Source organism: Carcharodon carcharias, chromosome 6 (assembly GCF_017639515.1).
Source record: "Carcharodon carcharias isolate sCarCar2 chromosome 6, sCarCar2.pri, whole genome shotgun sequence".
Lineage (NCBI taxonomy): Eukaryota > Metazoa > Chordata > Chondrichthyes > Lamniformes > Lamnidae > Carcharodon > Carcharodon carcharias.
In genome coordinates, this window is record NC_054472.1 from 165632437 (window position 1) to 165776615 (window position 144179).

Here is a 144179-nt window from a genome sequence, read left to right on the forward strand (position 1 = left end):
AACACTCTTGGTTTCCATTAGCCCATTGCAGCCAAGCTGATTACTTCCAAAACTTCAACTGCACTAGGATTTATTGGCAGGATTTCTGTAAATGATTTCCTCTAACTTACATTTGAACAAGTCTTCCAGTCATTCTCCCATTTTCCAACTTTGTCTCATACTGAGTACTAGCTTCCAATCGCAGGCTGCATCATGGATGATAGATCTTGACTATTACTGAAAAAAAAGACATGTCAAAGCTTTGCGTCTTGCACTCATCAGGATACTTCGCAAGAATACTAATATAAGGGGAAAACAATTTAAACCAGGCAGCTTGACCCTGACTGGTCCTTAGGTCCATTCATGAGCTTGCGTGATGTACAGCAGCCGAAGGCTGTCACTTTCGGCACTGAAAAGTATTCAGTCTACCTCAGATTACCCTGGAAGGACAAGGTATCTCAAAAATTGAGCAACAGGTAAAGCTAGCTGTTTCACGCTGCTACTATGCAGCAGCAACACAAGTGATATTCACCATGAACAGGATGCTGCCGTCAAGCCAAAAAGACACCCTGCCTATCACACAAATGAGTAATATGGTATGTGAATTTCAGTGCAGTGTGACGATAGGTATGTTGGTCAAACAGCATATCGTAGCTGCTGTTCACAAAGGGCAAGGTAAACATAGAAACTAGGAGCAGGAGTAGGACATTCAGCCCTTCGGGCCTGCTCCACCATTCAATATGATCATGGCTGATCTTCTATCTCAATACCTTTTTCCCACTTTCTCTCTATATCCCTCAATTCCCCTAATATGCAAAAATAGGTAAAAAGCAAAGACCATACCCAACTAGCCTGTGCTTGCAAAACTCAAAACAATGTCTAACATGAGATGTGGTTCCACAATTGGACAAAATTTGCTAAATGTTCCTCAGTGTGCTAAAAATTATGCTGACAACCAATTTAAGATTGTCAGTTAGGCACACAGTGTGGCAGCACATTTGCGCATACTGGAAGTTACATATAATAATACACATGGCCCTGTTCTTTGCAGACAGAAAGAACATGTACACACATTGTGCCTGTTTCAGCTAAACAAAATAAGTGACAGCCATTCTCTGACCTGTTCCTCAGTACAATGCCTTGACCAATCAGGGTCAAGCTGCCTGGTTTAAATTTCAAATTATTCTTGGCAGTTAACTGTCAGTCACCAGTTGCCATTCTCCATGGCAGTGCCTCTACCAATCAGAGTCCACTTGCCAACCAACCAGCACTCTCTTCTCAAACAGTATAAGTTGCTGTTTTCCCCTTATATTAGTATTCTTGTGAAGTGTCCCGAAGAGAGTAAGACAAAAAGCATCAACATGTCTCTTTTATTAGAAACACCCAAGTTCTGTGCTACCAAATGACTAGATGATAGATTTAGCATTTACTCTACTTCAAGTGTAGGTCTGGCCTTATCCCTCGACTTCTAAGGAGTTACAAGCTTGTCACCGTCTCTTAGCTGCTTTTCCAAACATCCATCAGTCTTGGCTGCTGACTGTGCCCTAACTGAATTCGCAGAGATAAACTCAAAACAAAGCATTTTACTAAGCCCCACCCATCTCCATGGCAATGTGAACACAACGCCAGTTCCCAGGGAAGAATGTAAATTAACTACTTTTTAATTCCAAGGATTTTCTTAATTCTGGGAAACCACGTGAATAACATCCTTTACTGGAATAACTGCAAATGTCATAACTCCTGTTCTTTAGCTAAATAAGCCCGCCTGCCATTTTATGACCTTACCTTGCTAGCTTTCATGGCTCCAACCTTTTAAGTGTAATGAACTCCAAGCATGCTTGAATTACCTTTACTTTAGGGTTGCTTTTACCAGTTTCTCAATCAGATGGCCCTATGTTCTACAGTTAGAACTTTAGTTCCAAAGACTCAAGAGTTATATGCTAAAACATTTGAATTATGAGCTAAGTATTCGCAAAAGGTTTAAAAATCAGGTCCCTTGGCATTAATGGTAAGAGAAGAGGCTTAAGTATTTAAAGCAGTATTTTAAAAAAAATGTTGAGCTGTTTGGTTTGAAAGTGAGGCATTTTGCTTTTCAATACATCCTTAATTACAACTAAGCTTTCTCCTGATGCTGTGTTCCGGTTGGGTTTTACATGTGTTAAGGTTGAATTCAGTTCAGTAGCTCTAAAGTCTCCCTATTGAAATTATAATTAAAATGCATTCCAGGGAGCTTTAGGCCAATGGGTCTAATCTCAACAATGGGAAAAATAATGGAAAGTATCACGAGCAATGCTATTAATAGATATTTAAAACTTGCAAAAGCTTTAAGAAGCAAAAGTCATGTACACGTAAAAATCACACATATAAGAGAGAGATTAGATATTCAGATGTACAGGCTACAATTTGAGGTCAGCGCTGAAGCTGACCTCAAAAGGAACTGCCCACAAAGATGCAGCAATCTTTGTGGTACAGAGTCCCCTTGCCCGACAGAAAGTTAAATGTATTGCCAAAGAGGATCTCCAGACATGCAGCAATAGTGACGTTAGCATGCAGGTAAGCAAACAATCATACTGAAGTATTTCCAGAGACAGCAAACTGGAAAGATAAAAGCACTTAATAGGCTTCATTATTAATTTTGATGTTCAGATAGCAAAATAAACTATTATGACTAGATGGAGATAGGAGCTAAGCTAAAGATAACAAACATATTTAACAATATTATTTAATATATACATATTTTAATCACTATGAAGAAATTTGACATTACGTTAAAATAAAAGCAGCTTTTCCGAGCTATGAGAGTGTTTAGCAGTAATTATGAAATTAGTACACTGTTAAAAATCACGTTGCACCTCATTTACCAATTAACTTTTCCAAGGGCTTTTACGGCAAGACTAACAGTATAAGAGTGGAAGTTCTCACCATTTGATGAATTTCACATTGATTGCAAGTTGAGTTCAACAATGCATCCTCTGGAGAAGCATAGGATTGCTGGCAGCAACTCTTGGATTTCCATCCTACCCTGCACATGGGCAGACTCCTGAATTTGCCATCTGCTTCAGTGGAGTAATGACTGTGACCACTGTAAGATCTGGACCAATATTTTCGCTATAGGGGTATTGGGGCATTGAACAGGAGTCCAGAAGCCAATAAGCTTCTGGAAAAAGGTGATAGCATTAATTGGAAATTAAGGGAAAAGAATTTTGAATAAGAATTAATGGTTTTGGGGAAACTCTTGCAACCTGCCTGATCATTCTTGAAATTTTGGAGAGATACTTATTTAAGTTTCTGAGGTTTTTTTTGCCTTTCCCAGGAGGTGAGGTGAGATGGTAATGGAGAATGAAGGATTGGTACGTGGGGATGTAAACAACAAGTGGGGGTGAAGGATTGATGGTCTTTTTCTGTCCTCGATACATTGGTTTGGAATTTCCTCAGAGCTACTTCTGCTCCACCACTGTAACTTCACTGGAAGTTTACATTAGCAAAGCATCTCTGAGCAAATGTCCAGCCATAAATATAAACACAAGGACCGCAAAACTCAAAATACAGTGTCCAACAATAGATATGATTCTGCAATTGGACAACATTTACAAAACAATCCTGTGTTAATACTTATGCTGACAACCAATTCAAGATTATTAGTTGGGCTCGCAGTATGGTGCTGTTACTCGTGCTAGAAGCCAAATATATTAATACACAGGGCCCTGTTCTTTGCAGACAGAAAGAACACGTACACACATTGTGCCTTCTTCAACTAACCAAAATAGGCAGCAACAATAGTCTGGTTCATTCCCCAGACCAATGCCTTGACCAATCAGAGTCAACCTGCCTGATCTGAAATTAAGCAAAGCATGGCAGTTAACTGTTGGTCTTCAGTTAACTGGTGCATTCTCCATGGCAACACCACTACCAATCAGAGTCCGATTGCCAACCAATCACCACTTTCTTCCCATGAACACTAAATTGATGCTCCCTTTACATTTGGTTTTCTTGCGAATTGTCCTGATTGTCCTGATGAGTGCAAGATGAAAAGCTTCAACAACATGTGTCTTTTTCAGCAAACGCAAGTTCTGTACTACCCAAACGTTAAGCATTAAGCAGGAAATAATTGGAGCTTGCAACAAAGGCAATGTGGGGGTCTTTACTCTTGATATAGATTGGACCACTAATCAAATTGACAAAGGTAATCTGGAAGATGAGTTTGTAGAATGTTTTCAAGACAGTTTCCTAGAAAAATATGTTGTGGAACCAGTGAGTGATAAGACTAGTCTAGATCTTGCATTGTGCAATGAGTCAGACCTGTTGTGCAGAGACGCTCTGTGAAAAAGTGACCATGATACAATAGAATTCCAAGTTTAAAGATACATAATCCGGTCCCCCAAAATTTTTAAACTTCTCCAATCTATTCACTAATTGGTGTTACAGGTTGTAGGATTAAAATAATCATACAGGGCCTTCTCTTTGAACTCCTGAGGTCCTTGATGTAAAGTGCTAAATTATGCAAGATTCTGAATTCCCCAGCCCACCCCCAGGGTAAAAGGTCATAGGGGGTTAGGCTGCCAAGGGGAAGGCCAACTGCCCAACAAACATCTAATACCCAATTAGCCATTAAGAGCCTGGAGGCAGGATTTCCACCCTTCATGGATAGGACGTCCCATCACAGAGAGCTGCTAGCCAATCGGAGGCCAGCAGCTCTCTGTCACTTGGGGACTGACACTTGTGGTGTTGGGTAGGGATTTTGGTAAGTCTATGGGAGTCTCGTTTGGTGCCAAGCTGGCAGGAACTAGTGAGTGGGGAAAAAGGGATGAAGGGCTGTTGTTTGAGATGCCATGGAGGGAAAGGAACCAGGGACGGCATTAAACCTTGGAGGGGGGGATGCCCTCTGATGGGCCCTTAGGTCTTTTAGGGTGGGATCGCCCCCTGCCTGCCACCAGCCCATGTAGAGAAGCTGCCAGGCTGCCTGCTTGGCATGGGCCTCTTCCACCACCCATTAAACGCCAGCAGTGACAAGGTAAGGTCCTTAAGGAGAATTAATTGCCCACTTAGGGCCCTCAATTTGCCCACTGGCAAGCGGGCTATCTGATGCCATCCCTGCCAATGATATAATTACAGTAGGTTGCATGGGTACATGGTGCATAGGCCTCTGCTGGATTTAACAAGCCCACCGACACCTCACTTCCCTCCAGCCCACCACCCTGGCATTTAAACTCGCTAGAGGAGGAGCCTCTAAAATCCAGCCTTCTGTTCCCAGAATGGTTTTGGGTAAGGAATTCCAGGATATTAACTTTGCAAATATGAAGGTATTTCTTTTCAAGTCAGGATGGTATGTGACTTGCAGGGAAACATGGAGATGATGATGTTTCCACGACATGGCTGCTCTTGTCTTTCTCAGTTGTTGACATTGCAGGGGAGGGATGACTTTGGTGAATTGTAGGACTGCATTCTGTAGATTGTTCATAACTGCCGCCATTATGCACTAATGAGAGAGGAAATTAATATTGGTTCTAGTAGCATGGGCACGAATGAGGTTACCTCTGGTCTTCAATGCAAATTTATGCCTTTAATCTTTATTGACTTCAGTTCTTCTACAGCTCCACCATACAATGCTTGCTGGAACTCTGCCTTGATGTTCAAGCCAGCCACTCTTACCTCTCCTCTAACATTCAGCTTTTGGGTCCACGGATCAAGGTTGTGATGAAGTCTGGTGCCAAGCAGGTCTTCTTGACTTCAAACTGAATCTTCATTAGCAAGTTATTGACAAGCATTGGTTTCATCTTGGAAATAAAACCTGAGCAGTCATCGCTTCTGCCTATGAAAAGATTGTGGAGATGCATGAGAGGATATGTTTCAGGCTAGACCTTCAACTTCACACATGGTTTTCTCCTCAGTTTCCTGCCAATTCCATGCATACATATTTTGGCAATTCTTTCTGCACCTCTTTTCAATGTCTTGCCCTAGTCTGACTGAATTGATTTTTTTATACATCACTCAGCATCCCTTATTTCTTCTTAGCTTATTAGAAAAATAACCTAGAGACAAAAACTACCAGATTGCCCATGTGGGACTCAGATCAGCTAGCCTGCCACTATAGACCTAGCTAAGCAACAATCAGTTATTAGTGCCTGTTCCTTTATTTATCCAGTTATTACATTCAGTTCAAACTTCAATAACCTTCTGTTGCTTAAAATATTTCAGAAATTACATTATGAAAAGCCACTGAAGGTTAAAACTATAAACTTCTAAAATCCAAGTATTTTGTGTGACATCTTACTGGGTGCTGAGAAGGCTAACAGATGCTAAAACTATCATTAATATAAAAACATCTGCTCATTAGCTGACAGTTAATTGCATGTGATGTTTTGGAATCCAATTCTGTTTCTCTAATGGCACTCATTACACTATTATAAGTGTATTGCATCATTATAAGATAGCAAGATGAAGTCTCATGCGACATGTAAAAAGTGAATGAAGTCTTTTCAGCACCTGATATAACCATGTCGATTATCTCATTATAGAATAATGCAGTTGATGGATTCTTCTCACACATAAAGGAAATGTACTTTACTTGGCTCCACTAATAATTGTTGCCAAAGCATTACAGCAGCAAAGACTGTAACGATTTCATATCGTCAGCAGCAATGGAAACAATGTATTAATGATTAATGCATATAGTAACCAATTAAAACCAGGTCCAGCAACCAGTCAGCTCAGTTCTAGATAAGAACAAATGGGACCTTGAAGCGATGTAAAACATATATTTCATGTCCAAATGTAAACCGATGTTTTTAAGCAGGCACATACCATTCCTAGGGATTTGAGAATAAACAGATACAGGTCAATCAACTGGGTTCATGTTGTTGGTGGTGGCCCCACCTTCTGTGGTCACAATGACAGAGGCGCTGCCCTCAATTTTCCATCCATCAAGCAAATGGAAAATTATGAACAGTATTTCCACCACTTCCCAAAGGGCACAGCCGGTGGGACAGGCTTTGAGCAGCAGTGCCAACTGACGATACTTACCTTATATCAATTCAAAACGAGAATACCGCAAGTGTTGGAAAGCAGAAAATGCTGGACAGACCGCCGTTTTGGAGAGAGAAACACAGTTAATGCTTCTGGTCAGTGCCCTTTCATCAGAAGGTGATTTCTTTTATCAATGGGCAGACAGGGCATCAATCTTCTGATTCGCACATGAGAGTGCTAATGACTGACACAAGCTGATATTTAACATGAGGCATTACATTGTGGTGCTTCAGGATTTAAGCATGTAATCCAGGCAGACACTGCAGCAAAAAGACGAAGAGAATGTTGCATTGTTGGTGACATTAAATTGGTATCCCACATGTCTAAATATAAAACATGTCACGCACTTTTTTTCTGAGGAGAGCATTGCATTTTCCCAGCGTCATACCAACATTTATCCCTAACCCAGCAACTCAAGAAACAGGTTAAAGGTTCAATTTGGGAGGATTTTGTTGAGGCATCAGGGGTCTTGCCTGTAGCCAGTGAACCGGCAGGAGACCAGCACTGCCTCTTTTCCGGAAGGCCCACTGAACCACAAGCAAATCAGGCAGCGTTGAGGCTACCTGCAGGCCTTCCTCCGGAGTGAGGTCCCGGGAAGCAAGTCTCACCTTGCGAAAGCTGATGACCAATCAGAGGCCACTGAGGAGGCCGTGGCTGTTGCCGGAAGAACATCCTGAGGAGCCCGAGGATCGCTGTGCGACCCAGGACAAAGATAAAGGTAAGTGATGTCGGTGGAGAGGGGGGGATGGTGGGTGGAAACGAAGTGGGCCTTTTGTGGGGTGGGGTTGTGGGCAGAGGGTTTTAGGGAATTTGGAAGCAAGGGCATGGCGGTGGCTCTCAGTAGGCTGCCCCTACCCAACATCGAGTCCTTCAGTCAGGCACTGAGTGCCCTTGATCGAGGGACCAACCCCCCCCCCCCAAACCGGAGGTGACAAGCAGCCCACAGGGTAGCTGCTGTCATGCGCACCGCAGGGCGATAAGCCCCTTGCAGCTAGGTTAATCTCAGTGACGGCAGGATGAAGCCTTTAACTGGTCCTTAATTGGTTACTTAAAGGCCTCAATTGGCAGCGGGGCTGGAAGGTCGAACCTGACCTTCCTGCCCAGAACTTAATTCGGGTGGAGGTGGGAAGGCAGCAGGACTTGGTTCCACTAATGCTCCTAATTACTTGCGCTTCCCATCTCCAAGTTCGCTACCAGTGAGAACAGAAGACAGTGCCCTCTGTCTTAGTGTTGGATTTTCCTGTGTGTCATTGGCTGACATGTTTGCCCCTGTGGTTACAGTAGGGAGATTATGCTTCAGTTACTCAGAGCATTGGCGAGACCGCACAATTATGTACAGTACTGGCCTCCTTATTTAAGGAAGCATGTAAATGCATTAGAAGCAGTTCAGAGAAGGTTTACTAGATTAATACCTGAAATGGGTGGGTTGTCTTATGAGGAAAGGTTGGACAGACAAGACTTGAATCTGCTGGAGTTTAGAAAAGTTAGAGGCGACTTGATTGAAACATTTAAGATCCTGAGGGGTCTTGACAGGGTGGATATGGAATGGATCATTCCCCTTGTGGGTAGATCTAGAACTCATGGTCACTGTTTTAAAATAAGGGGTGGCCCATTTAGGACAGAGATGAGGAAACATTTTTCCTCTCAGAGGGCTGAGAGACTTTGGAATTCTCTTCCTCAAAAGTTAGTTGAAGCAGAGTCCTTGGCCTGAACTTTTCCTTTGCCGGGTGCACGCAATTGGCAGGCCTGAGAGCAGTTGGGTAATATTCATTTTTTGTGAGTGTCTAAATTATGTACATTTTGCTTTTGTCTTAATGACCCGAGTACGCTTCACCTTTTTTGTTTGTGCAGGACACGCCAGTGTCTAATGCTGGACGTGAGTGGCTCTAAACTTTACTGCACAGGTACTGAGTGGATTTTAGGTTCAAATGAAAGGGTTGTTGCAGACATCCAGGATGGAGGAGACAGCCCCGGCATGAGCTGGAAGCAGATCTTTGGCAGCCTAGCTGAAGGAGCATCGGATTAAGGTGTCCCTGCCTCACTGAAGGATACAGAGGTCTTCCTCCATGTCCTCAGCATTCTCCTCACCATGCTCCTCTTCTGACTCACCACTGGATTCATCCTCTGTGACTTGTGCAGCTGCCTCATGATCCTCTTCCTCCAGTGGGTCCCCCCTTGCCAGGGCCAGATTGTGGAAAGCGGAGCATGAAACCACTATCAGTGACACCCGCCCTGGGGGTTACTGTAATGCCCAGGGGGTCCAGGCATCAGAAGTGCCTCTACAGAAGACTTATGGTCCTCTCTATCACCACCCTTGTGGAGGAATGACTTGTAACACTGCTCTGCCTCTATTCTTGGGGGGCAGAGAGGATGGCCCTTGTCACCCAGCAGACATCCATCCAGTTGGGTTGGAGCATTGAAGAGCCTCGACACCTGGGAATGTCTGAGGATATAAGCGCCATGGGAGCTGCCAGGGTACCTTGCACAGACTTGCAAAATCTGCATCTGTGATCACACACTCTTTGCACATTCATGGAATGGAAGCCCTTCCTGTTGTCAAAGGCACCTGGCTGACCCGCTAGTGCCTTGATGATCACATGACTGCAGTCAATTGCACCCTGGATGCGCATGAACCCAGTAATTGCTGCAAACCCTCTGGCTCGCTCAGCCTGGCTGGCTTTGTCTATACAGAAATGAATAAATATCATTACCCACCTGAACAGAACTTCTGTCACCAGCTTGACATAACTGTGGTCAGCTGATTGGGACACTCCACAAAGATACCCCACTGAGCCCTGGAAAGAGCCAGAGGCTTAGAAGTTGAGGGCCACTGTGACCTTCAGAGCCACTGGCATGGGGTGTCCATCCACACAGTTGGAGGTGACCTCAGGTCCAATCATCTGACAAATGGAGGTCACTGTCTTCCTGGGAGAGGCAGAGCCTCCTTTGGCATTGCACCTCAGACATATTGAGGTAGCTGCATCACTGCCTGTAAACCCTGGCATTGGATAGTGGTGTCTTCTGCAGCCCCTTACGCCTTGGACTACCTGCTGGCCCAGTGCCTCTTGTGCCTGTGCCTCTCCTCCCAAAGGCCCCATCCCCTGGAAGCTACATTGGGATGCATGGCCTCCTCTCTATTCTGCCCCTCTCTTCCTCTGAGGAGGAGGTGCCACCAGCAGAGACCACAATCCCCATTACCAGGGTAATAGAAGGCTGTCTAACACCTGGAAGGGTCCACACCATCAAAATTCTCCAAGTGTCTTGGAGACACCAATGAGGCCTGAAATGAAGCCTAGAAATGCTAAGAATGAAGCTCAGAACAAAGATGAAGCTGTCAAGTTCAAATAAGCAACTAGCAGCAAATTATCTCCTAAACTCCTCATTACTCACACTGGCAATGTTACTGACCCTCTTTATCCCGCACTTGGATGAGGCTTTGTAAAAAATGGGCTACCCACCTGTCCGTTTTGCCCATGCAATGAGCATGAAATTGCATGGGTAACATAAAATTGCGAAGTTGCCTTTTTAATGGCATTAACTGGCCTTTTAATTGATGGAGGGTGTCGCTCCAACAACCACGTGTGCCTGCCAACCTGAAGATGGCTTGCGTGTGGGATGATGTTGAAACGCTCGCCCGATTGGTTCAGGCGGGCACCTGCCCGCGAGGTGTAAAATTCTGCCCCTTGAATATCTTTAAGGCAGAGGTAGATAGATTATTGATAGGCAAGTGGATTAAAGGTTATCAGGGGTAGGCAACAATATGAGTTTAAAATCAGATCAATCTTATTGAGTGGCGGAGCAGACTTGTGAGGCCGAGTGGCCTACTCCTGCTCCTAATTTGTATGTTCGTATGTACATTTTAAAAGTAACTTGTTGGCATGATGCTCTGAGACATTCTGATGAAGTGAAATGAGCTCTATAAATGCAAGTTCCTTTTTCATCCAATACCTCCATTTCTACTTAATCTTTGATTCCTATTGTAGATGAGCAGCTATTTGTTTCTTTTATAAACTCTTAATTGGCATAGCATTTTGTAAGTGCACTGTCTGATAGTGGCACAAAGCTATGTAGGCCAAGAAGGTTCAAGGTTTAGTGGCGATTCTCTGTTAAGTTAACTAAGCTTAGCTTGGGGAGCAATAGGTGTGAAAATAACTCCTGTACACCTAGGATAGTGACTGGGAGAATAAGTCAGGGTTCATGGTTCAGAGAACTCCATTAAGACATCTATACAATGGATAATGAGTGAGGACGGATTTGGCTATAATCAACTCCATAGTGTGTAGCCTGGTGGCACTCACTGGTCAAGATCACACATGAATAATAGCCTCTTGAATGAGTGCTGGGTGAGTTTCAGTCCCTTGTGAAACTGTGCACTCGAGACTCAGTTCAGCAGCTACAGAAGAAAAGGAAAGAGAAATGAATAAAGGAAACCAATTGACCATGGGAAACCATTGTGGCTTGAATGACGAATGCAGTGGGAAAGGTTCAGAAAATGATAAAGGGAAAGGCAAATGAGAAATGTAATGTAAAAGGCATGATTTTGCTGCTGCAGTTTAGTTCATTATTAATTAGACTAGTGAAGGGAGTGATGAGAAATTCAGTGTGCTCCTTACCTTCTGTTATCTAAGGAGCTTCCTTTGAAGTTGGCCACAGTGAGGACTGTTAGTCACCGGCCAGTCTGTAATTGTCTGAATTAATTTTGCTCAATTTCATGATACAACCATACAATTAGACACTTACGTGCCCTAGGGACCTCCATAATAATTAGCACTGCTACAATGTGCTTTGAATAAGACATCCTTCAGAAATTAAGATTGTGATGGGGAACAATGTATAATGTAACAAATGACAAAAAAATAAAACAGTCTGTCAAGCTCTATTTTACAACCTGTTCAGCAGACCCAAAGGCATGAAGACATGACATCTATATTAACATATCCCTGAGATATCACATGCATTAAATCAACAGAAGAATTCCTAATCAAATATTGATGCAGTGTACATTAAGAAACACTTAACTCACAAGATGCCTACATACCAGTCTCTGCACTTCAAAAAGTAATTTATTGTGTGAAGTGCTTTGAGATACTACTACTGTTTAATTGCAAGTGTTTTTTTTAATGGACAACCTATTGTTAATTGCTTCAAAACAACTGCTGACATTTTGAGCATCGAGAGTCAGACTGGTAAATGCTTTTCCTGACTAGTTTACAGTAATGTCTCCCTTATCCAGTGGATCAAACTCAAGAGTTTTAGAGTGTTAACCACCCAACTGCTGGAAATTTATTAAGTAAGCAATAAAATGTTCAGTCGCTCCGCATTCAACAAAAGCCTCCATGATTTCACACAGTTCAGTTATGATTTTCCACTCCTGGTCACCCATTCTACCCGAGAGTGGGAAAGGGGGTGGGGGTTCCATCCTGCCAGAACTCCATTCACTTTGGATTGTGCCTCAGTTGCTGGGAAGTAGGGGGTCAGCCTGCTGGCAGAGCCCAACTCAAACAGCTTTAGCTTCACTTCCCAAATTTGATTGGGGGCAGGAAAATCCTGCTTTCATTTCTCAATGTTTTGAAACGTGTGATGTCATTTGCAAAGGATGCCCAGTGGAACAAGTGTTCAGCTGCCCTCAGAATAAATTGTGGCAGCAATTGGTTTATAACAGAAATTAAATCTGCAATATTTTAATTAATACTGGACTGTTTTTGATGATTTAAAGAAAAAACAGTTGGAACTTAGTCAATTGTTCTACATAGGACAAAGAACTTGACAAAACAGGGATTATTGCAGTCTGATAGACAATGCCAGACCTAGACTTTCTGCCTGAGTTCCCCATCCAGCCCCTGCCACCATCAAACTGCAGATCTGGCATTGGACAGGGGTGAAAAAAAGTGCCCTGCTCTATCCCTGCCATCTGTGCCTTCCTATTTCTTGTTGCCTGGGCCAGGTGGCACAGAATGTACCCACGTTCATGTGTATTCCCCATCTTTAGCATCATTTGAATTCTGGAGGCCAGTGCCTGTACAAGGGCAGACAGAGCATGGCCTTGCAGACACCAAAAAGGAGGGCAATTTTGTTTTATGACTGAGAGATTTTGGATGAAACAAGGCGTCATTATAAGTTTGCAGTGGCTTTTCAGTGGAGGCCAAGAGTTCACCTCCAAAATGCCTAAAGTTGGAAGGCCTACCAGAAGCATGGGGCTACCTCCATCCCCACCCGAAGCATTGTATCCCACAGTCAATGAGGTGCTGGGAAGATGAAGCCTTAGGGCGGAATTGTCCCAAGTTTCCACAAAGTGCGGTAGCTGTGGGGAAAAGGACATTTTACCCGCCAAACGCAAGGGCGGCTTTTCACATTATAACATTGCACTCCTGACACGTTCCACCTCATTACTAATCCATTCACGGGAAACACACCGATCGCTGGCAGGCGCACTCAGATTTGCCCCACCTCCTTGCCCTGCCCTGACCTCAGCGCTTCCCGCTCTGGGCATCATATTTAAAGCGCACCAGAGCTCAAGCTTACTTAATATCTACAGACCAGGACTGCTCCAGGCGACAGATGACCCAGAAAGTAGAGAAGACGGCAACCCGCAAATTTAGTGATGCCTCTCTGGGATGCAGTGGAAGGCTGCCACAATGTCATCTACCCCAGCTCTGGCTGCAGGAGGTCCACCAGCGCCACCAATCAAGCCTGGGAGGCAGTGGCAGTGGCGGTTAACGCCACCGGAGCACAGAGGATGCCAGCCATTCAGTGCAGGAAGAAGATGAATGCTCTCATCTGTTCCACCAGGGCAAGTCAACCACCCCATCACTCCCAACTCGCACACTTTATTATAATCATTCACGGGATTTGGGCTTTGCTGGCTGGGGCAGCATTTATTGCCCATCCCTGGTTTCCCTTAAAGAGGTGGTGGTGAGGTGCCTTCTTGAACCACTGCAGTCCATGTGGTGTAGGTACACCCACAGTGTTGTTAGGGAGGGAGTTCCAGGATTTTGACCCAGTGACAGTGAAGTAACAACGATATATTTCCAAGTGAGAATGGTGTGTGGCTTGGAGGGGATTTTCCAGGAGGTGGTGTTCCCATCTATCTTCTTCTAAATGGTAGCAGTCATGGGTTTGGAGGTGCTGCCTAAAGAGCCTTGGTGAGTTTCCGTAGTGCATCTTGTAGATGGTACACACTGCTGCAACTGTGCATCAGTGGTGGAGAGAGTGAATGTTTGTGGATGTGGTGCCAATCAGGTGGGCTGCTTTGTCCTGGACAGTGTCAAGCTTCTTGAGTGTTGTGGGAGCTGCACTCCTACAGGTAAATGGGGAGTATTCCATCACACTCCTGACTTGTGCCTTGTAGATGGTGGACGGGCTCTGGGGAGTCAAGAGGTGAGGTACCCATCGCAGGATCCCTAGCCTCTGACCTGCTCTTGTAGCCACAGTATTTGCATGGCTAGTTCAGTTCAATTTCTGGTCAATGATAACCCCCAGGCTGTTGATAGTGGGGGATTCAGTGATGGTATTGCCATTGAACATCAAGGGATGATTGTTAGACTCTCTCTTGTTGGGGATGGTCATTGCCTGACACTTGATGTGAATGTTACTTGCCACTTATCAGTTCAAGCCTGGATATTATCCAGGTCTTGCTGCATTTGGACATATCTGAGGGGTTGCAAATGATGCTGAACATTGTAATCATCAGTATCATCCCCACTTCTGATCTTATGATGGAGTGAAGGTCAATGATGGAGCAACTGAAGCTGGTTGGGCTGAGGGCACCATCCTGAGGAACTCCTGCAGTGATGTCCTGGAGCTGGAATGATTGACCTCTAAAAACCACAACCATCTTCCTTTGTGCTAGGTATGACTCCAACCAGTGGCGAGTTTCCCCCTGATTCCCACTGATTCCAGTTTTGCTAGGGCTCCTTGATGTGACACTCAGTCAAATGCTGCCTTGATGTCAAGGGCAGTCACTCTCATCTCACCTCAGGAGTTCAGCTATTTTTTTTTTTGAACGAAAGCTGGATTGGGGTCAGGAGCTGAGTGGCCCTGGCGGAACTCAAACTGGGCGTCAGTGAGTAGGTTATTGCTAAACAAGCACTGCTTGATAGAACTGTTCATGACGCCTTCCATTACTTTACCGATGATCGGGAGTAGACTGATGGGGCTGTAATTGCTCAAGTTGGATTTGCCATGCTTTTAGTGTACAGGACATACCTGGGCAGTTTTCCACATAGCTGGGTAGATGCCAGTGTTGTAGCTGCACTGGAACAGCTTGGCTAGGGGCGCAGCAAGTTCTGGAGCACAAGTCTTCTACACTATTGCCAGAACATTGTCAGAATCCTTAGCCTTTGCAGTATCCATTGACTTCATCCATTTCTTGATATCACGTGGAGTGAGTCGAATTGGCTGAGACTGGCATCTATGTTGCTTGAGTGGGCAGAGAAGCTAAAGATCCAACTCCACACATGTCAAACTGTCTCAGCTACAGAGGAATAGTTATCTTATACAAGGTTTCCCTGAAGCGTGACCGCTTCCCTCCCCCCACTCCGCACTTGCTTGTGCACTACCTTCAACTGCAGGGCAGCCTTTGTCCCCACTCTCAGTTGCCTCAACTGCTGGGCAGCCCTTGGCCCACCCCTCAAATGCGCCTCAACCTTGAAGTCCAATAGGTGACCTGGGCAAGTGCTGCATAACATTACTGTGCACTCACCTCCGAGTTCCCCTCAAAGTGCAGCCCATCAACTGCATGCCTTTTAAATGCTGTTGTGAAACATACCGGTGTGCAATCACACTGCTGTGAGCAGACAATCAAATGGGGCAGGGTGAAGGGTGGGGGGGCAGTGGGCGGCAGGTGGGGGGGTACTGATTCCAGTGTGCGAGCCTTATAATGATATGCAGATGTATTACAATGCGGCTCCCAACGTCCAATGGTTGGAAATGCGGCTCGCTATTGTCAGGTTGAGCGGCCAATCACAAACTTGTTTCATGATGTTGTGAAACCAATTTCTGGCCTTTTGGTCATATTGTCCAGTCACAATGCCAAACACATCTGATGCCAATGGGCACGGAAAATTCTGCCCATTGTAAGTTATTTTGTAAGTATATAAAAGGGAAGAGAGTAGCTAATGTTAACGTTGATCCGTTAGAGTCAGAGATTCCATCAGAATCAGAAATTATCATGGGGAATGAGAAAATGGCAGAGGCATTGAACAAATATTTTGTGTCTGTCTTCACAGTAGAAGACTCAAGTCTCAATCCAGAAATAAACGGTAAACTAAGGGCTAAAAAGAGAGTGAGGAAATTAGGGTAATTAATATCAACAGAGAAAAAGTATTGAAGAAACTTAAGGGACTTAAATGCATCACATGCCTGAGTTCTGATGGCCTACACTCTAGGGTTCTAAAACAGATAGCTGCAGAGATTGTGGATGTGCTGGCAGTGATTTTCTAGAATTCATTGCAAGTTGGAAATGTTACTCCACTTTTCAAGAAAGGAGGGAAAGAGAAAACAGGGAACCACAGGCTAGTTAGCCTTATGTCAGATACTGGGAAAATGCTGGAATCTATTATGAAGGAACTTTTAACAATGCACTTAGAAAAGCATAGTATGATTAGAACAAGTCAAAATAGTTTTACTTAAGGGAAATTTTCTTTAACAAATTTATTGGAGTTTTTTGAGGATGTAACTAGTAAGGTAGATAAAGGAGATGTTGTATATTTGGATTTCCAGAGGCCTTCCGATAAGGTGCCACACAAAAGGTTAGTATCAAGATAAGTACATGTGAAATTGGAAGTATATGCTTACATGGAGAGAGGATTGGGTAACAGATAGGAAACAAAGAGTAGGCATACATGGGACTTCTAGTTGGCAGGCAGTTGTGGAGTACTACAAGATCAGTGCTGGGACCTCAACTATTTACAATCTATATTAGTGACTTAGATAAAAAGACAGGGAGTAATGTATCTGAGTTTGCTGATGATATAAAGTTAGGTGGTAAGGTAAGATATGGGGAGGACACAGAGAGGCTGCAAAGATATATAGACAGGTTAAGTGAGTAGGCAACGAGATGGCTGATGGATTATAACTTAGGGAAGTGTGAAGTTATTGACTTTGTTCGAAAGAATAGAAGAGCTGAATATGTTTTAAACGGTGAGAAACTTGTCAGTATAGATATTCATTGAGACTTGAGTGTGCTCATACAAGGAACACAGATGGCTGCAGGTCCAGCTTTTTTTTTCTTTTATGGGATATGAGCATCACTGGCAAGGCTGACATTTGTTGCCCATCCTTAATTGCCCATTTGGAATAGATGCCATGATTTAATGACCACCTCTTTGGTGAGTCTAAGTTGTCTTGGACATTATTCCTGGCTGATATGGAGGTTGGAGACACAGTGAATCAAAAATGGCAGTTTGTGCACTAAATCCCAGTTAGATGCTGACCTATGTCATAATCTATCCACTCTGCATGCTTCCAGTGAATGGCCAACATGCCCGCACTTATTGCTCTTCCAGGTACGGTGGTCCAGGCTGGAGATGATGGTCGCCATAGCATCAAAATCAGCAGTGCTACTGTAATAACTTAATGTACTGGCAGGTTTCAACAAAAAACAGTTAACTTTATTATAGATAGCTTTTCAGATGCTACATGCTTGAACCAGGTCCTCAACAAGAAGCCTTGCACCACCCCCCCCCCAATTAGATTACCTGTGCTTAGGGCTCATTGGTCAAAGCCTCCAAGAACAGTCACATGACTCCTGATAGACCATAGGAGGGGCTATACCTTTACTCACTACATTTCCTCCCCCTTTAGGTTTTTTTTACAGTCTCTATTTTCAGAGAGCATTTGAATACCCAACAACATTAAACAAACATACAACTCAGATGAATAAAGATTAAGCCTCTGAGGTGGTTTCTTTATTCAGTTAGAGCATTGTAGCTTTACCACTTGAGGTTCTTCCACAGGATCGACATGATCAGGAACTGCACCACCAGATACATCATTAGAAAGTGGCAGTTCAGGGTTTGGCAACTCTACAGAGACATCGGGCATGTCTATCCTAAGTCAATCTGTCACCTCAGGGATTAATGGTTTGACGTTAATCACAGGTGGACTAGCTAGTTTTTGGGTTGTCTCTCTATTCCAAAGATGGTCCACATGTTTTCAAACAGTTTGGTTTTCCACTTCCACCTGGAAGGACAAGGGACCAGACTCTGAAACAATTGTATCAGGAAGCCAACAAGGTCCACTTCCAAAATTCCGCACGAAAATTGTCTCCTACAGTGAATCTGTGAGCTTTGCTATGAATATCGTGATTCAATTTTTGATTACTCTGTTCTTTTCTACATTCCCGTCTAAGTTTAGATCCACCAGACTTGTACCTAGGCAGCGTTTCATCAATAATTCACAAAGTGCTGAACCCGTAGTTGAATGAGGCATCGTAAGATAATTGAGAAGAAAGTGGTAAAGTCGAGTTTCTAGAGTATCTTCTGATAACCTATTCATTGCAGATTTGAAAGTTTGCACAGCTCTTTCAGCCAAACCATTTGATGAGGGATGACATGATGCTGTTTTAACATGTCTGATTCCATTTAAACTGATGAATATCTGAAACTCTGTACTATTAAAGACTGTACCATTATCAGAAACAATAACTTCCATTAGGCCATGTATACTATAACTATGACGTAGCTTTTCGATAATTGTGCTCGATGTCAGTGATCTGACTGCATACACATCCATCCTTTTAGAATGTTCATCTACAATCAATAAAAACATAGTGCCTAACAATGGTCCTACATAATCAATATGTAGTCTAACCCAGGGTCGACCAAGCCTTTCCCACGGATGCAGTGGAGCTGAAACAGGCAACTTCTGTTGTTGCTGACAATGGCGACAGTGCTTGACCATACTTTCAATGTCACTGTCTATGCCTGGCCACCAGACATAGGTACGTGCAAGCATCTTCATCTTCGATACGCCTGGATGTGCACTGTGAAGCTCTGTCAAGAATGGTTTTCCTCTTTGTGAAGGGATGACAACAAGGTTCCATCTTGACAACTTATACTCTGTTTTTCGGACATGGAATGGTCTCACCTCTTCAGGCACTGGTGAATTTGACCACCCTTGCAATACAAGGTCTTTGTCTTTTGACAAAATTGAATTTATGTTCATCCAATTTCTAATTTGCTTCACACACAGGCAAAAAATCCAAGGAATTCAGCACAAGCACAACTTCTTGTGGCACTGGACATGTATAATGCTATCTGGTAATGGGAGACGACTGATTGCGTCCACATTTGCAATATGCATGCCAGGACCATGCATATGCAGATCATATCAAAAGCCCAATGTTGTATTCTTGCTGATGTTATTGGCAGAATGGCCTTATCCTCACTGAATAAACCCATTAATGGCATATGGTATATTTGCAGCATCCAATGCTCTTCATTCTAGCTCCTTGAGCTCTAGTGTTGGGTTCGCCACTTCTCATCTGATTACCATCATTTCTTTTTTGTTTGCCATAGAGCTTTGCCTTGTCCTTCATTTTGATTTTACAGTCTACCAAATTCCTCTCTGGTGAAATCTTAACTTGGTTCAGTTCGGTCGTTGAGCTACCCATGGTTTCATTATCCACTCGCATCTTGGAAAGTTTCACAGCTTTTCCTTCTAATGCCTCTTTTTTTTTTCATTCAGCTGATTCTTCAGCTCTTCAGTCTCTTTCCTGGCTTCCTCCTGGAATATTGAACATTGTTGAGTCTTCTCTGCCAACTGTTTCTTCAGTTTGTTCAGGGAAGCACTAAATTCATTTTCTCTCCATGGGCAAAATTTTTAGCTCAGCGGGCGGGTGCGCACCCGACTCACTCGAATGTAAAATGGCTGGCTTTAATCCAATTAAGACACACTCACAGACAAAACCTCTATTTTAAAAGAAAAATATTATATACATTAATAGCTTGACACTGGTGAGTATTCTTTTCTTTTTTCTTAAGATTTGATGTACTCATGGTAGCCAGGCGAGGTGCAGCATCAGAGCTATTTTTATCCTCATCGCCATATGTAATGACTTGATGTACCGGACAGGTTTCAACAAGAAACAAGTTAACTTTATTACAGAGAGCTTTTCAGGCGCTAGATGCTTGAACCAAGTCCTCGCCAAGAAGCCCCGCCTCCGCCTCCCCAGATTCCCTGTGCTTAGGGCTCATTGGTCAGAGCCTCCAAGAACAATCACATACCCCCTGAAAGACAGTAGGAGAGGCTATACCTTCAGTTACTACAGCTACAGAGCCCAATCCTGTGACTTCAGTTACGTGCTGCCATCTCGAAAACATTATTGTTTCAATAGACAATGAACTATTATAGTCTGGATTTGATTTGAATCATGACCTTAGAAAAACATGGGTCAGTATCTTACCCATTGAACCCCATTGACTGTATACAGTATCCTAAATCAGCGCAATTAAACTCCTCAGGCAGAATTTTATGGCAGCGGGATTTTATGTTCCGTCTGAAGTCAATGGAGATTATAATGGCTCGCTGCCGAAATGGGGCCGTAAAATTCTGCCCCTCACTGCCAAATTATGTATGACAGCCTGATCCATATGGTAGAAACTTAATTATAAAACTATAAAGAAACAATCCCTCAATTGTCCCTCCCCTCCAAATGCTGCTACAGAAAAGATTAAATGGTCAACCACGCTGGGTGCCAAACAGATTGCTACACAACAGAAGAGTTTGGCAAGTTGCACACACAGAATGGCAGGAACAAATTAAAACATGTGGCATATCTGGCCAGTTCTATTTTATCTTTCGATATGATGAGGTATTCGAATCAGAATGCTGATATAGGGCTATAATATATAAGCTGCATTACTCACAGATGCCAATGTGCTCAGAACAATATAAGAAGGCACCATCTGTTGGCACCAAAGTAAATGCATGAGAGACATTTTTAATTTTATTATTAAAGTGCTGATAATGCTTTAGCTATCTTTAAGGTAAAATATTAATCGAGGAAATATAAATGAATTTTGGATTAAAATTGAACTGTGTTGTTATAGATTAGGGGAATATGGTATTTTCCAATCAAATGATTATGCTTTTTAGAAAAAATATCAAATAGCCCATTGCCTGTTATCACTTCTCAGAATGTTCTTGCTATTCCAGGCTTTTTTTCCTTCTTTCAGCTTCATACCCAATCACATGTCGCTAATTTTAGGAAGTCTGATTTCACACATGGTATTTTAAATTAGAGTTGACAATTCAAAGTAAAACACAGACATCTGTATAATGAAGTTGGTGGAAAATTGGCAGTCGCTTGGATTTTAATTTTGCACTGAAAAGCTTCGACAGGCCTGGTACTTGTAGATATGACTGTTTGTTAAATGGATTTATTCCAAAGCTCAATTCCTTTTCAGGGGGAAAAAAGTGATGATAGGAAACCTGGTTGGCACAATAAATAAAACCTTTGCGAGGGTAGGGGTGGAGATGGGATCGGGGATTGGGAAATCTGGTAGAAAGCTCTTGTGGAAATATTCCTCTTTGCAAGTGAATAAACAATCTTTTTTTAGCTAAGCTGTGAGCTCTCCCTGCATAGGTCTGGCACAGGCTGCTACAGGCACTTAGAAGTAAATTTGTAAAAAGTCCAAAAAATTAATGTATTAATCTTTCACTTGTATATAAACCAGGACTGAAGAAAGATCTCTCCTCTATGGCTGCTTTCAAATATAAGCACTGGTTTGCATTAGAATATGCAGGCTAACACCTTCTAACTCATGGATTAATTTAAATTTTATATGTAAGACAGGGTGATTTTGTAGAAGAATTAGTGAACAACTTGCAGCAAGTGGAGAAATATTAATAAGGCTTAAATGTGACAGAGGTGATTCTGTCTGGCAGTTTAAATCTGTAAGGTCATTGTAGGATAGCTTTCTGTCTTTTACTGACAACCAGGTAACTCGAAAGGGAGTCCAACAGGCCACAAGAAATTCATCTGTTAATTGATTTTTTTAATACCAAAGTAAAATGATTCTTCCGAAGTCTAGCCATTTAAAACAAAGCATTTTGAATGATCAGCATCTAGAATTTGTTAGCAAATAACTCAAAATAATCTGGAGAGAATGGACTAGCCTCTGTGAGCCCCTATCCAGATGTGCTGCATCTGCCCATTGTTCCCTTTACCCCAAGAGCACATTAAATGACTGTGCAAACATTCCATTTTAAGAATATATGCTGTTATTCTCAGTGTTATAAGGCATACTAGTATTATATTAGAGTAAGAACATACTCCAGAACTGTTAAAAGTTTGCCAATATACACTAGTGCTCTATCAATGTTAAATTGATCTCAACCAGAAGAACATAGTGGGTATTTTAACTCCAGAACAGGAAATTTGTTGGACATTTGAATGGCCTGCCCAGGGAGTTCTGGTTTAATTTTAATGGCTGGGTTTTGTTAATATTCCACCAGCCAACATAAGAACTAGGAGCAGGAGTAGGCAATTCAGCCCCTCGAGCTTGCCCCGCCATTCATTATGTTCATGGTTGATCTCATTTTGGCCTCAACTCCAATTTCCCGCCCTCTCCACATAACCTTTCAACCCGTTACTAATCAAAGATCTGTCCATCTCCTCCTTAAATTTATTCAGTGTCCCAGCATCCACTGCGCTCTGAGGTAGTGAATTCCACAGATTCACGACCCTTTGAGAAAAGTAATTCCTCCTCATCTCTGATTTAAGTCTACCACCCCTTAGCCTAAAACTACGGCCTCTCATTCTAGAATGCCCCAGAACAGCTCACCCAAAATAGGAATCTAGAGGGACATTGCTGGCTTTGGGCACACGAAGATTGGGAGACTCAAAGGCAATTAGACAAATTTGCCGGGGTTTGTTGGAGTTGGTAAGGCAGGGTGGCAGCCAGAGGGTAGTGGTGCTGTTCGGCAGGGGCTCATAGCTGTTTCCCTGCCCTCCACAAAGATGCATTTTACACTAAGCCTACAAGGCCTCTTCTGGGTGTCCACCAACATTGCGAGGTGTCCACAGCCAATGCCCTGCATTAAAGGCATTGTTATGAATTCAGTTCATTATGTCTGTGTGTGCTATGTAAGTTCGCAGTCTAGTAATTTTTAGAGGACAGGATGTTCCAACGGTGTTATATTGGTTCCTGCATAGTAACAAGGGTAGGGTTCTATTGGGGTGTGTTGATTGCCACCCAGAACAGTTCAAGGGTCAGTGAAGAGCAGTCTAAGGGTCAGTCAATTTCAGTCAGTCAGTTTGTCAGGAGCAGGTGAAAAAAAGGGTGGCTAGCTCCATACAGTTGAAGTGCTGTTAGCTCTGAGGAGCTGGGGGCTAAGTGAAGCCTCAGGAGCCAATGGGATTTCTGTGCAGTTGGGGTTCAGCGGAAGCCCGTTGGGAGCTGAGAAGGCAGTGGAAGATCGCTGAGGGATCTAGAGCTCAGACAAGATCAGGGAAGCCCATGAGCAGCATTTGCTAAGCTGCACCTGGAGGGACTGTTGCTCGGAGAAACCCAGGAGCAGTGTTCTGCTCAGAGTTGCTATAGAACTGGGATTGTGCCAGTGCTTAGATCCTGGAGTGAAGACTGGAACGCCTAAAAAGGGAGACAGTGTTTTAAAGTGAGTTCACAGTGAACAACTCTTCTTCAGCCAGTTTAAGGCAGTGGAGAGAATTCCAAGGCTGGATCTTCAAAGGTCCTTTGAAGAGATTGTGTAACTCACAGTGAATACTAACATCTGGGTGGTTTCTGGAGAAATCCATGGTGTCTGTCTTCACCGCACCTGCCATTTGATGTGCACACAACAGTTTGTCTGTTAATTCATATGTACCTCATGTTATTTCTGAATTTTAGAGAATAAGGCATATTTACATACTGTAGATTCTTTTACTTTTCTAAATTTATAGAGTAACTTTTATTCTGTTTGTTCAAATTCCATGAATCTTGTGGCTTTATTCCAAAAGCAAGTGTCTTAGATCTCATCCTTTAACTACTTTAAACAAAACATTACTGGTTCCTAACCAGACCTCCCCCCCATGTCCCGAGCCTGACCAAGGAACATAACAATATGTAAAAGAGAAGCCAGGCATTATCTATGTATTAAGAACTCAATTTGTGTGTATTTATGAGGCTCTCACCTGTTTCAAGTGAGCTTCTCAGTCATCCAGGAACACTATTGAAGCTAAAATGTATTTTAATGGATTTTAACAACTAGACAGAACAGAAATTTCACTTATAACCTTTCTGGATTCACTGTTATCTTTTATGATTTTAAAAATCTTTCTTAATTCTCTTACCATTCTGTGCTGGAACAGGAATAGTTCCAGTATCTTCAGTCATTCCTCGAAACTAAATCTTTCACATACACAGGAAGAGAAACACTTGGCAATGGAAATGTTCCAACATGAAGAGATTGATGGAGAGAAAGTCAGGTATTGAAAGAGAGAGAAGTTCAGCCACATGGTGAGACAGGGTGAAGAAGGAGCACAGCTGAACTCCCGAGGTCAGGTAAGAGTGACTGCCCTTGACATCAAGGCGGCATCTGACCGAGTGCGGCATCAAAAAACCCTAACAAAACTGGAGTCAATGAGAATCAGGGGAAAACTCTCCACTGGTTGAAGTCATACCTAGCACAAAGGAAGAGGATTGTGGTGGAGGTCAATCACCTCAGTCCAGGACATCACTGCAGGAGTTCCTCAGGGTGGTGTCCTAGGCTCAACCATCTTCAGCTGCTTCATCAATGACCTTCCTTCCATCATAAAGTCAGAAGTGGGAATTTTCGCTGATGATTGCACAATGTTCAGCACCATTCGTGACTATTCAGATACTGAAGCAGTCCATGTCCAAATGCAGCAAGACTTGGACAATGTCCAGGCTTGGGCTGACAAGTGGAAAGTAAAATTCATGCCACTCAAGTGCTAGGCAATGACCATTTCCAACAAGAGAGAAACCAACCATTGCCCCTTGACATGCCATGGCATTACCATTGTCGAATCGCCTACTATCAACTTCCTGGGAGTTCCCATTGACCAGAAACTGGACTGGACTAGCTATATAACTATTGTGGCTACAAGAGCAGATCAGAGGTTAGGAATCCTGTGGCGAATTACTCACTTCCTGACTCCCCAAAGCCTGTCCACCATCTACAAGGCACAAGTCAGGAGTGTGATGGAATACTCTCCACTTGCCTGGATGAGTGCAGCTCCAACAACATTCAAGAAGCTTGATGTCATTCAGGACAAAGCAGCCCACTTGATTGGCACCACATCCACAAACATTCACTAATTCCACCACCAATGCACAGTAGCAGCAGTGTGTACCATCTACAAGATGCACTGCAGGAATTCATCAAGGCTCCTTTCGGCAGCACCTTCCAAACCCACAACTGCTACCACCTAGAAGGACAAAGGCAGCAGAAACATGGAAACTCCACCACCTGAGAGATCCGAAGCCACTCGCCATCCTGATTTGGAAATATAACATCGTTCCTTTACTGTCGCTGGGTCAAAATCCTGGAACTCCCTCCCTAGCAGCACTGTGGGTGTACCTACACCACAGGGACTGCAATAGTCCAAGAAGACAGCTCAGCACCATCTTCTCAAAGGCAATTAGGGATGGGCAATAAATGCTGGCCTAGCCAATGATGCCCACATCCCGTAAATGAATATAAAAATAAAGTTCCTTCACATTCAATGAATTACATCTGAAGTGTAAACACTGATGTAGATATCTTAAGTAGGCAGTTCCTGCACAGCAAAGGCGCATGAAGACACAGAGGCCAGAATCTTAACAGAGAAGCTGTAGTCTCGTCACCAGGGGCCAAAGTGTGAGCCAACCTCAGTCTGGCAGTCAGCGGGGCCCACAGGCAGTATCTTGCTGGCAGCAGCCAATTAACAGGCTGCCTCTTGGGCCACCATACAATAGTGGTAAGGCTGCAGCTCCTGAACAAGGCACCTTGTTAGCTAGGCGCCCTTGAAGAATTGGGAGGTTTATCCAGGGAACTGAGGGAATTGGCTAGTAGCGGAGGATGGAGCTCATAGAGCACCAGCACTTAGTTAGCCACAGGGGCAACCATTTCTGCCAGGAAGCCCCTTCATGGACCATGGAACACCTGTCAAAAAGCCCAACGCCCACCCTGCAAAACCTGCTGGTAGGCCACCAGAATTTACTTGGCAGTCTCCCCACATAGCGGCAAACTCCCTCAGCCCACGAAAAGTTTCCACAGGGGTGGAAAATGACCCTTAACTGACCACTTAGGTGGCTTATTTGGCCACCCTGTGGGTGACCATACTGCTGAGGTTCCCGTCACCATGGCATATTGAAATGGCAATGTGAAGATGTCAGGCTCAGCTCCTGAGGCATAACCCCACCTTATTGCCAGCCCTCCTGCCTCCCAGCCCACCTCCAACGGCCTGCAAAGATTCAGCCCAGAAAGAACAAATTTGATAAATGATCAAGGCCGGTTAATCGAAATACCTAAACACTGTTATAGATGTCAGCTTTGATTTTATGTTCAACTTCCAGGAATTGTATTTGAGTTCATAACATTCTGACTTAGAAATGAATGTGCTCCCACTGAGACACGCTGACACTTGGAATCATCAATATAGCACAGGGATGAACTTGCCTCATGAATAAAACACTTAAAAGCATGTGGTTACACATGGGCCTTGCTGAATAGATATGATTCTTGTGTTTAGTGCCACAGCAGTGTGAAAAGCATAGCTTTTCTCGTTACAAAAGACTTTGAAAATGTTAAGTTTAACCATTGAATTTACCCCGATTTTCCCGTGTCAACTTGCAACCTACTTGACTTTAATTTTTTTAATCTATAGTTGTTTGGTAGTATAGAACTTAATTATTGCTGGAAAAAGAGCAATGATACTAAGGCTTTTCATCTTTCGCTCATCAAGACAGAATCACAAGATTGCCAAACCTAAAGGCAACAACAATTTATACTGTATTAGAAGAGTGTGTTGATTGTTTGGCAAGAGGACTCTGATGGTAGAGGCTTTGGCATAGAGAATGCACCAGAGAACAGTTAACTGTCAAGCCTTTGTTTAAGTTCAAACCAGGCAGGTCGACTCCGATTGGTCAAGGCATTGTTCATTCCCCATGGCAATGTCCTTGTTCCTCTCAGTCCCCCAAGCTTTTGTTTAGTTGAAAAAGGTGCAATATGTGGACATGCTCTTTCTGTTTGCAAAGGACAGGGCTCTGTATGTGAATATATGTAGTTTGTAGTGCATGTAAGTGAGCAATACTGTGAACCAGACTGATAATCCTAAATTGGTTGTCAGTGTAATTTTGAGCACAATATTTGTTTAACAAGTTCTGTGTGATTGCAGAATCACATCTAATGTTGGACATGAGCATGGCCGAGGGGATGTGCTGTTCCACCAGTCACTGGGACGTATGGCCTCCATACCTGGCATCACACCGGCACTGAAATCCACATTACTCATTTGTGTGGTCAGCAGGGTGTCTTTTTGGTTTGATGGCAGCATCCTGTTAGTGGAGAGTACCACTCATGTTGCTCCCCTAGGTAGCAGTGATCACCAAACAGCAAGGAAACCTCCTGTTGATTAACACATAATGCCCCCTCTCAGCTGATGAATCAGTACTCCTCCATGTTGAACACCACTTGGGAGAAGCACTGAGGAGGGTAAAGATACGGAATTTACTCTGGGTGGGGGACTTCAATGTCCATCACCAAGAGTGGCTCGGTCACACTACTACAGAGCAGGCTGGCTGAGACCAAAAGCACATAGCAACTAGACTAAGTCTGTGGCAGTAAGGAGAACCAACAAGAGGGAAAAACATACTTGCCCTCATCCTCACCAACCTGCCTGCCACAGATGCATCTGTCCATGACAGTATCAGTAGGAATAACCAACGCACACTCTTTGTGGGGATGAAGTCCTGTCTTCAAATTGAGGATACCCTCCATCGTGTTGTGTGGCACTACCACTGTACTGAATGGGATAGATTTTGAACGCATTTAGCAACTGAAGACTGGGCATCAATGAGGCGCTGTGGGCCATCACTAGCAGCAGAATTGCACTCAACCACAATCTGTAACCTCATGGCCCAGCATATCCCCCAATCTACCATTATCACCAAGCCAGGGGATTAACCATGATTCAATGGAGAGTGCCTGAGGACATGCCAGGAGCAGCACCAGGCACACCTAAAAATGAGGTGTCAAATGAAGCTATAACACAGGACTACTTGCATGCCAAGCAGCATGAGCGGCAAGTGATAGACAGAGCTAAGTGATTCCACAACCAATAGATCAGATCTAAGCTCTGCAGTCCTGTCAAATCCAGTCGAGAATGGTGATGGTCAATTAAGTAACTCAGTGGAGGAGGAAATATCCCCATTCTCAATGATGGGGGAGTCCAGCACATCAGTGCAAAAGATAAGGCTGAAACATTTGCTACTATCTTTAGCCAGAAGTGCCGAGTGGATGATTCATCTCAGCCTCCTTCAGAGATCCCCAGCATCACAAACGCCGGCCTTCAACCAATTAGATTCACTCCATGTGATATCAAGAAAAGGCTGAAGGCACTAGATACTGCAAAGGCTATGCAACCTGACAATATTCCGATAATTGTACTGCAGACTTGTGCTCCAGAACTTGACAGCCAAGCTGTTCCAGTGCAGCTACAACATTGGCATCTACCCAGCAATGTGGAAAATTGCCCATGTATATTCTGTTGGACAAATCCAACCCGGCCAATTAACGCCGCATCAGTCTACTCTCCATCATCAGTAAAGTGATGGAAAGGACCATCAACAGTGCTATCAAGCAGCACCTGGTTAGAAATAACCTGCTCACTGACGCTCAGTTTGGGTTCCGCCAGGGCCACTCAGCTTCTGACCCCATTACAGATTTGATTCAAACATGGACTAAAGACTGAACTCCAGAGGTGAGGTGAGAGTGACTTCCTTTGATATCAAGGCCACATTTGACAGTGGGGGATTCAGTGATGATAATGCCATTGAATGTCTAGGGGTGATGGTTGGATTCTCTCTTGTTGGAGATGGTCATTGCCTGAAATTTGTTACTTGTCACTTGTCAGCCCAAACCTGGATATTGTCCAGGTCCTGCTGCATTTGGACATGGACTGCTTCCGTATCTGAGGAGTCACAAATGGTGCTGAACATTGTGCAATCATCAGTGACCATCCCCACTTCTGCTGACCTTATGATGGAAGGAAGGTCATTGATAAAGCAGCTGAAGATGGTTGGTCCAAGGGCAATACCCTGAGGAACTCCTGCAGTGATGTCCTGGAGCTGAGATGACTGATGTTCCCCTGCATCTCTTTGACATTCCAGCACCTTCTCCACGGCCATTTCCAGAGGCTCATCATCTGATTCCGACTTAGCAGAGGCCTCTTCTCTAGCAGTCCTCCAAATCCTTGGTTGTCACAGTCTCCTCCTGCTATGGACCTGCGACACATGTCTGTGAGGTAACCACCAAAGTGTGAGCCTGAGCCTAAACTAGTAATATGACCCACCGAGATATGTGTTTCTGGGCTTGTGAAAAGTGCAGGTGAATACTGTGATAGCTGTACAGGTGTGAAGTAGCCATCGTCTTTCTCTGAGGTGTCCTGGGATCTAGGGCTTACATCAGGTGTGGGGACTGGCCTCCCCCACTCCTTGCTGGCACCTAGGATGGAGAAGGGAGAGACAGCCGAGGCTAGCTCAAACATGGGACTCATCAATCACCTTGATTTTTCGAGGTTGTCTGCATCACGCAAGCTTCCTCACTGGATGCTTGGGGGAGGCCAACCTCACCAAACACAGTCATGATCTTCCCCAGACTGCTCAGCAGCCTGCTGCTTGAATTAAGTGAGGGGCCTGAGCTCAGGAATCTCCCATCCCATCCTCTCTCTCTCCCTCCTGTTGTGGGCTGCCTTCTGCTGAATAAAGACAGATAGTTGGATTGTGAGCATGTATGATGAAAGAGCAGCTCACACGCTGCTAATTGTGGCTGATAACCTACCTGCTGACTTCCCAAAACTGGCACAAATCAGTAGTGTGATAGATTACTCGCCACTTGCTCGTATGAGTGCAGCTCCAGCAATAGGAAGGATGTGATTGCGCTGGACAGGGTGCAGAGGAGATTCACCAGGATGTTGCCTGGGTTGGAGCGTTTCAGCTATGAAAGGAGGTTAGATAGGCTAGGGTTGTTTTCCTTAGAGCAAAGAAGGCTGAGGGGGAAACTGATTGAGGTAGACAAAATTATGAGGGGCATAGATAGGAAGAAACTTTTCCCCTTAGCGGAGGTGCCTATAACCAGGGGGCATAGATTTAAAGTAAGCAGCAGGAGGTTTAGAGGAGATTTGAAGAAAAAAGGGTGAGGATGGTTGGAATCTGGAACTCACTGCCTGAGGGGGTGGTAGAGGCAGGAACCCTTACAACATTTAAGAAGTATTTAGATGAGCACTTGAAATGCCATAGCATACAGGACTATGGACCCAGTGCTGGAAAATGGGATTAGAATAGATAGGTGCTTGATGGTCAGACACGATGGGCCAAAGGGACAGTTTCTGTGCTGTATAACTCTTTGACTCTAGGACTGTAACATTCAGGAAGCCTGACACCTTCCAGGATAAAGCAGCTCACCTGATTGACGCCTCATCCAGCTCCTTCGATATTCACTCCCTCCACCACTGACACACAGAGGTTGCAGTGTGCACCATGTACAAGATGCACTGCAGCAAGCTACCAAGACTTCAATAGCACCTTCCAGCCCCGTGAGCTCTACCAGCTAGAAGGACAAGGGCAGTAGACGCATGGGACCAGCAACACCTGCAGGTTTCCCTGCACTCCACCCCATTGCTGTGCCTTCACTGTAGCTGGGTGAAAATCCTACAGTTGCCTCACTAACAGCACGGTACCTGGGCTGCAGGGATTCAATAAGGCAGCAGCCTACTATCTTGTCAAGGGCATTTAGGGATGATCAAGAGAAATGCTGGCATTGCCAGTGAGAGAAACACAAATGAGTGGTGATGTGGGTTGGGAGAGTAGAAGGTTCGCTTACTCTGACAGAGCTGATTAGCTCATTGACCCATCTCCTAAACTTCAGAGTGGTCCTCCTCTGCACCCCACGGGTGCTGACGTCCCTGGTGACCTCCTCCCAGGCCTGAATGGTTAATCGAGTGGGCCTCCTGCGGCCATTCCTGGGGAAGAGGATGTTCTGCCTTTCCTGTACTGTCTCCAGAAGATGTTCCAGGGATGGATTGCTAAAGTGGGGAGCTGTGGCTTGTTGCCTTCTCCTGTTCATCCTTCCCATTAATGAAGGCCTGTCTGGGTGCCTTTTAAAATATGGCACCTGGACATGATGCCATGGCATGACTTCCTGCCCACACCCTGCCACGAGACTCAGCAGCAACTGCACGCATGCGTAACTAATGAGCGGATGATTGCGCGTAAAAGCCCGCCCCACTACACGGCAGAAATCATTCCGACTTTTTGATCTGCCATGGAACTTAGGGCAGGAGGAGGAGATTCTATCCATTTTTTGGGTTGTTGAAACTCATAAAAGCCCATTGCTGTATTGGATTCGAGTCATAGAATAATTACAACACAGAAGGAGACCATTCAGGAGACCACATGTCCATGCTAGCTCTCCACAAGAACAATTGAGCTAGTCCCACTCGCCTGCCTTTTCCCTGTAGCCCTACAAATATTTTCTCTTCAGATAATCATTCAGTTATGTTTTGGAACTTACGATTGAATCTGTCTCAATCACATTCTCAGGCAGTGCATTCCAGATCCAAACGATTTGCTGCATAAAAGAGCTTTTCCTCATGTCACTGTTGCTCCTTTTCCCAATCACCCTTGAATGGGTGCCCTCTGATTCTCGACCTTTCTGCCAATCAGAACAGTTTCTCCTTGTCTTCTCTGTATAGACCCCTCATGATTTTGAACTCTTCAATTAAATCTCCTCCTAATCTCCTCTTCGATAAGGAGAACAGCTCCAACTTCACCAATCTATCCTCGCAACTGAAGTCCCTCATTCCTGGAACTATTCTTGTGAATCTTTTCAACACCCTCTCTAATGCCTACACTTCCTTCCTAAATTATAGTGCCCAGAACTGGACAGGATACTTCAGTTGAGGCAGAACCTGTGTTTTCTTGAGATTTTTCATAATTTGTTTTTGTATTATATGTGGTTGACTCTTAATTGCACTCTGGAACAAGGGCAATTAGGGATGGGCAATAAATGCTGGCCTAGCCAGAGATGCCCACATTCCATGAATGAATAATTTAAAAAAATATATGCTCCTATTTATAAAGCCCAGGATCACGTATACCACATTAGCCACTTTCTCAACCCATGCTGCCAGCCCAATCATTGGTGCTCATAGGTCCTTTGTTCCTGAATCCCCATTAGAATTGCATCCTTTACTTTATAAATACGATTCTCCCCGCTCTTCCTACCAAATGAATCAAATGGCCCAGATTTTTGCTGCCAGGTCGGGTGCAACCTTTAAAATTGGCCACCCACAGGCCTGATTTTCATTGTGTGAGGGAGCGGGCTGGATTAGAAGTTGGACCCGCTGCCCCCCAAAGTGAGTGCGGAGGCTGCCAGGTGGGGAGGTGGGCTGGGCAGAAGACCTGCTTCTGGGCTCCAGCACTTTGCCGAATTCAATAAAAATAAATAAATGAAAAACAGTGCTTGAGCACTCACTCCACACACCCCACACACTCCCCATGCCTCATCTATGCCAATCTATGCCACCTCATGTCCCCTACCCATCCCTGATATTCCCTCATCCCCCCATGCCAATTCATGTCCCTCTACCTATCTCACATGACCCCTTATACCCGCTATGCCCCCCACATCCCCATTGTCCTTTATAGCCCCTATACCAACTTAGTGCCAACTCATGCCAACCCATGTCCCCACCCACCACCCTTTGCCCTTAACCCTTCATGCTAACTCACCTAGTAACCTCTGACAGTTCTTTGACAGCTTTGACAGTTCTTTGATAGTTTGACATTTCTTTGACAGCTTTGACCACTTTGACAATTCTAATGAGCTTATGCAATCTTTTACACACAATCATGTTTACTTTTAATAATCCCAAAGGGTGCCCTACCTCTCCCAATGGTTGCCTTACCTTTCCCAAAGATGTTACAGAACCATAGTCAAAGGGTACCTTACCTCTCCAAAGGAGTAGCTTGGTTATCCAAACAAATCCACCATGTTCAGATTCCTCTTACCTGGCTTCATCTGCAGACAACAGGTTTCACACCCCTGACCTACCAATTTCCCACTTCAGTGGAGGCAGCTGATGATTTAAATGACCAGCTGCCTCCACAAACTGCACTTGCAAGAATCTTGGTCCGACTGCAGTCCCTCCCCCTGCGAATATAGGAAATGCCATGTTCAGGGGCGGGACTTGGAATTTCCGGCCATTTCCGTTATTTTTGCCATGATGGAGAGGGTCCCCATCATAACAAAAATCTGGGCCAATGCTTAACTATCCCATTAACTGATGTAAACATGGCAACGCCAGTGAGATTACAAATCAGCCTGTGAAACCTTCCATTACTACATGTTGTTCCCTCGAGGTAAGAGTGTGAAGATACAAAACAATAGCAACCTTCACTGATCTATTCCAAGTGTTCCTTAGTCAGGGAACGTGATGAACTTCTTCATGACATTTAATTAAAATTATTTCACTCAGCTGAATCAATACTTCTTATCCTACTGTTGTAATTTACCTTGCAGTAGTACTCTGGCTGTATCTTTTCTCTGCCATCTTAGCTTTCCTCAGAGTTATTTTTTTTCAAAATCTATGAACCCTAGTTTTTCTGGTCTATCCTCATAGGTTCAAAATCTAAATTATAGGGTCAAAATCCTGAAACTCCCTTCTTAACAGCACTGTGGGTGTACCTACACCACATGGACTGCAGCGGTTCAAGAAGGCAGCTCACCACCACCTTCGTGAGGATAATTAGAGATGGGCAATAAATGCTGGCCTAGCCGGCGATGCCTATATCCCATGGATGATTTTTTTTTTAAATCGCCCTCAGACACTGGAGTTCAGTCACAAATCCTTCTACTACACGCTGCAGAATATTTCCTACATGTTAATATGACTAAAACTGGAGAAAGTATTCAAGGTGTGATCCAACAAGAACACTTTACAGTTTTAGAGTGACACCGCCTGATAAAACAGATTCAAATGTCTTAAGTTGGTATTGTTGGAGCTGTGCTTAAGTCCAGCAAGAATGGGCCAGTGACTGGAACAATGAGGCAAGCCTTGCTGAAAATTATAAATTGTAATTATCTTCCAGCACCTGATGAAAGAAGAAAAAAAATGCATTTATATAGCAACTTCCACACTCTCAGAACATCCTAAAATGCTTCTCAGCAAATGAATTGTTTTTGAACTGTAGGCACCACTGTTTTGTAGGTAAATCCAGCAGCCAATTTGCACGCAGGAAACTCTCACAAGTAACAAATAAGATAAAAGATCAGCTAATCTACTCTGATGGTATTGGCGAACTCCCTATTCCTCTTCAAGTAGTGCCGTGAGATTTTTAAATGTTCTTTTGGATAAACGGGAGTTTGACATCTCAATTAAAAACAGTACCTTAGGGTGGAATTTCCCTTGAATTGCACTAAGTGCAGTGGCTGGATTGAAAAGACCTTTCTCCCGCCAGCCAAAATAGCGGGTTTATGCGCCATATCATCAGCTTCCCGGCGCATCCTGCCTCATTAATAATGCATGTATGGGAAACATGCAGGATCACTGGTGGGTGGGCTTGAATTTGCCCACCTCGCCCTGATGTCAGTGCTTCCTCTCTCTGGGCTCCATGTTTGAAGCGCATCAGAGCCCAGCCTACTTCATGTCTTCAAACAAGGTGATGGACAGCCCAAAAGCAAAGAAGGTGCCAGCCCCCAAATTTTGTGCCAACTCTGGGGCACCAGCTGGATGCAATGAAAGCCTACCACGAACCCCTCTACTCCTGCTTTGAACGAAGACCAGCCACCAAGCCCGCCAATCCATCATTGGAGGCGGTGACAGAGGTGGTGAGCACCAACGCCTCCAAAAGAGGACAGCCACTCAGTGCCTCAGGAGAATGAATAGACTCCTCAATTCTGCCAGGGTAAGCCATTCTTCTAATCACTCTCAACTCACATTCACAAACCCAGCACACATCCACAGGGTTCACACCCACTGCCAACTCAAGGGACATTGCCACTCACTCTCACGCAAATACCCTCACTCCACACATGCCAGGCATCCTTCTCATCTAGCCTGACAGGCACCTTGTTTACACTCTCCCCATCTGACTCCACGCAGAATAAGCTAGCACACAACAAAAGGAGATGTTCCAGGCTGGTGAAGGAATGCCCGACATCAAGGTCCACACGGCCTTTGAAAATAAAGCCAGCCAGCTGTCTGGCGAGGATGTGGGCCGTCCCTGCGCAGAGGTGAGGTCGGCGGTGCTCAGCCGAGTGAGAATCCTGCACTGTAACATCCATGAGAGAACTATACTGTGACTGATGTTTCCTGTTTCATAATCCCCAGCCATGCATTAATCATCTCTATTTTCTCTTGTAGGCACATCCGGTAAGCAGTTGGGGGCATTCACGAGCCAGATCATTGACTCCAGCCCTGAGGACACCTTTGAAGAGGAATCTGCAGACACCGACATTGAAGACCCGTCATGGTGCTCACACACCCACTCCACCAGTGCACACACCTCGGTGGGACCTAGTCCTAGAGTAGTCTCAGAGTCACAATCTGGTGTGTACACTGCACTGTCTGATCCACAGCAGGTGAAGACAAAGAAATCCAAGGTTGCCGGCACTCGGAGGATTGCTGGAGGCCAGGAGTCTGCTGAGTCTGAGTCAGATGAGGAACCTCTGGACTTGGTTCCACCTCAGTTGTTGGAGCTGCAAAGAGAAGCTCAGGAACATCAGGAAGGGATGTCCGCTGCACTCCTCAGATTGCAAGGCAGGAGGGAGGAGTTCATCTGCCTTCAGTCTGAAGCGATAGCGCCAGCATGTCAATGCACCGAGGTCAACATTGGTAGGATGACAGCTGCCACGGAGACCTTGGCCTAGGACATTGGTCCTGCACTGCTGCAGGAGCTGCACTCCATTGCTGAGGCACTTGCAGGCATCTATCAGTGTCAACGCGAGAGGGGGTTGGGGCATCTCAGACTCATTCCAGCTGCCCCTTCCTGTCAAGGAGTCAGCCAGGGGCCCTCGGGCATCTAAAGGTAGGAGGATCAGCTGGTGCACACCCCAGAGCCATCCACCCAGGTGACGGGAGTGTCTGGGCTTCCGATTCTGCTCTTCCTGTGACCCCAGCAGCTCTAGATCTGCAGGTCAACACACCCCAGGACCCCAACAATAGGCTGGGGCCCTCCAGCTCTTGGTCCTCCAGAAGATGCCCACCATGGTCATCATAGACAGGGTGTAGCAGTCAGCAGGCTGCCTTCACCTCTGCTGTGATGTCAGAGAGCACTAAGGTGTAGCGACAGTGTTAGGAAGGTTAAGAAGATGTAGCTGCACAGTCTTGGCACAGGTATTAATCACTGTTAGAGAATGTTCATGATTGTAAATAAACACCCAAAAATATTTCTTTGTCGATGGTTCCTTCTTATGTTGCACAGTGTTTGTGTCAATCAGTTGTGAAACCTTGGTTCCTGCACAAGATAAGGGCAAGTGTCTCAGTCCAGCGGCTCTTCCCTGTGCAGTGTGTAACCTTGAGGGCAAAGTGATTGTCAAAGCTTCACAGTCACTTGACACATCAGTGATGCCTGCACCTCATGGCACTTGTCTTTGCTGCCAGAATGTTGTGGACAGACATCAAAGAGTTCCGTGAGTTTCCCTGTGTGCTCGCAGCACCTTTGAGGTGCGGGTGCCCCCTCCAGCTTTTCAGCATCTGTCCTGAAGGGGACAGGTGATGAAGGTTGATGATGGTTCAGGAGGTGTTAAAGTTTCCTCGCTGCATCTCCACGATATGACCCTGTTCACAGAGCACATACAAGCTACCCTCAATGAAACAGGAGTCAGATATTCACAGATGCTATGTTAAGATCTAAGGAGTGTCCTCACTGCATATCGCCATCCTCCTCCTAGACTCTTGCAACTATAAGGGTCTCTGCTGCGTCTCCATGACATGAGGCTGATCACACAGGGTATGTGCGCTGCCATCAGCCAGACAAGTGTCAGATGTTCACTGAAGCAATGTGAGGATGTCAGGAATGCCCTCACTACATCTCGTCATCTTCATCCATGAATCTTGAGGCTATTAGGGTCTCATGAGCATGCCTGCCTCATCTGGCCACTGCCATGTCCTCATCGCCGGCATCCTCACATTCGAGGATCTCATCACCCTCATCCCCTTTGACACCCTCTTCATCGGAGAAGATGTGCAGCTCTTCCATCTCCTCCTCAGCCAGGTCCCTCACATTGCAGTGTAGCAGTGCAGGTTGCGTAGCAAGCAGCAAGCTACAATGATGTGAGATACCCTCTTGGGACTGTACTGCCCCACCTGATCTGCTGAGGCACAGGAACCTCATTTTTAAGATGCCAATTGTGTGCTCCACAAAAGTCTGGGTGGCGGCATGAGCCTCTTTGTACCATTTCTCTGCTACAGTCTGAGCCTGCCACACGGGCATCTTCAGCCACATCCTCTGTAAGTGGCTCTTGTTCCTGAGAAGGCAACCCTGTAGCACTCTGTGGACCCTGGAGGATGTCAGGGAGCTGGGGATGTAGGAGTTGTGGATGGTCTCTGGGAATCATGTGCAGAATTGCATGATGGATTTGTCGTGGTCACAGACCAGCTGAACATTCAGCGAGTGGAAGCCATTGCAGTTCACTTACTGGACTACTTTTTGCCACGGAGATCTAAGCACCATGTGAGTGCAGTCATTGGCACCCTGCACCTGTGGAAAACCAGGGATCGCTGCAAATACCAATGCTCTTTCTTCATGGCTTGGCTGATCTCAGTCGAAATGCACAAAGTTGTGTGCATCCACGAAGGTGGTATCCGTAACCTCCTGGTTGGAGGCTTCAGAGATCGCACACCAGGCACCTGGAAGGAGCCACTGGCCTAAAAGTTGAGGGCTGCAATCACTTTATGGGCACTGGCAGTGGATGCCTTCCAAGTCCCCTTGGCTCCAAATCCTGCAGAAGGCATATGTGAGTGACCAGTTTCCTAGACATGCTCAGTCTTCAGTGACACTGGTTCCCAGTCACCTGCAGGAATGAAAGATGGTGCCTATAGGGCCTGGGTCTAGTGAGGTGCCTACGAGCGACAGCTTGCTGTGGATCTTCAGCTGCATCCAGAGGAGACCCTTCCGCATCCTCATCTTGAGGGTAATGCCAAGTCAGGGCCCTCCAATGCAATCTTCTCCTTCTTCTCTGCCCCCTGTAAGCCATGAGGCTTGCAGCTAGATCACCAGGCTCCATGATCCTGATGTTCCCCACCACTTGAATGGCCAGTGTTTCGTGCACCTCATGGCTGTCCAAAACCCCACTCACCTCCACCCCACTGCACTTGACCGATTGGCAGCAACTTCGGCCACTGGACTGCATGCTGTGCTCTCAGCTCAGGCACAGGCATTCTCCTAACTGCACTGGAAGGCTGCACTGTTAGCTTGAACCATGAGGATTACTGGTCCAATCTTGAATTAAATCTGAGCACTTCCATCAATGACTGTTCCATGCCCACCTTTCACAAGGGAATTCGACAACTTGTCCAGCCGTCTAATTGTTCTGCAGCCCCCCTAAAACACACATTAATTTGTGCCCGAGGGATGAAACGATCTGGAGCATTTGGTGTTACATTCATGCTTTTGCTTTGCTAGAGTGGGCAGAAAAGTTTCAGAGGCCCAACTCCAAGCCTGTCAATGGAGCTGCTGCTGAACAGCCTCAGCTTCGGAAAAATGCTCAATTTTGATGAGTTTTCCAAGTGTGCCACCACTTCCCTCACCCTCCACCTCCAACATGAGCTTGTATACTTCCATCAGTTTGTGCTGCCTTGCCCCAACCCCCGGTCCCAACTGCACTGGAGACCTTGCCCGGCACCAAACTGAAAGCCAGCTGAGAAATGCGGGGATTCCCTGTGCCACCCCCCTGAACGCACGGCACTCTTCTTTGATGTCCTGCTGGTGATACCTCTCGAGCACTGCGCAAGGTTGTGTGCACTCACCTCCGAGTTCCCCTCGAAGTTCAGCTTGCCAGGTGCACACCTTTTAAAGGCAGTTGTAAGTCACACTGTTCTGAAGTCCCGCTGACTTTGGACTTAAATTTGACATGGTGGTATGTGGTGGGGGGGGGGGGGGTGGCGATTCCAGCGTGCGGGCACAATAACGAGATGCAAAAGCATTAAAATTATGTTCCCGATGTTGGGCGGTGGGCAACATGGGCTGCCAGTGACCGGGGGTGGGGGGAGAGGAAAACTGCAACCTAGATTTACATCGCCGTGAAACGCAATGAGGGCCATCTCACCATATTTTCCGCTCACACCATCAAACACGCCCGACCACAAACGGGAGTGGGAAATTCCGGCTTTTGGAAATGGAGCACTCTCTCAACACTTAGTTGCCGTATCAGCCTAAATAATATTTCTCAAGTCCTGGAATGTGTCTCAAACGCATGACTTTCTGATATACCACTGAGCAAAAGCAAGTCTGAAGAGAAGTACCATGTGAGGCGTATCACATACATGAGGTACAACAATCTGCAACTGAGGGCTACAGTCCCAGCTGCCTCTCCATCCCTTGCAGACACTTGTCTGTAAAACACAGTGGGGCAGTGTTGCTAGTACTCACAAAGAGGCGGAAGAGGAATGAAAGAGTCTAACATCAACTGACAATTGATCACATCAATTTTGAGCTTATTTCTGCCTTATCTTTGGAGAGGGTGCATTGCTGCTCAACATTTGCTGTGAGCTAGAACACTGCCAATGATTTTTTGATATGCATTCTTAGGGAATGAGTTTCTCCAATAATAGCACCAAACCGGAAAGCTTGTCACTATTCACTATTTATCTTCGTTTCACTTAGTCAAAAGAATCACTGTCCCATCTGAAAACAGCATCGACAATGGAATACTCCCTCAACATTTTACTGAAGTATCTGCTAAATCTCAGAGATTCAGAGGCAAGGGATCTATCACTCAGTTAAGATGGCACTTTAAAGCAAGCTGGAATGACAGCACCTTATTAAGCACATCTCATATGTGACATTTAGTAAGCTGCTGATCACAAGAGGAGCAGCACCGGTGTTATTTTCCATTTGTGTTTTGGAGGAAGAAAAGGAAGATCAATGGAGATCGGTCATACTGCGCCAGAGGTATGCTGCCGATAAATATACCTGTCTGAATCGTGCACATCTACAGACAGAGGCAGACACACACCTTGATTCACCAGATAAGAGGAGACTGCATAAAATAAAGAACGCCATGACTGACCTTTGCCACATGGCAACACAGTGAGTCGAATTGCTAATCTGCTTTGCCAGCAAGCTGCCTAGGTACGCAACTCACTGAATCCATTTAAGGAATGCCCAAACTCAAAATGTGAAAGGTTGCTAATAAAATTCAGTCAAGGCCCAGTAAAGTGGTGCAGAAAAGAAGGTCACTTGTTATTACTTGCATTTGACGGTGATAACTAAAGGAGGTTAATGAGAATATCCATTCAACAGACAATTGATTAACTTCATAATTTAATGTGCAGTCACCAGGCCATTGCCTTTGAGCTGAACTATCACAGTGATACAAAAATCATCCAGCAAAAAATCTGTCATCTTTTTCACATGTAACGGAGCTTCAGAAAATATTTTCCAAGATTATTAATTTATTAATAACCATCAATAATAATAAAATATGATCAAAGTGCTGCAGTGCATGGGGAGAATTTTTAGCTCGACGGGCGCACGCACGCCTGACTCGGCCGAGTGTAAAATAACACGCGACGACATTGGGCGAGTGTCCCAATGTAATCGGGTACTCGCGCAATATTTCGGTCGGCAGGCACGTACCGGAGTCAGCAGTGCGCCCGCTGACAACTAAAAGGCCATTATTAAGGCTATTAAAAAGGCAATTGAGAGAAAATTTTCACTGCCCATCCAACCTTACGGTTGGCGGGCAGGTGAAAAGGCCAAGCAGCCTTTGCATTTTTCAGGAAGCCCCATCCACGGGCGGGTTGAGGTTTCCAACAGCAAATAAAAAATAAAACCAAAATTTTAAAATGTAATTAACAACATGTCCCTGCCCATGTGACAGAGTCAAATGAGGGGACATGTTTTATAACATTTTTAAAGCCTTTATCTTTTGTTTTGAAAAATGATCATCTCCCTGAGGCAGCTCTGTGCCTCAGGGAGCTTTCCCAGCATGCACCTGTGTGCACGCGTGAAGGCCACGCCCACCCTCCTTCGCCTCCCCACCCCCCCAACACAGGCAATGCTGAGCGCTGCCACTCGCATTTCACGCTGGGCTGGCCTCAATTGGCCCCACAGCGTAAAATCACGGCCCGGCCCCGATCACGCCTCCCACCCACCCCCGCCGAACCCGCCTGGCAAGGGCAAAATTCTGCCCCGTGTGTCCAATGCAATTTTCCATTTCAGATTTCACTGCAAAAGCTTTATTAAGCACTATAGTTGGGATGTATGTTGGCAACTGATTGGCAGGTAGGAGATTGGGGGAGTTAAAATGGGATAATCCCCAAAACAGGTCTGGGACTGCGATGCACAATTAACCAAGGCAACATGTCAACTGTCCAACCAGCATTAACTGCCCTCTTGACTGGCTGCAGAAATCAGCAGGGGGACAATATCATGAGCAGCTCGCATGATTTTAAGCTCTTTGGCACTAATTAAGACGAGTCTGCTCCTTCAAAAGGGAAGGCTCATTGTGGCTGGAGAAGGCGCTGGCAGTCCTGCAGGAAATGAATCTAACCTGGGGAAACATTGGGAAGGATTTTCAGGTTGGTGAGAGGGAGGGGGCGGGGCCCGCTTCGCCAATGTGTAAAACGACACGCGGTGATGTCGGGCGGAACTCCCGACGTCACCGCACCCCATTTAAATTTTCAGGAAGGCGGGGGCTCAGCAAAATCAGCTGTGTGATGGCCGACCTGTCAAAGGCCAATTGAGTCCATTGACAGAGTCATTAAAGTAATGGACCTGCCCGTCCAACCTTAAAGTTGACGGGCAGACCAGGAACCCCGGCAGGAATTAGAAAAAGCATGAAACCTCATCCACGGGCAGGATGAGGTTTCATGTAGGTTTTAAAAAATTTAATTAAAGTTTTTTTTTAAATTATGGACATGTCCCAACTCATGTGACAGTGTCACATGAGGGGACATGTCAGGGAATTTTTTTTTCTTATTTTTAATATCTTTGACAGTAGAGTCAATCTCCCTGAGGCAGCACTTAGCGTCAGAGAGATGAGTGTGCGCCTCCATGCGCTGGCGCTTCCACTTCTCCCCCGACAGGGGGAAAATCCTGCCCATTGAATAATAGTACAACATGGGAGAGCCCAGGCTCGCAGTTTATCGGATGCTGCACCGGAACCATGGGTGAAGGAGGTGGAAGGGAAGAGAGATGTCTTGTGTCCTCAGGGGGCTATAACGCCTTCCACATAAAGATCAAAATGCAGTGCGGGCAGATAGCTGTGGACATCAATGCCAGGAGTCAGGCTCCGAAGTCCCGGATGTGTTGCAGCAGGAATTTCACTAACATCACATGAACAATCAAAGCCAGTGAATGCCTCTTTAAATGCCAAGTCCTACCAACTGCATCATTAGCCTCAGACACTAAATCCTCATCTCTGACCTACCAGCAACATGTATCAACCATGATTCATACCTGACATTCATATGCTCCACTGCACCCTTCATTGCAGCTCAAGCAGCAGCCCCCGAGTGCTGCAGTGGGAGCTCAGAATAAAGTCAAGCAAGCTCAGCTTGCTGCTGCATGAGCTCAGTCTGCAACCACTATGGATTGGAGCAGGCTTGTCCAACCTTTTTGCTTGGGATACTGGGGGGCATGCTCCCATTTTTTTCTCACTCAAAGAGCCAATGAGCAAGTTTGGCACAATATTAAACTGAATTTCAAAAAGTAGATTGAGGCATTATGAAAAGAAACAACTTGCTGAATAAAAATAAAGCCTAAAATAAAATGTAGAAGAAGATCAAACTGTGGGGCCAATACAGAATCAATAGCTGAACTAAATGATATTGGCTTTCTCTCCTTGCTGAACGTTATGAAGTTTCTTTTCATGAGATCACAGGATACTTGCATTGCTGGTGAGACATGTATTGCTTATTGCTAATTGCCCTTGGGAAGGTGGCAGTGAGCTGCCTTCTTTACAGCATACAGGACCATGTGGTGTCAGTAGGGAGGAAATTCAGCATGTTGGTCAGGGAGGGAATCTCAGCATTGGGAACAATGTCTTGCCATGTGATCTTGAGTAGTTTCTGCAGGCAGGTTCCGTGAAGATAGTATAGCCTTTGTGTGCCTGTAGCAAACTGTCTATGTCTCACAAACATACAAGACAGTGGGAAGGGCAACTGCTCTGTATACCATCACTTTTGTTGAGAGACTAATTCCTCCTCACTCTCAGGCAGGTTTTTATAGCTTGCCAAAGGCAACACTGGTCTTATCTATTCTGGTGTTGACCTCATCGTCAATGTAAACTACTCTAGAGAGGGCTCTGCCGAGGTAGATAAATTTGTTGACTGCTTCAAGCCTTTGATCATTGACTGTAATAATTGACTTCACACACTGATCTTTTGGGGGCAGGTTGTCACTTGACTTCAATCTTTTTGACAGTCTAACAGATCAACATAATGCATGATCAGTAGGTTCCCAGTGAATTTACATCAGCTTGACTATCATTTGACTTTCTGTTAGTTTAGTGGAAAACCTGTAAGACAGCAGTTGTACCAGAAAACTTTGCACCGATGTGAAAAACTATTGTTTTACACTGATGTGAAGACAGTACAAATCTAGTGTCTGGCCTGGACCTGATAGAGTGAAGCAGTGTTAGACAAGGTTCCATAGATTTACACAAAATGGACGATTCAGCCCAAGTGGTTCCTACCTGTTTCACGCTCCACATGAGCCTCCTCCCAACCTCCTTCATCTCACCCTATAAACATCCTAAATGCCAATTTGTTCCTTTTTTCAAAGCAGAAGTGTTTCCTGCTTGTTTTTGGATTCTCAGTGGTCCCTCAAAGGTGATTTCCCTTAACCAGTTTCACCCTAGGAGGTTTAGTCCCTTGTCTGCTACTACCAGTACCGATTGGCTCCCATAATGAACAGTTACGCTATTTATGCCTTTGACTTGGATGTTTACACCTGTTGTAATCTGATGTGTAATTTACCTTTAAGGAGAATGTTATAATGGAAGATCACATGATCTTAGCATCCAATAGCGTAGTAGCGCAGGCTATCTCTGTGGTTAGTAGTCTGTGGTCAGGAGTTAGTAGTTACAGTAGCGTAGAGAAAGACTCTGAAGTGTTTAGCTGTTGCTGAGTACCTTTGTAAATACCTGTGAAGTGTCTGCTACTCAACTTTATCATTAGTACCAAATCGGCCACCTCTTACAACAAGCATGCGAACAGGATCCAACAAACTGGTGATGAGCATTTAACAAGTTAAACAGAAGCAAGCAAGAGAAACAAAATTGGCACTGTACCTCACACAGCAATTGTAAGTAGAACTTCCTTTCAAATCATCGAAGTAACTGCCTCACAGCATGCTGCAATTCAGAAGTATTGATCCTTTTGTTCCAGCAACGGATGATTGGTCCCACTACATTTAGTGTCTCTCGTTCTTTTTCCAAGCAAATGAGATTACTGGGGAAGAGGAGAGGCAGGTGATCCTGTTAAGTACATGTTGGAATAAGACTTTGGCTTGATTTGAGTTTTGATGGCACCCGGTGCCCCAGACTGGAGAAATTTTGATGAATTAGTGGATCTGGTGAATGGCCATCACCAACCAAAGCCCTCAGTAATGATGCAAAGGTTCAAGTTTAATTCAAGAATTAGAGCTCCGGGGAAGACAGTTGCAAGCAATGTGGCAAGCTTGAAACAATTAACCAAGCATTGTGAGTTTGGTGAATCCTTAAACAATATGCCTGGAGATCATTTAGTGTGTGGTGTGAATGAGGACACAATTCAGAAGGGATTGTTATCCAAAATACATTTGGATTTTAAGAAGGCACTGGAGATTGCACTGGCAATGGAAAGTGCAGTTAGAGATTCAAAAGCCAGACAGGGTGCTCAAAATGGCGCCATCCTCCACGTCAGGTGGGAATGCCCAGCCAAAAAGGGCGTGAAAATGCAGGAGTCTACTGACAGGCAGGAAACAGTCCCCTTTAGCAGGAAAATGAGAAAAAAATTACTAATCAGCAAAAGCAAGGAATAATATGAGTAGAGGTGAAAACAAACATCCTTTTAACGATTGGCACTTTTAAAAAAAAGAATTTTTGTATTGTCATAAAAATGGTCACAAAATGAGATAGTGTAAGAGAAGAGTCAAACAGACTTTTATATAAAATGAAAAAACAGTGAGATCTACAATGTAGAAGAACCTGAAGCAACAGAATCAGATATTTATTTAAGGTGGGACGAACAGAACTAATCTATGTAACAGTGAAGGTGAATGGTAGACCTGTTCGAATGGAAGTGGATACAGGAGCTTCCACTACTGTAATTGGGAAACATACCTTCAAATATCTGAGTAATGGGGAACATCAATTAAATTTTGAAGAAACTATCACCCAATTAAAAACACACACAGGTGAAAACATCCAAGTCAAAGGCATAAGTAAAGTAACTGTACATTATGGGGGCCAATTCATAAAGCTACCAGTTGGTATTGAGAGGCAGAGGTCCAAGCCTCCTATGGAGAAACTGGCTAAGGGAAATCAACCTTGAGGGACCACTGAGATTCCAAAAGGAAGCAGGAAGCATTTATGCTTTGGGAAAGGAGTGTGTAAAGACGCAACAACCTGAAGAACTGGAGGCTGTCTCGAGCCAGAAAATGGATGAACAGCAGAAGGAACTCGAAGAGACCATGCTTAAGGGCAGAGTTCGAGATGAGGTGAGCAACCTCCGAAAGGAAAACAAAATTCTGAGAGGTCTTCACACACTACAAGATTCCCTCGGGTCAAAGTTTGTACCTCAGGAAGAGTAGAAAAAGAGTAACAGAAAAAATTCAGCACCTCTCTGATCAAACTTAAGAATGAGTTGGCATAGAAGACACAACAATGTGTAATTTTCCAGGAGGCAGCTAACACATACAATAAAGAGATGGAAGAACTGAAGAATCAATTACATGAAGCCAAAGAGGCTTTGGGGGCAAAAATCTCAGAATTTTCTCAGAAGCAAACAGAGGATGAAATTCTGGAAGACTCAACAATTGAGTTCACTCAAGCTGAGCTTACATCTGAGATTAGTCAGGCCAATATTGAAATCGAAAAGAGGGCTGAGACCGATGTCAGCGTTAGAAAGAAGAAAGCATGTAGAAAGAAGACACAGAAACATAAATAAGGCTTTGATCCTGGCAGCACACAAGTATACTTTCATACATAGGTCTTGTAGTCAAATTGCATACACAAATGCACTTAGTCGTTTACCTTGACAAGAAAAGGATGTGGAAGCTCCGGTTCCACAAGAGCTAATTTTGTTGTTCCATTTCTTAGACTCATACTGCTATGTGCTCGACAGATCAGAGGCTAGACAAGTAGGGGCCCAGTCTTATCACAAGTACGAGAACAAATACTTCATGGTTGGTCACAAGAGCCTGTATCTGACGAAGTGAAACCATACTTCAACAGAAGGCATGAAATAACCAGCCAGGATGGTATCTTATTGTGGGGAGCACGAGTGACAGTACCTCCAAAGGGAAGGCAGCCACTTTTAATTGAACTACACAGCACACATCCAGGAATATCCTGAATTAAAACCATAGTATACAGATACCTATGGTGGCCTGGGATGGATGGTAAAATAGAAAGTTTTATGAAGAATTGTGTGCAATGTCAACAATTGCAAAAGTTACCTTCAGCAGCTCCATTACAACCTTGGGAATGGCCAGGAAGATCATGGGTGCGGTTACACATTGACTATTGGGATCTTTCATGCGAACAATGTTTCTGTTCATTGTTGATGCCCACTCAAAATAGATGGACCAATATGAGGTTAAATGCACTAATGTCTTCTGTAACAATTGAGAAGTTAAGTCAAAGTTTTGCCATTAAAAGGACTAGCAGAGATAGTTATTTCTGATAATGGCACTGCATTTACACGTGCTGAGTTTCAGCGGCTTACCAGCCTCAATGGCATCACTCATGAAAACTTCACCATACCACCCTTCCTCAAATGGATTGGCTGAAAGGGTGGTTCAAATATTCAAGGCTAGCAATAAGAAATTAGCTGGAAATTCCTTAACACCCAAGCTAGCACTCTTTATTTTCCATTATAGGACCAGCCTTCACACAACAGCAGGTGGTCACACCTGCGGAGTTATGGATGAAATGCCGTCTCAGGACGAGATTGAGCTTAACAATGGCAAATTTAGGGGGGAAGGTGAAAAGGAGTCAGGGAAGTCAGAAAACTAGACATGATTGGCATAGTCGTGAGAGGAAATTTTATGTTGGAGAAACGGTATATGTGACAAATTTTGGAGAAGAACCAAAGTGGTTACCGGGTGAAATAAATTCAGTGCTGGATCTCTATCTTACCACATTGAGTCATACAGAGACATATGGATCATCTAAGGAAGAGGGAAACTATCCACCAAGAAATGATTCCATCAGTGTTCGCACCGGGTCAGCGTTTCCTGTTGAGAGAACTCAACCCAGTTCAGACACATCTGTTGTTCCTTCAAGAGTGGAGGATACAGATCTGCAGCTGCCCACTGAATCACCTGATGGCAAGGCTGGAAAAAGAGGTTCCTGATGATGCATCTGAAGTTGTAGAGTTAAGACACTCTATGCACATAAGGAAACCTCTAGAAAGGCTGAATTTGTAAATTACTTATCAGTGTTGAGAAAATTGTAGTTTTAAATATAGAATGTATTTCTGAGTAAAGGAAGGGGGATGTGGTAATCTGATGTGTAATATACCTTTAAGAAGAATTTTATAATGGAAGATCACATGATCTTACTATTCAAAAGCGGAGTAGCGTGGGCTACCTCAGTTGTTATTAGTCTATAGTCAATAGTAGATGAGAGAGTGTGGAGATATAGTTTGAAGTGTTAGCAGTGTTTAGTGTTTAGTTGCTGCTGAGTACCTTTGTAAATAAACACAGAGTTTCTACCTATGAAGCATCTGATACTCAACTCTAACATTAGTACCAAATCAGCAACCTCTTACAACAAGCGTGCAAACAGGATTCAATAGGATCCAACACCCGTGTATGTTTTTAATTAGGCAGTTGTTTCTTCCAAATTTAATTGATGTTTGCCATTACTCGGATATTTGAAGGTATGTTCCCTAATACACACATAGACACACACACATACACATAAGACACACAAAACATGGATTTTAAGGGTGAGATAAAACAGTTCAATTGCACCAATCTGGAGTACAGGATTAGATGGGTTGATTTTGATTAATGTCTTCCAAATTCTTTGCAGTTTGTTGCTGATGACATGAGGTGGTCTCCCAGCACTTTCAATGCCTCTACTGGTGATTTTTCCCCTTTTCCTCTTGACAGGGATTTTCAGAGAAAGCAGGTTACAAAGATGGATGTGAGAAATAGCCAGCTAGCTACTATGGCAGAATTACTGGAACCTTGCAAACACAGGAGAGAGAGCTTTTAATTCTTCCCTCTTTGTAGGCTAGGAACTGTTCTGCCTGCACTGTTATCACACAAAACCGTAGTCACCCGGTCAAGATCCTTTAAAATGCTGTTGTCGGGCAGTTCCTCTTAGTCCAGGACACCTTCCGGGCACCATTCTGTTCTCTTGTTGCACCCTCTGTTCCATGATAGCAACATTGTAGATATTTCTCATCCTATTCCAGTGAACATGTCTTTCAAACTGTAGCCATGGTAATTTTTAAAGCCACAGTCCAATTTTAAAGTCACAGTCCAAGAAAAATAAAATAGGTTCTTTACACAGGTCTACTATTCACTTTCAAATCCAAACTTGTTTTGGATAACAATCGTTTCTCATTCACACCACACATTAAATGATCTCTAAGCATATCGTTTGAGGATGTACCAAACTCACAATGTTCCGTTAATTGTTTCAAGCTTGCCACATAGCTTGCAACTGTCTGCCCCGGAGCTCTAATTCATGAGTTAAACTTGACCCTTTGCATCATTATTGAGGGCTTTGGTTGGTGATGGCCCTTCACCAGATCCACTAATTCATCAAAATTTCTCCAGTCTGGAGCACTGGGTGCCATCAAACTTTGAATCAAGCCAAAGCCTTACTCCCACATGTACTTAGGAGGATCACCCGTCTCTTCTCTTCCCCCCGTAATCTTATATGCTTGGAAAAAGAATGAGAGATGCTCAATGTAGCCGGACCAATTGTCCATTGCTGGATCAAAAGGATCAATTCTTCCAAATTGCGGCATGCTGTGAGGGAGTTACTTTGATGATTTGAACGGAACTTCTACTTTTACAATTGCTGTGAGAGGTACAGTGCTTCTCTCGTTTTCTTCTGTCTAACTCGTTGGATCCTAAACGCCACTTTGTTGGATCCTGTTCGCACACTTCTTGTAAGGGGTGGCCGATTTGGTACTAATGATAGAGTTGAGTAGCAGACACTTCATTGGTAGAAACTCTGTGTTTATTCACAAAGGTACTCAGCAGCAATTAACCATGTGCTTACACTTCAAACTCTATCTCCACACTCTCATCTACTAACTATTGACCACAGACTACTAACCACTAAGGTAGCCCACGCTACTCCGCTATTAGATACTAAGATCATGTGATCTTCCATTTAACATTCTCATTAAAGGTATATTACACGTCAGATAACCATAATAACCTTCTATCCTTTTCTCCCTGGCCTACTTAGCCAGCTTCCCATTAAATGTACCTATATTATTCGCCTCAACTATTCCTTGTGGTAGTGGTTCCACATTCCAACCAGCCTCTGGGTAAAGTTGCTCCTGAATTTCTCATTGGATTTATTGATGGATATCTTATAATTATGGCCTCTAGTTTTGGCTTCATAGCAGTGATGTGGTCTGATTTCTCATCAGTGCAATGGAGGATACATGTTACAATCTCTAGTAGCCTGCTGCTGTTTTTGGGTAAGCCTGGTGGACAAAACAAAAATCATAGGGAAGCAATTAAATTCCTGATGTGTGCTCCTGGTAATATAAAAACTGCACCATGAGTCTTAATTCGTAAAATTCCCCTTTTGATGAATACATTATAGATATCATAAATAGAAAATTAGAATAGTTCAGGTTCAAATCAGAATATAAATTTGTTTCTTTATTTCTGGTAGAAAAAGAAAGTGACTTTTAATTAAGGTAGTGATGCATATTATAGCATAGTGATGTATAACGTTAAGCAACTTTAAAAATAGTACTGTAATCCAAAAATCCATAAAACTAAATGTGGCCAATCAATTTAAAATGGCAAAGAATTAAAATTAGATACTTAGAAATCTGCTGGCACATTACAGAAATGGATCATAGGGAATATAATGTGAGCTGTGAACTTTTATTCATCAAATGGAGGGGGCTGGGTAAATTAGCATGGCACGTGGCATTGTTTAACAGGAATCACTAAACAGGGGACAGCTTGACAACCCACACTTGTCCTGAAATTTGAATTATATATTTATATGAACAGCATGATCTTCAGGGAAGTTGCAGTGCTATGCCTGTTGTTTTTCTGCCATTGCTGGGATTTTAACAATTTTTCCAATCCTGAGACCAATTGAGTCCTTTACGCACTCGAGGCCATTTAATGTCCTCTTAAGGTCTCTTCCCACCAGCGCTGATATTTTGGACTGGCACCTTGCCATGTGGGGAAACCACCAGTTATAAACCGGCAACCCTCCTGTGGACTCTGGGAGGGGGGGGTTCCTGATCGGACAACCTGTGATCCACAAAAGGGGCCGGATCCACCATCGGAAGAGCCTCTTGCTCTCCTTGTTGGGGTCTGCCTGATTGGTCCTGACAGTCCGGTTCCCCATTTACCTGCTCTCTGGGAGCCCTCGATGGCTGGTGCCCTGGGGCATGCTGCAGTTTTAGAAGTGACCACCAATCTTGGTGGCGCTAATGGGACTGATCAGTTGCTGGCCCTCTGATTAGCCTGCAGCTCATAGAGGCAGAACATCCGTTCTCCGAGGGAAGAAGCCTCGAATGGAGGTAATTGACTGATCAACCCAAGATTCAGTAGGTATTTCCATGAGTGGCAGAGGCAGGGTTGTCCCCAACTTTCTGGCGGTAGGCAAAGCCACCACCTTCACCTTGCTTGTTTATAGTGAAATTGTAGCTTCTGGCAAGTTTGTAAGGAAAAGAGTGGTATGTAAAAGCCTTGCAATGAAGGCTTACACTGCAATAGTTTACAGTGCACTAACGTAAATGCAGATGAAACAGTGGAACAAGTCAAAAAAAATTATGGCCAAGAATTTTAGGATGGCAGGGAGGTCCTGTGGTTACCTGACCTTAGGTGGGTGTGGGGGCAGGAGGCATCCACTGATAAAAGAGGGCTTCTGATGGTGGACGCTCCCTTTTCCGCCTAAGACCTGAACCTGATTAAATTAGGCTTCCCCCATGTCCCAGAACTCGTCCCGCCAACCAAAAAATTAAGGCTGGGTGGGAAACGGCCCTTAGGTGGTCATAACACAGGGTTTAGTGAGAGGGAGGAACTGAAAGAAATCAGTATTAGTAAGGAAATGGTGTTGGAGAAATTGATGGGATCGAAGGCCGATAAATCCCCAGGACCTGATAATCTACATCCCAGAGTACTTAAGGAAATGGCCCTAGAAATTGTGGATGCATTGGTGGTCATCTTCCGAGATTCTATAGACTCTGGAATGGTTCCTATAGTTTGGAGGGTAGCTAATGTAAGCCCATTATTTAAAAAGGGAGGTAGAGAGAAAACAGGGAATTATAGACCAGTCAACCTGACGCCGGTAGTGGGGAAAATTCTAGAGTCCATTATAAAAGATTTAATAGCTGAGCACTTGGAAAACAGTAGCAGAATCGGACAGAGTCGGCATGGATTTACGAAAGGGAAATCATGTTTGACAAATCTACTGGAATTTTTCGAGAATGTAACTAGTAGAGTTGATGAGGCGGAGCCAGTGGATGTGGTTTATTTGGACTTTCAGAAGGCTTTCGACAAAGTCCAACATAAGACATTAGCATGTTAACTTAAAGCACATGGGGTTGGGGGTAGTGTATTGAGATGGATGGAAAACTGGTTGGCAGAACAGAACCAAAGAGTAGGAATAAATAGGTCTCTTTCCAAATGGCAGGCAGTGACTAGTGGGCTACTGCAGGGATTGGTGCTGGGACCCCAGATATTCACAATGTATATTAATGATTTAGATGAGGGAGCTAAATTTAATATCTCCAAATTTGCAGATGCCACAAAGCTGGGTGGGAGGGTGAGCTGTGAGGTGGATGCAGAGATGTTTCAGTGTGATTTGGACAAGCTGAGTGAGTGGGCAAATGCATGGCAGATGTAATATAATGTGGATAAATGTGAGGCTATCCACTTTGCTAGCAAAAACAAGAAGGCAGATTATTATCTGAATGGCTATAACTTGAGAGAGATTAATGTGCTATGAGACTTGGGTGTTCTCGTACACCAGTCGTTGAAGGTAAGCATGCAGGTGCAGCAGGTGGTAAAGAAAGCAAATGGTATGTTGGCCTTCAAAGCGAGGGGATTCAAGTACAGGAACAGGGATGTCTTGCTGCAATTAAACAGGGCCTTGGTGAAACCACACTTGGAATACTGTGTGCAGCTTTGGTCTCCTTATCTGAGGAAGGATGTTCTTGCTATAGAGGGAGTGCAGCGAAAGTTTACCAGACTGATTCCTGGGATGGCGGGACTGACATATGAGGAGAGATTGAGTCGCTTAGGATTATATTCGCTGGAGTTCAGGAGAATGAGGGGGGATCTCATAGAAACCTATAAAATTCTAACAGGACTAGACAGGGTAGATGCAGGAAGGATGCTCCTGATGGTGGGGGAGTCCAGAACCAGGGGTCACAGTCTGAGGATACGGGGTAGACCATTCAGGACTGAGATGAGGAGAAATTTCTTCACCCAGAGAGTGGTGAGCCTGCGGAATTCGTTACCACAGAAAGTAGTTGAGGCCAAAACATTGTATATATTCAAGAAGGAGTTAGATATAGCTCTTGGGGTGAAAGGGATCCAAGGATATGGGGAGAAATTAGGAGCAAGCTATTGAGTTGGATGATCAGCAATGATCATAATGAATGACGGCGCAGGCTTGAAGGGCTGAATGGCCTACTCCTGCTCCTATTTTCTATGTTTCTCAGTTTCTATAATTGGCCTCAACTGGGGCAAGGGCGAAAGGGCCATCCAAAACCTCGCCCCAGCGTAAAAATGCAGAAAGGCCAGGGTGGGCGGGACCTCTGAGGGAAGCCCATCTGAGAAATTTTAGGCTCACACCTCCACCTACAATCCCATCGGCAGGTAAAATTCTGCCCTACATTATTCATTCAACAGTGAAAATTCCAACACACCTTTAATGACACGAGCAGCCAAACATCATGGCCTGAATTTCACGCTTGGCCATGTGCGCCAAGCCGGCGGGCCCGGAATCGAACATATAATCTGCTCCCGGCGGGATCGCATTTGCAAACCAGTGTGAAGTGTGCCTTCTCAATGGTCGGAAGGGTTGGGCGGGGGCAGGAGCTGTTGGGCACTGGGTAGAATGGTGACCCGGTGGGGGATTTAAAAGCAGCGGAGGCAGCTCCCTGAAGGCGGCCAAGGGACACCGTGCAGCTTTGGAATTGTTTGACGGAACATTTTTTTTTGGGCAACAAACAATGGCATCTGCACCGGTTGGGCATGTCAGGCGGGAGGGCAAGTCCTGTGGGCACCCAGCAACCCCCTCCACCCCACCCCTGTTCTCCGATGGATGCCTGGGAATCCTCGAGAAGGAGGTTAGTGCCAGGCAGGACATCCTCATCCCCAGGGCTGGCAAGAGGATGCCACTGCACCTGATCAAGAAAGCAAGCGTAGAGCTGGCAGCCCAGGTCAGCGGCCATGATGTTGTGCAGCATACATGGGTGCAGTGCTGTAAAAGCTTCAACAATCTGCTGTGCTCGGCAAGGGTGAGTACCAAGTTGACATGGATCTGTGTGGAGAATTGTTCAGGGTTGGCCGTCCCCCCATGGTGCTCAGGGTTGTAAGAGTCTGAGCGCCAACTGTCCATGATATCAGCGCTGGCCAAGGCAGTGAGCTCTGGCTGCTTCACCTGATTGCTTTGCGGGATGAGGGCCATGACTCGGATGTGCCCTGCAAGGTGTTCCTCAGGTGGGGTTAGCCAGTTTTCAATGGCGTTGCAGGTAGAGAGTGGACTAATCAATGCTCCTCTGTCCTTTCAGGAGATTAGGAGCCATTATAGCATAGAGAGGTCAAGGAAAAGTAGAGGTCCCTCCAAACCTGCTCATATTAACAAGGAATGAGATGGATAACTTAGAGATGGAGTGCCGGTGCCCAGCTCGTTCCATTGGTCTTGAGGAGGCAGGGGCCTCTGATGAAGGTAAGAGTGCAGTGCACAGATGTGAGGGTGTCAGAATGTGTAAACATTATTGTGTTGTCTCATCTGTAATGGAAACGTCATACCTGGAGTCCCCATTGTTCATTGAAAGGCAATGGCACTGTGATGCAGATCTCCATTGTCTCACTAGCATGCACAGTGACAGTGTGATGACTAGCACTACTGACATGTCATTTTTCTCCCCTAGAATTGCCATCCAGCAAACAACTGCAGGACGCCAAGGAGCCACCCTCAACACTGGAGGACCAGTGCCTGTCAGATGCACTTGCATGACACCCCCTCTCTACACCAGGCGCCAGTGCAGGTACCAGCACCATGGTGGGCATTAGATCAGCGGCTACAATGTCGGTGCTTAGCGGTGAGGGCATAGCATACTTGCGCAAGGAGCAGGCTGAGTGCCCAGGATGCTGGCAGTCAGAGGACTGCTGGAGACCAGGACCATGCTGAGTCCGAGAGATGCCAAGCCTCTGGAGTCGTGCATCAGGTGGCAGATGCTGGATGTCCAGCGGGATGCACGGGAGAATCTGGCAGAGATCCATGAGGGTATGTGTGCCATGGTCTCTGTCGTGGAGGAGTCCATGTGGAGCATGAGCACTGTGCTGACCCTCAGCACTGAGCACACTGCCTCCTCCATTGAGAGAATGGCGACTCTCATGGAGAGGCAGCTCCAGGAACAGAATCAGGTGTTCCTGGGGTTGCGCTCAAACCTGCAAGCCCTCACACAGGAAATGACCTCAGGGCGTCACTGCCAGTGTGGGAGATGGTTGAGGCACTTAGTATCCCAGCTAGGTGCCCGTCTGTCAATTGTGTGCAGGGAGGTCAAGAGCGACATCACATTGGTGCACAGGCTGCTTGTCGTCTCTGGGGGCTCCTCTCAGTGTGCTCTGGATGACGGCAGTCGCTCCTCCGCGCCTCTACCAGTGACTATGGCACCTGATGAGGTGGTGATGACTGAGGTGTGTGCAACAGTGGCGCTGGACTGACCCTCCCAGGCATGGCCTGCACAGGATCCACTGGCCAGAGGACGACTGCCAAGGTGATCAAGGCCAAGAGGACAGCAGATTCAGCAGGCTGCCTCCAATACCACTGCCAGTGAGGTGGGGTGGGAGGGGGGCACCAAGAGGCAGCACTCACAAGCGTAAGTATAAGGCACTGTGAGCACAAGAGGGACTGTTCACTGCTTCTGTTCTGCCATGTTTTGTTAATTTGTTTACTGGTGTGACCATTAACACCTTATATTGTTATGTTTATTTTCTGTGAGTTCTAATATGATATGAATTTTGCTTTTGTGTTAATGGTCTGAGCATGCTTCACTGGTATTGTAGGTGCAGGGCACACCAGTATCTCACACTGGACATGAGGGGCTCTAAACTTTATTGCACAGGTATTGAGTGGATTTTGGGTTCAAGGAATGCGTCATTTCAAACATCGGGTAGGGAGGTGGCACCCCTGGCATGAGGTGAAAGCAGTGCCTTGGCAGCCTAGCTGAAGTTGCGTTGGATCAAGGCCTCCCTGGTGTCCCTGCCTCCCTGAAGCTTCCAGAGGTCAGCCTCCACATCTTCACCATGTTCTTTCCCAGGTTCCACTGATCCACCACTGCAGTCATCATTTGAGGCCTGTAGAGCTGCCTCAAGATCTTCTTCCCCCAGTGGGTCCACCTTGCCAGAGCCAGATTGCAGAGAGCGCAGCATGCAACCACTATCAGAGACACACGCTCTGAGGGGTATTGCAGTGCTCCCCATGAATGGTCCAGGCATCTGAATTTCATGCTCAGCAGTTCTATGGTCCTTTCTACTCCTATTATACCTCTGCTCTGGTTCTGTTCTTGGGTGGCGGAGAGGCATCATGAGCCACATTTTCAATGGGTAGCCTTTGTCACCCAGCAGCCATCCATCCATTCGAGCTGGAGCCATGAACAGCCTTGGCACCAGTGAGTGTCAGGGGATGTATGCATCATGGGAGTTGCCAGGGTACCTTGCACAGACTTGCAGAAGCTGCGTCTTGTGGTCACTAGGGTGAAAGCCATTCCTTTTGACGAAGGCACCAGCTCACCCGCTGGCACCTTGATAGCCACATGTGTGCAGTCGATGGCACCCTGGATGTGGGGGAACCCAGCAATCACTGCAAACCCTCTGGCTCGCTCAGCCTGGCTGGCCTCACCCATCCGGTAATGAATAAATGCCATGACCCTCTTGAACAGAGCATCAGTCAAAAGCTTGACGCAGCTATGGACAGCTGATTGGGACACTCCATGCAGATCCCCCACTGACACCTGGGAAGAGCTGGAGGCATCAAAGTTGAGGACCACTATGACCTTCAGACCCACTGGCATGGAGTGGCTGGCCATACAGTTGGACATGATCTCTGGCCCAATTATCTGACAAATGGAGGTCACTGTCTCTCTGGAGAGGCAGAGCCTCCTTCAGCATTGCACCTCTGACATGTTGATGTAGCTGCATCACCGCCTGTAAACCCTGGCAGCAGGATAGTAGCGTCTTCTGCGACCCTTTCTGCCTTGGACTCCCTGCTGGCCCTGTGCCCCCTGTGCCTGCGCCTCTTCTCCCACAGGTCACTCCCTAGGATGCTGCCTACAGACAACTGGCCTCCTGTTCCTTCTGCCCCTCTCTTCCTCCTCAGAGGAGCTGCCACCAGTGGAGTAGACAATTCCCATTACCAGGGAAACAGAAAGCTGCCTGGTTACTCGCAGGGCCCACATGGTAAAAACCCTCCAAGGGCCTTGGAGACATCAATGAATCCTGAAATGAAGGCTAGCAAGGCAAAGAAACAAGGTCAAAACAGAGATAAAGCTGTCAAGTTTCAATAAGGACCCAACAGCAAACTATCTCCTAAATCCCTCTCTACTCAAAATGGCAATGCTCCAAACAATTTTTTATCCCACCCTTGGATGACAATTTGTTAAAAACTGGCTGCCCGTTTTGCCCGTGTGGCGAGTGTGAAATCACATGGGCAACGTAAAATCGTGTACCATAGGCTTTCTGATGGTCTTAATTGGCCCTTTAATTGTCGATGGGCATGACTCCAACTCCCGTGCATGCCTGCCGACCTCATTATTGCTCATGTGCACGATGACGTGGGGACGCACGCCCCATGTTATTTTGCGCAATTTCACGTGCGTTCAGGTCAGGCGCACGCCCGATCAACATTAAATTCTGGCCCATGTGTTTTTTTTTTATATGGGTGAGCTGCCTTTGACGGAGCTGTGAAATCTAACATGGCACTAATTTGTATAGGAATTAGAAAAGAAATGTGACCCACATGCATGAGCAATGAGCCCTTCAATAAGCTTAAAAATGTTGCCAGCTGTATGTGAAGCGTGAAGACAAGCTGATCTCCATGACCAATTCTATAACCACACTCCCAACCTCTGAAGATCCACACAAAGGGCTGAGCTGTCCAATATTTTCTCCGGCGTACCCTCAGTGAAATGCAATAAAGTGGGTGACAAAGGGGGGTTAGTGTCATCGACACTTAGCAGAAACTTGGGGGAGGTTAAAGTCGATGAGTGAATACACAAACAAGCAACTTTTGGGTGTTTTTACAGAGATGGAGAGAGTTGTGGCAGGTGCAGGGATTTGGGGGAAGATTTACAGAGGGCAGGGCCACGATAAAATACAAGGAGAGTAGGAGTATACAGAAGCTCAGACTCACATCAGCAGAGAATAAAAACTGGGGTTTAAGGCTGGAAGAAGATGCAGGGACAAATGTTACAAAATTTGTTGTCAGTGCATTGGAAGTCTGAAACTTTCGGAACATAGCAGCAGCAGTAGACTATTCAGCACCTCGAACCTGCTCTGCCATTCAACTAGATCAAGCTTGTCCAACCTTTTCGCTGGTGGGGGAGCGGGGGGAAGGCACATTTCCATTGTTTTAATTAAATAGGCCAATGATCAAATTTCAGAAAGTTAAATTTCGGCACACCATTAAACTGAATTTCAAAACAAAAACGGTGAGTTATTAAAAAAAGAAACAACTGCTGAGCAAAAATAAAGCAATGTCATAGCAATAAGTTAAGTTTAAAAAGAGTCATTAATAAAAATGGCCAGAGTGTGAGAGAGTCAGAATGTGTGTACCAGGCTCACTCCCAATCTCAGGGTGCTCACTCACTGTGTGAGTGGATATGTGCGTGGGCTGGTGTGTGCTGGTGAGAGTAAGTGGGAAAACTGAGACTGGGAGTAAGGCAGACACACAATCGTACTCACTCACTCACTCTCTCTCACTCACTTACTCACTCTCTCACTCCCACATGGAGAGAGTTGTGGCAGGTGCAGAGATTTGGGGGAAGATTTACAGAGGGCAGGGCCACGATACAACACGAGGAGAGTAGGAATATACAGAAGTTCAGACTCACGTCAGCACAAACGTACACACTCTCTCACTTGCACACATACACTCTCTCTCAATCCCACACACACACACACTCTCTCTCTCACTTCCACACACTCTCTCACTCCCACACAAACATGCACTCTCTCCCACTCCCTCCCCCCGCCAACACACACAAACGTTCTCTCTCTCTCTCTCTTACTCCCTCTTATGCACAAACTCAATCTCCCACACAGCAGTCAGCTTCTCTAACCCCGCTACCACCACCAGCCCCCATCCTTCCCCCCCAGCCTGTGGCTTCGCAGCCTCTCACTCCCAGACCTCAAAGCCAGCGTCTACACACCGTGGTCCCAGCACCCTCTGCAGCCAGGCCTACTCCCTAGCACTCTATTCACCTGGGCCGGTTCCCCAGCACTCTGTTCACCTAGGCTCGCTCCCCACAGCTGCTCCCTGCTGCCCAAGGCCCATTCCCCAGGCCAGCTCCGAGGCCCTCTCTTCTGACCTGGCTCACTTCCTAGCTCTCTGTTCCCCCAGGCCTGCTCCCCGGCTTTCTGTTCTCCCAGGCCTGCTCCCCGGCTTTCTGTTCTCCCAGGCCCGCTCCCCGGCTTTCTGTTCTCCCAGGCCTGCTCCCCGGCTTTCTGTTCCCCAGGCCCGCTCCCCGGCTTTCTGTTCCCCAGGCCCGCTCCCCGGCTTTCTGTTCTCCCAGACCTGCTCCCCGGCTTTCTGTTCTCCCAGACCTGCTCCCCGGCTTTCTGTTCTCCCAGGCCCACCCCCTGGCTCTCTGTTCTCCCAGGCCTGCTCCCCGGCTTTCTGTTCCCCATGTCTGCTCCCTGGCTTTCTGTTCCCCAGGTCTGCTCCCCGGCTTTCTGTTCTCCCAGGCCCGCTCCCCGGCTTTCTGTTCCCCCAGGCCTGCTCGCTAGCTTTCTGTTTCCCCAGGCCTGCTCCCCGGCTTTCTGTTCTCCCAGGCCTGCTCCCCGGCTTTCTGTTCTCCCAGGCCTGCTCCCCGGCTTTCTGTTCTCCCAGGCCCACCCCCTGGCTCTCTGTTCTCCCAGGCCTGCTCCCCGGCTTTCTGTTCCCCATGTCTGCTCCCCGGCTTTCTGTTCCCCAGGTCTGCTCCCCGGCTTTCTGTTCTCCCAGGCCTGCTCCCCGGCTTTCTGTTCTCCCAGGCCTGCTCCCCGGCTTTCTGTTCTCCCAGGCCTGCTCCCCGGCTTTCTGTTCTCCCAGGCCTGCTCCCCGGCTTTCTGTTCTCCCAGGCCCGCTCCCCGGCTCTCTGTTCCCCAGGCTTGCTCCCCGGCTCTCTGTTCCCCCAGTCCTGCTCCCCGACTCTTTGTCCCCCGAGGCCTGCTTCCCAGCTCTCCGTTCCTGCAGCCCCAAACTCACGCTGCTGATATTGGCTGCTCCTCCAAGCACAGATTGATTGTCTTCCACATTTGCTGCAAGTGCATGAGAGAAACAGCCTGTGATTGGAGAAGCTGCTCCTTGCAGAATCTTCCATTCCAACTTACCTGCTTGGCCGGCATTTTCAAACTGGCTCCGGGTGCCACATAGAGGAGCTTCGCAAGCTGCATCCGGCCTGTGTGCCGTATGTTCCACAAGCCTGAACTAGATCATGGCTGATCATCTACATCAACTCCATTTTCCTGCAGAATCCCAATATCCCCTGATGTCATTAGTATCTAGAAATCTATCCAACTCTGTCTTGAATATATTCAATGGTTGAGCTTCCACAGCCCTCTGGGGTAGAGAATTACAAAGATTCAGCACCCTCTAAGTGAAGAAATTCCTCCTCATCTCTGTCCGAATGACCTGCCCCTTATTCTGAGACTGTGTCCCCTGGTTCCAGACTCGCCAGCTAAGGGAACCATCCTATCGACTCACGCCCTGTAGGCATTTTGTAAGTTTCTATGAGATCATCTCTCATTCTTCAAAACTCTAGGGAATACAAGCCCAGTGCCCTCAAAACATGTAGACCAGAATGTTTCCAGTCACTCCTAGTATGGTCCCTTCAGCACGTCCGGATTTAAGTGTGCTCTCCCAGGGCTGCTATGTGTGTGCTGGAAGCTTTCAGAATGGACTGAACGTGAGGCCAAACACTTATGATCATGAGGTCTAACACTTCATTGGCATAAAAATTGCTATTTTGTACATGCATTCATCTACACAACTATTTTGAGGGATCATCATGAGACTTCGGGGTGAGATGTTTTAAACTTTATTTTATTGGTGCAGTGACGGTGGAATTGTTGTGTGGAGTGTTATTGGATAATGTTGGAAAACAAGATCTTATGACCTCAGTCTAAGATCCCAATACAGCAGTCAGACAATGGAGGCTTCTGCCTGTGTCACAAAGGAAGCTGAGACATCAGCTACCAGGCACTGCATCACTGCTGGCTGCACAAGTGCACTGGGATTTCATCCCAGTTGTTTCATTAAATTTTAGACCCACTAGTCCTCATCCCTCACACCCCATCACTCCCCATCTACACCCTATGCTACCTCCATGCCCATATGCCAATTTATGCCAACCTTTGGACCCCAGCCATCCCCATGGCCCATATAGCCCCATGCCAACTTAATGCCAACGCATGCTAACCCATGCCCCAGCCACCATCATGGCTCCTTGTAGCCCCATGCCCATTTAATGCTAACTCATGCTATTCCATGCCCCCACCTAACACGCTTTCTCCTTACACCATCCATGCCAACTCACTCAGTATCCCCCATGAGCAGATCTCAAGAGCCATGTTGCGATTAAACAAAGTCAAAATCTAACTGTTTGTTATAACCTTTACTAGAGTAAAAAAAATTCCATTCATGAAAGTCCAATCAAAACATTTAAATCCCCCCAAGCATTTAATCTATTATAAAAAAAACAGATTTGTATTCATAACCCCATTAACAAAGACAACTAATCCTTTAATAGACTCTTTGAGCTGTCAGTTAAACTGTGAATTTAGGATCCCCTATTGAGATTATGATAGGTTCTGGAAAGCAGCCAAGCATTAATAATGAAATAATGATAGCCCTTGGGTAATGTCAACAAACAGCTATTGTAACTACTCGAATAGATTGTTTTCAAATTTCACTGACACAAGCAGGCTTTTTTAATTTTTAAAGGGCTGGGGATTTAAATAACTTCACAGCTTGGCAGTTCTATAGACTTTATGGACCTGCTCTTCAAGATCATTTATGACTACTCTAAAAAAATCTTAACTCCCACAATGCTGGTTAAGGCCTTTGCTACAGGGAAAATCGGGTTTATTTTAACTTAGCACCAATTTCAAATGGCCCTGGTGAGTTTGGATTTCCCTCATGTGTAAGTTATACCCTGCCCCCTTTCCACTGCCAGCAAAAATGGGATTTGTTAGAAATGAGGATGCAACTTGTGAATCTGGGTCCTATCCACCATTTTTAATGTCTGCAGAGTTTCTACAAGTCCGTGAAAATCCAGGCCACAATTTCTAAATTAGTGGATGACACCAAATCGTGGGGATTGTTAATATGGGGAGGGACAGCAGCAAATGATGTCAACGGCAGCAGCTATCCCTCAATTTGAGGCTGAGACCTCCACAGAGTCATGAGTTTTTGCTATGGGTCCTCATGTGATTGAGCAGACCAATTTTCGACCCAGAGGTATTTGGGCACATGGGGCAGGATGTTCCATGAAGTACTCGGATCTAGAGTATGGCATTTGTTTTCATTTTTTTTTTCCTTTTCTGCTGCTACTGCCTCATCATTAAGGTATTGGGATCGGGGGTGCAACTTGATGAACAAGTTGTCACCATTCTGAATGACTGGTAACAAGTTCCTCCCAGCCATTAAGGTCCATGCCGCTGCACTTCAAGAAGAGCTTCAGATTGTCTTTGATGTTTTATTTTTTTGTCCTCCCCTAGAATGTTGGACATTTGGGAGCTGAGAGAACAGTACCTGGTGGGGGAGATGGTTTTTGGCTATTGTTGCTTGGAAGATGCAAGTCTCAATGGAGTTGAGAAAAAAGGAGTACAAATAAATCAATTGCTAAAGGTTACGTCCCAGGTTAGCAAGGCCATTAAGAAAAAGTAGGCCAAGCACTAGGCTTTATTTCTAGAGCAATAGAATTAAAATAGGAAATTCATGCTAAATGTGTATCAAACCTTGAACCACACTTAGAGTATTGCATGCAGTTCTGATGACCAAATGATAATAAGGATGTAGGCATTGGAGACAGTGCACAGAAGGTTTATATGGATGATAATAGAAGTGAGTAGGTATACATATCAGCAAAGGATTAATAGGCTGAGTCCTTTCTCTCTTGAAAAAAGAAGGCTGAGGAGTGATCTAATAGAGGTCTTTAAGATTATAAAACGTTTTGACAGAGTGAATGTGGAGAGAGTGTTCCCTCTTGTGGGGAAGAGAATGACCAGAGGCCACCAATATGTGATAGTCATCGAGAAATCTAATAGGGAATTCAGAAGAAACCGCTTTACCTAAGTGTTGAGAATGTGGAACTCGCTACCACAGGGAGTGGCTGAAGTGAATAGTATAGCTGCATTTATTGGGGAAGCTAGACAAAAGCATGAGAGTGAAGGGAATCAAAGGTTACGGTGATAGATGTAAATAAGGAAAGATGGGAGGGGGCTCGAGTGGAGCATAAACACTGGCATCGACTGGCTGGCCCAACTGGCCTTTTCTGTGCCATATATCCTATGTAATCCTAGACTGTGGTGAACAGATGTTGTTCTGACTGGAGAGGAGTCTGTAGTGAGGCCCCCCAGGAGTTGGTATTGTATTTCTCATTATAATAATTGACTAGACTTGAGTATAGGGCGTACAATTCTGGAGTTTGTTCCAGCACAATACCAAATTTGGCAACATAATAATTAGAAAGCATGAGAGTAGCAGACTTCAGGAGGACACAGATGGACTGGTAAAAGGCACAGGTTTACGGCAGATACAATTTAACGTGTTAAGTGAAGTAATGCACTTTGCAAGAAACAACATAGAGAGGCAGGAAAATCTACATGGTCCTGTTTTGAGGGGTCTGCTGGAACAGAGGGACCTGGGATATTCACAAATCTTTGAAGTCGGCAGGACAAGGTAAGGAAGTTACGCTGAAGCTTTACAAACATCTGGTTAGGCCTTAAAGAAAGGATTGTCTGCAATTTTGAGCAGCATACTTCAAGAAGAATGTCAAGGCTTTGCTGAAGTTACAGAGGAGGATTACCAGAGTGATACCACGAATGAAGGAGTTCCATTATGTGGCAAGATTGGAGAATTTGGGAATGTTCTTCGTAGATCAGAGGAAGTTAAGTGATAGCCTGTTCAAAACTATAAGATATTATCATGGAGTGAATCAGATAAACTATTTCCTTTGGTAAGTGGATTAGCAACCAAACATCATAGATTTCAAATAATTGGCAAAAGAACTCATGGGGAAATAGGGAGAAATTTCTTCACACAGAGGGTTGTTAAGAGCTGGAAAGCACCACCTGAAAGGTTGAAGGAACCAAGTTCCATAAAATCTTTAAAGAGGACTGAATTACAAGGTTACCTGGAAAATGCTGGAGTTATGGGATTAAATTGGACAGCTCTTTTTAAGTGCTGACACAAGTGTGACAGGTGCCTTTTTCTGTGCTGTAAAATCCTATGATTCTATGATTCTTCATCAGCATGAGCCTGCAGAATTGTAAATAGGTAGGGGTATATATTGGGTGGAGCTCAGGAGGTCTACTATGAAGATGTTGAAAAATTGATCCCGACGTTTCAACAACAGTAAGAGTAATAGACAGCTGGAATTTGCAACATTGAAGATGTTAAAATGGGGTCTCCTGGACATGGACTGTGTGAGGTCTGAAACTTGGATCAGGTCATGCAGAAAACCAAGGCTGTAAGCTATCAGGTTCAGTTTCAGCAAGCAGCCAGAAACCAATTTGAAAACAGAACTGCAGGTTTGGATCTTCCCCCAAGAATAAAAGAGGATAATTTGTGTTTTTCTAGTGGTTAACTGGAGGAAATCTGACTCATCCATGACTGTGTGAATGACAACACAAGTCAAGCTCAGGTGAAAGAATGTGAACAGACATAACACATTTAATTATTTATTTTTACACAGCAGTTAAGGAATATAAAACAGACAAGAACAAGGGAGACCTTTGAGGCAGAATCTTGGCAAAATCAAAGGAAAATTGGATAGATATTTCAGAGAGATAACAATTGTGGGCATCACAGAACCATACCAATTAATGTTTGTATTGTAAATTGGCTTATTCTGGATTCCAGAAACTGCTCATGGTGAAAGTGAATAACATAATGGGAGTGAGCAGATTGAAAAATAATTGAATGGAAGAGAAAAGAAACAGATGTAAGCTACCAGAGTGAGAACATTTCATGGTTTGCTATCTGGTTTTATATGTTGCAGCTCTGCATAATTCCTGGGATAATAATCCAAAAACGCCGAGCTGATGTATCGCATTAATGTGGTTTTTGATAACAAAGTGATTCGAGTCTTAATAAAGGAAACAACACAATGATTTTCTCAAAGGCTCTGTGGGCACATTTCCTTTCATTCATAGATGGCATATTATTACACCCTATGCTTTTCACTGGGGACTGCCCCATACAAAGTCAATTTTTAGCCACAATGAGAATAATATTGAGGGATACTGTTATACACCACTTGGCTCCCTCCCCTCCACTAGTTTCCTTTGCATTGAAGGATAATCAGGTACAGTGCATTACAGACAATCAATTCAGATACCGTCAGTTTCCCTACCGTCACTGATTTTCAAAATGATTCCCTATACGTCAGAGCATGCTTCCAGGTATTCAATTGGAATAAAATCAAAGTTTTTCATCTGGAAATAATACTCTTAGAAGCATGCAGCAAACCATTGTCCAGAAAGCATGACATCTTAATGGCCTACCATTCTTCATGGAAAGTTTCTGTTTGTGCCCAAAATGCTCTCCCAGGGCGACATTTTATTTATGTTAATTCAGGTTTTGTGAGCAGTATTAGAGAATCCGGTGTGGATAACAGAAGAAGGAAGAAAAGGAAATCTTGTTATTGGGGGAAAGAAGGGAGGTATATTTGAAAACTGTATGAGCAAATGGTTGTAAATGCAAAGTTAGAGCCTAGAGGGGAAGTGGGGTTGAGTAATCAATTGAGACATTGTCCTCATCTCCTAATCAGCAAGTGATTGTATTCCAGACCAGAACCATGATATAAATTTCTACCTCCTTTGTAATGGACTTGCTATTACACCTCATGATAAGGTTGTCTGATGAATGAAAGGAAATGAAAGATTAATAACTGCTATACCTCACAGAAAATGGCTTTAGTCAGGCAGGGATTAACCTATTGGTGGACTGAGAGCTGATACTGAAATGGTATGCAATGGACTTTACTGTGAACAGCATGAAGACTGCCATTAATCATCTGCTAATTTAAAGACTGCCATTTTGCAGCCATTTCATTTTAATTGCGTACAGTGTGCAGCTACACTTGCTGTCTTTAAATTGGAATGAAAAATTTGATAGCTATTTTTCATTCTAAATTTGATAAAATATAATGATAGTACCAGACAATACTTCAGAATTTGCATTTTTACATTTTTTATATCTAATTTTGCACCCATTTTTAGACATTCTTTTCCCTGCCTCTTCAGGTTGGCCCCACGTGAATTATTCTCCAAATGAAAGAGTTTCCAGATCCCTGTCAATGTTGCCCTATGATTTTTTCCGCATCTGAAATTGGTAACTTATAAACCAAAGCAAACTACGACAGATGCTGAAAATCTGAAATAAAAACAGAAAATGCTGGGAAACCTTATAAATTAAGCAGCCAACTGCATTATCTTTGGTCTTTCATTCATCATAATACTTTTGCAGCTGTTGATCTACTCAACTACTTCTCCTCCTCCAGCTTCAACACCCTTGTTCTCAGCAAAACCTTTGCTCACTCCATCCTGGTCACTCTCCTGTTGTGGACCTCATATTTGTTCTCTGAATTCCAAGGGTGCAAACCTGAAATATCTGGCTCACAGCTGGCTAGCCTTCCACCACCAGTTCTGGCTGAAGCACATCTTTTTGTCCAGGATTATCCCTAGATAACCACTGGATTTGTGACCCCTCAAATTCCTAGGTTTGCATGCCCGAGGTACAGCTCTAGTCCTTCACCTCTCCAAATGTTCCTTTGGCTCAGTGTTATTAGCATGTTGGTCTCAGAAGATCATAAGAAATAAGAGCAGGAGTAGGTTATTGGCTCATAGAGCTTGCTCCACTATTCATTAAGATCATGGCAGATCTGATGATGGCCTTAACTCCACTGCCTGTCTCCCAGAACCCTTGACTCCCTTGTCAATCAAAAATCTTTATAGCTCCGCCATGAATATGTTCAATAATCCAGCCTTCTCTGCTCTCTGTGGAAGAGAATTCCAAAAACTAGCAACCCTCTGAGAGAAGAAATTCCTGCTCATGTCCATCTTAAATGGGAGCCTCCTTATTTTTAAACTGTGTCCCTAGTTATAGATTCCCCCATGAGGGGAAATATCCTCTCAACATCTGCACTGCCAAGCCCCCTCAGAAAATATGTTTAGTAAGGTCGCCTCTCATTCTTCTAAACTCCAGTGAGTATAGGCCCAACCTGCTCAACATTTCCTCATAAGACCAACCCTTCATCCCAGCAATCAGCATTGTGAATCTTCTCTGAACAGTTTCCAATGCAATTATATCCCTCCTTAAGTTAGGAGACCAAAACTGTACATAGTAACTTAGGGCCTGAATCTTGCGCTTGTTGGACGAGTGCAACCTGCAGGCCCAGAAGCGGACGTGACATGCGTTTGTGGTGTTTTGGACCATGATTTCACGCTGGCTGGCCAATTAACTGGCAGCCAGCACGAAACGTGTGCTGAGAAAGGCTCAGCGCTACCGGGGAAGTGGGGGTGCATGGGGGAGGGCGGGGGTGCAGGTAGAGGGCAGGTGCCGAGAGAAGTAAAGGTATGGGCAGACGTTTCCGACGAGCTCCCTGAAGGCTGACAGCTGCTGTACAGCTGCCTCAGGTAGCTTCAGTACTGCAAAAATGAAATGAGCTCAACAAAATGCTGCAAACTGTGTCAATTCTGCAAATTCAAGTACCTGACAGCAGACCACCTGGCACCTCATCCCTCAAATGACATCTTTCATTTTATTTAACCCCAGACATTTTATCCCACCCTGGATGGAGTTTGTAGTGAAAATGTGAAGGCTGCCTGGCTGATTGGCCCATCCACCAACCGTAAAAGTGGATGGGCCATGTAAAATCTCTGACAATTGCCTCTTTAATGGGCTGGTGCGTTTCTGACTCCCGCGCGTGCTCGTCGACCTTAATGTTGCACACGAGCGAGATGACGTCGGGACTCGCACCCGGCAGCTTCTCGTGCAAATTCACACGGTTCTGGGTCAGACGTGTGCCTGCATGATTAACGTAAAATTCTGGCCTAGGCGTGGTCTCATCAATCCCCTTTACAGTTGTAGCAAGAAGTTTCTACTTTTAAACCCACATCCAGACTTGGATGAACTATAATTTCCTCCAGTTAAACATTTGGAAGACTGAAACCATCATCTTTGTCCTCACCCCATGATTTTCATACCTTTGTTATTGATTCCATTCTCTTTCTAGTTACGATCCCTCACTGGTCACTGGCTGAAATAGGATATTCATGAACTCAGTGTCCTATTAAACCTTGAGCTGAGCTTCAGTCCCAAATCCTCTTCCTCACTAAGATCAGCTACTTTCACCATTCTCCAATTCCATCCCCACCTCTGCAATATCTGCCATCCTTGGGCCCTTTTCAAACGTTGCTTGAAATTCTTCCCATGGACCCTCTCAGAGTGTTCCAGAACAGCATAGATAAAAACCCAGAAGGTTTTTGTGCATCATTAAGGGCTTATTTCGTGAGCATAAATAAATGTTGTGGGAGTAAAATGAAAGTAGAGGGGCCGCTAGTGGCTCCCAGTTACATGGCATGGATTAGTAGGAGTTGAGTACTCACCTGTGAATTACAATACTTTAAATTCCCAGTGTAACAGGTACCGCCTCACAGAGTGCTCACTCCTCCCATTTGTACCTACAAATTTCAGTTGGGTTCCTAAAACCTTAGTTGGACCTCGATTTCCATATTTAAGCAGTTCACCATCTGTCTATTGTGGGCAGGCTGCTTGGTCATTTAGAGGCCTACCTGAATATTGTACCATGTGGGATTTGGTTGGCCAATGTGTCGCTCAATTGCTGGCTTCCTTTTATCCAGACAACAGATAGCAGGCTATCTAATAGCTAAAAATTCCACTGCTGCCCTTCCATCCTCTTCCGTCCTTTCTCTCAACATTCTGCCCAAACTGTCCAGGCAAGATGAAGGAAAACTACTGCAGAGGATAATATGCAAGCAACCTCAGGCTCTACTATAGCTTGGTGTAGTTTATTCCAACGCAAAATTGTTCAGTTCATTAAAGGGGTAGTTGTCAGATTAGCATTCTTGGTAAAAGTCAACAGCTTTTTACTATAAAGCAAATATGAATATATAATATAGAACAAAGAACAAAGAAAAGTACAGCACAGGAACAGGCCCTTCGGCCCTCCAAGCCAGCGCCAATCACATTGCCTGTCAAACTAAAACATTTCGCACTTCTGGGGTCCGTATCCCTCTATTCCCATCCTATTCATGTATTTGTCAAGCTGCCTCTTAAACATCACTATTGTACCTGCTTCCACCACCTACTCTGGCAGCGAATTCCAGACACTCACTATCCTCTGTGTAAAAAACTTGCCCCGCACATCTCCTCTAAAGCTTTCTCTTCTCACCTTAAATCTATGTCCCCTAGTAACTGACTCTTCCACCTTGGGAAAAAGCTTCTGACTATCAACTCTGTCCATGCCACTCATAATTTTGTAAACTCCTATCAAGTCGCCCCTCAATCTCCGTCGCTCTAGTGTGAACAAGCGAGTTTCTCCAACCTCTTCTCATAGCTAATAACCTCCAGACCAGACAGCATCCTGGTAAACCTCCTCTGCACCCTCTCCAATGCCTCCATATCTTTCTGGTAATGTGGAGTTATGCATGGTTTTGTAATCAGACTAAATTATTCAATGAAACCTCTCATTGCCTAACTATATATCTGTTTTTTAATTTATCCGCACATGAGATGTGGGTTTCACTGGCTGGACAGTATTTGTATTGCCCATCCCTAACATCCCATCCATCACAGGTGTGTGCCAATTTGGTTTTGGTGTTCCAAGAACAGAAGAACATTTAACAACATGGAAAAAATATAATTAGACCCAGCAAGTACTTTCCTTTTGTTATAAATTAAGAGACAACATCTGGGATCTCCTGAAACAAGGGTCTGAAGAAGGGTCACAAGAGTCTGAAGAAGGGTCACATGGACTTGAAATGATAACTCTATTTCTCTCTCCACAGATGCTGCCAGACCTGCTGAGTTTTTCTAGCATTTTCTGTTTTTGTTTCAGATTTCCAGCATCTGCAGTATTTTGCTTTTACCTGGTATCTTCAGCTTTGTGCAGGTCACTACCACCCTGGATTGAACTAAGCAAAAGGGGAGTTCTTCTTGAAATTTACATTGACTTTAAAATGTGTCTTTTTTTTTAATCCATCGCTGTTCTAAGATAACCATGCTCAGACTTGTTTGTGCTGTTGTCAATGGCAGAATTTGCTTTCCCCTGAAAGAGCCGGACAGCATTACAAACACACTTGGTCATCCTGATTAAAATGTGGAGTTAGATGACTCCCATAATATGTTTTTTTTCCATCAGCCTTCCGAGATTAATTGTATGAAAAAGCAGAAAATTATGTCTTGACAGGCATGTAAGTGGATTACGGGCCAGTGATGCATGAAAAAGCCTTCTGGCAAAGTGAGTAGGTGTAGGACTGATGTGAAGTCCAAAGTGTTTTCCTTGGGGTCATTATGTTTTCAGAGTAAAGTAACTGCATGCCATCAGCACCATCTCAATGAATTATACAGCAGGAAAGATGTGACCTCTGCACCAATGATGAAATGGTTCTGCTTATTTACCCCTCCCTGGAAGCACTTGTGTCTTCCACTGACTTCTCAATGTAAAATGACAGATTTTATATGCTGAGGGTCAGAATGGTTTAAGTGTAAAGGTATTCAAAGACAAAGCTTGGGAAACTTTTTTGCAAGAACATGGATCTTCATAGAATCATTCAGCACAGAGGGAGGCCATTTGGCCCATCATATTGGTCCTGGCTCTTTTCAAGTGTAGGCTAAGAACTAGGGCAGAACCTTTTGCGCCCGTTGGCATCGGGCATGCTTGGTGGCATGATCGGACAATATGGTGAGTAGGCCAGAAACTGGTTTCATGACATTGTAAAACCAGTTTGCGATCCGGTCAGCCCGTTGATGGCAGGCCACGTTTTCTGTCGTCGGACATTGCAAACATCATTGTAATACATCTGCAAATCATTATAAGGCCAGCCTGATGGAATCACCCCACATCCCCCACCCCTCCCCGGATCATCCGCCCACGTCAGCCTAATTGCAAGCTGGTGCAGAACCATATATTGACAAATGTGACAGGCTTGAGTGAAGCATAAGTGCCAACATGGGCCGATTAGGCCAAATGGCCTGTTATGCTTTATATCCTATGTAATTTTATTTCTTTTTATTTTGACTGCTCGTGAAAACATTATTGCAATCTTTCCTATTACTTGTCCCAAGTATCAGTTTTTATATGGATCACTGTTGTACTCTTGCTCCTATTTTTTATGTTCTTGTGTTCTTGTGTTGTGGCCATTGTCTGAAGTCACCAAGCAAATATCTCAGCCACAATGGCCGGAACTTCCCAACCCCTCATGCCGGAGGGATCTTCCAGTCCCGCCGATATGAACGGAGATTTCAATAGCTCGCAGGCCCTCCCCTGGGGGAATGTGCCATGGGGGGGCTGGAAAATTTCAGCCAATGAGTCTTCCAGGTCATCCTTACAATCCCCAAATCTAAAATTAGTAAGTCAATTACTAAATGGGAAAAAGGCGTCTCTCAATAATGAAAAAAATAATAATTTTATATATACAGCAATGGCATATCAGGAAAGGATTGACAAACTGGATCTCTTTTCACTGGAAAAAAGAAAGCTGAGTGATGACTTAATAGAGGCTTTTAAAATCATGAAAAGTTTTGACACAGTGGATGCAAAGAGCATGTTGCCAGTTTTGGAGAACATGCCAAAGGCCACCAATACAAGATAGTCGTCAAGAAATCCAATCGGGAATTGAGGAGAAATTTCTTTACCCAAAGAGTGGTGAGAACATGGAACTCATTACCACAGGAAGTGGTTGAATGAATAGTACAGATGCATTGAAGGGGAAGTTGGACAAACATATGAGGGAGAAAAGAATAGAGGGTTACAATGATAGAAGAGGAAAGATGGGAGGAGGCTTGAGTGAAGCATAAGTGCCAACATGGGCCGATTAGGCCAAATGGCCTGTTATGCTTTATATCCTATGTAATTTTATTTCTTTTTATTTTGACTGCTCGTGAAAACATTAATGCAATCTTTCCTATTACTTGTCCCAAGTATCAGTTTTTATATGGATCACTGTTGTAATCTGAAATTGGCGTTGCTGCTGTTGAATTTTATTGCCAGCTTTTGTGCATGAGTAGAATTCCCCTATAGCGAGAATATTGTCAGCTCATTAACAAACCTGAACTGCATGCAGGTAAGGTGCTACATTCCAACCTTTAGATGTTTATATTGTGACAGAAAGCCGCAGAATCCTGTCTTTGCTGACTTTTTGCTGAAACAATTCAAAACTGACCCCACTGCTCTGCTTCTTCCCATGTGTTCTGTTTATCCAATCTGTACTGTTTTTTACTCAGTTTTTACTCAGGGTCATTAGCACTCATTTTAATATACTATCTGGCTGAAGATTATTGTTGTGCTATAGCTTTAATTTCGTCCCCCCACGCCCCCCAACACAGGAACAGAAAGATTCCTTGGGACATCATGGCTTGGTGTGCAACATTCATTTGTTTATTCTTCTGATCATCAATATTTTCCCAAGGAACAATGATAAGAGACTTTTTTAATGGTGCACAGTGCAAGTTGAATGATGTAGCTATCCGGCTGCCAAATTAACATCTCCCTAGATTTATGATGGCATGTTCAATCTTACAATGGTTTTCATCAAGTATCTAGGGGAAAAAAAAACTATTACCACTAATCAGTAAGTCAGTAACAAGTAGAAATGTCTTAATATCCCACCTAAGAGATCAACCTGTGTGGTGGGAAGGTAGGCTGGGAGACAGTGGAGCATGGTATTGTAATTGCTGAGAGGGTGGGGATCCGGGGTGATGAAAAGCAAGTCCAAGATTGCATGGCAAAAACAGCCACTGTGAGGAAAACTTCCCCACTATATAAAGTATAGTCAAACTCTCCTGATTCTTCAGGCTCAAAGCGCTTTATCTCCGCTTGTCGCCACTGGCTCTGGCAACAGCTGCATCATATAATTCTCCGTATAACTCACACCAAATGCAAGCTCAGAATTGCATCAGCCCTCAATGTAAATGTGAGCATTCAGGATGCAGTGAACAAAGGAGCAGGGGAATGCAAATAGGACGTTCAGCCCCTCTACCTTTCACTTTGATCATGATTGACTTCTTCAAAGTGTCAATGCTGCTTCCTTGGGCTGGGAAATGTACATGTATTCCTTAACGTAGATTCCATGCCGCAAATTCCCATGTGAAGAGGGAGTCCTGTGCTCGCAGCAGGGAGACACACTTCACACTTGGGAGCATGAAATTGCTAAACTGTGGTGATAAATGAATAGAATATTACCGCCCAGAAGCACACTCCTTCGTGCATCAAGTCTGCACTGACACTTTCTCCACATGAACTTTCTGGCCCAATTCCACTTAACTGCTCACTCCCCACACACTTTCTTTTCTCTCTTGTTCTATGCACCAAAATAGTTATCTTTCAAAAATTACATAGGCTGTGCTTCACCAATAATTTGTGGCAGAAAAAATTACCTTCAAGCCACTCTTTAAGTGAATGATTTCTCTAGAACTTCCCTTAAATTATCTTAAATTTATGGTCTCTCATTAACATCTCACCAACTAGTTGCTATCATTACATTTACTCTATCAAGAACCCTTCATAATCTTAAGGACTTGATCTTAAAATCAACTCCAACTTCCTGTACTCAGCTTCTTAATAACAATGATGTCTAAAATGGGAAAAAAGAAAGGTTCCTTTTTAAATGCATTATTTAAATCCACAGTTAAAACATGAGATACTCTTGGGAATGCAAAAGCAAAATACAACAGACGCTGAAATCCTGAAGTAAAAACAAAGAAGCTTTAAATACTCAGCAGGCCAGGTAGCATCTGTGGAGAGAAACAGAGTTAATGTTTCAGGTCGAGAGCACCTTTCCTCAGGATCTTTTGAGAATCTTGTTTTAAGTTCTTCTCAGGATTTGAGTGCCACTAGCTCGATGACCATCACTCATTATCCTTGTGAAGGTGGAATTGGGCCTTCTTCTTGAATCACTGCAGCCCCCGATTCCACAGTGCTTTTAGGGAGGGAATTCAAGGATTTTGTCCCAGTAATCATAGAACAACGATATATGCCCAAGTCAGGGTGGTGTGGGGCTTGGAGGGCAACACGGAGGTTCCCTTGTAGCTATTGACCTTATTCTTCTAGGTGGTAGAAGTTGTATGTTTGAGACATGCAGTCAAATAAGTTTTTGGCATGTACTCACCATGTATCATGAAGATAGTACACTCTTCACCAGTGATGGAGCAGGGGTATTTAAATTAGTGGATTTATATGCTGATTAAGTGGATTGCTTTGTTCTGGATGGTGTTGAGCTGCTCAGGTAAGTGCAGTTTATTCCATCACACTTCTGACTTGTGGCTTGTAGGTGTTTGAGATGCTTTGGGGAGTCAAGAAGTGTGCCACATGCCATGGAATACACACCAGCCACAGATCTGCTCTAGTAACCATGGCATTTATGTGGCTGGTCCAGATGAATTTCTTGAAGTAACTCTGATTTGCTAAATTAATGCTCAAATCAAGCCACAATTTCTAAATCCTCTGCAATGGATGTTACCCATAAGCAGTTGTTACCCATAAGATCAAGAGTGATCTAAATGATTAAAGGGTTTGTTAATAGATAGAAATAAATTATTTCCTCATGTCCATGAGTCCAGAATGTGGGCCCAAAATCTTAAAACTAGAGCCAAGCCATTTAGGAGTGTTGGCAGCAGTTGCATTTTCACAAAGCCTCCTGGAAATCTGGAACCCTGTCTCCCAAAAAGCTGTTGTGGTTTGGTCAATTGGAAATTTCAAAGCTTTAGGTTTTTGTTAGGGCAGGGTATTGAGGGTTACGGATTAAGGTGTGCATATGGAGTTAGAATACAAACCAGCCGTGACCTAGTTGAATGGTAGAACTTGAGGGGTTGAATGGCCTATTTGTGTTTCAATCCTTCTATGTTCCTTCCTATGTTCTTAAGCTGTAACTGTTGCATTTAAAAATTCTAATACTCCCAGTTATTCAGTTCTGAAGGCAAAGTTAGTCACTATTAATGATGCTCCCTCTGAATTCAAAATATTTTATTGATTATCCTCTGTATATCTAGTTTTAAATTAAATAAAATAACCAAACCCTCTAAAAGTAATTGTTGTGGTAAGCAACACAAAATACAAGATGAATGAGACTGTTTATTAATTTAAACAAATTACAAACTGGCAGAAGGTTGAAGATGTCCCAATCAACACTCCCAAATGTGCACTTTACCACAAACTAAAGCAGTAAATGTGGAAATGCATTCCTTGAAAACTTCAATGAAGCTTTACTTAATTGACACAAAATCATGCTTTTGCTTGCAAGCCTCATTCGTGGATTGCACACTAAGAGTTTCATTCTATTTCCTGGCTAAGTTATATCCTTGGACTTTATTCCAAATTAGTTATGAAAAAGCATGCCTTCAATTTACCAAAGCAATCACTTTTGTTGTAAGTGATATTACGTGGTCATAAAATAAGTCATAAAAAAAGAAAGGTGCCCATAATATCCTGGGTGCAGGGTGACTCACTGCTATTATTAATTTCAATCATTTTTACAACTTTCTTAACAGCTGCTGTTTAAAAGACAAGAGCATCATATGGGAGAGGCATTTTTATTTGTCCATTGATTCTTTATTCCTGGTACAGTAATAATTTATTTCAGTTAGCTGGGGTCACCTGCTATAAGAACCTTTGTGATTGAACTTTATCTGATTTGACTGCAGGAATGGAAAAGCAACAACAGAGCAAATTTGATTGTTTATTTAACAATGCTGCTGTGATGTTTTGAGGATGTCGGGATCAATTAAGGTGAATATATTCTTTTAGTCATAATTCTGAAGCCAGTACAGTGAGATTGTGGTGTCAAGTTTACAGGAGAAATTAATAAATACTTAGGATGATGTTAACTAATATGGCAGAGTGGATAGGCTTTCTTCGGAGAATGGGCGAATACAACCGATTCTGTCGGCATGAAGATTAAACCATCCTGAGTCAGCCCGATATAGCTTATTGGTTTTCGGATGGCAGGAAACTGCCTGGACCCCAAACTGAGCTGGCTGACAGTCGGAATTAGGCATTCACTTGCATAGCACAATCCTGGAGGGTGCAAGAGGTGACATTTTTAAGAGTTCAGAAAAAGCATTATCATTCCTTGTCTAACTCCTTCCTGTGCAAGTTTGTGAGCAGTCTCCAATAGGTGAACCCCCTGAGGACTGCTAGTCCGGCAGCTCTCTGCCTACTGCAAATGGTGGCATGTGCATAGTGCAGGCTTTATCCACTTGTACCTTGAAATTTCAATCAGAGTCTCCTGTATGTTATAGGATCCCGACGTAGAGACTATAAGTGACCTCCCAACTGCAATATACATGGTTGCCAATTCTCAGCATTCTACTCAGATGGCAGTCAATGGAGCACCAGTAAAAATCAGAAATAAAAAAGTATAAACATCATCCTCATACAGACACTACCGTACCTGCACACGGTGGAGGAATTAAAATTGGCTCTATTAACTTTGGCAATTTCCTAGAAACTATTGGAATTATTAGAGGTTTGAAACAGCTTAGCTACCATTCCTGTCAGGAATGATCTCTGATATGTGAGAATATTGGGCAGAAAAACTGTGCTAATTATGGTTTATTTATTGTTAATATACCTTTAAGAATAATACTTGTTAAGGAAGATCACATGATATTTATTACCCAATAGGAAAATAACACAGGCTACCTCTGTAGTTAATAGTTACTAGTGTAGAGATAGAGTTTGACGTGAAAGCACATGTGTAGTTGCTGCTGAGCACCTTTATGAATAAACTAAAAGTTTCCATCTAAGAAGTGTCTGCTGACCAACTCTATCAATAGTACCAACTCGGCCACCACTCACAACAAACTGGTGACAAGGATAAAACAAGTTTAGCAGAAGAAATCAAGTGAAACGAAATCAGCACTGTACCTCACCCAGTAGTTATAAGTAGAAGTTCCATTCAAATTATAAAAGTAATTCCCTCACAGAATGCCACAATTTGGAAGAATTGATCCTTTCGATCCAGCCATGGATGATTGATCTCATTACATTGATCGCCTTATGTTCTTTTTCCAAGCGAATGAGATTATGGGGGAAGAGAAGAGGCGAGCAATCCTCTTAAGTACATGTAGGAATAAAATCTATGGCTTGATTCGAAGTTTGATGGCACTCAGTGCCCCAGATTCAAAAAATTTTGATGAATTGGTGGACCTCGTGAAGGGTCACTATCGATCAAAGCCCTCAGTAACAATGCAAAGGTCCAAGTTTAACTCAAGAAATAGAGGCCCAGGGGAGACAGTTAAATGCTATTTGGCAAGTTTGAAGCAGTTAATGGAACCTTGTGAGTTTGGCAAATCTCTAAATGACATGCTCAGAGATTGTTTAGTGTGCGGTATGAATGAGGGCACGATTCAGAAGAGGTTATTGTCCAAAGCGAATTTGGTTTTCAAGAAGACACTAGGGATAGCACTGGCCATGGAAAGCACAATAAGAGATTCAAAAGCCACATAGGGCATGCAATATGGCACCGTCCTCCACATCAGGTGGGAAACCCCAACCAAAATGGACACGAAAATGCAAGAATCTGCTGAGAAGCAGGAAGCAGCCCCCACTAGCCAGAATGAGAAAAAATGACTTAGCAACAAAAACAAAGAATAATTTCAATAGAGGCGGAAGTAAGCAGTCTGTTATTATTGTCAGAAATGGACATATAATGAGACAGTGCAGGGAAAGAGTCCAGCAGGTTTTTAAACAAAAGAAAAAGCCGAATGAGATCTATAATGTAGAAGAGCCTGAAACAGCAAATTCAGATATTTATTCATTGTTTAACCTAAAAATTGGAAAGACAGAACCAATATTTGTAACGGTGAAAGTAAATGGCAGACCTGTTAGAATGGAAGTGGACACAGGAGCTTTTACTACAGTAATTGGGGAACATATGCTTCAGATATCTGAACAATGAGGAACATCAATTATATTTAGAAGAAACGACTACCTAATTAAAAACATTCATAAGTGAAGACATTCAAATCAGAGGCATAAGTAAAGTAACTGTCCAATTGGCAAAGCTACCCTTCATGCTGGTAGCAGGTGAGGGGCCAAGCCTCCTGGGATGAAACTGGCTAAAGGAGATTAAGCTAAAATGGGCTGAAATTTTCCAGTTGAGAGCAAACGGGTTACCAGTGCTATTTTGAAAGTACTCCACAGTCTTCAAGGACAAACTTGGGAAGATCCAGCACCTGCAGGCAAAAATTCATGTGGATCCAGAGACCAACCCCCACCGCCGCCGCCCACCCCCAACCCCCCCACCCCCCACTCCCCCCTCCGATTCATGAAGGCGAGACCAGTACCTTTTGCACTGCGAGAAAAAGTCAACACCGAATTGGACAGACTAGAAAAACTGGGCATTATGCAACCTGTGCACTTCTCAGAATAGGCAGTGCCCATAGTCACAGTCCTTAAACCCTACCAGAGCATCCGTATTTGTGGAGATTACAAATTAACAGAGTAGCTAAGCTAGACAGACACCCCATACCAAAAATCGAAGACCTGTATGCCAAGCTGGAAGATGGAACCACCTACACAAAGCTTGATATGGGTCATGCTTATCAACAACTAGAGTTAGATAATATCTCCTGGGATTTTGTCATAAATAATACCCACGAAGGGTTGTACCAATATACTCGATTGTCTTTTGACATCTCCTCAGCTTGTGTCATCTTCCAGAGGACAATGGAAAGTTTACTGCAGGGACTGTCCCGGGCTGTAGTCTATTTAGATGATGTTTTGGTGACAGAATTCACTGAAAAAGAGCATTTGGAGTGAATTTAAAAAAAGAAAAGTGCACGTTCCAGGCGAGGGAATTAATCTATTTAGGTCACCGTGTAGATTCACAGGGCCTCCACCTGTTTGAGGAGAAAGTGAGAGCCATAAGAGAGGCATCAGTGCCAAAGAATGCCTCAGGGCTCAAATCATTCCTAGGAATGATCAACTAATGTGGGCGGCTCTTACCCAATTTGTCTACAGTGCTCCCCCCCTGCATCAGCTACTCATAAAGAACCAACTTGGGAGGCATCCCAGAAAGAAGCTTTCTTAAAGGTGAAACAATTGTTACACTCATCAAACCTAATAGTACATTATGACCAGACAAAAGAATTGGTGTTGACATCTGATGCATTCCCCTACAGAGTGGGAGCAGTGCCTCCCATTGGATGGACAATGGCACGGAATGGCCTACAGGTTACATATCAAGAACAGTCACCACAGTGGAAAAGGGATACTCGCAGATAGAAAAAGAAGGCCTGCCCATCATCTTTGGTGTCAAGAAATTTCACCAGCATGTACACGGCTGCCATTTTACAATTGTTTCAGACCACAAACCATTGCTAGGATTGTTCAGTGAGGACAAGGCTATACCACCCATAGCCTTGACAAGAATACAACAATGTGCTTTAATCCTGGCAGCATATGAATATATTTTCATACACAGACCTGGGAATCAAATCACAAACACTGATGCACTTAGTCATTTGCTTTTACAAGAAAATGATGACATGTCCCAGTTCCACAAGGACTTTGTTTTATTGTTAAATTTCTTAGATTCCTCACCGGTATGTGCTTGACAGACCAGAAACTGGACAAGTTGGGACCAGTCCTATCTCAAGTGCAAGAACAAGTGCTTCATGGTTGGCCATAGAAGCCCGCATCTGAAGAAATGAAACCGTACTTCAACAGAAGACATGAAATAACCAGCCATAGTGGCATCATATTGTGGGGAGCATGAGTGATAGTACATCCAAAGGGAAGGGAGCCACTTTTAATTAAACTACACTGCGCACACCCAGGGATATCCTGAATGAAGGAAAACCATAGCGCAAAGCTACCTATGGTGGTCTGGGATGGATGGTGAAATAGAGAGCTTGGTGAAGAATTGTGTGAAATGTCAGCCACTGCAAAAGTTACCTTCAACAGCTCCATTATACCCTTGGGAATGGCCAGGAAGATCATGGGTGTGGTTGCAAATCGACTACGTGGGATCTTTCATGGGAACAATGTTGCTGCTCATTATCGATGCCCACTCAAAATGGATGGACATACATGAGGTGAAGTCACCAACATCGGCTGCTACAATTGAGAAACTGAATCAAAGTTTTGCACTAATGAACTACCAGAAGTAGTCGTTTCTGCATTTACGAGGGCTGAGTTTCAACGGTTTATCAGCCTCAACGGCATCACTCATGTAAAAATTATACCGTACCACCCTTCCTCAAATGGACGGGCTGATAGGGAAATTCAAGTGTTCAAGGCAGGCATGAAGAAACTAACTGGAGATCTGCAGCAACCAAGCTAACATGCTTTCTTTTCCATTACAGGACCTCCCTTCACACAACAACAAGCATCACACCTGCGGAGTTATTGACGAAATGCTGTCTCAGGACGAGATTGAGCTTAATAATGCCCAATTTAGAGGGGAATGTGGAAAGGAGTCAGGGAAGCCAGAAAACTAGACAGGACTGGCATAGTCGTGAGAGGAAATTTACTATGGGAGAGCTGGTATAAGAACTTTGCAGAGGGACCAAAGTGGTTACCGGGTGAAATGAGTGCAGTGACTGGACCTTTATCTTACCATGTGGAGAGAGTCCAGTGGAAGAAAGCCAGTCATATGGAGACATGGGGATCATCTAAGGAAGAGAGAAACAAATCACCAAAAATTGATTCCACCAGTGTTCATAACTGGGTCAGCATTTCCTGCTGAGAGAACTCAACCCAGTACAGACATGTCTGATATTCCTGTAAGAGTTGACGACACAGAAATGCAGGTGCCCACCGAAGCACCTGATGTTCAGGCAACTCTGGAAAAGAAGGTTCCTGACAAAGTGTCAGAAGTTGTAGAGCTAAGATGTTCAACACACACAAGGAAACCATCTGAAAGACCGAACTTGTAAATTACTTACCAATGTTAATATTTTGCTCTTAAGAAAATTGTACTTGTAAATATGAAATGTATATTCGAGTAAAGGGAGAGGGATGTGGTAATTATGGTTTTATTTAGTGTGTACCTTTAAGAATAATGCTTGTTAAGGAAGATCACATGATCTTTAGTACCCTGTAGGAGAGTAGCATGGGCCAGCTCTGTAGTTAGTTGTGTAGAGATAGAGTTTGAAGTGAAAGCACATGTGTAGTTGCTACTGGGTATCTTTATAAATAAATTTAAAGTTTCCACCTAAGAAGTGTCTGCCGACCAACTCGATCAATAGTACCAACTTGGTCACCATTCACAATAAAAACAATCATTATAGCTGACACAATACTGCCGTGTCCTAGCCAGATATATGCTCCTTCTTTAAATAAAAACGGAAGTTGCTGGGAAAACTCAGCAGGTCTGAAGAAGAGTCATATTGGACATGAAACATAAATTGTTTCTCTCTTTACAGATGCTGCCAGATCTGCTGAGTTTCCCCAACACTTTTAGCTTTTATTTCATGTTTCCAACATCCATAGTGTTTTGCTATGTGTTGCATGCTCCTTTCTTACCTGGCTCCAACACGCTTGCTGTTGTGCTTTATTATGGGTTGATTTAACCATTATTCTAGGGATTGAAAGCCACATGGAAGTTTGTGATTCACTTGAGGGATTGGGAAATGACTCCAAGCTTGATATTAAATTGGTTTTCTATCTCAAACATATTAAAAGTTAGGAAGTTGACTTTATTCCTGTCTTCATGTAACCAGCAGAGCTGCGCTAATTATAATTCAACGTTGCTTGAGAATATTTAAAGCACATCTGATTCGCAATGCAATTGTGTGATCTCAAACCTATTGTATATAGACTGACCTGTAGTTAATCAAATTCATCCCTGTCTCCCTTATTGCACAGGGGTGTAACATCTGATATTAGAAGGTGGGAGGAACATATTTCACTGGTGAATTAAAAGATTCCACTGGGGTTGGAATTAAAAAACATTGTTGAGGCAGAGTGAAGGGACCTTTATAAACTGCTGCATTTGACCTAAGAATGCTTTATACTGAATGCCTGTAAGAGAAGGAATGTTTGTCAAATCCCTAGTACATTCTAACGTACATCCCAACCAGTGAATGGCTCCTTGAAGTATATTCACTGGTGTTATGTCGGCAAATTAAGTGGGTAATTTCTTCACAGTAATGTCCCTCAAACAGCAAATCAGATAAATGATGAGTTATTCAGTTTCTTGTGATGGTTGTTAAATGATCAATTCTGGTTAGGACGAGCTCTCCTGCTATTTTTTGAATGGTGTCATATGATCTTTTATTATTTATATGAATGTGAGGAGAGCTGGCCAAGATATCCCATTACCCAGCATTGACAGCTTTTTATAGTTTTTAAAACATTATCATAAAATATCGACCTGAATTTTCACAATTATGGCGTGCCTCTCCATCATTGTGGAAATAGCGGAGGAGGCCAGAATCTTAAAGTCCTGTCCCCAAAGACAGCCCTTACCATTTTTCCAGGGAGTGGGGGGAATGCGGGTGGGTCGGAGTTTGCAAAAGCACATTTCGCGGTGGCAACTGCCCATATAAATCAGCAGCTACTTTCAGTCCTGGGTGATTTCCGTAACCAAGAAGTGTGAAACCCAAAGTGTGCAGGTTGAACTTGGTAGGAGCAGGTCTGAAATTTTTTTTATTCATTCATGGGATGTGGGCACTACTGGCTAGGCCAGCATTTACTGGCCATTGAGAAGGTGGTGGTGAGCTGCCTTCTTGAACCACTGCAGTCACTGTGGTGTAGTTACACCCACAGTGCTCTTAGGGAGGAAGTTCCAGGATTTTGACCCAGCGACAGTGAAGGAACAGTTATATATTCCCAAGTCAGGATGGTGTGTGGCTTGGAAGGGAACTTCCAGGTGATTCTGCTCCTATGTGTCTACTGCCCTTGTCTTTCTAGATGGTGCCAGTCGTGGGTTTGGAAGGTGCTCCCTAAGGAGGCTTAGTGAGTTCTTGCAGTGCATCTTGTAGATGGTACACACTGCTGCTACTGAGCATTTGTGGTGGAGGGAGTGAATGTTTGTGGATGGGCTGCTTTGTCTTGGATCGTGCCGAGCTTCTTCAGTGTTGTGGAGCTGCACTCATCCAGGCAAGTGGAGAGTCTTCCATCACACTCCTGACTCGTGCCTTGTAGATGGTGGATGCAGCCTGGGGAATCAGGAGGGGAATTAATTGCCACAGGATTCCCTGCCTCTGATGTGCTATTTTAGTTACACTATTTATATGGCTAGTCCAGTTCAATTCCTGATCAATGGTAACCACCAGGATGTTGATAGTGGGGGATTCATTGATGGTAATGCCATTGAATGTCAGTGGGAGATGGTTGGATTCTCTCTTGTTGGAGAGGGTCACTGCCTGACACTCGTGTGGTGTGAATGTTATTTGCCACATGTGAGCCCAAGCCTGGATATTGTCCAGGTCTTGTTGCATTTGAACACGGACTGCTTCAGCATCTGAGGAGTTGTTAATGGTACTGAACATTGTGCAATCATCAGCAAACATCCCCACTTCTGACCTTAAGATGGAAAGAAGGTCATTGATAAAACAGCTGAAGGTGTTTGGGCCAAGGACATTTCCCTGAGGAACTCCTGCAGTGATGTCCTGGAACTGAGATGACTGACCTCCAACAACCACAACCATCTTCCTTTGTGCTAGGTGTGAATCCAGCCAAAGGAGAGGTTGATCCCTGATTCCCATTGCTAGAGTGTCACACTTGGTCAAAGGCTGCCTTGATGTCAAGGGCAATAACTTTCACCTCACCTCAGGAGTTCAGCTCTTTTGTCCATGTTTGAATCAAGGCTGTAATGAGCTCAGGAGCTGAGTGGCCCTGATGGAACCCAAACTGGGTGTCGGTGTGCATGTGATAGCAGTGTTGATGACCCTTTTCATTACTTTAATGATGATTGAGAGTAGACTGATGATGCTACCACATTGCTGGGTAAATGCCAATGTTGTAGCTGTGTTGGAACAGCTTGGCTAGGGGGGGTGGGCGGCAAGATCAGGAGCACAAATCTTCAGTACTATTGCTGGACTATTGTCAGGGCCCATAGCCTTTGCAATATCCAGTGCCTTCAGCCATTTCTTGATATTACGTGGAGTGAATCGAATTGGATGAAGAGTGGCATCTCTGATGCTGGGGACCTCCGGAGGCTGTTGAGAAGGATCATCCATTCGGCCCTTCTGGCTGAAGATTGTTGCCATCTTTTGCACTGATGTGCTGGGCTCCCCCATCATTCAGGATGAGGATATTTGTGGAGTCTCCTCCTCCAGTGAGTTGTTAAATTGTCCACCACCATTCATGACTGGATGTGGCAGGACTGCAAAGCTTAGGTCTGATCTGTTGGTTGTGGGGTCACTTAGCTCTGTCTATTGCATGCTGCTTATGCTGTTTGGCATGCAGGTTGTCCTGAGTTGTATCTTCACCAGGTTGACACCTCATTTTTAGGTATGCCTGGTGCCCCTCTTGGCATACCTTCATGCACTCTTCATTGAACCAGGGTTGATCCTCTGGCTTGGTAGTAATAGTAGAGTGGGGGATATGCTGGGCTATGAGGTACAGATTGTGGATGAGTAGAGAGTTCTGCTGTTGCTGATGCCCAGTCATGAGTTGCTAGATCTGTTCGAAATCTATCCCATTTAGCATGGTGGTAGTGCCACACAACATGAAAGTTGTTTGAATAGGTAGGGCACACTTTTGGAGAGGTGCACATACCCTTTTGGAGTTTGCTCAAAATTTGTATTAACAACCACAGAATTGTCTGGCTTTAACACATGGGAGTAGGAGGATGGTGCTGCTGGACTTGGAAGGATAATATTTTTTAACCCTAGAGACTAGCGCACACAAGTTGCAGGAAAAACATTGTGCAAGGGCAGGGTGCATTGCACCAAGGAAGAGACAAAATGGGCTTGGCACTCTCGCACATTGGTGCTATAGAAGCAAGAATCTACGTGACAGCCAGAGGCCAACTGGAAGGCATCAGGTCAAGAGGTGGAGACAGAACCATGCACACCAGGAAGGAGGAGGAGGTGTAGTAGGCAACTAGATATTTCCTGTGGGAAGCATGTACAGACCTCAGAGATCATACCTTAATATGATGGAGAACCAGTGCCGAAGGCAGCTGAGGTTAAGCCATGAAGTGTTCAGATGGTGCAGTGACAGTTCAAACCACACTTTATTGACCCCATGCCCTGCCAGTGGCTGTAAAGGTAACTATCCCTCTCAATTTTTATCCCTCAGGATCTTTCCAGGGCTTAGTAGCAGGCCTGTCTGGAATATCCCAGCCAGCAACACACAGTCGCTCAGGTGGAGCTCTACTGTATGCCCCGGCAAGGGTAACCCAAAGATTTGTGGTGTGCTGCTTGTTGCACAACATTGCACAGCAGACAGGCCTACAATTTAGAGACGGCCAGAGCTCCAACCACTGAAGAGGAGGATGATGGGGAAGACTGGAAGGAGAAACCCCATAGACATTCTCATGAATCTGATACAGAAGAAGGTGAGGAGCGTGGCAATGGCAAAACAGCTGGGATGCATGGCTATGTAGCCAGGGTTGATTCTATGCAGGAGGGGATCATCTTCAGGCAACACCTTGTGCAAAACAGATTCATGTCGGGTCCTCAGATGGAACACTTGCCATCAGCTCGTCCCTGGCGAGCAGCTACCAACTGAAGAATTTATCTCATGGAAGCCACACTTACTCATGGGAATGCCCATCCCTGGCAAGAGAGAAAAGCTACATCAATGAGTTTGACCCAATCAGAAAATATGGCTATAACCATAACCATCCTGACCATTGGCCTCAGCATGTTGCAAACACACAGCATGAGAAGTCCTTCACAACCTGACATAACCGCCAGTGGCTGTCAATGACGTGCCAAAGTCGCCACTTTGTGCCTATTCAAACTATTCTCACAATGCTGGGGGTGCCATTAGTCATCTCAGTCCCAGGAAATTGCCGCAGGAGTTCCTCAGAGTAATATCCTAGGTGCAACACCTTCAGCTTCTTCATCAATGACCTTTCCTTCATCATAAGATCAGAATGCTCCTTAGATACTGAAGCAGTTCTTGTCCATATGCAGTAAGACCTGGATAAAATTCAAGATTGGGCAATAAGTGGCAAGTAACATTTGCCCCACATAATTGCCAGGCAATGACCATTTCCAGCAAGGGAGGATCTAACTACCTCCCATGGAAATTCAATGGCATTACCATCGCTGAATCCGCCACTATCAACATCCTGGGGATTACCGCTGACCAGAAACTGAACTGGACCAGCCATATAAATGCTGTGACTATAAGAACAGGTCAGAGGCTAGGAATTCTGTAAGTAACTCACCTCCTGACTCCCAAAGCCTGTCCACCATCAAGAACAAGTCAAGAGTGTGATAGAATACTCCCCACTTGACTAGATGAGTGCAGCTCCAAGAACACTCAAAAAACTTGACACCATCTAGGACAAAGCAGCCCACTTGATTGTCACCTGACCCATTGCTTTAAACGTTCATTCCCTCCACTAGTGACACACAGTGGCAACAGAGTGTACCATCTACAAGGTGCACTGCAACAACTCACTAAGATTCCTTCAACAGCACCTTTCAAATCCACGACTAAGAACAAGGGCAGCAGGTGCATGGGAACAATACCATTTTCAACTTACCCTCCAAGTCATTCATCATCCTGGCTAAGAAATATATCGTCGTTCCTTCACCGTCGCTGGGTCAAAATACTGGAAAACCCTTTCTAACAGCACTATGGGTGTACCTACACCACAGGGATTGCAGCGGCTCAAGAAGGCAGCTCACCGCCACCTTCTCAAGGGCAACTAGTGAAGTGAAATAAATGCTGGCTTAGCCAGAAATTCCCACATCCTAAAGTAAATAAGTAAAAAGAAAAAAAATTAGGAACTATGACTTCACACCCAATACATGCTAATATGTTTGTGTGTCCCAACAGACAGGCAGATGGGGCATATTGTGCAAACTGAGGACACAATTGTGCAACAACAGCTTCCCCCCACAAGGCACAGTCACTGCCAACTGGAATGCAAAGGCATCCAAAGGACTAGGGACACCAGATGAGCAATCTTCCCTGGAGTATACATGTCATCTCGAACCCCATTGCCTACACCTAGGCCAATGTGTAACACTGACATGTGGACGAATGCCTTGCACCTAGCAATCATCTTGAGATGCACCTGCTGATCTCTCTCTGCTCATAGAGTCTGATCGAGCCTCCCTTAAAAGCAAGTATGTATGAACAATAAATGTTTTTGGCGTACAAGTACACAGGTCCCTGAAGGCAGCAGTTCAAGTAGACAAGGTTGTAAAGAAGGCATATGGAATGCTCTCCTTCATTGGCAGAGGTATAGAATATAAAAGTAAGGATATAATGTTGGAATTGTATAAAACACTGATGAGGCCACAACTGGAGTACTGTGTGCAGTTCTGGTCACCGCATTACAGGAAGGACGTAATAGCTCTGAAGAGAGTGCAGAGGAGGTTTACAAGAATGTTGCCAGGGTTAGAAAAGTGTAGCTACGAGGAGAGATTGGATAGGTTGGGGTTGTTCTCCTTAGAACAGAGAAGGCTGAGAGATGACTTGATTGAGGTGTACAAAATTCTGAGGGGAATAGATAGAGTGAACAGGATAAAATTGTTTCCCTTGTTGGAAAATTCTAGAACCAGGGGACATAGATTCAAGATAAGTGGCAGAAGGTTTAGGGGGGACATGAGGAAGAACTTTTTTACGCAGAGGGTAGTGTGTGTCTGAAGTTCGCTGCCCAAGTTGGTGGTAGAGGCAGAAACTTTAAACTCTTTTAAAAAGTACCTGGATCTGCACCTAAAGTGCTGTAAGCTGCAGGGCTATGGGCCGGGTGCAGGAAGGTGGGATTAGAAAGGGCACCTGGGTGTCCTCGGGTTGGCATGGACAAGATGGGCTGAATGGCCTCCTTTTGTGCTGTAACTTTTCTTTGGTTCTATGTTGCAAGGATCATCTCAGTTCTTGACCCTTCGGTCAATGTAACCTTATCTGATAGTCCAGAGAAGGAAGGTACACTCCACTGCCTCACAAATCTGAGCACACCCTTGCTCCTGATGATGTCAACGCAAGATGAATTTCAGCATGTGTCACTGATAAGACCATACATCATAATGTTAACATTCACATTGAGTTTGATAGCATGCAAACACACACTGAACCATTTAAGTGTGTGTGTCTATGTATTCAGAAAGTGCTCAGCTGTGGTATTTACAAAGTGAGAAATGTAACAGCAGTGAACCTATTAGTGTTCTAGATGAGATGGTGACCTGCACGCATGCATGCTCCTACAAAGTGCCCCATACCATTGCCTCAGAGGAGTTGGAGGCAGGCTGCTCAATCTTTGGCCTAAATGGCAATGAGGAGCATGGTGGCCAATCTCGTTATGCAGGCACCCATGGGGACTTCCTTCAGACGTGGCCTTTGCTTTTCTGCATGGGCAGTCATGGTCACTGGTACCTGTGGAGCAGGCAAGGGCTCTGGTGCATAGGCTGGGGAAGTGGAGGAAGATGAGGGTGCTGAGAAGCTCCCAGTACATTCGCCCTCTTCAGTGACCTGCACAGGCTCAGGTTGGCCTTCAGAAGGGGCTGATGGGGCTGGTTGCTGGTGCACAGCAGTCGTCCATTCCAGCAACCACTGCGCCAACAGTGCAGCCATCCTGTTAAGAGTATGGAGCTCCTCATGTATTCTTTCAGTGCTCGTACTCTGAGGGGACAGATCCAGACCACTGAAGGAGACTTGCACTCTTTCCTGGCCGAGACGCTGCTCTTGCATCCAACCCGAGTCCAGGAGATTGGCCAGTCTCTCGTGATCAGAGCTCATGCGGCTGAGCCCCGGGACAATGTGGAGCTCATGATGTTGATGGACTCCTCCATTCGCAGTCCAAGAGCTCCCACTGCCTCAGGGAACTCTGCCAGATGTCCACACATCTGCTGCTAATTGTCTAAATACTGCTCCCCAGAAGGTGACTCCTGAGACTCCAAGTTCCTGCCCACTGGAGCATCATCGTGACTTTCCTCCCTCCCCCGAGGGAGACTGTGCACTGATGTCTCTGACAGTAACACCTCCTGCTGCACCCTTTGCCCTGTGCCACCATTTCTACCACACACTCTACATTCCTCCAACGTACTGGAATCTGATTTGGTGGTGTGGGCTAGTTTGATGTGACACTGCTCCTTGGACATCCCTTCCTGATGCCCAAAGGATGATCTGGCCCCTGGTGGGTGCTGAAGCTCTGAGCCCCGAAGAAGACTCATATGGCCTCAAAAGATTAATTCTGTTTCTCTCCACAGATGCTGCCAGACCTGCTGAGTTTTTCCAGCGTTTTCTGTTTTTATTTCAGATTTCACATCCACAGTATTCTGCTTTCAGGTTTAAAGCTTTAAAAGCACTGTGGCTACTTCCATGGTTAATAATAATTGGTTGCACCAAGCTGATCCATCCCTAGCCCAGGCCATATCCTTGGCTGTCTGTGCCCTTTTCAACTGCAAAGACAACATGAATTTACGTTAGCCTGATATATGTTTCATGCATGGAGAATTCTCTGAAATGTGCCTGAGCATCACAATGCTCATTCACATGTATTCTATGCACACCTATATGAGCAGATTGGACAGCCAAGCCTCAATGCTGTACCAGAGGCATGTGCCGTGTCTCACACCTTAACTGCAGCATGCAGATGTGACTCTTCATTGGGACTTCTATGTGAATGAGCCAAGCTAACTCACCTTGCTGGAACGCAGCAGGTCTTGGGACCTTTTCCAGGGCTGGATCCAAGATCTTTGGTGCTCTCCTGCTGTACTCACCACAGCAGAAAATTCCAGCCAGGCATCCTTCTTGGTGGTCGGAGCCTTGCGCCTGCCAGCAGGGTACAGAACTTGTCTCCTCTTCTGCACCTCGCCCAATAATATTTGCAGGCTCTGATCGTTGAAGCTTACAGTAGCTGGACCTATTCCTTCCCCAGTGCTTCCCCTGTGTGACGTTCTATCAATACAAATGGAAAGGGTTGTGAGCCATCCATCCTACAATGCTCACACTCACATTTGTGTGTTTACATGCACTAACCGTTTTCACTACTTCATTAATGAGCGGTGTTGAGACGTGATGGAGGATGTGGCTCCGCACAAATTCATGGTGCCATGGAAATTGCGTCTGTCAAGCTCAGATAGCATGCTATGCTCCGTGACCACTAACAACCCTGTTGGCTTACTCCCTCTTAGTTACACTGTTATGCCATGACAGCGTGTAGATGTGAGGGACCTGGTCAAGAGTCAAGTGTGTGGTCGCATCCTAATGAATGGGTGGCAAGGAGGCAAGGGAATGAGCTAAGGACCATGACGCTGTTCATCATACATTCACTGAGGCATAGCAGCCAACTATATTACTGCAGAATATCTCTACCAGGTGGTGTAGTATAAGGGTCTGGCACAAATAGGGTTAATATGGGATTGAGTACAGTACTATCCACATAGTGATATAAGTGAGCAGAGGACACACACAGGGTCAGCCAAGTGTTATACAGAGCCATGTGAACCAACAAGCATTGAGACAGTTCCTAGCTTTTACCCTTTACTGTATATTTACCAATAGTTCTAAGAGTCAATAAAGAATTACAGTTAACCTACATAAGACTACAAAGATTTCTTCAGATCAATTGAACTGTAACCAACATCCTACAACGGGTGGTGATGATAAAATGATGCCATCTCCATGGCTGTGTCTTGTGAAACATGTTTTAAGTACGACAGTACAGTAAACTGTGAAAGGGTAGCAATAATGACAATCTTTTTCTCAGGAAACTCAATGAGGGTCAGCCATCAGCTGGACAGCCTTTACTGAGTTCTCACTCAGCTTATACGCCTTCTCCGAAGCACATAGAATGTACTATGGATTTCCTGCCTCACAAATGAACCTTTCTGAAGGGCCGCTTTTTATATCCACATTAGTCTCCCAAACCACATTGGTCCCGCCGCTGACCCCACAGGATTTCCGGGTCACCCACCGTAACTCCTAATATAGCAAGGCCTCCACCCCCCAGGCCAAAAATCAGAAGATCAGGACCATTTTTACGGATGTCAGGTTCGCAGACTCTGCACACCCGATGCGAGAGCAAAAATTCAGGCCATAGTTCCTCTTCACTTGCTGCATTATGTCAAATCTTGCAGCTTGTTCAATAGTCTTATTTTATTAGCACATTTCTTAGCTAATATCACCACTGTCAACACCCCTTTGTCCTTTAGTCTATGACATCTTTGGCAATCTCTTCTTTGCCTCCACCTATCACTGGCCCTCTATCCAGTTCTACCTGTCCCACACCCCTCCACCAGCTTATATTTCACCTCATTTCTATATTTCCTCAGTTCTGATGAAGAGTCATATGGAATCAAAACATTAACTGTGTTCCTCTCTGCAGATGCTGTCAGACCTGCTGAGTTTTTCCAGCTATTTTTATTTTTGAGTCAGATTTTATTGTTCATCATTGTATTCTCTTTCAAATTCTTTAAAAAATAATAAATATTTTTGCAAAGCCATTCACGGTATTCCATATTTTGGTAACGGTAGTATGTTAAGTAGGCTAGTACATCAAATGAATACTTTATCTGGATTGCCTCCACACATGTTTGTCCTTTTTTACCTTGATATTTTGTCATTGCAAGGCAGATGCTTAGTTGGGAAATGGTTACCAAGATGCCCTTCACTTGACCAATCAAGGAAAATATTTACATTAAATGCAACCACTTTTAATCTGTGTAAGCTTCTTTAGTGAACAGAGCACTACACCACATCAGTTAATTGTATTTGGTTAAAACATTATTTCTGAATTAGTTCTTCTACTTTACAAGATCAGAGAAGCTTAATTACTGAGGAACGACCTTCTGTGACTTCTTATCAGATGATTTACAGAGAGTAGAAAAAGAAGATGATGCAAGCATCCTTGCTTTTGTTCTATATGTAAGAGCGGAGTGTGGGTCATATGAGATGAAGTCACTAACAATTGATGGAAAAGGTAATATTATGGCCTAAATTGGATATTCCATTAACCACTGAGTGCTCTACTCATAAAATGTTTAATGCAGCAAATATTAAAGAATACTCATAATTGATTTTCTTCCTATGAAATCACCAAGCACTGCAGGATATTTAATGGGCCCTTTGAAGTCAAGTATGTAACACTGTCACTTTTCTTCCTCTGTTGATCCTTTCAGCCCACCGTTTCTTTTCATTTTTGTAGAATTGCTTTCTAATGTGGGCGATGGAATCAGGTATCATGGGGAAAATGAATGCGAAAAGTCTAAAAGGTAACAATATTTGGAGCACAAGTGGTTCATTGCTGTGTAAATGAAAAAAAAACTGTCAGATTCTTAATTTTTTTACATATTTGATCAAGGCGTGAATTAGCAAGGTCGGAGATCAAACTAGTTTTCTAAGGAGAGAATTTTCCCCCTATCGGGGAGGGTGTGCGGCGGGGGGGTGGGGGGGTGGGGGGTGGGGCGGACCTGATCAGCGCCCTGATAGGGTCCGCGCCTCCATTTTATGTGGGCCGGCCAGTTAAGGCCCGCCCATTGTGACGTGCACCTGAAAATGCTGAGCGCACCTCGTGTTTGGTGGGGGGGGCTGGGGTGGTGGTATTCCCTGAATCGGTGCCTCAGGGAGATTAGTTTAAATTTTTTTAATTTAAATAAAGAAAATAAAAAATTTAAGACATATCCCCTCATGTGACAGTGTCACATGAGCTGGGACATGTCAATGAACTTTTATAAAAACTTTCGTTGAATTTATAAGCACTTCATGAAACCTCATCCCGCCTATGGATGAGGTTCCATGATGAATATGAAGGCCGCCTGGACTCTTCGCCTGCCCACCAACCTTAAGGTTGGACGGGCAGCTCAGTTTATTAGTTTAATTGACATTTAAATGGCCTTAATAGGCCTTTGACAATTCGGCAGGCGCATAGCTGACTCGACTGCGTGCCCTCCGAACTGGAAATCTAAATGACGCGCGGTGACTTTGGGATGCCGACATCACTGTGCGTCATTTTACGTGTTGGCCAGTGGGCCCCGCCTCCGCTCACCAACCCGAAAATTCTGGCCTAGGTTTCGTTTCAGCATTTATTATTTCTCTGTAAGATGTGACAAGAAATAGATAAGATAAAGCTCTCAATATATTGCCCTAATGTTAGGAGTAGGTTTCTTCTTCCTCCCATGATAGCAACATGGAATTTATAAAGAATGGATTTTCAACTTTGCTACAACCAATAAGGCTTAATACTAGCCTCAGAAATTCAGTGCGGATTGACTATGCTTTAGCATAACTTCAGAGGAGCAATTTCTATTTTGCCAGTGTAACGTGTACAATAAGGAAGTTACCACACTCTAGGCAGAATGTGAAGGCATTAGAGAGGGTGCAGAAAAGATTCATGAGAATAGTACCAGGCAAGAGGAACATCAGCTACTGAGACATTGGAAATGTTTTCCTTGGAGAAAAGATGGTTGAAAGGAGATTTGATAGAGATATTCAAAATCATGAGGGGTCTGGACGGAGTAGAGAGGGAGAAACTGTTCCTATTGTTGGAGGGATTGAGAACAGAGGACACAGATTTAAGATAATTGACAAAAGAAGCAATGGCAAGATGAGGAAAACATTTTTACACAACGAGGGGTTAGAATTTGGAATGCACTGCCTGAGACTGTGGTGAAGGCAGGTTCAATTGAAGCATTCAAAGGGAATTGGATCATTATCTAAAGAGGAAAAACGTGCAGGGCTACAGGGAAAAGGCAGGGGAGTGGCACTAGGTGAATTACTGCTTCAGAGGACATCATAGACACAATGGGCCAAATGGCCTTCCTCTGGCTATAAATCTATGATTCTATAGCTACTTTCATTACCATATAAATTACTCTTATAACCTGTTTGAGTGACAATTTCAATTCTATGTCAATGTTTGAATAGTAATTTGAGGATTCATGCCCATTGATCACTGGCTTGCTAAACCAAAAATTAATTTTACTCTGGACATTTTACATTTGTGAAAGAGAGGGAATTTATAATCGGTCTAGCTCGGGGTAAATCCAAGGTCAGGTCCCCGCAGTCAAAATTGAAACTAACATTGTAATATAGTGCCTAAGGATTGCATTTTGCAGCCATCAATATGGTATAATTTGTCAAATAATAAATGTGTGATTGAATGATACAGCACAAGAGCACATTCGAAGGGCTTTGATGAACTGCTGAAGCAATTGAGTGAGCAGCTTGTCAGTTCATCCTATCCTGTAACGCTGTTGCAATCATTTTTTAGTATTGGTCTCGCTTTTTCACAGATCTTGCGAGTCCTTTGATGGCTACTTGAGTACAGTCGCAGCAAATATCATGTAACATGGTGGAATTTTACTCTACAGCAGTTAATATGGTCAAATGTATCTTAGTAAGACAAGGTATGAATCAAACATTTTACTGGGCCATCATGTAGAAAGGTTGAAAATTTGGATCATCTTGAATTTGGCTTTGGATAGCCTGAATTTGTTTCAGGTTCTTATTTCTAAACGAAATAACTTCCTAATACATATCAAATGTCACCAGGTTTTTTCTGGGCCTTTTGTACAGTTGAAAATGTTCTGTAAAAGTCCTTTCATCTATAATAAAGATAATGGTAATTCGTAACCTGGAAATTGAATAGACACATTACCAACAGAGCTGAACAGTAGGTGTGCTTGGTGTGGGGGTGATGCTGTGAATATCTTTGTGTTGCTTAGATTGAAAAGTAGTGTATCCAAAGAGAAGAGCCCATTTAAACATTCGCTGGGAACATTCGGGTCATGGGTGAAGCACACTCACCGCACACTCAAAATTATTGGTGGGGGATCTAAAATATTTTTATGCCTGGGTTTTATTTATATTTTAATCTAGGTGTGTGTCAGTTATGGCTCAGTTGGTGGCATTCTCACCACTGAGGCCAGAATGTTGTGGATTTGAGTCCCAGGACTTAAGCACAACACTCCAGTGCAGTGTTGAGGGAGTGCTGCACTGTCAGTGGTGCTGCCTTTTGGATGAGACGTTAAATTGAGGTGCTGTCTGTCCTCTCAGTTGGTTGTAAAAGATCCCTTGGCACTACTTAGAAGAAGAGCAGGGGACTTATCCCCAGTTTCCTGGGCAATATTTATTTCTCAATCAACACAAAAACAGATGATCTGATCTTTATCACATTGCTGTTTGTGGGAGTCTGTTGGGTACAAAATTGGTTGCCAGAATTCTCCCATTACAACAGTAACCCTTCCTATAATTTTATATTCCACTGGCGAGCAGCATGCACCAAATAGGTCCCTTACTTGCAGTTCATCAGTTCTAGGAGACCGAGGAAATGGATAGTTACTTAGGAGCATAGGAAATAGGAGCAAGAGTAGGCCATTCAGTCTGTTGAGCATGCTTCATCATTCAAATAGATCATCTACCTCTTTGCCATTTTTCCCCACTATTCTCATACCCCTTAATGTCATTACTACCGAAATATCTATTGATTTCTGCACTGAATGTCCTCAATGATTGAGCTTCCACAGCCCTCCGGAGTAGATAGTTCCAAAGATTCACCACCCTCTGAGTGAAGAAATTCCACTTGATCACAGTCTTAAATGGCCTTTCCCTTATCCTAATATTATGTCCCCTGGTTCTGGACTTACCAGCCAACCAGGGGAAACATCCTATCCACATCTACCCTGTCACACCCTGTAAGAATTTTATATGTTTCATTGAGATTACCTCTCATTCTTCGATTCTCTAGAAAATACAACCCCAGTTTCCTCAATGTCTCCTCCACAGGCAATCCCGCCATCTCAGGGATTAACCTGGCGAACCTCTATTGCACTTCGTGCATAGCAAATTGATCCTTCCTTACATAAGGAGACCAAAACTTTACACAATGCTCCAATACTTAAATAGTTAAGTTGGAGATGGTTTGCTGTTGGTTGCATTTTGGTAATTGGCAACTTTATCTTTGTTAGCATTTCCAGGCTTCATTTCAGAACTTATTGGTGTCTGCAAACCCCCCAGAGGATTCAGCCATTTGGACTCTTCCAGGTATCAGACAGCCTTCCATTACCCTGGTAATGGGGATTGTGCTCTCCATTGGTGGGGTCTCCAATGAGGTGGAAGAGAGGGGCAAAAAGGAGACGGGGCCAAGTGTCCCTTGCAGCTTCCAGGGGAAACACCTGTGGGATGCAGGGCCAGCAGGAAGTACAAGGCATAAAGGGCTATAGAAGACGCCACCATCCTGCTGCCAGGGTATACAGACGCCGATGTAGCTACCTCGATATGTCTGAGGTGCAATGCCGAAGGAGGCTTCGCCTCCCAAGGGAGCTGCACAGGCCACAGATGATGAATCCAGTAGTGAGTCAGAAGAGGAGCATGGTGAGGAGAATGCTGAGGGTGTGGAGGCAGACCTCGATAACCTCCAGGGAGGCAGGGACAACAGGGATGCCTTGAGCCAATGCTCCTTAAGCTAGGCTGCTAAATAACTGTTCCCAACTCATGCTGGGGCTGCCACCTCCATCCCAGATGTCTGAAATGACCCTTTCATTTGAACCAAAAATCCACTCAATGCCTGTGCAATAAAGTATCCAGCCTATCACATCCACCACTACATACTGGCATACCCTGCACCAGAAAAAAAATAGAAAATATACTCAGGCCATCAGAACAAAAGCAAATTTAATGTTATTGTCGTATTGAATGCATAATGACTTTGCCATTACTGGTGTTAATGTTCACACCAGCAGACATATAAACCAAACATAAATGAAGAGAAAATCACCCGTGAACTGTCTCTCTTGTGCTCATGGTGCCTTTAACTTAAGTTTCCGAGTGCTGCGACTTGGTGCGCCCCCACCACCACCACCACCACCACCCGACACCCCCCCCCACCCCACCCACTCTCGCTGGGACCAGCGTTGGAGGCAGCCTGCTGGCTCTTCTGTCCTGTTGGCCTTGATGACCATGGTGTTGCCATTGATAACCATAAATGCATCCAGTAGTGGTAGAGTCTGAAAGGCAGAGAACCTCTGACCAGTTGACAGTGGCCCTATTGCAAATCCTAGCCTCCTATACAGCACCTATGCCATTTTTTGCGGAGAATGAGTTACAATTGGCTCTAATACATAGACGATTCAGATTTAGACAAGTACAGCAGCCTGCAGGTATGTGGTTGAACTCATGGGAGGGTTTTATGGTCCTCCAATTTGTGGCAGTGACTCATGGAGATGTTGGGGACTATTGGTGGGGGAGGGGGCTTTACCCACCCATCCTGCTGTTATGTTGGTTGTGACTGGCTAAGGAATGATTGCTGAGTGAAGGTATGTCCGAACAATAACTGGTTTATTGGATAGGCATAACTATTGTCAGGGGGCTAAGATCCCCCTCTATATTTTTATAAATGGCTAATTTATAAAATCTTTAAAACTGGACAAACGCTTTAAAGTGACTGAAGCCATGACTGGTTATGACTCAAAAAAATGAATTTTTGGCCTTCAGAACAGCAGCAAACTCATTATCCCTAAAGAGGCACTAATACCCCTGTGATTGCAGAGATCAAGTCTCCAGGACTTGCAAAAAGGCCTTTACATTTCCAAGGTTAGGTCCCTGGCCAATGGAGATGATGCGTCTGCCAGGATAAAATGACCCCAAAATCTCTGTAGAACATCTTAATGGTTGAAACATTAACCATCTCAAGAATCCAGACCAGGAATATACATCCTTTGTCCAAACCAAGATGGACAAGTGGGAGTCATGTCACATGACACCCTCCCCAAGCTGCTAGAACCTGTGATATTGCCTTGTGGAGCTGAAAAAGGCAGCCTTCCATCTTCCATCAACAAAAACAGAGCTTTGTCCAGGTTTAAATTGTCTGGCCCTCACCTACACTGTTTGTATATGAACTTCTGTATCAGCGCCTACAAGACTAATTCATCCATGCAGGCCCATCTCATTGCGGAAGTTATCTCTACTGGAAAATTGAATTATCCAGCAACAGTCTTCAGCCGGCCGACTCTGGAGGAATCCACTACTCCATTTTGGTTCTGGATTCTGGACTCACATGACACAATGATCATTATCTTCTCTGTGGCCATTCCCCTGTAACTCTTTCTTTCCCTTATCGCTCTTTTATTACATGAATGTACCGGGGTTATGTAGCAACACCCACTTCCGCATTTTGAGTGTGTGTAAAATAAACTAACCCTTTTAGTTCACCCTATCTCGAGTTTGCTGTGGGGTTATTAATAGAAATTGGATCACATCAAAGATGAGGGGTTGGGAAATACACCACTGCTTACATAGTAGGAAATCAAAAATCTAAATCATCTTTCTGTCTATGGATGGGTAGTGAGTAAAGAAATAAGGGCTTTTTAAATTAATCTCCCCTCGTCTCTTATATTATCATGTGAGCCGTACTGTTTCTCCAGTCCCACACATTAATCCTTTCAAACCTGAGCACCCTGATACTGCTTCTTTCCCCCAAAATGTTTGTTCAATTATATTTACATTTATATTTACATACTACCCCATCTCCCCCAGGTCTCAGCTACATAAAACGCTAGTTAGGCCACAGCTGGAGTACTGTGTGCATTTCTGGTCACCACATTATAGGAAGGATGTGATTGCACTGGAGAGGGTGCAGAGGAGATTCACCAGGATGTAGCTTGGGCTGGAGCGTTTCAGCTATGAAGAGAGATTGAATAGGCTAGGGTTGGTTTCCTTAGAGCAGGGAAGGCTGAAGGGGGACCTGATAGAGATATAAAAAATTATGAGGGGCAGACAGAGTAGATAGGAAGAAACTTTTCTGCTTAGTGGAGGTATCAATAACCAGGGGGCATCAATTTAAAAAGGGGCAGGAGGTTTAGAGGGGATTTGAGGAAAATTTTTTTCACCCAGAGGGTAGTTGGAATCTGGAACTCACTGCATGAGGGGGTGGTAGAGGCAGGGACCCTCACAACATTTAAGAAATATTTAAATGAGTACTTGAAACACCATAGCATACAGGGCTACTGGCAAAGTGCTGGAAAATGGGATTAGAATAGATAGGTGCCTGATGGCCGGCATGGACACTGTGGGCCGAAAGGTCTGTTTTGGTGCTGTATAACTCTATGATTCTATGACTTTATAGATTTTAGTGGTCTTGAGGTTTTACAACTCCTCTTATCGCGTTCTTGCCAAACTTAGAAGATTGGTAGCCCCCCTTTGGAATTCTTTGCTTTAACTTGGTTGGTCTTCAGTAAGAGTTGCAGTATCTGGTGCATTATCAGTTTGACTTTCAACATCTGGTTCACCCAAATGTATAATAGATGGTTCTTTTATCTGGATCTAGACTTAATCCTCTTTTCCCTCTCCTTGTTGTTGTCACGATCCGATGTTTCTTTCTCATGATTGGATTTTATGGGTTTTTCCTTCTCTTTGCATTTGATATGTTCCCTATTATTGTCTATTAAGTTGACCATGGTCCATTTTGATCGCTTTGTCTGTCTTTACTTCTCGATTTATGACTCCTGTAGCCTCTTGTTTATGAACTCTTGGGTAACCCTGGACTGCTACCTCTGGAAATAATTGTTTAGGTAGGAAAGGAAGTTGTGAGGAAGTCACTTGATCAATATCTTGCTTTCCCTCAATTTCCAGTAACCCTGGTGTGACAGTGTTGTCCAACGTGGAAGAGGTGGACATTGCATGGTTTGGTTCTATCTCTAGTTCTGGGCTTGTTTGACTGATTGCATCCTTAAGTACCACTTGTGGTGAATGGATAGGTGTGGATACACTTACAGAGGGGTCACCACTATTGGATGAATGTGGTATTGTAGCTGTGTATCCGATCGCTTGAGTTTTGTCTTCCACCTTCTCAGCTGACTCAGTGATGAAGGATCATGATTGCACTTAGATATGTATTGGTCCAAATGGTTCATTACCTTTTCATTGAGAACAAGTTTAGCCACTGTCTGCTGGATATCTTCCTGGAAGAGGGCTTGACAATCAGCTTCTGTGAAGAGTGTCAAAAAATCAGCGCTGAAGTCCCAATCCAGATCTTCGATGCCATTCAAACAGTTGGAGGGGTTTAAGTTTGGTATCCTTGATGACTATTCATTGATTGACATCCTCTGCTGTCTTGATGACGTTGAGGTCAATACAGGCATTCTGAAAAAATAGAAAATTCCTGATTGCAAATAACATATAATGTTCCCAGTATCTGTTTGTTCCTGTCTTGGAGCTTTGTTTGTAGTCTGATCTCTCCTGGACCATATAACTGGGTTTCAGTTGTCCTCGGCCATTGTGTCACTAGCCAGGGTTCTTTGTCAGACAAGACGGTTACACTTTCTCCTCTATCTAATCTGAAATTAGTGATCTGTCCACTGACACAAATATCTGCATTCCAGAATGTGTATCTGGGGTCTTTGGTTTCACCTAGGAAACACTCTTGTTGAGATTGCTCAATTTCATTAATGGTCTTGCATGTGAAGATTCTCTTGTTCTCCCCTATGTTTCTAAAGGTTTTAGTTCTGCACATCTTTCCAAAGTTTCCAAACCTTTTACAATGAAACATTCCACAGTGCTTGCAGATATTGTTGTGCCTCTGGGGCTTTTTAGCATCACAGTGCTAGCATTGTTTAAAGATATCTAGAATTTTTGTTCCATAAGGTGTCTTCTTCCCTGGAGTGTCTTCGACATTCTTTTGTTTAATAAGTTGTACTGACATTGGGAGGGTTTCTCAGCCATGGTTTATCTTCTCATCTGATTATGGCTCTATTTTGTTTACAGACCTCTGTTTGTCTCACCAACTGTATCACCTTCTCTAAAGTTAAGGCAGTAACACAGTAATATGATGCAGTCTCGTATTAGCTAATTTTTAAAGCCACCATATTTGCAATCTTCAGCCAGTTGATACAAGTCATTGATAAAGGTATTTACTGATTTACCTGGTTTCTGGACTCTTTTGTTAAACATGGCTCTTTCTAATATTGTGTTACTCTGTCAATTAAAATAATTATCAAAGGCTTTTAAGATTTCCACGAATTTATCTAATGTTTCATTAATATCTTGTTTTGCTAGAACACCACCTACAATTGCTCCAATGGAGTACAATAATGTGTTGACTTGTTCATCCACAGACTTTTAATCCAATCTGAAAACAATTCTGATTCTTAAAAATCTCTTCTTCCATAGTGCCCAATTTTGTGTCTGATCTGCCCTTCTGTGTGCCCAAATCGGTCTGGCAAGGTGAATTTAGAATCCATAGCTGCTTTAAGCTTTTAAGAGGTTTGGCTTAATTGTTTAAACTTCTATGGCAATAATGAAGTTCTCCCATGCTGACCAGCCTTTTATTGATACCCACTGAGGTTGCTGACCCTTTTTGGTAACTGTTCCTAAACTTCGCAGAATTCTTAAACCAATCGCTGTAAGTTACTGTTAAGCTCTGTTCACTGCTTTCCTCCTGCTGAGAAATCTTTTTAAGCAGCCAAGTTTTTTTTTCAATTTCTTCCTCACAGTTACAACCAAGCCTTATGGGTTTTACAAATTGCGCCGACCTCGGACCTGGACTGCAGGCTGTATGGAAGTGCTCGCTAAAACTGGGATTTGCCCAGCACTGCCTGCTTATTGCACTGTTAAATTAAAGATTTTGAGCCTTTTTCAAGGTTTGCTCACCCTTCCTCGATTGTCGCTAGGTTCTTTGACTCTGCAGCTGGATCAGGATTTTACATGGACCATCATGTGCTGTGGTGCAGCACTTACTAAGCTAAATAGTTGATTCTTCTCTCTGCCTCTCAGCCTCCACATTTTCTATGGAGCTCTTTTGGAGATTTTCAGCAGTCTTACCAAAGTCTTTAGTTTTGGCACCTTTTTTCAGGTCAGACTTGCAAACATTTTTAAAGTTGACTTTTGGTGATTTCTGGGTCCTTCACAGCTACCACCATATTGTATGCTGGTTGTGACTAGCTAAGGAATGAGTGCTGAGCGTTATGGCACAGCCTATGGTAAATGCTGAGTTGTTCAAATCCCAAAGGGAAAATTGAAACAACTGCCACAACTTGTTTTGCTGTTTGCATAAATTTCAAGATGCGCTGCCATGAATTCAATAGCAGTAAAACCACCAAGTCTTATGGGTTTTACAAAACTAGATTAAACATTTATTAATAAGAGAAATGATTTTAAATACATACATAGATCTACAAATTACTACTAAAGTAACTTCTAAAGTCCCTAATCAATCTAACTCCCAGTTACACTTTCATTAAGGCAGCAGTAAAACACATAGATTTTAAAAGACCCAGGCAAAGAATCATGATACCCTGAACCAGTTGAATCCAGAGTGAGTTTTCTTAACTGTGGTTCTTTGAAAACAGCAGCTTGAGGCTTAGATGCTGAAGGCTTTTCACACTTGTGAGACCTTAAAATGCCTCCCCTTACACACAGCCTTCACTCCTTTATACATATTTTCCTCTTTGAATACAAATTCCTATTCTTTCACTATGTCTTTGGACTTTATCTTCCTGATAATAAAAACTTGTCATAGCACTAAGTTTTACAAGTCATCTTTGGGAAAAATAAACACACTGTTTCTAAACCCCACCTGGCTAGGTGACACATTTCACCCCTCCTTTAAAAACAATCTAGTCTGGCTTATTTAAAAATGCAAATGTCCTTTTACACCTTACATTCTAAACTTGTCCCATGTTTAACATGTTTACATCGAAGGCTTCAGACCAGCTGCTTTTAATCGAATTAAGACACACACACACACACACACACACACACACACACACACATGCATAGACACATCCCACTATTACTCAATTTTACAATAATATCCAATAACATTATGAGAATTATTATATCTTCCTGACACTGAGACATAGGTATGACTGGACAGTAACTGGTTTGTTGGATGAGCATAAATGTATACAGATACACAAGACTATAGGTATTATTCAGTCTAAGCCATGAGCATTCTCCTCTCAACTCTTGTCATGTATTTCTTAAATCACCGTGTGGATGGTACTGTTTCTCCAGTCCCATACCTTAACCCTTTCAATGCTGAACACCCCTATACGACACATCCTTCAGCCAAACGAGTCCCTTAAATGGCCACTTAAGGGCCTCCTCCCACAGCCACTAGTATTTTAGTTGCAGGAGGTGTCCAGGCCACCTGGTGATCTGGCAGCCTTTTGCAAGCTGAGGGAGGTCCTTCCTGTTTGGGCACCATATGCCCATTAGAGCCCTCCCCCAACAGTGATCCCTACATGATCGACTACAGCTCCTCACACCCCGCTTCCTGTAAGGACTCCATCCAATTCTCTCAGTTCCTTCGCCTCTGTCACATCTGTTCTGATGACGCTACCTTCAAAAACAGTTCCTCTGACACGTCCTCCTTCTTCCTTAACTGAGGTTTTCCACCCACGGTTGTTGACAGGGCCCTCAACCGTGTCCTGCCCATCTCCCACGCATCCGCCCTCACGCCTTCTCCTCCCTCCCAGAAACATGATAGGGTCCACTTGTCCTCACTTATCACCCACCAGCCTCCGAATTCAAAGGATCATCCTCCACCATTTCCGCCAACTCCAGCATGATGCCACCACCAAACACATCTTCCCTTCACCCCCCCCGGTGGCATTCCATAGGGATCGTTCCCTGGTCCACTCCTCCCTCAATCCCTACTCCTCAACCCCCACCTATGGCACCTCCCCATGCCCACACAAAAGATGCAACACCTGCCCCTTCACTTCCTCTCTCCTCACCGTCCAAGGGCCCAAACACTCTTTTCAAGTGAAGCAGCATTTCACTTGCATTTCCCCCAACTTAGTCTATTGCATTCGTTGCTCCCAATGTGGTCTCCTCTACATTGGAGAGAACAAACGTAAACTGGGCGACCGCTTTGCAGAACACCTGCGGTCTGTCTGCAAGAATGACCCAAACCTCCCTGTCGCTTGCCATTTTAACACTCCACCCTGCTCTCTTGCCCACATGTCTGTCCTTGGCTTGCTGCATTGTTCCAGTGAAGCCCAACGCAAACTGGAGGAACAGCACCTCATCTTCTGACTAGGCACTTTACAGCCTTCTGGACTGAATATTGAATTCAACAACTTTAGATTTTGAACTCCCTCCTCCATCCCCACCCTCTTTCTGTTTCCTCCTCCCTTTTGTTTTTTCCAATAATTTATATAGATTTTTCTTTTCCCATCTATTTCCATTATTTTTAAATCTTTTATGCCCTGCTAGCCTTTCCACCCCACCCCCATAGAGCTGTACCTTGAGTGCCCTACCATCCATTCTTAATTAGCACATTCGTTTAGATAATATCACCACCATCAACGCCTCTGTGTTCTTTTGTTCTTTTGTCTGTGACATCTTTTGATTATCTGCTCCTATCACTGCTTGCTTGTCCCTACAACCACACCACCTCCCCACTTATCTCCCCCCACTCAACAACCCCCGCCCTCCCCACCCCGACCTTAAACCAGCTTATATTTCACCCCTCTCCTTAGATTCACTCAGTTCTGTTGAAGGGTCATGAGCAATCAAAACTTCAACTCTTTTCTTCTCCACCGATGCTGCCAGACCTGCTGAGTTTTTCCAGGTAATTCTGTTTTTGTTTTTGTGTAGTGATCCCTCCTGCTGAGTTCCCCCACACAGCTCTTCTGAACCTGCTCCTTCACCTTCCCTCTCTAGCTTGGCTTTGGCAAAATACCCCAACTTACCTTCTACTCCAACTACCTCCGTGTAAAATTCTGGCCTCTATTACTGTCTCCTCATTAATTCCCAGTTCCAGCCACATATCAGTATACCAGATGAGTGCTGCAAACTCAGACACTGAATAAGGGGATGTTGCTGTTGAAACATTAGTGTTGAAACATTAGGAAGACTAATGTGCCAGGTGTTTGTGGAGGAGAAACTCTACAATGTGATTGAGCTGTCATTTTAAGGAACCTTGCTGTCTACATTGCATCAAGGTGGCAGTGTCAAGCATCTTCTGCAACACTCTGCCTTTCTTTGACTAATACCTATCTTTTCTTATGATGTTACTTTGTAATTTTGCATCATAAATAAGGGTGGAATTTTTACGCCTAGGAGTAGGCTGGCATGTGGGGCTGGGGTGGGCCATCACCTACCCACCTCCGTTGGAAGTTTACCTGTTACGGGAGGTGCCTAGACCATGCGGTGAGGCTGCCGGTGAAACCTAGTGGATCCTTTGCAGGCTTAGGGGATCTCACCTGTTTGGCCACTCTGTGCCCTAAAGTGGACACCTCCCTCACCCCACAGTACACCCTCTACCGCTGTTTTGTGCCCCCTGGGCTCCCAAACCCATTTCTCCAACATCCTGCCAGACTGGCCCCAACAGTAGACCCTGACTTACCTGCTAATCTGACATATCTACAATCATCACTGGGGGCTGCCTGAAGTCCCAGCAGTGGCCACAACCCCTGGTGGGATTCCTGGGACAGAGAAATGCCAGCCATTTGATTGGACTGATGGCCTCAAATCACTGTGGGGTGACCCTGCCAAGCAGTGAAGGACTCATCCCCATCTCTTCAGCCAAGGATGGTGTTGCAGCCTCCATGTAAAATTCCGGCCAAACTGCCAAATAACATTGAAATAAATTGCACCAACTGATACGCTTTGTATCGGGTGTGAATGAACTTAGTAAAGTAGAAGTTCCATCCACTGGTAGGCATAGAATTTTGATGAACTTTGTCTGAAGGATTCAGAACTTCAGGCAGAACCTGGAACTCCCAAGTTAAAGTGTTAACCATGGTTCAGCTGGTAGCACTCTTGTCTCGAAGTTAAACATTTGTGGGTCCAAGATACACTCCAGAAATTTGAACACAAAATATAGATTCACATTCTAGTGCAGTGTAAAATTTTGGTCCGGGTGTCACTGGAATGTTGCAGTGTTGGAGGTGCCGACTTTAAGGTGCCTTCGGTAACCTGAAGCCCTGTCAGCCCTCACTGTGGATGTAAAGGAGTGCACTAGATCATCAAAGAGCAGAGGAGTCCTGGTCAACATTTATCACAGAAACAACAGCACTAAAAAAGAACAGGTTATCTGGTCACTCTCACATTGTTGATTGTGGGAGCTTGCTTTGCTCAAATTAGCTGCAGTGTTTCCTACATTATAAAAATGCCTGTGCACTTCAAAAGTACTTCATTAGCCATATTCAGACAATACTGACGTTCTGAAATGTGCTATATAAATGCAAGTCTTTTTTATATGCCCAATTTAAGTAGGGCAAAAATAAACCCACAAATTCAGGGGAAATGGATCCTTCTCCTCCCTCCTGAAAAATGTAATGCAGACTCATTTCTGTTGCACCGAAGTATTCATCTGTCACTTGATTGCAGAGTCATGTGTGCAACTTGAGCTTTTTTTTTCTCTTCAATTTTGCTTCTCATTTCTTCAGCTTTGGTAATAACTATTAAATGGTTAGTAGGTTCTCTGAGTTTTTCCAAAGGCTCTCAGAAGACATGTCCCTTATGATACATCCTCTTTCATTACCTCTTCCTTAAAAATTTCACGTACAAACTCTTTAATGCTCCCATTTAACAGCGTCATGCAATGCTGTTAATCTGACAGGAAAATATCCCATTAGTTATTTATAACACTGTGCAGACGATAACACTGATTTTGGTGACTGCCTCAGCCCTCATTAGCATGTTCTGTACATTGCATAATATGAAAACATTTGGGAAAACATTCAATACTTGCAACCCAGATAAACTATAGAAGATCTTTTCGAAATCCGAGCGTGAGAGAGGGAGAGCACAGATAGAAGTAGCAAGTTATTGTTCACCACACGGGATGCAGGTGGGAGCTCACGCTTGAATTGAAGCGACCAACTTTGTGAGCGTTTAAATGAAGATGAAAGATTCATCTACCTAGAGGAAGGGATCTCCAATTCCTCCATTACCATGAAAGTCAGTTCAGGGAGTAGAAGTTATACAGCTGGAAAATGTAAAAGGAATGTAGAATAGCTTTGGACTGGTTCTTGGAGAATGAAGTGTCTACTTATGAGACAGAGTATTGTCTAACTATGGGAGGGGGATTTTTGGTTGTTGTAAAAGTTAAATGCAGGATCTTTTCTATAATATAAGTTGGCTACTGAAATAATTTTTAGTAATTGTTGCTTTTAATTTGTTTGCTACAGTAAAAGCCTTAAAACTTGAAATCTTGTCATGTGATCCTGTCAGACATTCACTGTTTGAATTTCTTTTCAAAAATTATTCCTCTCTATAGGGATCGTAATAGTTATTAGTATGAAGGATAATTTTTAGCTGAAATGTCAACTCACTTTTGCCCTCTCAACTAATGCTGCCTGACTTGTTGAATGTCTCCAATGATTCCTGTTTTTGTTTTAAAATTTCAGTAACAGCAGCAGTTGGCTATTTTGTTTGTAAATCTGCTTATGTCTGTCTGCAACCCAATATTATCATGCCATGCCTGAGCTGCAGCAATATCAGAAAACCTAGGCTGACGTGTTTTGATTTACAATCAGATGTCCTTTAGATGGCTCCCAGCACTTAGTAAGCTTTACTTCTAAAACAGCTCGATGTTGTAAATAAATGGCTGACTCATGCCCAAAGTTTTGCACCTTTGCATCATTCCCGAAGCTGCACAACCTGCCCACACCTGAAACAAGAGGCCCAAGGATCAAGGGCAAGCAATCAGCATGGGTCAAACTGGGTACAGCTCGCCTGAGTGAATATATCAATGATGCCATCAGGTATGCCCAGAAGAGCCGAGGGGAGTTAGAATAGGCTAAGGGGCAACTCTTCATGTTGAGGGAACCTTCCTTTCTCAAAATACCTTTTTATCACTTCACCACAGGTGACTCACAGAGTCTGTTCAACACTCCTGAGCAGGCAGAACTTAGACCTACAGACCTCTTCAATGGCCAATTGTGAAAAGAGGCACTTTAACAGATGTTATGCTCTAAATTTACATATTTAAAGGGCCTAGTACCTGTTTAAGGCATCCATTCAGGACCCATAGTAAAAGGGCTCACACAAATTTAGCAGTGGGAGCAACACCTGTGCAGATTGGCCGCAGGCTGTCCCATTGATAAATTGATATGCTGTACACCCATTTTGCACATGGGAAACAGGTGTAATTCATATCAATTTCTTCTCCTCTGAGTATAAATTTCAGGATTCCTGTACCAATGCATAAGCCTCACACCTCTCTACACTAAGTAACAATTCACCATCGCTCAGCCTATCTACTTTGCTCAGCATGTTGTCAATTGCCTTACAACTGGCCACCAAATTACAAAGCGTTGGGTCATTACCAGAAGAGCCTGTCTGTAAATCATTTATGAATATTGTAAACAGCATGGGATCTGGAACAGGTCCTTGTAGAATTCTATTAGTCACTGCAATTATATTCGCTCTTTGAATTTATTATTGTTCTGTAGCTAGAAAGCTGCAGTATTTGTTTTTTCAGTTATAGGTACCACAATCAGTCTTCACAGTGCCTGCAGATTCAATTTGGTACCAAAATGGCATATGCACTGTGCGCATATCTAATGCAATCCGCGCCGAATGCCATTTTGGCGGCAACTTTAATGTGGGACATAGGAACGTTTGCCAGGAGCAGACAGATCATGATGCCACTGGGTTTGTACTGCTGATTTGACAGCTGCTAGTTTGCCCTCTCTTAAATGTGCATAACTAACATGTGTTCAGCAGCAGGAAGGACTCCACACCTGCCATGCTATTTAAAGTCATTAACTGCATGCAGGTTAGGTGTTAATTGATTTCTTCTGGATCTGTCTGAGTTTGTAGAAGTGTTGTGAGTTTTCTGCTGCTGCCTAAAATTGGTGATGTTGATGGGGAGTGGTTCTGCATGTGGAGAGACCTTGGTTCTGTCTTCAAGGCTTCTGGTCAGTACACTTCCTCCCAGCTATGGGTGCTATCATTATCATCCCCCTTGATCTACAGCATGGCAGGGAGATTGAGCAGAAGAGGACAAGCTGCTCACAGAGGGAGGAGGAGAGGGAGATTAGTTCTCAGCAGGAGGCCTTATCTACCCATGATTGGCAGAGTGTATTTCCCTTACCTCAGCCTAGGACAGGGATAGTGTGCGCATCATCTCCATTCTAAGAAGGAGGTGCACATGGAAATCTCCTGTGGCCTGTAGCTTCAGAGCAGGAACTGGATTGCCAGTGCCTGTGAAGGCAACTGTGGCCATGAATTTCTTCACATAAGGTGAATTGGGCAACATATTTAACATCTCTAAGTTCACTGCCCACTGCTGCATGATGGAGGTGAATGATGCTCTTTATGTTAGGAGATAGGAGTAGATTGTGTTCCCTCTGGCTAGTAAGATGCCCTCAACTGCACGCAGATGGCTTTGCGGCTGCCGCATCTCAAATGTGAGACAACCAAAAAGGAGTCTATCTGCAAATGTCCAGTTGAGTGGGCTCCTTTTCAGTTGGAGTATTGTGCACAGTTTTGGTCCCCTTACTTGAGAATGGATGTAGTTGCACTAGAGGCAGTTCAGAGGAGATTCACTAGATTGATTTCAGAGCTGCGGGGCTTGTCTTATAAGGAGAGATTGAGCAGTTTAGGCCTATACTTGCTAGAGTTTAGAAGGATGAGAGGAGATCTAATTGAGGTATATAAGATGCTAAAGGAGATAGATAAAGTAGACATGGAGCAGATGTTTCCCCTTCTGGGGCATTCTTGAATGAGAGGCCATAGTTTTAGGCTAAGGGGTGGTAGATTTAAATCAGAGATGAGGAAGAATTACTATTCTCAAAGGGTCATGAAACTATGGAATTCACTACCTCAGAGTGCAGTGGATGCCAGGACGCTGAATAAATTTAAGGAGGAGATAGACAGATTTTTAATGAGTAACAAGTTGAAGGGGGAGAGGTTGGGAAATTGGAGTTGAGGCTGAAATGAAATCAGCCATGATCGTATTGAATGGCGGGGCAGGCTCGTGGGGCTGAATTGCCTACTCCTGCTCCTCGTCCTTATGTTCCTTTGTTCTTATGAAAGGGTGTGTCTTTTTAAATCTGTGGGAGGGGTCAAGGCTCTGGGAACTGTTGAAGGGATGAGGCTTTGGGCACCGTGAGGTGGATTCAGGCTCTCAACACTGTTGGAGGTATGTACATGTGGGGGCTGTTCAAGGGGGTGTGCCTCTGTGAATGAGGGGCTGTTAGAGTGTGTAACATTCTAGGCTGTGTTAGAGAGGGTGCATTTCTGAAAAATAGGGATTCTTGGAAGGGTTTTGTCTCTGAGGGTTGTTGGATTGGGGGAGGTTCTGGGAGCTGGGGCCTGTTGGAGGAGTGATATCTCTGGGAACATTTGGATGGGGAGTTAGTCTGGGACTGTTGGAGATGGTGAGGTCTTGGGGACTATTGGAGAGGGTGAAGTTCTCGGAAGTAGGGGTCTTGAAGGAGGAGAGGTTTTGGAAACTGGGGGCTCTTGGAGGGAGTGAGGTTCTTGGAACTGGGAGTTTTGGAGGGGAGAGGTTCCAAGGTTGTTGGAGAGTTTGTGCCACTGAAGCTGTTGGAGAAGGTAAGGCACTTGGGCTGGTAGAGGAGATGTGATTGTGAAAATTGCAGGGTGGGGGCGTAGGCTGTGTTGTATGGGCAGATTGTTTAAAGTTAACCAGAATTGGCAAGAATTTGTAATGTAAACTGAATTTGTTTTGGGAGGAGAAACATTTCTTAAAAAAAGAACGTGAGAGAAGCCAGGAGTTCAAAAAGAGCACGAGAGAAGCTAGGAGTGCAAAAAGAGCACGAGAGAAGCTGGGAGTGCAAAAAGAGCGCGAGAGAAGCTGGGAGTGCAAAAAGAGCGCGAGAGAAGCTGGGAGTGCAAAAAGAATGCAAGAGAAGCTGGGAGTGCAAAAAGAGCGCGAGAGAAGCTGGGGGTGCAAAAAGAACTCGAGAGAAGCTGGGGGTGCAAAAAGAGCACAAGAGAAGCCGAGAGTGCAAAAAGAGCACAAGAGAAGTCAGTGAGCTGTGTAGGCTAGATCACTGAAAGTATTTAAAGAGGAGGTAGATAGATTTTTGAAATATTGGGGAGGGCTATGAGGAGTTGGTGTAAAAGAGGAGCTGAGGCATGGGGCAGATCATCATGATCTTACTGAATGGCAGGGCAGGCTTGAGGGGCCGAATGGCCTACTCCTGCTCCTATTTCTATGTTCTTATGTTCTAGACTCCTTCCCCATCCCCGAATTGCCTCTAGAGTGGCAGAGCTTCAGAAGGATATGCACACTTTGAAATTTGCTGCCTGACTTTTAAATTCAGTTCATTATTAACTGATTTGCTTGTAAAATATGAAAAGCAATTACACATGCTTTCTTCAAGTAATAAATTATCTGCTACTATTTGGGAAAAATATGAAAATAATGAAATCCGAAGTGCCAATTAATGAGTAGGTTTTAATAAAATTTAGTTAATGTTCTTTCATTTTCGATTTTAAAAAGTACAATATTTATGCTTATTTCACAATTCAAAAAGCTGGATCAGTCGTCCAATTAAATGTCAAGCAGTCAAAAATGTCCTTCAATACCTATACCCTGTACTTAAATTGCAAGCATGCCCTGCAGTTATTTGTTTTCACACATCATAAGTTTCTGGGATGTTTTAGAATTGTCAGCATTTTGTATCTATGTCGTCTTATTCTGCTCAGAATTTGAAGCAGTGCTCCTGATTTACCCTTTCTGGGCTGTTTATGTACCTCCAATATTGTGGCATAACTTGGACTCAAACAGTATGAATCTTGTTAGTCTTCCCTGAAACATCTTCAGGGCTCCAATGGCTACCTTGAATTTCAATGATGAAAGCTGTGCATTGACCAGAATTCTTGTGTTGTATGTCTCTAATTCTGTTATGATAGTAGGACACTGGTGATGATGCCCATGATGATGGGGATTCAGTGATGGTGGATTCATTGAATGCCAAGGGGCAATGGTTAGATACTCGTTTGTTGGAGATGGTCATTGCCTGGCACTTGTGTGATGCAGGTCTAGCTTGGCACTTGTCAGATCAAGTCTGGATATTGTCCAGGTCTTGCTGCATTTGGACACAGACTGCTTCAGTATCTGAGGAGTCGGAATGCTGTTCAACATTGTGCAATCATCAGCAACTAACCTTACTTCTAACCTTATGAAGGAAGGAAGGTCATTGATGAAGCAGCTGAAGATGGTTGGGCCGAGGACACTACCCTGAGGAACTCCTCCAGTGATGTCCTGGAGTTGAGATGACTGACCTCCAACAACCACAACAAGCGCTAGGCATGATTCCATCCAGTGGAGAGATTTCCCCTGATTCCCATTAGTCCAGTTTTTCTAGGGCTCCTTGATGCTACACTCAGTCAAATGCCACCTTGATGTCAAGGGCAGGCACTCGCAGCTCCCTCTGGAGTTCAGTTCTTTTGTCTATGCTTGAACCAAGGCTTTAATAAGGCCTGGAGCTGAGTTGCCCTGGTGGAACCCAAACTGAGTGTCAATGAGCAGGCTATTGCTAAACAATTGCAACTTGGTAGCACTGTTGATGACCTTTTCCATCACTTTACTGATGATTGCGAGCAGACTAATGGGGTGGTAATTGGCCAGGTTGGATTTGTCCAGTTTTTTGTGTATAGGATATACGAGGGAAATTTCCACATTGCCGGGTAGATACCAGTATTGTAGCTGTACTGTTCCAGTACAGGGCACAGCAAGTTCTGGAGCACAAGTCTTCAGTACTATTGCCAGAATATTGTCAGGGCCCATCACCTTAGCAATATCCAGTGCCTTCAGCTGTTTCTCAATACCACATAGAGTGAATCAATACTTTAATCGAGACACCCCTCACTTTGCTAGGATCCAGTAGAAATAAGACCAACCTGTCTAATATATCCTCGTAAGACAACCCGCTCATTCCAGGTGTCAATGTAGTAAACCTCCTCTGAACCACCTCGAATTGGCTGAAGACTGACATCTGTGATGCCGGGGATCACCTCATTTTTAGGTATGCTTGGTGTTGCTCCTGGCAGGCGGTCCTGCACTCTTCATTGAACCAGGGTTGATCCCTGGCTTGGTGGTTACGGTAGAGTGGGGAATATGCCAGGCCATGAGGTTACAGGTTGTGGTTGAGTACAATTCTGCTGCTGTTAATGGCCCACAGCAGCTCATGGATGCCCAGTCTTGAGTTGCTAGATCTATTTGAGACCTACCCCATTTAGCATGGTGATAGTGCCACACAACATGATGGAGGGTATCCTTAATGTGAAGACAGGACTTCACAAGGACTATGCAGTGGTCGCTCCTAGCAATACTGTCAAGTATTGCATCTGAGGCAGGCAGGTTGGCGAGGATAAGGTCAAGTATGTTTTTCTCTCTTGTTGTTTCCCTCACCACCTGCCACAGGCCCAGTCTACCAGATCTGTTCTTTAGTACTCGGCCAGAAGTGGTGCTACAGAGACACTCTTGATGATGGATATTGAAGTGCCCCACCCAGAGTACATTCTGCACCCTTTCCACCCTCAATGCTTCATCCAACTGGTGTTCAACATGGAGGAGTACTGATTCATCAACTGAGGGAGGGAGGTACGTGATAAGCAGCAGGTGGATTCCTTGCCCACATTTGACCTGTTGGGGTCTGGAGTTGATGTTAAGGACTCCCAGGGTAACTCCCTCCTAACTGTAAAGCTTCTGCTGGGTCTGTCTTTCCCGTTGGACAGGACATACTCAGGGATGGTGATGCTGGTGTCTGGGATATTGTCTATAAAGTATGATTCAGTGAGTATGACTATATCAGGCTGTTGCTTGACTAGTCTGTGAGACAGTTCTCCCAATTTTGGCACTAGACCCAAGATGTTAGTAAGGAGGACTTTGCAGGGTCGACAGGGCTGAGATTGCCATTGTCGTTTCCGGTGCCTAGGTCAATGTCAGGTGGTCTGTCCAATTTCATTCCTTATTGACTGCTTAACAGTTTGATATAACTGAGTGGCTTGCTAGGCCATTTTTGAGTCAACCACATTGCTGTGGAGGTAAGGACAACAATTGGCAATGGTTTCATAGTCATCATTGGAGGTAATTGAATTCAAATTCCACCATCTGCCATGATGGGATTCGAACCCAGGTCCCCAGAGCATTTCCCTGGGTCTCTGAATTACTAGCCCAGTGACAATACCTCTATACCATCGTGTCCCCTATGGTAGCCCCCCCACAAGGAACCTGAGACAGCATCTTCCAAACCCACGACTACTACCATCACTCCAATGTGAATGTTTTAGTTCACCCTATCTCGAGTTTGCTGTGTTTCCTAATAGAACATACAAACATACAAAATAAGAGCAGAAATAAGCCATTTGGCCACTTGAGCCTGCTCTGCCATTCAGTAAGATCACGGCTGATCTGTTTGTGTTCGAATTTCACATTCCCACCTATACTCGATAACCTTTGAATCACTTGCCTAATGAGAATCTATCTATCTCTGCATTAAAAATATTCAATGATCCCGTCTCCACCGCTTCTGAGGCAAGGAATTCTAAAGTCGCACAACCCCCCGAGAGACAAAAATTTCTTCTCACCTCTGTCCTGTAAAGGCGACCCCTAAATTTAAAACAGTGTCCCATAGTTCTGGACTCAACCACATGAAAAATCATCCTTTCCACTTCCACCTTGTCAAGACTATTCAGGATCTTATATGCTTCAATAAAGTCACCCCGCTCTCTTCTAAGATCCAGTGGGAACAAGGCCAACCAGTCCAACCTATCCACATAAAACAACCCGGACATTTCAGGTATCAATGTAGTAAACCTCCTCTGAACCACCTCCAATGTATTTACATTCTTCCTTAAGTAGGGAGGCCAAAACTGCACACAGTATTTGAGGTGCCGTCTCACCAATGCCCAAAATAACTGAAGCAGAACATCCCTAATTTTATGTTCAATTTCTCTCACAATAAAGGATAGCATTCCATTAGCCTTCTTGATTACATACTCTACCTGCATACTAACCTTTTTGTGACACATGTGCGAGAACACCAGGTTCCTCTGCACCTCAGAATTCTGCTGTCATTTTCCGTTTAAGTAATACTCTGCTTTTTTATTCTTCCTGCCAAAGTGAACAACTTCACATTTTCACACATTATACTCCATCTGCCAGATTTTTGCCCACACACTCAACCTATCTATAACCTTCTGCAAACTCCTTGGGTGGAATTCTCCATGCCTGCTGGCAGTGGGCATGATAGGTGGCATGAGTGGACAATATGGTGCGATCAGTTCACACCAGTGGGAAGGTAAGTCACGATTGTCCGCTCAGCCCCGTTTCCTGCCATCAGTCGTCAGGAACCTCAATGAAATACATCAGCATATCATTATCCGGCCATCTCGCCAGGCTCTTGCACTCCCGCTGGATCGTCTGTCCATGTCAGTGGGAAAGCATGCCTATGTGTTTCACAACAGAATGGAGGCGACGTGCACCTGGCGATCTGAACTTTGGGTGAACTAGAAGAGAGGGCACAGCAACGTTCTGCAGAACTCGCCAGGGTCACCTGTTGCTTTGCAGACTTCAGGGGTGTCGGGGAGGGTCGGGGTTAAGTGCAGCCCTGCCTGACGCGTGGTAGTGAGGCGACTTGTGGAGGCGAGGGTGAGGGGAAGTTAGGGGCAAGTGCAGTCTTGCTGTTGAGGTGAGGGTGAGGTGGAACATGGTCAAGAGCAGCCCTACCTCTGAGGTGACTCTTGAGGATGAGGGGGAGCAGGGGGGCAAGTGCAGCTTTGCCATTGAGGCGACTGGTAGCCGGGCATGCAGGGATGGATGCAAGGGCAGTCCTAAGATTATTTGTAAAAGTCTTCTTCTTTTATTAGGGTTGCCAGTTCTGTGAATGCTTGTCTGGTTTTATAAAGACATTTTGCTGTTTGACCTGCATTTCCAGCATTTTCTGTTTTTAATTCAAATTTTCATTCTGCATTATTTTGCCTTTGTAATAGAGTTCAAGCCTTGTAAGTCTAACTTTAAGTAATGCAATTATATTAGCCAAATACAAGATATAGTTATGTTAGGTGATACAAAATGTGATACAAAATATAATTATACTTCGCAACGGCAGCTTGAGAAAGACTTAAGGTTAGGTTGGAGAAGCTGGGATTGCCCTCCTTGGGTCAAAGGAGCTTGGGGAGAGATTTAATAGAGATGTACAATGTTAAGATAGGTTTAGAAAAGGTAGACAAAAATAAACTTCCCATTTTTATTAGCTGCTGACACAAGGAACAGAGGGCACAGATTTAAAGGTTTGGGCAAGAAATGAAGGGATGATGTGAGGAAGAACCTTTTTATGTAGCTGGTGGTAATGAGCTGGAACTTTCTGCCCATCAGGGTGGTGGAAGCAGACTTGATTAATGATTTTGAAAGGAAATTGGATAGACACTTGAAGGAAATAAACTTGCAGGACTATGGAAATAAAGTGGGGGAATGGGACTGACTGGATTGCTCTGTAGACAGCTGGCATGGGCTCCTGTGCCACAATGGCTCTATGACTCTTCTAATGCGTTTCCTTTTTCCTGTGTTGCTATAGTGACTGAACATATTGTCTGGATTTTTCATTTGGTTTCAACAACAGCAGTGTGCGCTTATATAGCACCTTGAACATTGTAAAACATATCAAGGTGCCAAACAGGAGTGTTATCAAACAAAATTTAACAACAAACCAAGTGAGAGATATTAGGGCAGATGATTAAAAATTTGAGCAAAGATGGTAGTTTTTATAAAGAGAGTCTTAAAGATGGAGAGATATAGATAGGCAGAGAATGTTAAGAAGGGAGTTCCAGAGGCTGTCGGTAGAACCAAAGAATATTACAGTACAGAAGGAGGCTATTGAGCACCCTGTGCCTGTGCCAATTCTTTGAAAGAGCTGTCCAATTACTTCCACTGCCTTGCAAACCTTTCCTTTTCAAAATATATCACCAATTCGCTTACAAAATTACAATCGAACCTATTTCTGCCACTCTTTCAGGCATTGCATTCCAGATCACCAAAACTTGCTGCCTAAAAATAATTGTCCTCACCACCTCTCTGGTTCTTTCCCTGGTTCTGTGTCCTTTGGTTACTAACTCTCCTGCCATTGGGAACATTTTCTGCTAACTTATTCCATCAAAACCTTTCATAATTTTGAACATCTTTATTAAATCTCCCCCATCTTCCTCTGGTCTAAGGAGAACAACCCCGCTTCTCCAGTCTCAAAAGATAATGGAATACCCTCATGCCTGGTACCACACTAGTAAACCTCTGCTGGAACTTCTCCGAGTTTGTGACATCCTTCCTGAAGTGTCCTGCCCTAAAATAAACACTATACTCCAAGTTGAGGCCTTGCTAGTGATTTAGAAAAATGACCTGTCAAAGTTCAAGGCAGTAGTGACTGTAGCCACCCCAGTCCTTGGCAAAACTATAGGAGACAGTAAACATCAAAGGCTGTCTCTCCACTGAAGCGCAAGTGGTAAGGCGCGCCTCCTTAAACATGCCCTAATAATTATGCCAGGCTCTATAATCTCTTCATCACCTCTCATGGAGGTTTCAAGTAAACTGCCACAGACAAAGGGAATCCTGTTTCTGTGTATCCCCTGGGATTTTGACTTATCCTCCTGCTCCCATTGACCATAAGACAATAAAGCGTAGGAATAGAATAGACCGTTCCACCCATCGAGTCTGCTCCACCATTCAATGAGATCATGGCTAATCTGATAATCCTCAACTCCACTTGCCTGCCTTTTCCCCATAGCCCTTGATTCCCTTACTGATTTAAAATCTGTCTATTTAAACCTTGAATATACTCAACAATCCAGCCTCTGCAGCCTGCTGCAGTAAAGAATTCCACAGATTCACCATCCTGTGAGAGAAGAAATTCCTCCTCATCTCTGTTTTAAATGGGCGACCCCTTCCTCTGAGATTATGCCCTCTGGTCCTAGACTGTCCCAGAAGTGGAAACAGCCTCTCCGCATGCTGTCAAGCCCCCTAAGAATCTTACATGTTTCAATAAGGTCACCTCTCATTCTTCTAAACTCCAATGAGTACAGGCCCAACCTAATCTACTTCTCCTCATAAGAAAATCCCTCCAAAGCTGGGATCAATTTAGTGAATCTTCTCTGGACTGCCTCCAATGCCAGTGTATCTTTCCTTAGATAAGGGGACCAAAACTGTTCACAGTATTCCAGGTGTGGTTTAACCAGTGCCTTGTATAGTTTTAGCAAGACTTCCCTATTTTTATACTCCATTCCCTTTGAACTAAAGGCAAATATTACTTACCAAACTTGTATGCTAGCTTTCTGTGATTCATGCACGAGGACCCCTAAATCCCTCTGTGCTGCAGCTTTCTGCAGTCTTTCTCCATTTAAGTAATATTCAGCCCCTCTATTCTTCCTGCCAAAGTGCATAACCTCATATTTTCCCACATTACATTCCATCTGTCAAGTTTTTGCCCACTCACTTAACTTGTCTATCCCTCTGTAGACTCCTTGTGTCATCCTCACCAATTGCCTTCCCACCTATGTTTGTGTCATCCGCAAACTTGGTGATTGTACATTCACTTCCCTCATCCAAGTCATTAATATATATTGTAAATCTATCTTCCCTGGGAGGAAGAATGATTCAAATAGGAATGTCCAGCCTACTAATTTTGAATGCTCAAATAGAGGGTTAAACTTCCTGCAGTAGTAAGAAATGAAAAAGGAAATAAATGAAAAATAGCCATAAAAAGCATAAAAGTAAATTAATAGGGCAAAATTTAAAACCAAATGCAATGAAAGAAATACAAAATACCAAAGAAACCCAACAAAATCTGTCACTCCTCAACTAACTAAATCAACATACCTTTAGGAAAGCTTTGCAAAGTAAGGTACAAAATACTTCTGCTCTCTTTTTTTGTTCTTTCGTGAGATGTGGGTGTCGCTGGCAAGGCCAGTATTTATTACCCATCCCTAATTGCCCTTGAGAAGGTAGTGGCATACTGCCTTCCTGAACCACTGCTGTCTGGCGTGGTTCCCACAGAACTGTTTGGACCTTTCTGCAGCAGTTTGGTACAACTGCGTGCCTTGCTAGGCTATTTAAAATTCAACCACATTGCTGTAGGTCAGGACAGCAGATTTCCTTCCCTAACAGGCTTAAGAAATAGGAGGGGATTTTACAACAATTAGTGCTAGTTTCATGGTACCATTACTGAGATTAGCTTCCAATTCCAAATTTTTATTAATTGAATTTTTTAATGTATTAATTTAATCCAAATTCCACCAAATACCATGGTGAGAATTGAACCCATTTCCCCAGAGCATTAGCTTGGGCTTCTAGATTACTAGGGCAGTGACACTGTCTCACCTTACATGTCTAGAACCATGATATTTTTATTCCTTGGAGCAAGGGGCACAAAATTAAAGTTAGGGAAACTTTCCTCTCAGCTACAATAATTTCCAAATTTCTAATGATCTTGTACTACACACTGTCATTGAGAGCCTTGAGTGACAACAAAAGATCCCCATCTGAAAAAACATAGCCTGTGTTTCTTTCATGGAACAGGCTAGTCAGTAACTAACCCCATGCCGGTCACACAAATTGCAAATTCTCTCTTATGTTCTTAAAGTACAAATGTATGGACGTTAGGTATGGGTTTGACAAGATTCAACAGTGATTCTCTACACAGTCAAACAAGTTGTCAACTCACTTCTAAGCTCACACATAAAGAATATATATTTGAACAAGGTACTGATGTTTTGCAAGAGCTGGGGACTCCAAGAAGGGTCAGGAGTGTCAAGTCAAAATTGAAATAAAGAAATGGAGATAACAATTTGGACTAGATCACATCAGGGACAGCAAGTGAGCTCTTGCTCCAGGCCAACATAAAATTGTGGTCAATGTCCTTTTATTGAGTACGCCACACTTTGGTCTGCGGTAATAATATCATTTTTAAAGTGTCTGCAAGGTATCATTTTTCATTATTAGTGAAATGTATCAAGCAACAGAAATGAAATTCTGTGAAATAACCTCTTGGTGAGCATTTCCTTTCAACTGCTTTCTTCTCTACACATCCTTATCAATGCTATGGTTTGGTGGAAAAGAAATATTAAAGAGGAAAGAACAGATGCTTTATTTTCTGAAATCGTAAATAATAATGAGTAGAATATCAAACATAACGGTAGAAATAAAAGGAGTTTGGTAGAATAAGATTATCTTGGGCCCTGCTCAATTACTTACAATCTATATCAATGACTTTTGTGAAGGTGTGGTAGCTAAATTTTCTGATGATACAGGTAAGAATGTAAGTTGTGAAGAAGACATAAAGAATCTGTTACACGTTACAAATAGATTAAGTGAGTGAGTGGGCAAAAGATAGGCAGATGGAGTATAATGTGGGAAAATGTATTTTGTCCATCTTGACAGGAAGAATAGCAAAGCAGTATTTTATTTAAATGGAGAGAGCCTCCGGAGTTCTATGATACAGAAGGTTCTAGGTGCCCTATATGAATCACAAAAAGTTTTGCAGGTGTAGCAAGTGATTAGAAAGGCAAAGGGAATTTTGGCATTTATTGCAAGGGGAATCAAGTATAAGAGTAGCAAAGTTAACTGCACAGGGCATTGGTGAGGCCACATCTGGAGTACTTAGTACAGTTTTGGTCTCCTTACTTAACAATGGATATACACAAATTAGTTCAGAGAACTTAACTAATTCCTGAGATGGGGGGATATCTTATGAGGAAAGGTTGAGCAGGTTATGCCCATACCCATTGGAGTTTAGAAAAATGGTAGGTGATCTTATTGAAACATATCAGATCCTGAGCGCATATGACAGGGTGGATGCTGAAAGGATAGTTCCCTTTGTGGCGGAGTCTAGAACCAGAGGACACAGTTTAAAAGTTAGGAGTCTCTCATTTAAGGCTAAAAAAGGAGAATATTTTTCTCTCAGGGGGCTGTTAGTCAATGGAATTGTCTTCTGGGTCGCTAGGTCAAAATACTGGAACTCCCTCCCTAACAGCACTGTGGGTGTACCTGCACCACATGGACTGCAGCAGTTCAAGAAGGCAGCTCACCGCCACCTTCTCAATGGCAACTAGGAATAGGCAATAAATGCTGGCCCAGCTAGCGAAGCCCACCTTCCATTAATGAATGAAGAAGAAAGACACCAATGGAGGCTGATTCATTGGATATGTTGAAGGCTGAGTTGGATAGATTTTTGATCAGCAAAGTGTTATGGGGGCGGACAAGAAAGTGGAGTTAAGGCCGCAACGAGATCAGCTATGATCGTATCGAATGTTGCAGCAGTCTTGAGGGGCCAAATAGTCTCCTGCTGCTCCTAATTCTTGTGTTCTTGTATTCATGTAATACCTCAGCCTGCTTCCATGCGTAAGTCCCTTTTGTGATCCCTAATTGGGTGCACTCCTCCTTTTATCACCCTTTACTATTTAAATGCCTACAAAAGACTTTTGGATTTCCTTTTATATTAGCTGATCATCTCTTTTCATACTCTTTCTTTACTTCTCTTACTTGCTTTTTCACTTCCCCTTTGAACCTTCCATGTTCAGTCTGGTTCTTGATTAAACTGTTCACCTGACATCTGTCACAGGCACCCTTTTACTTCCTCATCTTAATCTCTATCTCTTTCAGCAGGGTTCTCTGGGTTTGTTTGCCCTGCCTTTCCACTCCATGGGAATGTACCTCGTCTGTGCCTGAGCAATCGCTTTTCTAAATGCAACCCATTGTTCAGATACCATTTTGCCTGCCAACTTTTGATTCTGATTGATATTGGCCAGATCCACTCTCAGCCCACTGAAGTAGGCTTTCCCCCCGTTAATATGTTTTACTCCGGATTACTCCTTGTCTTTTTCCATAATCAGCCTAAACCTTATGATACCATAATCATTCTGTCCTAAATGTTCTCTCACTGGTCCCTGATCCACTCGGCCCACTTAATTCCCAAGAACTAGATTTAGCAGTGTGTACCTTCTCATTGGACTGGAAACATGCTGCCATAGAAAATTCTCCTGAACACAATCTAGGAACTCTTGTCCTACTCTGCCCTTTTCACTACCACTATCCCAGTCTATAGGTAGATAATTCAAGTCTCCCATTATAACTACTCTATAATTCTTGCATCTTTCAGTAATTTCTTTGCAAATTTGTTTCTCTAAATCTTTCTCACTAGTTGGTGGCCTGTAGACAAAACAGGCATTGTAATTGCACCTTTTTGTTCCTTAGCACTAGCCAAATAGATTCTGTCCTTAACCCCTGTGGGGCACCCTCTCTCTCCAGAATTGCAATGTTATTCTTAATCAATACTGCCACCCCTCCTACTTTCCTATCTTTTCTGAACACCTTGTATCAAGGAATACTTAATTTGAGCCAGGTGTCAGTTATAGCTACATCATATTTCCACATGGCAATCTGCACCTGTAACTCACCAGTCTTACTGACCACACTCACAAACATGCAGAGTAATCCTAATTTAGAATTTGTCGCTTCTTCCATACTCTGGTCCCACCTAATAACTTATTATTTCCACTTAGTCTACTCCTAACTGATATGATACCAGTTCCTTCTCTAGTACCGTCCAACACTCTCACTTTATGCACCTTATTCCTCTTTTCTACTTCTATTTGTTGATGCCCCCTGTCAATTCAGTTTAACTCCCACCCACCCGCCCCCCACAACTACATTAGTGAACCTCCCTGTGAGGACATTGCTTGAGAACATAAGAACATAAGAAATAGGAACAGGAGCAGATCATTCGGCCCCTCAAGCCTGTTCCATCATTCAATAAGATCATGGCTGATCTTCTTATGTTTCAATTTCTACATTCCTATCTATTCCGATAGCCTATAAGAACATATAGAATTCACCAAGGCTCCCTAGGCAAGACCTTCCAAACCCACGACCACTACCACCTAGAAGAGCAAGGGCAGCAGATAAATGGGAACTCCACTGCCTGAAAGTTCACCTCCAAGTCACACACCATCCTGACTTGTAAATATATCGCCGTTCCTTCACTGTCACTGAGTCAAAATACTGGAACTCCCTTCCTAACAGCACTGTAGGTGTACCTACACCACATGGACAGCAGCAGTTCAAGGAGGCAGCTCACCAGCACCTTCTCAAGGACAACTAGGGATGGGGCAATAAATGCTGGCCCAGCTGGCAAAGCCCACATCCCATGAATGAATAATAATAAAAAAATATGGAACAAGAGGTGCAACCTTCCCTTTTGGACAGGTGCCTTTTGTCCACAACTGGCCCTAATGCCCCAAGAACCTGAAACTCTCCCACCTGCACCATGCTTCAGGGCATGCATTATCCATCACTATCTTCCTGTAGCATACGCCACTGACAGCAATCCAGCAATTACCATCTTTGAAGTTCTACATTTTAACTTCTTCCTCAACTCCTGAAAATCTGACTGTTGGACCTCAATGCCTGCTGTCATTGGCACCGATGTGTAACAGAATAAATCGGATTAATCCTTAAAGGGTAGGATGGTTCTTTCAAAGAGCTGAAACAGGTGTGATAGGCCGAACGGCTTCCTCTGTGCTGCAAGATTCTATGATTCGTAGCAATGTAATTGTCTGAATGTTTATTGTTCCTTGTGTCAAATTGTTTAGGTATCTAGGACAAGAAATATTCATCAGACCCATATATACTCATGCCCATTCTGTGGCTGGTTTTATGCCCATAGCCATCCCTTAACAATATGTTCCATGGCAAAAATCTCAGCAAGAAAGAACAATCCTTAGCTTATGAGTGAAGTTAAGGGTAGTATTAGATCAAAAGAAGAGGCTAACATCATTGTGAAGAATAGTAGTAAGACTAAGGATTGGGAGAGTTTTAGAAACCAGCAAAGAGCAACGAAAAAAATGACAAAAAGGGAAAACTAGAATGAGAGGAAGCTAGTCAGGAATATAAAAATGGAGATAAAAACAAAAAAACTGCGGATGCTGGAAATTCAAAACAAAAACAAAAACAGAATTACCTGGAAAAACTCAGCAGGTCTGGCAGCATCGGCGGAGAAGAAAAGAGTTGACGTTTCGAGTCCTCATGATCCTTCGACAGAACTTGAGTTCAAGTCCAAGAAAGAGTTGAAATATAAGCTGGTTTAAGGTGTGTGTGTGGGGGGGCGGAGAGAGAGAGAGAGAGAGAAGTGGAGTGGGGGTATGGTTGTAGGGACAAACAAGCAGTGATAGAAGCAGATCATCAAAAGATGTCAACAACAATAGAACAAAAGAACACATAGGTGTTAAAGTTAAAGTTGGTGATATTATCTAAACGAATGTGCTAATTAAGAATGGATGGTAGGGCACTCAAGGTATAGCTCTATTGGGGGTGGGGAAAGCATAAAAGATTTTTAAAAAAATTTTTTAAAAAATAATGGAAATAGGTGGGAAAAGAAAAATCTATATAATTTATTGGGAAAAAAAAGGAAGGGGGAAACAGAAAGGGGTTGGGGATGGGGGAGGGAGCTCACGACCTAAAGTTGTTGAATTCAATATTCAGTCCGGAAGGCTGTAAAGTGCCTAGTCGGAAGATGAGGTGTTGTTCCTCCAGTTTGTGTTGGGCTTCACGGGAACAATGCATCAAGCCAAGGACAGACATGTGGGCAAGAGAGCAGGGTGGAGTGTTAAAATGGCAAGCGACAGGGAGGTTTGGGTCATTCTTGCGGACAGACTGTAGGTGTTCTGCAAAGCGGTCGCCCAGTTTATGTTTGGTCTCTCCAATGTAGAGGAGACCACATTGGGAGCAACGAATGCAGTAGACTAAGTTGGGGGAAATGCAAGTGAAATGCTGCTTCACTTGAAAGGAGTGTTTGGGTCCTTGGACGGTGAGGAGAGAGGAAGTGAAGGGGCAGGTGTTACACCTTTTGCGTGGGCATGGGGTGGTGCCATAGGAGGGGGTTGATGAGTAGGGGGTGATGGAGGAGTGGACCAGGGTGTCCCGGAGGGAGCGATCCCTACGGAATGCCGATAGGGGGGGTGAAGGGAAGATGTGTTTGGTGGTGGCATCATGCTGGAGTTGGCGGAAATGGCGGAGGATGATCCTTTGAATGCGGAGGCTGGTGGGGTGATAAGTGAGGACAAGGTGGACCCTATCATGTTTCTGGGAGGGAGGAGATGGCGTGAGGGCGGATGCGCGGGAGATGGGCCGGACACGGTTGAGGGCCCTGTCAACGACCGTGGGTGGAAAACCTCGGTTAAGGAAGAAGGAGGACATGTCAGAGGAACTGTTTTTGAAGGTAGCATCATCGGAACAGATGCAACGGAGGCGAAGGAACTGAGAGAATGGGATGGAGTCCTTACAGGAAGCGGGGTGTGAGGAGTTGTAGTCGAGATAGCTGTGGGAGTCGGTGGGTTTGTAATGGATATTGGTGGACAGTCTATCACCAGAGATTGAGACAGAGAGGTCAAGGAAGGGAAGGGAAGTGTCAGAGATGGACCACGTTAAAATGATGGAGGGGTGGAGATTGGAAGCAAAATTAATAAATTTTTCCAAGTCCCGACGAGAGCATGAAGCGGCACCAAAGTAATCATCGATGTACCGGAGAAAGAGTTGTGGAAGGGGGCCAGAGTAGGACTGCAACAAGGAATGTTCCACATACCCCATAAAGAGACAGGCATAGCTGGGGCCCATGCGAGTACCCATAGCCACACCTTTTATTTGGAGGAAGTGAGAGGAGTTGAAGGAGAAATTGTTCGGTGTGAGAACAAGTTCGGCCAGACGGAGGAGAGTAGTGGTGGATGGGGATTGTTCGGGCCTCTGTTCGAGGAAGAAGCTAAGGGCCCTCAGACCAACCTGGTGGGGGATGGAAGTGTAGAGGGATTGGACGTCCATGGTGAAGAGGAAGTGGTTGGGGCCAGGGAACTGGAAATTGTTGATGTGACGTAAGGTGTCAGAGGAATCACGGATGTAGGTGGGAAGGGACTGGACAAGGGGAGAGAGAAGGGAGTCAAGATAACGAGAAATGAGTTCTGTGGGGCAGGAGCAAGCTGAAACGATCGGTCTACCGGGGCAGTTCTGTTTGTGGATTTTGGGTAGGAGGTAGAATTGGGCCGTCCGAGGTTGGGCGACTATCAGGTTGGAAGCTGTGGGAGGGAGATCCGCAGAGGAGATGAGATCAGTGACAGTCCTGGAAACAATGGCTTGATGTTCAGTGGTGGGGTCATGGTCCAGGGAGAGGTAGGAGGAAGTGTCTGCGAGTTGACGCTCAGCCTCCGCGAGGTAGAGGTCAGTGCGCCAGACAACAACAGCACCACCCTTGTCAGCGGGTTTGATGACAATGTCAGGGTTGGACCTGAGAGAATGGAGTGCAGTAAGTTCAGAGAGAGACAGGTTAGAATGGGTGAGAGGAGCAGAGAAATTGAGACGACTAATGTCGCGCTGACAGTTCTCAATGAAAAGATCAAGAGAAGGTAAGAATCCAGAGGGAGGGGTCCAGGTGGAGGGAGAATATTGGAGATGGGTAAAAGGATCCGTTGAACTGGGAGAGGACTCCTGCCCAAAGAAGTGAGCCCGGAGACGAAGACGGCGGAAGAAGAGTTCAGCATCATGCCAAGCCCGAAATTCATTGAGGTGAGGGCGTAAGGGTATGAAACTAAGTCCTTTGCTGAGAACTGAACGTTCAGCATCGGAGAGGGGAAGGTCAGGGGGTATAGTGAATACACGGCTGGGGTTGGGATTGGAAGATAGGGTGGGGACGGAGGGACAGGCAGGGGTGGAGGGTCCTAGATGGGTGTTGGTGTCGATGAGTTGTTGGAGCTTGCATTCCTTAGCACTTGAGAGAAAGAGAAAAAGTTTCTTGTTGAGGCGTCGGATGAGCCGAAGGATAAAATGAAACTGGGGGCACGCGCAGCTTTGAAAAAGGGTATGGCGGTGCTGCTGGAGGGAGAGGTCGAGTGTATTCGTATGGCGGCGCATGGCACTGAGTGTGGATTTCAGAATGTGACGGGAACAGCAGTCCGAGAAACGTTTTATGTCCCGGAGATACCTGTAATCCTGGGTGGGTTCGAAACATGAGGGGTGGAATTTCAGTTGAAATCCACGTGGGGTAAGTCAGAGATGGAGACAGTCACTGAGAAAGGAGATATGGCTGTGAAAGCGGGTTTTAGTAAACACCTTGTCAAACACCAGGAGGGAAATGGAAAGCAAGGAAGGTGAGCAGGGCAAAAGAGAGGTACGGAAATCTTGTCGCAGAAAAGAACAGAACTTCTTCAAGGAGGTAGGCATTTCTTGAAGAGCAGTGGCAGTCAATTAAACACAGAGATAAAAACAAAAAAACTGCGGATGCTGGAAATTCAAAACAAAAACAAAAACAGAATTATCTGGAAAAACTCAGCAGGTCTGGCAGCATCGGCGGAGAAGCAAAGAGTTGACGTTTCGAGTCCTCATGATCCTTTGACAGAACTTGAGTTCGAGTCCAAGAAAGAGTTGAAATATAAGCTGGTTTAAGGTGTGTGTGGGGGGGGCGGAGAGAGAGAGAGAGAGAGAGAAAAGTGGAGTGGGGGTGTGGTTGTAGGGACAAACAAGCAGTGATAGAAGCAGATCATCAAAAGATGTCAACAACAATAGAACAAAAAAATAGAACAAAAGAACACATGGGGTTAAAGTTAAAGTTGGTGATATTATCTAAACGAATGGGTTCGTTTATAAAAATGGGTTGTAAAAGATTTTACAAGTTTATAATAAGGAAGGGTGTAGCTAAAGTAAACCTTAGGCTGAATTTTCTGCCTGGCAGGGGGTAGGGAGGTAGTGGTGCCAGGGGGGAAAGCTTACCTGCTGGGTTAAGTGAGCAATGCCAACATGATACTCACCCTTCCTGAGTGCATTAGATCATTGAAGTGCTAGCGACGCTGGATCCAGGTGTGCCACCACTCTCTGCATGGAGGACGCATTGCGCTCGGACATGTGGCTCATTGCTTCGGCGATAGTCTGCATCGACTCCTCCGCCACAGAGATTCACGCCCAGCGTGAATTGCAGCTCCCGAGGGCAGCTGGAGTGGGCAGGCGGCGGCAGGTCTGCATTGACCGCCGGGTCCAATGGCGGCCCGGCAGCCTGTTTGAAAAAGTTGCTGCAGCCTTTCCTAAGGCTGTGAATCATGGCCAGTGGAAGGGCTCCCCAGAGAGCTGCTGCGGGTGAGCAGGCCAGGCAGGAGGGAAGGGCAGGGGGGCTCTGTGCCCCACATTTCTCCGATGATTGCCTTGCTGCCCTCCTCCAGGAGGTGGCAGCACGGTGGGAGGTCCTCGTACTCCAGGACGGGAGGAGGAGGCCCCCCCACATGACCAAACGCCCCTGGGAGGAGGTGGCGGAGGTGGTGAGTTCCCGCGACACGGTGCGGCGCACCTGGATCCAGTGTCGCAAGCACTTCAACGATCTATTGCACTCAGGAAGGGTGAGTATCATGTTGGCATTGCTCACATAATCCAGCAGGTAAACTTTCCCCCCTGGCACTACCCCAAACCCTCCCCCTCCACCCTCCCTCCCTCTACAGCCAAGTCTGAATGTAGTGACTGCACTGAATCATTGACGGCATGTGTCCTTTGCTAGGTTGGTCAGCAGATGTTGCCCATGCCAAGGTTATCCTGAGAGGTTGGTGAAGAGATGGGTTCTTCTGCCTCTGCAGCATTTGGTACACTGAGACCCACATGACTGTTTTGGGGGCAGCCTGGAGGAGCTGTCAGGACTCCAGGACATGTCAAAGTCAGGGCGATGACATGCTGGGAGGGGAGCTTCAAGGTGGCGTGGCACTGATCAATCTGCTGTCCTCTGCGCTCCACGTGCTTGTGCCTCCTTGCTATGGAAAGATATACCATGTGGTGCCTAATGTGACGTAGGCAGCATTTGGCCAAGGGGATGGGAGGTGGGGACAGGCCTAGCATCTTTGTGTGAGTGTTCGGTAGCAGCGGGGTGAGAAGACACTGGAGCCCTGCAATGTCCCACTCTTGGTGGTGGGCCGTCCGCAAAGAAAATCCAGGTACAACTTGCACTAATCAATGCTCTTCTCTCCTTTTCAGGAGAAAAATGCACATAATGCCGCCAAGCGGGTGAGGACTGGCGGAGGGCCAGCCCAGTTAGCGATTCTCAGCCACTTCGAGCAGGAGGCTCTAGATTTGGAGAGGCACTGTGTACCCAGGTCCACCGGTGTCGGTGAGGCTGGGGTGCCACGGGCAGGTATGTGTGCCCAGCACTGAGGTCACCATTGTTCTCCGAACAGCCATGGCAGTGCTGAATGTTCAGTGATTGAAGTTAGCAACATGGCTTGACCATTACTTATGGAAAGATGAGCGCATAATGATCCAGGGGACAGGGATGCACTTTGTCATTGTCTCCACATTAACTGATCCAATGTCCTTGTTCTTCTTTTCAACATCAGCAGAGCAAAGCCAGGAGGAGGAGCAGCAGAGGGCCCCTCTCACACCTGAGGGACCTGAAGTCTCACCAGCATCACACCATCTCTGTGAAGCAGGCACCAGCGCAGGTAGTAGCACCTCGTTGGGAATTAGAACATTGGCTAGTGTCCCGGGACACAGCGGTGAGGGTACCTCACAGTCACTGGAGAAGCTGGCAGAGACAGAGAGCGCCCATGGCGCCAGCAGTCAGAGGACGAGGCACATGCTCAATCGGTGCCTGATGATGTGCCTCTGGAGTTGTCCACGATGCAGCAGGGGCAGGAAATGTGGCTGGGTGTGCGGGAGCATCAGGGGGAGATACATGAGGTTATGCTTGGCTTGGTCTCCGTTGCGGAGGATTCTATGCGGACTATCGCCAAAGCAACGAGCTTCATGTCCGAGCGCAATGTGTCTTCCATGGAGAGAGTGGTGACTTTCGTGGAGAGGATCCTCCAGGAGACCCATCAGGCCTTCCTGGGGATGCGCTCGGACCGGCATTGACCTCAGCTGGTCAGTGCCAGTATGGGAGATGGTCTGGGCACCAAGTTTCCCTACTCGCTGCCCTTCCATCCATGAGTAGGGAGGTCCAAAGCGTCTTTACATCAGCACAGCAGCTGCCTGTCATCTCTGCGGGCTCCTTTCAGGGCACTCCGGATGAGGGCGGCAGCTCCTCCACCCCTCTCCCAGTGATTGTAGCATCTGGTGATGACTGGGGGGGATCCAGCTGTAGATCTGGCAGTTCCCTCCCAGGCGGGGCCAGCACAGGCTCCATGGGCCAGAGGATGACCGCCAAGGTCATCGAGGCCAACAGGACAGCAGAGTCAGCAGGCTGTCTCAGATGCCACTCCAGCGAGGGGTCAGCACCAAGACGTAGCACATGAAAACTTAAACAGAAGGCACCATTAGGCACACCATGGGTTTATCACTGGTGCTTTTGTTTTGGCCTGCAATGAGGTTTTTATGAGTGGGTGTGATTTTTAACAACTTTTTAATTTTGTTTCATTAAGTTTCTTTGGTTGCAATATTAAATTCATACATGTCACCATGGCTGAGGTTGCCTCTTTTGTTCTGCATGTGGATGGTTTCCAATAATGTAATCAGTGCTTTGTGGAACATTCGGCTTTATTAACAAAGCCCTTAGTTAATGTTCCTCACCAGACAGATTTTGCACTTAGGTATCGAGTATGGAGCCTACAGCCCAGGCTTGTCCTGGAAGTCCATCTGTAGTTTGCTAGCTGAAGGTTCGTTGGATTAAAGCCTCCCGGGTGTCCCTGCCTCCCGGCAGTTTGCTCGGGTCAGCGTCTACCTCCTCAGAATTTCCCTGTGTGTGCTCATCTTCAGACCCACTGCTGGACTCATCGTCTGCAGCCGCAGCCACTGCGTCTACATCTTCATCGTTCACTGCATCCCCCCCTTTCCAGCGCAAGATTGTGGAGACCGCAACATGTAACCACTATCAGCGACACACTGGGAGGTACTGGAGTGCGCCCCCTGAGCGGTCCAGCCATCAGAAGCGCATCTTGAGAAGAACAATCGCTCTCTCCACCACAGCCCTTGTGGTGCCGTAGCTCCTGTTGTACTGCTGCTCAGCTTCTATTCTTGGGTGGTGGAGAGACGTCATGAACCACATTCTGAGGGGATAGCCCTTGTCACCCAGCAGCCGTCCATCCAGCCGGGCTGGAGCACTTGGGAGTATCTGAGGATGTAGGCATCGTGGGAGCTGCTGGGTACCTTGCACAGACTTGTAGAATCAGCATCCTGTGGTCACACACTATCTGCACTTTCATGGAGTGGAAGCCCTTCCTGTTGATGAGGCACCAGGCTCACCTGCTGATGCCTTGAGGGCCACGTGTGTACAGTCTATAGCACCCTGGACATGGGGGAAGTCAGCAATGGCCGCGAAGCCTCCGGGTTGCTGTGCCCGGCCTGCCTGGTTCCAGTGTTAGAGGATGAAGGTCAATGCACGCCTGAACAAAGCGTCTGTAACCTGCTTGATACGAGTGTGGACAGCTGATTGGGAGACACTGCAAAGGTCTCCCACCAAGCCCTGGAAGGAGCCAAAGGTATAGAAGTTGAGGGCAGCTGTGACTTTTAGAGCCACTGGCATTGGGTGTCCACCCACACAGTGAGCGGAGATTTCAGGCCCAATCATCCAAAAGATATAGGTGATTGTCTCCCTTGAGAGACGGAGCCTCCTTCGGCACTGTACCTCAGACAGACTGAGGAAGCTGCTTCGCCACCTGTATACCCTGGCAGCAGGATAGTGGCGTCTTCTGTGGCCCCTTCCGCCTTGGACAACCTCTTGGCCCTATGCCCCTTGTGCCTGCGCCTGACCTCCCAAATATGGTTCCCCTGGAGGCTGAATGTGCACTCCTGGCCTCCTCCCCTTTCTTGCCCTCCCTTCCTCCTCAGAGGAGATGACTCCAGTGGACAGTTCAGCTCCCATTCCCAGGCTAAGGGAAGGCTACCTGAAACATGCAGGCCCAAAAAAGATTCTGCGCTGCAGAGAGCTGACCTGAAGGTTGTGAGTCCAGACCAAGCAGCTGGTATGCATTTTGAAGTATTGCAGATCACATAGGCAAGTATCAGTAATGGAAACATCAATATTTGATAGAGCCCCACAGAGCCCTCTTATCCCGCCTGTGGATGAGGTTTATACAAATGTTTCCTACCCGCCTGCCCATTGAGCCTGTGCGCCGACCTGCAGATTGCACGGGCGCTGAAAAATCGTGATCAATTGGTGCCTCAAGGGCCTTAAGTGGCCCATTAATTAATGGCAGGCGCACATTGGAGACCATTGAGCACCCGCCCAATGAAATATCACGATGGTGCGCGGTGACGTCAGGATACTCGCCTGATGTCACCGCAAGTCATTTTACGTGCTTGCATGCAAGGCCCACCCCTGCCCGCCAACGGGAAAATTCTGCCCCTTGATTCATTAAAGGCAAAGACAGGAGGAGTTACCATAGGGAATAAGGAAGTGAAGAGAAGGGAGTGAATATTTTTGACAGAATATTACTGCCTCAGGTATTGGTGGAGCGTCAGGACCATTTTTATGTCAGGAACACAAGCATAGGGATAGCGGGAGTTCCAGAAGTTGATTCATTAAGATGTTATCTTTGGACTCCCTGACCAAATAGGAGGACAGGCAGGATTTCGTAGGCATTTCGTCAGATGAATGATTACTGCTTAAAGGGACATGGCATGTTGCTGAGAAACTTAACAGCAATTCTTTTTTAGATTGCAGAAAAAACAGGAATGGGGAGGAGACATAGGAAATCTCCTTCCCGGGTCTCCCATTCTTGCTTGGAGGTCCAACTGAAGGAGTTGAGTGGTCCCAAGGACAGGAGGAAGGGCACATTCTCGCCAGCCTGGCAACCAGGGCTAGAAGTGGCTGAGGAAATCAGCATCCAGAGTGTGTTCACTCCAATCTGGAGACAATGCACCAAGATGATCCAGGATCTCAAGAGAGCATGACAGGTGCTAAGCCCCACACTCTGATTTGCCCAGTGCTCTCCTGCACATCACGCCTCAGGTCACATACTTTGCAGCTTGAGTCGCTCCTCTTCCTTTTGGCAACTAGCATTGCCATCTGAACAGCCAACACTCACATACACCCTCAGCTTATTGTCCTCTTGCAACCATGCCTTACAGTCATCTTCCACAAATGGTCACCTTCACGCCTGTGCACATAAAACATTGCAGCCACTCACTCTTCCTTGCCTTCTCTCGCAACATGGAGAGAGACAGAGATATATAGTTGGATGAGACAAAGAGGATGGAACGCCAGTGACAGGCATCTTGTTAACCACAGGTACCATGTCCCTACCTGGTCCATAGGCGGTCTAACACCATGAAGATACAGGTGTCAGCTGCGAGCTGCTGTGAGAGCCTGTGCCTCCTGAGGCACTGGTGCTTGCACATGCCAGGATAGCTTGTCCTCCTCTGCCTGTTGTGGTTCTTGCTTCCTTCCAGCTCCATGTTGGTGGCCAACACCCTCTCCCCGAAGGAGGTAGATGTGGCTGAGGAGAAAGCAGCTGATGCTTTTCCTGGTGTTGCTGCTGCTGCAGCTGGAGCAGGTGGAAATGAATAACCTCCTTCCCTAGACTCTGAGCAGAGGTGGAAGGAGGAGCTGCGTAAGCCAGTCCTATGTCACTCTGAAGGTTGGCAGCAGGGAAGTGCAGCTGAAGGATGGTAAAGAACCTTCCAAGGAGTTGGCAATCCCCTATCACACCATGATTGTATTCTCTGATAAAAAGAGCACTTTGCACAGCAGCCAATCAGCTGGCCAGGTCTGCAGTGATCAGGGAAGCTGAGCAAAACCTTCACAGCATGTCAGCTTCACTGAGGAAGTCCCTCACACTGTGCCCTCACCTTCTCCAACCTGCCGGGATGGAGACACAGAATGGGAGAGCTATGCTATTAGGAAAGATGAAATCTATGTGCAAAGATTCCTCTTAATTACTTGCTTAACAACTTTAATTACTCTCCTGCCTAAGCTAACCTTACTCCCTACCCACCCTGGGAAAGACGGAAGGGGGCAATTTTTCCAGCCCCGCCCTCACTGTTCCCTTCCACGTCCAGACCTGTCTCCACCAGCCTGGGAAAATTTCCTCCCCTTTGTGCCTGTCTCACAGTAAGAGACACAAATTACATTCCAGAAATAGAGGGCAATCAAGGGGGTTAATAAAGGAATTTAAAGTCATTAATATCAGTAAAGAATAAGTATTAGAGAAACGTATAGCACTAAATGCCAATAAATTCCCAGGGCCTGAAGGCCTACATCCTAGGATTCCAAAAGGACCAGCTGGAGAGATAGTGGATACACTGGTTATCATTTTCCAAAATTCCCTCGATCCTAGAATGGTTCTAGCTCATTGGAAGCTAGCAAATTATAATACCAATATTCAAAGAAGGAAAGAAAGAGAAACAGGGAACAACAGGCCAGTTATCCTGATACCAGTTGTTCGGAAAATGCTGGAATCTATTATTAAGGAAGTCTTAACAATGCACTTGGAAAATCATGGTATGATCAGATAAAGTCAACATGGTTTTAGAAAAGGGGAATTGTGTTTGAAAAATGTATTAGAGTTTTTTGAGGATGGAACTAATAGGATAGATAACGAGGAATCAGTAGATGTCGTCTACTTAGGGTAAAATGTTTCGCTTGGCAGGCGGGCACGCACCCGACCTGACTGAGTGTAAAATGGCACGTGATGATGTCGGGGGAGCATCCCGACGTCACTGCGCACACGAGTGATATTTTGGTGGGCGGGCACGTGCCAGAATTGGCAGCGCGCCCACTGACAATTAAAAGGCCCGTTAAGGCCATAAAAAAGTTAATTAAAATAAAATTTTCGCTGCTCACCCAACATTATGGTCAGCAGGTAGGCGAAAACACTCAGAGGCTTTTGCCCTTTTTTGGAAACCTCATCCACAGGCGGGATGAGGTTTCTAAAAGAAAATAAAAATAAAATAAAAACTTAAATTTTTCATTGATAATATGTCCCTGCTCAGGGACACATGAGGGGACACATTTCATTACATTTTTATTTTTAAATTTTTTTTTCATTTATCTTCACCTCCCTGAGGCAGGGAGCTGCCTCAGCGAGATTATGTATTGCGCACTTGCGTGCATGCACAAAAGTCATGCTCTTCCGGCTCACAGTCTTCTCCCCACCCGCACAAGCAGCGCTCAGTCTCCACGTCTAAGGAAGGATATATTTGCCTTGGAGGTGGTACAGCGAAGGTTCACTATCCTGATTCCTGGGATGAGATGGTTGTCCTTTGATTAGAGGCTAAGTAAGCTGGGCCTATACTCTCTGGAGATTAGAAGAATGAGAGATGATCGCACTGAAACATAAAATACTCTGAAACTGCTTGACCGTGTAGACACTGAGAGGTTGTTTCTCCTGGTCTTGGGAATCTAGAGCGTGGGGCACAGACTCAGGGGCAGGGGAAGATCAGTTAGGATGGAGATGAGGATAAATTTCTTCTCTCATAGGGCTGTGGGTCTTTGGAATTCTCTCCCCTAGAGGGGTAGTGGACTCTCCATTGTTGAATATATTTAAAGCTAAGGTAGACAGATTTTTGGTCTCTTAGGAAATCATGGGATATAGGGAATGGGTGGAAAAATGGAGTTGAGGCAGAAGAACAGCCATGTTCGTGTTGAATGGTTAAGAAAGCCTGAGGAGCCGAGTAGTCTGCTCTTGCTCCTATTTCTTATGTTCTTATGTTTACTTTAATACCTCTATTAAAATAGTAGAACAAAATTAACAGCTCTTACTGTTAGGCAGTAGCATATTTACAGCAATTATTGATCCTTATAGTCTCTTGCTGCTCAATGTATTCTCATTAAAATAATTTACAATTAGTAAATCCAAGGTGCAGACGTGAGCACACATGACAATAAATCACAGCTCACTTGCTAACTGCTAATTTTTAAATGCTATAAAAGAATACTTTTATAAAGTTTTCAGACCATGAATAATAACGTAATTACTGAGTTCTGGCTGAATTCTACATTGTCTTCAGAAAAAGATGTTTAATTATAATGGTAAACAACAACAAGGAAATTTTCAGCAATTGAGATAGATTTACTTCACCCCAGCCTCCAGCAGTACAGGCTATTTTCAGCAGAGTCAACAGGATATATTTATGTTCTGTTTGTCTACAGAAAATCTGGTGAAAGTAAAAGAAAATGCCTTGAATGCGTTGTGTTGAAACTGAACCTGTTCATAATGAGTCAAAAATAAGTCATTCAGCCTGCACAAGCTTAACTTCACAGACCACAGGGAAGATTTCTCTGGGTATGAACCTGGCCACATTGGATTAGTTGCGCAGAATAACTATCAGATAGTCGTGCAAACTGCATCACAAGCCTAACTTGCCTGGTTTTCCTTCAGTGTATTTAATTGGGGGGGGGGGGGGTAAATTCAGCAAATTCATTTAAAAGATTTTGTTCTGAGCTGCTCAATTTCTTGCCATTTGTTGCACGATGTTGATGTGGTGCATCCAAACTCAAACCCCAGGAAAATCTCCATTCGTGAATGATTTACCCTGTTGTCAACTCAACTCCACCAGTTCAATCTCCTGAGGGAACATTCTTCTTACTTTCACCCTGGGCATTTTCTGGTCACTATAATGAGCCAAAAAGCAGAATCTTCATTTATCCCCACTTTGTCACCACCACCAAGAACATCAATTTATGTAGTGCCTTAATCATGGCAGGTATCTCACAGCTTTTCAGAAAGAAGAAACAGTGACTGAGCAGCCATAAGTGATGAGCAAAAGCATGGTCAAATGAATATGTTTTAAGAAGGTTTTTAAAAGGGGAGAGAGATGTAGCAATATGTAGGAGTTTGGGGAGCAAATTCCAAGGATGAGGGAAGAGTATCATGGTCCTTGTTGGTGGAGCGGATGGAGTGGGGATACATTCTTATTATTAATATTATTGCCCTCATTGACTGTCTTCTTCAAATGAAATTGATTTCTAACCTCTTTATTTATCCGTGGGGGCCTGAAGCTACTGGTAGTTTATTGTTGTAATGGAATATATTAATTCTCTACATTTACTTAAAAAAATCTCACTCATGCTCTACAGTTCCATGTTCCAATTTCACCTCCCACATCACCTCAGCTAGGTCATGGATGGATTCTTCGTAAGCAAGGAGGCGATAGGTTATCGGGGGTAGGTGAGATGCAGATTTAAGGTTACTATCAGGTCATCCATAATCTTATTAAATGGAGGAGCAGGCTTGAGGGGCTGAATGGCCTACTCCTGCTCCTTGTTCATTTGTATGTTCATATGTTCCTCATCATCCTAATCTAACTTGGTGTTCCAGTTTTTTGAGTTGACCTTTTCCATTTCTACTTGGTTCTTAAAACTAAATTTGGAAATGTAGTACACATTGAGGAAGATAGCAATAGATTTCAGGAAGACATAAACAGACAGGTGATATGGGCAGACTCACAGACAGCACATGAAATTAAATAGAGAGAAGGTTGAAGTGATTCATTTGAGTAAGAAGAATGAGAAGATGGAATACAGGGGAGAATTCTTCCTATGGCGGGTGGGCTGGGCAGGAGCGGGTGGGGGCGGGCTGGAGCTGATCGTCGCATGCGAGCAGCTGCATGCCGCCATTTTAAGCAGACGGACCAATTAAGGCCTGCCCAGCGCTCAGCGCTACCTGTGTGGGCTGGGGAAGGAGGGAGAGTCGGGGCCCGTGCTCTTTCATGCACACGCACGGAAGACCACATCAATCTCCATGAGGCAGCTCCGTGCCTCAGGGAGGTTAAGTAGATAATAAAACTTTTTAATAAATAAAGTAAAAAATATTAAACATGCCCCCTCATGCAACAGTGCAACATGAGCTGGGATATGTTTGTGAAGTAAGCAAAAATTATTTATTTATTTTATAAAACCTTCAGGAGACCTCATCCCACCTGAGGATGAGGTTTCCTGAAAAACGCAAAGGCCGCTTGGGCTCTTAGCCTGCCCTCCAACCTTAAGGTTGGACGGGCAGCATTGTTAACAACTTTAATTACTTTTTTAATGGCCTTAATAAGCCATTGACAGTTCGGCGGGCATGCAGCTACCTCTGACACACGCCTGCCGTATGAAATATTGAAATGACGCGCAATGATGTCGAGACACACATCCGACATCATCGCGTGTCATTTTATGCGTTGACATGTCGGGCCCACCCCTGCACACCGACGGCAATATTCTGCCCATGAACTAAATGATGCATTTTTAAAGGCTTTAGAGGAACAAATCTTTAATGGCTTGAAGACAGGCTGAGAAGACAGTTAGGTAAACGTGTGGGATCCTTGGTTTTGTTAAGAGAAGAACAGAGTACAAAATCAAGGAAGATAAGGTGAACATTAAAACACTGGTTAGTCCTCAGCATTATGTTCAATCCTGGGCAACACCCTTTAAAAAGGATGTCAAGGAGAGGCCTTGGAAGAGATTTACTGGAAAGGCACCAGGGATGAAGGACTTCAGTTATGTGGAGAGACCGGAGAAACTAGGGTTGTTCACTTTAAAGCAGAGAAGATTAAGAGGAGATTTGGTGAAGATGTTCAAAATCTTGAAGGATATTGAAGAGGTAAATAAGGAGACATTGTTTCCAGTGACAGAAGCATCAATAACAAGAGAACACAGATTTAAAGTGAATGTCAAAATAGCCAAAGTGACACGAGTTGTGATCTGATGAAAGGGTGGCGGTAGCAGATGCAATAGTAACATTCAATAGAGAATTGGATAAATGCAGAAAGGGGAAACAATTACAGGGCTAGCGGGAAATAACAGAGGATTGAGACTAATTTGATAGCTCTACCAAAGAGCTGTCAGAGGGAGAATGGATCATATGACCTCCTCCTGTGTTGTATTATCCATGATTCTGCATTGTAGTCATAATTCTTAAGCTGCTCACTCACATTAAGCTCATTGACTTGATCTACTTCATTAATCAACACTGGATCTAGCAACATATCTGTCTATATAGGTGGACTAACATGCTGCTTGAGAAAGGACTCCTATACACATTTTAGAAATGTCATTTCCTATTCTCCATTTATACCCTCTCTGTCTCAATCAATAGCTGGATAAAATCTGACAGAACGATTATCTTGTTATGGTGGGGCATTTGGTAATGCCAATAAAGGCCATAGTGGGGATGGTTGAGCTTTTTCTTGTTGAAGGTGGCCATTACTTGGCATTTATGTTTGCAAATGTTGCCCGCCTAAATGTTATCTTAGTCCTTTACAGGCCAGCATTAGCTATTTCATTAGCAGGGGGGCTACAGATGGATTAGAATGCCATGTAACAGTGCTGGGCGTGTTGGATGAAATTCTGTCCTACGTTAAATTACTGTGACACTAGGCCAACTCCAAAGTTTTGAAACTGAAATGCCTCGATTGTTAGAACGAGGCTAGGCCTCAATGATTTACAATATATATTAATGACTTAGATGAGGGAAATGAATATACTATCACCAAATTTGCGGATGATACAAAAAAAGGTGGGAGGGCAAGTGGTAAGGATGACACAATGAGTCTACAAAGTGATATAGGCAGGTTATGTGAGTGGGCAAAAAAGTAGCAGATGGAATATAATCTGGTAAAATGTGCAGTTATACACTTTGGCAGGAAGAATAGAGGAGCTGAATATTATTAAAATGGAGAAAGACAGCAGAAAGCGACAGCACCGAGAGATTTGGGAGTTCTTGTGCATGAATCCCAAAAAGCTAACATACAAGTTCAACAGGTAATGGGGAAGGCAAATGGAATGTTGGCCTTTATTTCAAAGGGAATGGAGTATAAAAATAAGGAAGTCTTCCTAAAACTAGACAAGGCACTAGTTAGACCACACCTAGGATACTGTGAACAGTTTTGGTCCCCTTTATCTAAGGAAAGATATATTAGCATTGGAAGCGGTCCAGAGAAGGTTCACTAGGTTGATTTCGGGTATGGAGGGGTTTTCTTATGAGGAGAGGTTGAGTAAGTTGGACTTGTATTCATTGGAGTTTAGAAGAACGAGAGGTGAACTTATTGAAACATATAAGATTCTTAGAGGGCTTGACAGGTTGGATGCTGAGAGGTTGTTTCCCCTTGTGAGAGAGTCTAGGACTAGAGGGCATAATCTCAGAGTCAGGAGTCACCCATTTAAAACAGACATGAAGACGAGTTTCTTCTCTCAGAGAGTAGTTAATCTGTGGAATTCTTTACCACAGAGGGCTGTAGAAGTTGGGCCGTTAAGCATATTCAAGGCTGAGATAGATGGGTTTTTGATCAATAAGGGAATCAAGGGTTATGGGGAAAAGACAGAAAGTGGAGTTGAGGATTATCGGATCAGCCATGATCTCATTGAATGACTGGGCAAACTTGATGGGCCGAATAACCTACTTATGCTTATACGTCTTATGATCTTATGGAATCCAAGGCCTGATTTATTGGTGGACACAATAATTTAATAAGAGGCATGTGGGTCCTGATGGCAGATTTGGAAGTGTGTAACACTTTTGCTTTTGTGTTGGAAGCTGTCAAACATAAAAGTATAATTAAAATTGAAGGGCTGGTGGCAGGCACATGAGACACGTGACATACAGCAGGAGCAGGTATTCATTAGTAGGTCCTACCATCAGGTCACAATTCTGCTGGTCCGGGTGGGCTATAAAAGAACCTCCTGGACAAATGGGAGGCCCTGCATTAAGGCCACAGGATTCACATCTAGCATTTTTCATTCAGTTCTCTGGTCCATTTGTTGATGCTCCACTTCATTGCCCTCTGCCCCACTCAACCTTCCCCACCTATCACTCCCCTCCTGATTATTTTTTCATGTTCTGCCCCAGCCCCCAGAATCATGTTAAAGCCCCTTCAACTGCACCTTGGACTTTTTTGAGCCTAGACAGAACTAGCCCCATAGGTCAGCAACAATGCCTCCCTGCAAATTCTTCTCCAGGTCTTCCGGGAATGATGGAAGGTAATCTTTCACGCAGATGGCAACAGAAAGCCCTCCCGGCCAACCAAGGCAGCCTGGTTAGAGGTTACAGAGAGGTGAACAACTGTGGAGTCCACCAAAAATCCTGGGTCCAGTGTAGGAAGAGGGTCAACGACCTTATCCGATCTACCAACGTAGAGTAGGTGGTTACATTGTGGTAATGTCACTGGACTAGTGATCCAGAGGCCCAAGCTAATATTCTGCAGACATGAGTTCAGATCCCACCATGGCAGCTGGTGAAATTTAAATTCAATTAATACATTTTGAATTGCAAAAGCTAGTCTCAGTTATTGTGACTATCAAAACATTGTTGATTGTTGTAAAAACCCATCCGTTCACTGATGCCCTTTACGGAAGGAAATCTGCCACCCTTACCTGGTCTGGACTATATGACAGCCCAGATCCACAGCAATGTAGTTGAGTCTTAGCCACCCTCTGAAATGGCCTAGCAAGCCATTCAGTTGCATCAAAGCATTACAAAGCCTAAACAAAAAAGAATGAAACCAGATGGACCACACAGCAACGACCTAGGCACTGGAAATGACAACAGCACACCCAGCCCTGTCACCCCTGCAAAGTCCTCCTTACTAATATCTGGGGGCTTGTGCCAAAAATTGGAAGAGCTGTCGCACAGATGAATCAATCAACAACCTTACATAGTCATGTAATCATACCTTAAAGACGATATCCCAGACACTGCCATCACCATCCCTCGGTATGTCATGACCCACTAACATGACAGACCAACCAGAGGTGGAGACACAGTGGCATACAGTCGGGAGGGAGTACCCCTGGGAGTCCTCAACATTGACTCTGGACCCCATGAAGCCTCATGGAATCAGGTAAAACATAGGCAAGGAAATCTCATGCTGGTTACGACCTACCACAAACACCCCTCCCCACCACCTCAGCTGAAGAATCAGTACTCCTCCATATTTAACATCACTTGGAAGAAGCACTGAGAGGAGCAAGGGCACAGAATGTGGGGGAATCTGGATGGGGAATTCAATGTCCATCGCCAATAGTGGCTCAGCAGCACCACTACTGAATGAGCTGGCTGACTCCTAAAGGAGATAGCTGCTAGACTGGGTCTGCAGCAGGTGGTGAGGGAAACAAGAAGATTGGAGCTGTATAAAATGCGAATTTGCCACAGCTGGAGTACTGTGTGCAGTTCTGGTTGTCACACTATAGGAAGGATGTGATTGCACCAGAGAAGGTGCAGAGGAGATTCACCAGGATATAGCCTGGGCAGGAGCGTTTCAGCTATGAAGAGAGACTGGATAGACTAGGGTTGTTTTCCTTAGAGCAGAGATCTGGATCCTGATCAAGGTAGACAAAATCATGAGGGGCATAGGTAGGGTAGATAGGAAGAAGCTTTTCCTCTTAGCGGAGGTGTCAATAACCATGGGCCATAGATTTAAGGTAAGGGGCAGGAGGCTTGGAGGGGATTTGAGGAATTTTTTTTCACCCAGAGGATGGCTAGAATCTGGAACACACTGCCTGAGGGAATGGTAGAGGCAGGAACCCTCACAACATTTAAGAAGTATTTAGATGAGCACTTGAAACACCATAGTATAGAGGGCCAATGCTGGAACATGGGATTAGAATAGATAGATGCTTCTTGATGGCCGGCATGGACAAGATGGGTTGAAGGGCCTGTTGCTGTGCTGTATAACTCTATGACTCTAAGAGAGAAAAATCTACTTGACCTCATCCTCACCAATCTTCCTGTCACAAATGCATCTGTCCATGACAGAATAGGTAGGAGTAACCATCGCACAGTCCTTGTAGAGACAAAGTCCCACCTTCATAATGAATATACCCTCCATTGTGTTGTTTGGCACTACCACCATGCTAAATGGGATAGATTTTGAACAGATCTACCAACTCAAGACTGGGCATCCATGAAGCACTGTTGGCCATCAGCAGCAGTTGTATTGTAATCAACCACAATCTGTGATCTCATGTCCCAGCATATCCCCCACGCTACCATTATCATCAAGCCTAGTTCAATGAAGAGTGCAGGAGGGCATGCCAAAAGCGGCACCAGGCATACCTAAAATTGACATGGCAACCTGGTGAAACTGCAACATAGGACTACTTGCATGTCAAACAGCATAAACAGCATGCAATACACAGAACTAAGTGATCCCACCGATGGATCAGATTTAAGATCTGCAGTCCTGCCATATCCAGTTGTGAATGCTGGTGGATAATTAAACAACTAATTAGCGGAGGAGGCTCCACAAATATCCTCACCTTCAATGGGGGAGCCCAGCACATCAATGAAAAAGAGAAGGCAGAAGCATTTGCAACAACCTTCAGCCAGGAGTGCCGAGTGGATGATCCATCTTGGCCTCCTCCTGAGGTAGCATCACGGATGCCAGTCTTAATCCAATTCAATTCACTCCATGTGATATCAAGAAATGACTGAAGGCACTGGCTACTGCAAAGGCTATAGGTCCAGCCACCATTCTGACAATAGTGCTGAAGACTTGTGCTCTAGAATTAGCTGCTCCCTTAGCCAAGGTGTTCCAGTGCAGCTACAACACTGGCATCTACCTAACAATTACCCAGGTATGCACTGTACA

General features: G+C 44.6%; 1 long non-coding RNA gene across 1 annotated transcript; it reads left to right on the forward strand.

Annotated features, from left to right (window-relative positions):
* Positions 1-7678: 7678 nt before the first annotated feature.
* LOC121278768 lies at positions 7679-81154 on the forward strand. The gene is made up of 4 exons (XR_005943278.1): positions 7679-7720; positions 70871-70969; positions 76369-76453; positions 81037-81154. It is a non-coding gene; the product is annotated as an uncharacterized LOC121278768 (long non-coding RNA).
* The last annotated feature ends 63025 nt before the right edge of the window (positions 81155-144179 follow it).